The 142,609-nt window shown below is 39.1% G+C and overlaps 9 protein-coding genes and 2 long non-coding RNA genes across 23 annotated transcripts in view; 10 read left to right on the top strand and 1 right to left on the bottom strand.

The window, feature by feature from the left end:
• The first annotated feature begins 33,321 nt into the window (after positions 1–33,321).
• Positions 33,322–42,071, top strand: LOC104420854 (kelch domain-containing protein 3). Of its 3 annotated transcripts, none has more exons than XM_010032644.3 (11): positions 33,322–33,804; positions 34,509–34,658; positions 34,790–34,957; positions 35,232–35,384; positions 35,496–35,648; positions 36,151–36,315; positions 36,421–36,591; positions 39,529–39,685; positions 39,765–39,987; positions 40,709–40,850; positions 41,565–42,071. In XM_010032644.3, the coding sequence occupies exons 1-11, from the start codon at positions 33,615–33,617 to the stop codon at positions 41,615–41,617; spliced, it is 1,725 nt and encodes a 574-aa protein (XP_010030946.2). In that variant the 5' UTR covers positions 33,322–33,614; the 3' UTR covers positions 41,618–42,071. The 3 variants fall into 3 exon arrangements, with proteins under 3 accessions (XP_010030946.2, XP_010030933.2, XP_010030938.2); XM_010032631.3 differs by having other exon boundaries at positions 33,323–33,804; positions 39,499–39,685; XM_010032636.3 differs by having other exon boundaries at positions 33,324–33,804; positions 39,499–39,685; positions 39,768–39,987.
• Positions 42,072–42,473: 402 nt separating this feature from the next.
• On the bottom strand, positions 42,474–45,681 carry LOC104420843 (protein SPIRAL1-like 1). The gene is made up of 3 exons (XM_010032623.3): positions 45,386–45,681; positions 43,802–44,080; positions 42,474–42,887 (listed from the first exon to the last, which is right to left on the bottom strand). The coding sequence occupies exons 2-3, from the start codon at positions 44,057–44,059 to the stop codon at positions 42,801–42,803; spliced, it is 345 nt and encodes a 114-aa protein (XP_010030925.2). The 5' UTR covers positions 44,060–44,080; positions 45,386–45,681; the 3' UTR covers positions 42,474–42,800.
• A 4,352-nt stretch (positions 45,682–50,033) lies between these two features.
• On the top strand, positions 50,034–68,157 carry LOC104420821 (serine/arginine repetitive matrix protein 2). 6 transcript variants are annotated; one of them, XR_001983874.2, is made up of 7 exons: positions 50,034–51,990; positions 52,273–52,476; positions 53,413–54,250; positions 54,515–55,317; positions 55,439–56,979; positions 57,181–57,461; positions 57,714–58,017. XR_001983874.2 is itself a non-coding variant. In XM_039302205.1 (7 exons), the coding sequence occupies exons 2-7, from the start codon at positions 50,925–50,927 to the stop codon at positions 57,208–57,210; spliced, it is 4,482 nt and encodes a 1,493-aa protein (XP_039158139.1). In that variant the 5' UTR covers positions 50,034–50,290; positions 50,818–50,924; the 3' UTR covers positions 57,211–57,975. The 6 variants fall into 6 exon arrangements, 4 of the variants coding, with proteins under 4 accessions (XP_039158139.1, XP_039158140.1, XP_039158141.1 ...); XR_001983873.2 differs by having other exon boundaries at positions 57,181–57,595; positions 57,714–57,986; XM_039302205.1 differs by having other exon boundaries at positions 50,034–50,290; positions 50,818–51,990; positions 57,181–57,975.
• LOC104420717 lies at positions 59,068–74,349 on the top strand. Of its 6 annotated transcripts, none has more exons than XR_005546646.1 (10): positions 59,068–59,273; positions 60,863–62,366; positions 62,449–62,530; positions 64,044–64,125; positions 65,262–65,447; positions 65,548–65,608; positions 66,352–66,529; positions 72,671–73,355; positions 73,554–73,834; positions 74,086–74,349. XR_005546646.1 is itself a non-coding variant. In XM_039302208.1 (10 exons), exons 3-10 carry the CDS (start codon positions 61,079–61,081, stop codon positions 67,792–67,794), a joined length of 2,685 nt encoding a protein of 894 aa, XP_039158142.1. In that variant the 5' UTR covers positions 59,084–59,273; positions 60,272–60,401; positions 60,863–61,078; the 3' UTR covers positions 67,795–68,160. The 6 variants fall into 6 exon arrangements, 5 of the variants coding, with proteins under 5 accessions (XP_039158144.1, XP_018723247.2, XP_018723248.2 ...); XM_039302208.1 differs by lacking the exons at positions 72,671–73,355; positions 73,554–73,834; positions 74,086–74,349 and adding exons at positions 60,272–60,401; positions 66,829–67,513; positions 67,672–68,160 and having other exon boundaries at positions 59,084–59,273; XM_039302210.1 differs by lacking the exon at positions 74,086–74,349 and having other exon boundaries at positions 73,554–73,883.
• Positions 74,350–78,715: 4,366 nt separating this feature from the next.
• LOC120288312 lies at positions 78,716–80,500 on the top strand. Its single transcript, XR_005546648.1, has 3 exons — positions 78,716–78,803; positions 78,886–78,966; positions 80,467–80,500. It is a non-coding gene; the product is annotated as an uncharacterized LOC120288312 (long non-coding RNA).
• On the top strand, positions 80,497–83,394 carry LOC120288310. Its single transcript, XM_039302211.1, has 5 exons — positions 80,497–80,531; positions 81,662–81,847; positions 81,943–82,003; positions 82,774–82,951; positions 83,280–83,394. Exons 2-5 carry the CDS (start codon positions 81,680–81,682, stop codon positions 83,377–83,379), a joined length of 507 nt encoding a protein of 168 aa, XP_039158145.1. The 5' UTR covers positions 80,497–80,531; positions 81,662–81,679; the 3' UTR covers positions 83,380–83,394.
• A 69-nt stretch (positions 83,395–83,463) lies between these two features.
• Positions 83,464–84,710, top strand: LOC120288311. The gene is made up of 2 exons (XR_005546647.1): positions 83,464–83,927; positions 84,122–84,710. It is a non-coding gene; the product is annotated as an uncharacterized LOC120288311 (long non-coding RNA).
• Positions 84,711–103,249: 18,539 nt separating this feature from the next.
• On the top strand, positions 103,250–105,087 carry LOC120288535. The gene is made up of 5 exons (XM_039302593.1): positions 103,250–103,366; positions 103,529–103,601; positions 103,828–104,017; positions 104,691–104,757; positions 104,989–105,087. Exons 1-5 carry the CDS (start codon positions 103,250–103,252, stop codon positions 105,085–105,087), a joined length of 546 nt encoding a protein of 181 aa, XP_039158527.1.
• LOC120286045 (protein DA1-related 1-like) lies at positions 104,997–116,015 on the top strand. Its single transcript, XM_039302592.1, has 11 exons — positions 104,997–105,064; positions 105,237–105,463; positions 105,618–105,687; positions 105,756–105,830; positions 105,958–106,077; positions 111,233–111,454; positions 111,556–111,565; positions 111,694–111,755; positions 111,854–111,930; positions 112,069–112,133; positions 115,093–116,015. The coding sequence occupies exons 2-11, from the start codon at positions 105,264–105,266 to the stop codon at positions 115,371–115,373; spliced, it is 1,182 nt and encodes a 393-aa protein (XP_039158526.1). The 5' UTR covers positions 104,997–105,064; positions 105,237–105,263; the 3' UTR covers positions 115,374–116,015.
• Positions 116,016–137,216: 21,201 nt separating this feature from the next.
• Positions 137,217–140,024, top strand: LOC104419782 (pentatricopeptide repeat-containing protein At5g66631). The gene has a single exon (XM_010031546.3). It carries the CDS (start codon positions 137,749–137,751, stop codon positions 139,741–139,743), a length of 1,995 nt encoding a protein of 664 aa, XP_010029848.2. The 5' UTR covers positions 137,217–137,748; the 3' UTR covers positions 139,744–140,024.
• A 1,439-nt stretch (positions 140,025–141,463) lies between these two features.
• LOC104419781 (serine/threonine receptor-like kinase NFP) overlaps positions 141,464–142,609 on the top strand; it is a 1,782-nt gene continuing 636 nt past the window's right edge. The window contains exon 1 of the mRNA XM_010031545.3: positions 141,464–142,609. This exon is cut by the window's right edge and continues 636 nt beyond it. Coding sequence (XP_010029847.2) covers positions 141,464–142,609 — 1,146 coding nt within the window.

The raw sequence follows: 142,609 nt of genomic DNA, 5'->3' as shown, positions 1-142,609 counted from the left end.
TATTTTATGAACCTACAAAATCACCATATTCAATACCGAATCACCATATTCAGGAAATTTTCTTCAAAATTGTCTAAAGAGATTTCCCGTGGCCGTAGATTTTGTCAAGTAATTAAAATTCCATGAAGCATAAGCCAAGTGCCTGTTTTATATGTTTTCCATTGCTATGATATATAGGTATAGATCTCCCACTAGAGTTTTCACTATTCTAGAGATTGTGGGATTATGGTCGTGATACTGTTTTTGAATTGCTCGTGTGTGCCAAATCATAAGTAGCTATGGACAATAATGAAGGTTCTCATAGTCATCCGTTCAAACAATCAAAAGCCGTCCAAGGCAAACCATTTCAGGCTACGGTGACGGAATGTTTTGGAAATAGATACACCATTGAAACTGTCATAGACGGAAAACCTCTCCGTGGAATTCTATTTTCCAATGAGCCTAACCCTCTCCCTATGCCCTGTTTGAGCTCCAGCAGGTTGAGTCTTTTGATTTTACCATTTAGCTGATTGATTTTTACCTAACAAATGTTGGTTCAATTCCAATTCTCTATTATTTTAACAGGAAAAGAACACATGGGACTTCAAGTAGCGGTTCGCCACATGGTGATTATGATAGTGAGTCAAAGGTGCCTAGAGTTAATGATGGGCAAGCTAATGATGTGGACAGTAAAAAAGCCTCCTCCCAAGAGGCCCATGCAGAACCTACTCCAGTTCCTATTTCGAATGTAGCACAACCTTCCGACGGCTCTGGCCTCGACAAGGTTAACCAACCCTGCAATTCCAACGTTTGCTATAGTGTTTTAACTTGGCGGTAGCTAATTTACATATGTTGAATTTAGTATTGGAAGTTCTAACTTTATAGAAAATGAACATTTGAAAGTACCTTACAATTTCACGTTTGAAAGATGATGTTCACATTGTTACCGAAAAGGATATGTAATTGGGGAGACAAATAGGGACATTACAAAATTTGAATCTAGAAGTTCCAGCTCTAGTACCATGTGAATTTTGTAGAACCATTACTAACTATTCTAAAAACTTGAGTTTTTAGATGCGAGAGTAGTTTAATATTTAATTGCTCTAACAAGAAAGTTGGACCAAAATTCAAACGCAGCAGTAGGGGCCGGCCCCTAATTGAAACATTCTAGACCTCCGGTATGTGATACTATTGCTGGAAGAGACAGAAGGACAGCAACAGAACAAAAAATTGGCCTCCCAAACAGGATTTGGCTATTCTATGCAGAATGTATTTTTGTGTTTTGTGCTCTTTTTGGGTCTCCGTAGTCATTACAATGTGATATTGATCACGTGATCATTTTCTGTGGTTTGAATGCAAATATGTATCGTGTGCATTATGGGATTATCTGCCTGCAAATTTTGATATTTGTCATTCTCCTCAGGTTCTTGCAAGCCATAAATCATCACTGCCGGCTTCTATGAATACCAAAGATGATGATGCAGCCCATACTCAAAACCAACTCTATCAACCAAGAAGATCGGCGCGCATTCGAGATCGACAACACTCTCATCAAAAACTCCCTCATCAATAAAGCCTCATCTTTGACTTTATCATAAAGACTTGTCATTTCCCGTGCATCGAAACTGCATCAAGACTCTTTAGGAGAACCACAAGTTCTTCTAGTTTCTAATGTAATTTATAGTTTATAAGGTTGACTTTAATCTCTTGCTCTTCTCTTATAAAAGGTCGTCAAACCTTTGTAAATGGGAGACCCAATTTGATTAATGAAAACTTGCTTAATGCAATTATCTTGAACCTTGAGAGTTCAAACCCCTTGAAAACCCAGAAAAGTTTTCACTCCGTCCTTGAAGAATCGAGGCTTTTAAAGCCTGCATCCTTGAAGAGTTGCAACCATCAATCTGGATGAATTGATGTCATTTCAACTTCCTTGAGGCCTAGAAGAGCAACCATTGAAATTTCTATGCTTTTTCATTCTATCCATTCCCATTTCGCCCACTTCCATCAAAATTCAACAAGTCTATAATGCTTATATGATAAAACTTAAAACACCAAAATTGTAGATTTTAGATTCTCTGTTCGTTTGGTTTTGGAATCAAGTCAATCTGATCTGAATCGACAAAGTTATGCACATTTTCCTAAGCTTGAGCAGAACAAGAATTTCTATTCGATTTCGTGACTAAGTTCTCCCAATCCTATTGTTTGAGTAGTCGACCTTTTGGCTACATCAGATGATCAGATGGCTGAAGCTCCAAATCTGAATGTGCAAGTTCGAAAAGAGAGTGTATCCCCATCAACCAAGGACTCTGCCGTGACCTCACAAAGCTAGAATCATATGCGTTGCTGATTATAATATGTTGCTGTTATCCAGCCTCAAGTTTCTATGATCGATCAAATCATGTTCTGATCTCACATCTGTGCTTGTGAAACAATAATTTGTAGCAATAACTTAATCACAGTTCATAGAAATTTTGTTCAAGAAAAACGTCCATGTAAGAGTCCCCATAACTTAACGACGGCCGTGACATTGTGTGTAAAACATCTTATAATTATTGCATCGTTTACATCACTTACACAAATCATTCTGGTACAATATGTCCCACTTGTTAAAAATTACTTTTCCATTTGTCATGATCTCGTGGTGAGGAGTTTCTCTTGTTTTTTATAGGAAAAGTAGCAAAAAAAGTCTTAAACATATTATATTGATACCAATTCAATCATAAACTTTCAAATTTGACCAATTTAGTCCTCAATATTTTTCCATCGATATCAATTCAATCAATCCATTTAAATTAGATAAAAAATCACTAACGTGGATGCCAATCGTCCTACGTTACACGATCAGCATTGACATGGATATTTTTAAATAATTTTTTAATGTTTTTCCTTTTTTTTTTTTTTTTTCCTTCTTCTTTTTTTCCCTATTCTTTCTCCTTTGCACTGTGGCCAGTCCCAGCCATGGCTAGCGAGCGGCCACGGCCGAGGCCCATCACGAGGGTCAAGCCCTCGCTGAACACCATGGGGGCCGCCCTCACCTGGGCCACAAGGGTCGAGCCCTCACCAGACTCAATGAGGGCAACAGGGGTCGAGCCCTCGCTAGAGGCCATAAGGGCTACCATCACCCAAGCCGCGAGGGTCAAGCCCTCACCAAACTTAGCAAGCGTGCTCTCACCCAAGCTGTGAGGGTCGTGCCCTCGCCAGCCCTCAGCTGTGCCCGGTTGCTAGCCATGGCTAGTACTCACCACAAGGCAAAGGAAAAAGAACATAAAAAAGAAAAAAAAATCAAAAAATAATTCAAAAATCAAAAAATTTAAAAAATTATTTAAAAATGTCTATGTTAACGCTAGCCGTGCCACATAGAACAGGCGATATCCATGTCAGCATTTCCAATTAAAATTGGCTAGATAGACTGAATTGGCACTATTAAGAAAGTTTATGACTAAATTGGTGCAATTAAAAGGTTTATTACTGAATTAGTATCAATGTAATAGGTTTAGTACTTCTTGGTACTTTTCCCTATATTTGGTTAATAACTAAAATTTGTGAAAATTTTGGTAGACCAACTATGAACTACCTTCATGTCATCCTGATAATAGCAGCAGTCGCTTGATATCCTTTGTTGCATGGCTTGATCTATCTTTTCATCTATCATGGAGTGGGAGGACCAAAATCGTGTGTGTGTATACCCAGGAGTATTATGTTCGATGATGTACCCTTTGTAAATGCCTACGCTTACCTGGATACATATGCAAACAGTTTGACTGCGATTAAGATTAACTGGGAATCATGAAACTAAGAAAATAAAAGACCCCTCAATGGAAATAGCGATCTTGCTTCGGAGTTAAGCTCTATCTTCAGGTGGATGTGTCCCATTTGGGCATTTGTATATGATCTAATATATGCTTAGAAGCTAGTTGTTATATTTCTGATGACAGATGAGAGGATATCAGGCAAGATGAGAGAGTTGATTTGGCAAAATCAGTTTGAAACATGTTCTTGCCCAATTACTTTCGACTGAGTGAGAACGTCCAGACGTATCCCATGTAGAGGCCATTCCAACCATAAATTCATCAAGTTGTCCCATATGCATTTGCAGCTGACAAAGTCTTCAAGCTAACTAGGGAGATCGATATGCCTCCTGATCTTTGCTTGATTAAGATTGAAGTCTAATGTGCTATTTGTAAGTCTGGTTCATTGTGAAACTCGTGATGCAGCAACTTCCTGACTTCATGTACAATCCTTGTTATTTTGTCATAAGATGAGACATCAAAATGCTCCTCATCCATGAAAAAGTATTGTATATGTAACCGACCAATAATCATTGCCCATAGTCTATTAATCTCATTACTTGATGCTGCATGTATTTTGCTCACTTTTGATTGGCTTGCTACACCACATGTCACTGTCATGTTATGCATCTAACACACAAAATACCTTCTCGTTGTTTGTGGGTATGGCTGATCGAAGAATTGACCATTGTCTTGTTTATTTAGGTTGTTTGAGGTTGTTATAACAAGTTTCACACAGAATAAACTCCTTGGTAGTAATAAGTTTAATAAAGGATGATGTTTTGATGTTGGCATGGTAAAGGCAAGCGTACGCTCAGTTTTAGTACGGGAACAGAATAGTGTAAGCCTCTACTGGAATAAGATTATTAACAGCAGATAATATAAAAAAGAATGCTCTATCAGGAAATTTAGCAAACATAGGTCTGCTGGGACTAGAAGTTAATTTTTTCCATGTTAGCCTGCCAAGCCAAAGTCATTAAGGCCATGTCAGCGATCCACAAACTGAGAATTTAGTTGGTTTATTGGGCATGAGGCGGCAGCTCACGCTTTCAAGTTCTAGAAGTCACGGTTTGCTGGGTAAAGTCCAAGAAATGAATATTACTTCATGATACATGTTTGCATATAGAAGGCAGCATCTACTTGAAGGCTGGACACGATGACATTTAAAATTCATCCAACTCTAAGAGAAACTCCTGCTAAGTAATTGGCAAATCTTTTGCGATCAGGATCTCGTGCATCAGTTGTCATTGCCACCACTTGAAACAGGTAACCCAAGGACGATCCCCCACCAGGGGCTGCGTGGCCCTTGGTTGAAGGCCGGTCCAGTACAAGAAAGGTTTCTGGCTTCAGCAGTCATGTACAAGTAAGGAGACTGGAACAAGAATTTCGAAGCCGTGAAAAATATGCTAACATTGCACTGATAGAACATCAGATGGCATAAGGGCGAAGATAGCTTGCACCGCTGTTAGCGCTAATAAGGGCAGAGCACCACGGTAAACCTGGCTTAACATAACAAAAATAATTAGGACAACCAAGTAGACTAAATACTTCAGATGTAAGCAATCACCCTCTTGTCAAGGCATTTCAACGATTGAAATGCGTGGCTACTCGTGAATGAGTGCACAAAAAATTGGAGGATTTGGAGAACAATTCATCGATTAAGGTTGGCGCTGGTAGTTGTTCTGGGTTGTGATTCTGAAGTTTTGAGCAACGAATTTGAGAGTTTTTGTTGCCTGCACTTTTGGCTCTCTTTGAGGATTGCGTTTGAGACAGCGATCAGGATGGTTTCGTGACTTCGCCACAGAAGTCAGCCGCCGGTGTGGAACTTCGTGGAGTCCGCCCATGGGCTCTAATCCTTAGGGTTGTGGATCGAATTGTTAAAATATAAAATTGATTGTTGAAGATTTGAGCATGTTGGTTTCTGAACTCTAGATTTGGTTGGTAGTATTCTTTAAAATGCCTTTGATTTATGGTGACCATCAGAAAATTGAAAACAAAAGGAAATCAGCATCATTTATGGTGGGCTATAATTTAATATGGAAAAGGGAGGCCTCGTTTGTTTTTCGTAGTCAAGAACATGAGGTTTCCTCTTTGTCAGAAGGACCAGGGACTTTATGTCTCTGTCTCATTTATTGTTTGTGTGTTTTTTCTTCTGCTCTGTGGACTTTTGTTATTTCACTTAATGTTTGTCAAGCTATAAACATGTCCAACCACTTTAAAAGGTCGCGGACTTCAGATTTTTAGTTACATCAAAGCAAAAAAACATTTGCATTTTCAATTAGTTCTTCCTCTGGTCATCATTTGTGCCTTGTTCCAAATTTTCGAAGTCGCCATTAATTTTTTTGGATCCAACACAAATCCCTGCAAACTTCTTATTCTCTTCAAGGACTGTATCAGCAATGGTGATCATAACGGTTTCTTAACTTTGCCAAACAACTCCGCCACCTTTGGCGGAAGTTCAAATGAGGTGTTCACGACACTCCGATCTTGAAGGCTATGGACATAATCCCAACGACTTTCTTATACTTCAAGAGTTCGATGCACCTCAGTGATTTAAATATGAATAAATGTGTATTATGCTCGTTGAACTGCTTCGTACAGGAATCAATTTCTCGATTTTTGGTTCACTGGTTTAATTGCATGGACTTCTCCATTTTCTTTTTTCACTTTCTTGATCAATGGAATTCATCATGGTTCATTGCACAAACCTGGGTAAACAGGACAAACTGTGTTCTAGCCATTCCCAAAGTCTTGTTTTCTTAAGCAGCTGATTAGAAGCAATGGGTTAGTTGATCAACAATTTCGGTGATAGTACGTTTAAAGAAATAGTTGGGTGAAGGTAACGGTCTTCTGTAGTTGTATATGCTTTATATCTATGAGGTGCAACATTGTCCATAACTAATCAAAAAAATTAAACCTTTACTTGCCCTACTAGTCTCTATGAAACTGAATGCCTATATTAACTCAAAGAATATACGACATTATGTTCATGTAATATCTCTTAATTTAATGAGTATGAGGTGGGTTGATTGGACAGTCAATTCTAGCGACCTAGATCGTAAGAGTACTTGAATTAGAAAAATCATATCAATATCATAGTTCGGAAAGGGCATGGCCATCCCTGTAACAATATGAACCATGAATATATTTGATGTTCCAGTTCATGACCATAAAATCTCCCAGAAAGAAGACTTCACTTATGATATAATATGAAAAGTTTATCTATGTATTTCATTTTCATTGAGAAATAATGTTTTCTTGAAATTAAAGCTCATATTTTACAAGACAAAATGGCATCCTACCGCACAACACTCCTCCAAGGGAAGGGGTTCATGTATACAGTCATGCCCCTAGTTTCTAGAGAACTATTTTTGTGATTCAGACCCGTAACCTTAATCACAATAGAGTAACCTTTTACTATTGCACAAAGGCTCACCCTTAGGGTATCATAATCTAGGTGATGTCTACATATTTGCTAGTTAATTACTTTTCTTGTCGGATCTACTATTTATTCTGAGCAAATGGATTTGGTTTTAATTGAGGTTTTTTTCAATGTAAAGTTTTATATTGTAAATCGACAAAATCACCATATTCAATACCAAATCACCATATTCAATGCAAAATCATCAAATTTTCTTCAAAATCATCTAGAAAGATTTCCGTGCGGCCAAAGATTTTGTCGAGTAATTAAAGTTCAAAGCAGAAGCCAAGTGCATGTTTTACATGTTTTCCCTTGCTATTATACATAGCTATGGGTCTCCCCCATGGAGTTTTCACCTATCTAAAAGTCATGCTGTTATGGTCATGATACTGTTATTTGGAATCCTTGTATGATCACCAAAAATTCTCTGTCGCTCTTGCTTGAAATTTATGTCTATCTCGGAGAGCCTCTGATTGTGTGAATTGATAACTATAAGCACCTGCATCAAAGTCCACATATTATAAATTGCCCCAAACAACTTTTTCCAAATTATAGAATTATGGTCCTGATACTGTTTTTTTTTCAATTGCTTGTATGTGCCAAATCAAAAGTAGCTATCGAATCTAATGGTGGTTCTCATAGTTATCATTCGCCTTATTAGAAGCCATCCATTGCAAATCAATTTTTCAGGCGAGAGTGACGGACAATTTTGGGGATTAATACACTGTAGAAACTGTCCTAGCACTCAACCTATACCCTTTTCGAGCTCCAGGAGGTGAGTCTTCTGTTTTTCCCCATTTAGCCGATCGGTTTTACTTAACAGAGGTTACTCCAGTTCTGATTTTCTATTCTTGGAGGAGGAAAAGAACTCATGGAGATTTAAGTAGTGGTATGCCAAATGGTGATTATAGCAGTGAGTCTTCTAGAGTTATCTAGCTGGACTGAGTTGATGATGGAGAAGCTGATAATGTGCATGGAAAAGAAAAATGAACCCTTCTGGCCCCTTCTGTTGTTGAAAGGTGAGTCTTTTTTAAGAAAAATGGTGTCGAGAAGCAATAAGATAGGAAATTGTGAAAGTACGTTACAATCTCATATTTGAAGGATAATATTCACATTCTTACGGAAAAGGACAGGTCAGCTTCTTCTTTTTCCCTATTCTTCTCTACTCAAAGGCGATGAATTTCATTTTCTTTTTTTAAAGAAAAATGGTTTTGTTTAAGCAGCGTGGAGGTAAGGAATGTCGCTAACATATATGTTAAAAAACATTATTATGGGAGAGGACTAAATAGCACCAACACTAACACGCGATACGCAACACGACATGATACAACATACCGACACGTCATTTCTCAAAAAACAAAGAATTCCGACACATTGAGACACATTGTATATTAAATATATATTTTTATATACATAATAAAATTATCATTTTAAATTAATTTGAATTAAATTCATAAATAAATAATTAAAAAAGCCTAGAATAAATATATATTAAAAACACTAATCCGCCATTTATTAATAGCATTCATTGTTTCAATTTGAGAAATTCAACTCTATTTCAATAATTTATTAAAGTTGAAGAAAAAATAAGCAATCCATATTCTGGACTCGCGTGTTAGATATGTTGAAAGAGAAAAAAAAAAAACTTAAGAGGTGGATTGTATATCACGAGAAGTGGGAGTCAGAAAAAAGGAGAAAACTAGGTATTTCTTTTTTCTCCATTTATTTTTTTTTTTATTATTGTGTTTTATTCTTTCACATATATATATTTTGGCCTCTAATTTATTGAATTTTTAAAATTGACCTCGATATCAGAATCACGTATCGGAAACTCGTATGTCAGAATTCCGACTCGAATGTCGGAGAGTGTTAAGAAAATTGACCAAGTGTCGGATTTTCCGACACGTGTTGACTGAGTATCAGAAAGTGTTCGAGAGTGTCGGTGAGTGTCAGACACGTGCCAAAGTGTTCGACACGACACGAAGGCTCTTGAAAAGTTTCAATGCTTCATAGAGAGAAGGTATATGAAGGTAATATTTTGGGGATAAAAGAACAGCCCAAGTGCCAAAACTTGGCACGGAAAGACACTTAAGTGCCAAAATTTCGGAAATGTACACTTAAGTGCCAATTTCGAAGTAAAGTGAAACACAAGTGCCACTCCGACCAAATGGTTGACATGGTAAATTTTCGGCGAGTTGGAGATAAAACGACGCCATTTTGCACGCTAACGTGGCAACAAAATGCAAAAACGACATCTTTTTGTGTCGATGTGTAAATAATTAATATAAAAATTAATTAAATTAAATTAAAACTTAATTTTATTTAAAATAATCTAAATATATATATAATTAAAAAAACTTATAATTAAAAAAATTAAAACTTAAAAAAACTTAAAATTATAAAAACTTAAAATTAAAAAAAAAAAAAACTTAAAAAAAAACTTAAATTTAAAAAAAAAAAACTTAAAATTTAAAAACTTAAAATTTAAAAAAATAAATTAAAAAAGGGGGCGAAGGGGGCGGCTAAGGTGGCAATTTTAAGTTTTTAAATTTTAATTTTTTAAAATTTTAAGTTTTTAAAATTTTAAGTTTTTTAATTTTAATTTTTCAAAATTTTAAGTTTTTTAATTTTAATTTTTCAAAATTTTAATTTTTTAATTTTTAATTTTTCAAAATTTTAATTTTTTAAAATTTTAATTTTTCAAATTTTAATTTTTTAAAATTTTAATTTTTCCAAACTTTAATTTTTAAAAACTTTAATTTTTCAAAACTTTAATTTTTTTAAACTTTAATTTTTTAAAATTTTAATTTTTTAAAACTTTAATTTTTTAAAACTTTAATTTTTAAAATTTTAATTTTTTAAAACTTTAATTTTTTTAAATTTTAAATTTTTAAATTATATAAGTTTTTAAATTTTAAGTTTTTTTAATTGTAAGTTTTTTAAATTTTAAGTTTTTAAATTTTAAGTTTTTTAAATTTTAATTTTTTTAAATTTTAAGTTTTTTTAATTTTAAGTTTTTTTAATTTTAATTTTTTTTAATTTTAATTTTTTTTTTTTAATTTTAAGTTTTTAAAATTTTAAGTTTTTTAATTTTATTTTTTTTAATTTTAAGTTTTTAAATTTTTAAGTTTTTAAATTTTTAATTTTTTTAATTTTAAGTTTTTTATTTTTAGAATATTTAAATAAAATAAAGTTTTAATTTAATTTAATTAATTTTTATATTAATTATTTATACATCATACACAAAACGACGTCGTTTTTGCATTTTCTCGTCACGTCAGCATGCAAAATGACGTCATTTTGCACCCAATTCACCTGAAAATTGCAACGTCAGTCATTTGGCCGGATTTTGGTCAGAGTAGCACTTAAGTGTTCCACTTTACTCCGAAACTGGTACTTAAGTATACCTTTCCAAATTTTGGCACTTAAGTATCCCCGTGCCAAGTTTTGGCACTCTAGGTTTCCCAAACTCTATTTCAGGTATAGCTGAATAACAAAATCAGGACCTGCTAGCTTGGTACATGGAAAGTAACATGGAAAGATGCAGAAATGAAGTGGAGCTAGAAAAGAACGATGTAGACAAGAAGATCAATCTTTGTTTAAACAGTTAAGTGGATAAGAACCATATCTGCAAATCACTATTTTTCTTTCCACTGTCAATGTAGCAACGACAGTGGAAATGTCAGAAAAATGTGACATTCGACTTCTAATGTATTTGACTTGTGTGCCACATATGTCTTGCCATCAGCTTCTTTTGCACTTTATCCTGATGTTTCTGATTTTGACAATATGAACCGTGAATTTATTTGTTGTTCCAATTTTTTACCATAAAATCTCACCAAAAAAATGCCTTTGTTTATGATATAATATGAAAAAATTATGTCGTGTTTTGTTTTCATTGAGAAATAATGTTTTCTTGAAGTTAAAGCTCGGACCTTACGTGACAAAATGGCATCCTAGTGCACAATGCTCCTCTGTACTGTGTGGGCCTAGGAGGGGGTTCATGTATATAATCATGTCCCTAGTTTCTAGAGAGGCTATTTTAATGACTCGGACTCATGACCTTATCTCACAATAGAGTAACCTTTTACCATTACACTAAGGCTCAACCTTTAGATATCATTATGTCGGTGACGTCCTACTTTTGAGGTCAATCTATGTATTTACTCTAAGTAAATGGATTCGATCTTATTTTAGGTTTCTTTCCATGTGAATCTTTATTTTATAAACTGACAAAATCACCATATTCAATCCTGAATCGCCATAATCAATACAAAATCAGAAAATTTTCTTCAAAATCATCTAAAGAGATTTCCGGTGGTAGAAGATATTGTCAATTAATTAAGAAGTCAAGTACCTATTTTACATGTTTTCCCTTCATATTATATATAGCTATATGTCTCCCCAAAAAGTTTTCACTTATTTCAATTGCAGGGTTATTATTGTGATATGATTATTTTGAATAGCTTGTATGAATACCAAAAATTCTCTGTCACTCTTGCTTGAAATATTTGTCCATCTCGAAGTGCTTTTGATTGTGCGAATTTCCCCAGACTATTGATTTCCCCAAACTTCTTCCAAATCATATAATTATGGTCCTGATATTGTGTTTTTGAATTGCTTCTACGTGCCAAATCAAAAGTAGCTATGGAATCTAATGTTGCTTCTCATAGTTGTCATTCACACCATCAAAAGCCATCCGAGGTAAATCAATATTTCAGGCGAGAGTGATGGAGAATTTTGGTGATCTATACACCAATGAAACTGTCCTAGCACTCTCCAGACCTTTTTTGAGCTAAAGAGGTGAGTCTTCTTCTTTTTTTCCCCATTTACCTGATCGGTTTTACTTAACAAACGTTGATCTGATTCCATTCTCTATTCTTGTAGCAGAAAAAGAACTTACGGGGATGACGGTGATTATAACAGTGAGCCAAATGCTTTTAGAGTTATGCAGCCGGACTCAGTTGATGATGGACAAGCTGATGATGTGCATGGAAATGAAGCCTCTTCGCTGGAGCCCTATGCAGAACTTGCTGATCCAGTTCCTGTGTCGAATGTAAACCAACCTTCTGATGGCTCTGACCTGAACAAGGTCAGTCATCCTTGCAATAGGCTGGAAATCCGCACAAAATATAACTTTTATTCTTTGTTTTAGGAGCTTTTAAACGTTCATGCAGTGATTGCTCCAATCTTTCCAGTTTTTTGAGGAGTTCTTATTGTTCCCTTTTCAGTTTTGATATGTTCTTTTTACATTCCTGGTGTACCTGCGCAATCAACTTCTAGAAAAATTTCTTTATAATTTAAGGAAAAAGAAAAAGAAAGGAATAGAGGTGTCTAAGTTTAGGCTTCTTTTATTTCATGCAAAAGGAATGATTTGAAAAATACTTTTCTGAAAATAATTGTTTATATCATTTGTAAAAAATCAGTTAATAAAAATGTTTTTGTTATCTCCAACATTTTATATCAAAATATTTTTGTAAAGAACAGAGATATTTTTCATTCATTCATTTCTATAAACGATATAAATGATCATTTTTTTAGCAAATATTTCTTAAATTATTCGTTTTCCGAGAAACAAATGCAGCCTTATAAGAAAATTTTCATGTTTGGAATCAATTTATATCACTTCGCCATTTAATGAATGTTTGTATGATATATGCTTGTCAAATATTCATGTGGAGATCGACATGATTAGAGTTGTGCTCAAGGTTATACCAAATCATCTGATGGACCGCAACTTGCCTAGCTGAAGAAGCATGCTATCTGGCTGTGGTGTTCTAATTTTGAAAATTGTAGTTTGTGGCTTTCGCCATAAGAAAGGAAATTGTGAAAGTACGTTACATTTCTCACATTTGAAGGATAATATTCACATTCTTGCCGAGAAGGACAAGTCAGCTTCTTTTTTATCCCTACTCTTCTCTACTCAAAAGGCATTGAATTTCTCTTTTTTAGGAAAATGGTCTTGCCTGAGCATCATGGAGACAAAATACGTCGCTAACACGTGTTAAAAAACTTTGTCATGGGAGAGGGCATATGAAGGTAAAATGTCAGGTACAGTTGAAGTACGAAATCCGGACCTACCACCTTGGTACAGTAAATTGACTTGGGAAGATGCAGCTATGAAGTGGGGCTGGAGATAGAACCATATACACGAGAAGACCAATCTTTAATTGAACAGTAAGGTGATAAGAACCAGATCTGCAGATAACAATATTTCTATCTGCTGTCAACGTAGCAACTACTTGCGGAAATGTCAGAAAAATGTGACACATTACTTTCAATTTTTATTTTTTTTTACTTGTGTGCCATTTAAGTTTTTTTTTTTTTTTTTGACAAGTGTGCCATTTAAGTTTGGCCATCAGCTTCTTTTGCACTTTTTGGTTAGTGTCTCCTCCTCTCAGCATCAAAATTATAAAGATACTGTATATGTAAGGAAAAGAAGTAGTAATTCCTTTAACCAATAAAATACCTTTAAGAGCCAGCTTGCGCAAGTGCCGTTCCATGGGGCCTTACCTGACTCGGCCGAACCTGGCCCGAGCAGATCAGCTTGGTGAAGTATATTTTGTAGAATCAAGGTATGTCTGCTGCGGTGATCTCATGTGACTGAGGCCCTACTTTTTGAAGGGCAGTTCTAATTATCTTCCTACTTGTAGGAAATCATGGTTAAGAAGGCTACCTCTTGAAAATGTGGTTATGGGCCTCATCATTCTGAATTTCGCAGTCTTTATGCTGCAGCAATTCGCCAATTGCAATCTTATGATTAACAACTTTAATGTAAGATATCCTAGAAACCTATGTTGCCATCGAGGCCATCAATACCAATTCATTAATGTACTGAGGCCGAGTTGAAGGTGAAGGAATATAGGACCATATCCAAGCATGATAATTTAGATAATTCAGTTTTTCATCTTTCAATCCAGCAGCAATCAATCTTCAATCAAATCAAACTGCTGATTCTTTAGAGCAGATAGCACTGGACAACGTTAGGAGCTGGTGTCTACATGTGCTGATAACTTAGGGTGCGTTTGGTAATGTTTCTGTTTAAAAATTATTCTAGGAAATAAAAATAGAAAAAAGTGTTTCTGTTCCAGGAAACAATTTTTGAAAAACAAGATGCGTTTGGTAAATATGTTCCAGAAATATAAAAAGAATAGAAACACGTTTGGTAAATTTGTATAATTTTTTTCTTTTAATTTTTTGATATTTTTATTTTATTTTTTTCTATTTTCTTTCTTATTTTCTTATTTATTTTTCCATTTTTTCTTTTTTTCTTCTTTCTTTCTACTTTTTTTCTTTTGGCCGGTTGCCAACCTCGGCCATGGCCGACGACCGGCCGACGAGGCCGGCGGCCTCACCCGGCCACGGCGAGGCTCGCCGACCACCCGCCGAGGCCGAGCGTCACCGTAGCTAGGCGAGGCTTGGCCTCCCCTTGGCTGGGCGAGCTCAAGCTCGCCCAGATTTGGCAAGGCCGAGCTCGCCTAACGGCCGACAAGGCTCGGCGTCACCGAGCCACCGCCAAGCGACGCCGACTGGAGGTGGCCCGGCGAGGCTCGCCTCGCCGGCCGCTAGGCGAGCTCGGCCTCGCCGGATCCGGGCGAGATCGAGCTCGCCCAGCTCGACGCAAGGCCGAGCTTCGCCGGGGCCAACGACGCTCCGACGAGGTCGCCGGCCCTCGACGACCGGTCGCCGACCACAGGCCGAGGCCGACGACCGGCCAAAGAAAAAAGAAAGAAAAAAAGAAGAAGAAAAAGAATAAGAAAATAAAAGTGTTTCTAAATTTTGTTCCGAAACAAGAAACAACTTTTTTGGTTTCTTGTTTCTATTCCAGATGTGTTTCTAGGAACAAAAAAACAATTTTGGAACAAAAACGCACCCAAACGCGTTTCTGTTCCTTTTTTGTTCTCAGGAACAAAAAAACAAAAAAGTTGTTTAGAAACAGAAAAAAGAAATAATAACAAACGCGGCCTTATATGCTTGGTAGTATCACCTACTCCAAATGCTGTGCAACTTTTTCGTCTTGTGTATCAGTGTGTAGTGCACAAAATATGCTTACTGATGTTGCTTGATGTGCGTGGTTGATGAACTGATACCATCTTCCATATTTTTATTCCAATTAACCATGTGCTTTTTTGTTCCACTTATTGGTAGGTTGGGGCAGACTTTGGATTGGAATTCTTGCTGAAGCGATATCTAGTTGAGGAAGTTCTTGGTTCGGTTTTCCATATGGCATGCTAGCTTTCATGGATTCTCGATAAAAGGTAAACTGATTGCGCAAAAATAGTCTGAACACTTTACTATGACCAGCCATTTACGTGTCTTGATTACCACTTCAAAATATTCAGGCTTAGGGAATGTCTGGCAGGGAGCCTTCAATAAACCCAAAAGTGGTACATTAAATCTATGGATAAGGAAAAATTATTGATGATATGAATGATAATTCGTTGATATCCAACAACCAAGCTCAAGCTTAGGCTCAAGCTCAAGCTCAAGCTCATTCAACTTGATGTTTATCCCATTTCTTGCTTAATAATAATGATACTCGCTGAATCAAATTTCAATCGCTCTTGAGGAATTTTTCTGGTTGCAACAGATATGTGCATGATAATTCATGTGCTCTTCTACTCTATACATTTTTATATGATCAACTATATGTTTTTGCTGAAGTACATACTTCAGGCCTTCCATATGCTGCGGATAAAATCTTGGTCATGAGTTAACTCCTCGATCTGCAATGAATATGGATAAAATGCTCCGACAAGGGGCTTAACTCACTTTCCGTAGCGAAGACATTGGACAAGAGTCGTCTAGCATATGCATTATGCCGGAAATTGTGAACTGCATTGGTCTCTCACGGACTGATCATGGAGTGGACACACCTCGGTATTGAAAAATCAAGTAGTTATAAAGCTGAGGTCATTTCATGAAGATGACATACATGGTTCGGACGTCAACTTTCATGTCGCAGCATGCTTACTCTCTTCCGCAAAGACAACGTGAAAATGAGCGGCATCGCTTGTAAACCAGCACGACCATATCCTTAGTCTGTGGAAACTTGTGAATCTGTCTTTCGGGATCAATAGTCAAACATGGTTTTGTAACTTGTCAGTCAAGAGCTTCTCTCTTTGTTTGAAGGCAAAGAAGAAGAATAACCTTCCATGCCTCCATACAAAGGGTTAAAAGCTAAGTAGCACCAACACTAACATAACACGACACGACACGACATGCTGACACGTCATTTCTAAAATAAATAAAGAATTTCGACACGTTAGGACACGTTGTATATTAAAATTATATTTTTATATATGCATAATAAACTATCATTTGATTGAAATTAATTTGAATCAAATTCATAAATAATTAAATAATTAAAAAGCCTAGAATGAATATACACTAAAAACATTAATCCGTCATTTATTAATATCATTAATTGTTTCAATTTGACAAATTCAACTCTTTTTCAATAATTCATAAAACTTGGAGAAAAAGCAAACGGTCCATATTCTGGACTCGCATGTTAGATGTGTTGGAAGAGGAGAAAAAAACTTAATGGGTGAATTGAGTATCACAGGAAGTGGGAGTCAAAAGAGAAGAGAATACACCACCCACTGCGGTGGCGTAGTTGGCTTGAGCTTTGTGCCTCCCACGAAATGTGCCAAATTCGAATCCCAACGGCGTTACTTGGTAACTTAACCGCTAGTATGAGTGTGGTGGCTAACTTGCGTCAGCCCTAGGTTCTTCCCGCCGGCTATCGGCTTTCGGGGTTTCCTGGGTCATCAAATAAAACAAAAAAAAGAGAAGAGAATACTAAATTTTTCTTCTTTCTCCATTTATTATTATTATTATTATTGTGTTTTATTTTTTCACACACACACACACATATATATATGTTGACCTCTTATTTATTGAATTTTTAAATTGACATCAATATTGGAATCACGTGTCGGAAACTCATAAGTCAAAATTCCGAGAATGTCGATAAAGTTAACCAAGTATCGGATTTTTCGACACGTGTTGATCGAGTGTCGGAGAGTGTTTGAGAGTGTTAGACACGTGTTAAAGTGTCTGATGCAATATGAAGACTCTTGAAAAGTGTCGGTACTTCTTAAGTCAAAAGACCATGTACTTAATCTTGTATCTATTGCATCCAATGAACTCTTTTCTTTTCTTTTCTTTTTTAATTTTTTGCTTTACGCGATCGGACATCCTATGGTGGCACATGACCATTGAAACCTTCTCCACGGATTCCTATGACTGCTAGCGAGATGTGTGTTATATAGCGTTTAAGATATAACAGCTAACCACGATATTCTAGGAAAGTCAGTAAAGCAAACCCCCCCCCGGTCGGTGGGGGCACTCAGCATAAAAAAGAAAAAAATATGTTCTTGCCAGACTTTGATCTCCTTAATTTTACGTCTGTGAAAACCATTTCGAAATATGTCCAAAAATTCTTGCATCGATGGAACCAATCATATCTATACATGAGTTATGCATGAATCAAGACTCGAATACTCCCGTCATGATTAATAAAAAATTAAATAACGATTAATTACTCGCAAAATCCATTCAAAATTTTCAAGCTTCAAACATTAGCGTTGTTATCGTATTAGAAAAATATGATTGTTAAATTAAATGACATAGTTTTTTTGGTCAGATTTGGCTTGATAAGCCGAACCTAAAATGAGTTTATAATCCAGTTATCTTTCCTTGTATCATCCTTCTTGATCTTATTTGTATTATGAAAATTCTTCATAATATTGGGAAAATCCATAAATCTGATGGCGGATTAAAATAAGCTCCCATGAAAATTTAAAAATAATAATAATAATAAAAATGATCACATATCTTATCACTTCTACAGGACAACTTCTTGGCAGAGAAAAAAGGGAAAGAGAAAAGGGTATAAGCTCTTTGTATTCACTCGAAAAAATCTACCCTTTCCGCTCGGCTTCCCCCAGAAAGGACACAGCTTTTTGCTGCTTCCTCGACGTTCTTGTTCCGGTCTCGTTGCTCTCTCTCTCTCTCTCTCTCTCTCTGGATGCCTCCGTCTCTCCTCTTCTTCCACTTCTTCTCCCATCTTCGCATGACACCAAAGAGAAACCCCTTAGATCCTTTAAGCCCGTGTCCTCTTCTCAAAGTTTGAAATTTTGCTCTTTTCTTGAAGGGCTTTTGCCCTCTTGCGCTTTCTTGGCGCCTTGTGTTGTCGATTGGTTTCTTTTTTGTCCACGGGAAAAGAGAAGAATGAGGTGGGAGAGGGTCCTGTTGCCGCAAGCCCACCAGCAGCCGGAGCCGGGAAGGGAGGAGGCGGGTGGCCCCGGAAAGAGGTGGGGCCAATTGGTGTTACGTCAAGGACAACTGCCAGACTAACCAAGTTCGCGTCTTCGACACTGGTGGGTCGTCGAGTTTATGTAATGGGGCTTCTAGTTTTCCTTCAAAGTCGGCATTTTTCTCTGAGAATGTTTTCGATTCAGAGAAACAGTGAGATTGTTTGAGTAACTAGAGGCTGAGAAACGGTGAGATTGTTTGAGCACCTTGAGTTTGTTTGAGTAACTTGAATATGGATGAGGACGTAGGTCATATTGACCGAATTACATAAATCTAGTGTTCTACTTATTTTATTGTTCTGTTTATTTTATTATCATCGGATCATTTATTTCCACAACAGTTAATCTGCGATTTATAATACATTTCAAAGCAATAGCTGGGGTAACAATCTTTTGTAGTAAGATATGCTTAATATCTTGTTCATGTAATATCTCTTGATTGAATGACTATGAGGCACCGTTGATTGGATTGGCAATTCTAGGTTGCCAATTATGGGACCTGGATAGTAAGATTACCTCAATTAGAAAAATCATGCCACTATCGCAGTTCAGAAGGGGCGTGGTCTTCTAGTTATAATATGAACCATGAACTTATTTGCGGTTGATAAAAAAATCTTCCAAGACAAGGACTTCACTTATGATATAATATGAAAAATTTATCCCATATTTTGTTTTCATTGAAAAATAATATTATTTCCAAAAGTTAAAGGCAAGACTTACATATAAGTCGACATTCTAGTGCACAAGACTCGCTCGCAATGCGGGGGTCTAGGAAGGGGTTCATGTATGCAGCCATACCTCTAGTTTTTAGAGAGGCTATTTTCCTGACTCATCCCGTGATGTTGGGTCACAATGAAGTAACCTTTTTACTATCGCACTAAGGCTCAACATTAGGGTACCATGATTTAGTTGACATTTACGTATTTGCTACATATTTACTATTTTGGTCAAATTTATGCATTCTCTTTAAGTAAATGGATTCGATCTCATTGTAGGTTTCTTTCCATGTAAGTCTTTATTTTATGAACCTACAAAATCACCATATTCAATACCGAATCACCATATTCAGGAAATTTTCTTCAAAATTGTCTAAAGAGATTTCCCCGTGGCCGTAGATTTTGTCAAGTAATTAAAATTCCATGAAGCATAAGCCAAGTGCCTGTTTTATATGTTTTCCATTGCTATGATATATAGGTATAGATCTCCCACTAGAGTTTTCACTATTCTAGAGATTGTGGGATTATGGTCGTGATACTGTTTTTTTTAATTGCTCGTGTGTGCCAAATCATAAGTAGCTATGGACAATAATGAAGGTTCTCATAGTCATCCGTTCAAACAATCAAAAGCCGTCCAAGGCAAACCAACATTTCAGGCTACGGTGACGGAATGTTTTGGAAATAGATACACCATTGAAACTGTCATAGACGGAAAACCTCTCCGTGGAATTCTATTTTCCAATGAGCCTAACCCTCTCCCTATGCCCTGTTTGAGCTCCAGCAGGTTGAGTCTTTTGATTTTACCATTTAGCTAATTGATTTTTACCTAACAAATGTGGTTCAATTCCAATTCTCTATTATTTTAACAGGCAAAGAACACATGGGACTTCAAGTAGCGGTCCGCCACATGGTGATTATGATAGTGAGTCAAAGGTGCCTAGAGTTAATGATGGGCAAGCTAATGATGTGGCCGGTAAAAAAGCCTCCTCCCAAGAGGCCCATGTAGAACCTGCTCCAGTTCCTATTCCGAATGTAGCACAACCTTCCAACGGCTCTGGCCTCGACAAGGTCAACCAACCCTGCAGTTCCAACGTTTGCTATAGTGTTTTAACTTGGCGGTAGCTAATTTACATATGTTGAATTTAGTATTGGAAGTTCTAACTTTATAGAAAAGGAACATTTGAAAGTACCTTACAATTTCACGTTTGAAAGATGATGTTCACATTGTTACCGAAAAGGATATGTAATTGGGGAGACAAATAGGGACATTAAAAAATTTGAATCTAGAAGTTCCAGCTCTAGTACCATGTGAATTTTGTAGTACCATTACTAACTATTCTAAAAACTTGAGTTTTTAGATGCGAGAGTAGTTTAGTATTTAATTGCTCTAACAAGAAAGTTGGACCAAAATTCAGACACGGCAGTAGGGGGCCGACCCCTAATTGAAACATTATAGACCTCCGGTATGTGATATTGCTGCTGGAAGAGACAGGACAGCAACGGAACAAAAAATTGGCCTCCCAAACAGGATTTGGCTATTCTATGCGAAATGTATTTTTGTGTTTTGTGCTCTTTTTGGGTGTCCGTAGTCATTACAATGTGATATTGATCATGTGATCATTTTCTGTGGTTTGAATGCAAATATGTATCGTGTGCATTATGGGATTATCTGCCTGCAAATTTTGATATTTGTCATTCTCCTCAGGTTCTTGCAAGCGATAAATCACCACTGCCGGCTTCTATGAATACCAAAGATGATGATGCAGCCCATACTCAAAACCAACTCTATCAACCAAGAAGATCGGCGCGCATTCGAGATCGACAACACTCTCATCAAAAACTCCCTCATCAATAAAGCCTCATCTTTGAAAGCCTCATCTTTGACTTTATCATAAAGACTTGTCATTTCCCGTGCATCGAAACTGCATCAAGACTCTTTGGGATAACCACAAGTATTGGAAATATCATACATTTAATAACTTCTAGTTTCTAATGTAATTTATAGTTTCTAAGCTTGACTTTAATCTCTTGCTCTTCTTTTATAAAAGGTCGTCAAACCTTTGTAAATGGGAGACCCAATTTGATTAATGAAAACTTGCTTAATGCAATTATCTTGAACCTTGAGAGTTCAAACCCCCTTGAAAACTTAGAGAAGTTTTCACTCAATCCTTGAAGAGTAAGGGCTTTTAAAGCCTGCATCCTTGAAGAGTTGCAACCATCAATCTGGATGAATTGATGTCATTTCAACTTCCTTGGAGGCCTAGAAGAGCAACCATTGAAATTTCTATGCTTTTTTCATTCTATCCATTCCCATTTCGCCCACTTCCATCAAAATTCAACAAGTCTATAATGCTTATATGATAAAACTTAAAACACCAAAATTGTAGAAGGAAAAAGAACATAAAAAGAACATGGCTAGTACTCGCCACAAGGCAAAGGAAAAAGAACATAAAAAAAAAAAAAATCAAAATAAAAAATAAAATTTATTTAAAAATGTCTATGTTAACGCTGGACGTGTCACGTAGGACAGCCGATATCCATGTCAACGATTTCCAATCTAAATTGGTTAGATAGACTTCATTGGTACTAATAAGAAATGTTTATGACTAAATTGGTGCAATTAAAAGATTTATTACTGAATTGGTATCAATGTAATAGGTTTAAGACTTCTTGGTACTTTTCCCTATATTTGGCTAATAACTAAAATTTGTGAAAATTTTGGTAGACCAACTATGAACTACCTCCACTTAACCAAAAAAAAACTATGAACTACCTCCATGTCATCCTGATAATAGCAGCAGTCGCTTGATATCCTTTGTTGCATGGCTTGATCTATCTTTTCACGTATCATGGAGTGGGAGGACCAAAATCGTGTGTGTGTATACCTAGGGAGTATTATGTTCGATGATGTACCCTTTGTAAATGCCTACGCTTACCTGGATACATATGCAAACAGTTCGACTGCGATTAAGATTAACTGGCAATCATGAAACTAAGACAAGAAAGGACCCCTCAATGGAAAATGCGATCTTGCTTCGGAGTTAAGCTCTATCTTCAGGTGGATGTGTCCCATTTGGGCATCTGTATATGATCTAATATATGCTTACAAGCTAGTTGTTATATTTCTGATGGCAGATGAGAGGATATCCGGCAAGATGAGAGAGTTGATTTGGCAAAATCAGTTTGAAACATTTTCTTGCCCAGTTACATTTGATTGGGTGAGAATGTCCTGACGTATCCCATGTAGAGGCCATTCCAACCATAAATTCATCAAGTTGTCCCATTTGCATTTGACAGCTGACAAAGTCTTCAAGCTAACTAGGGAGATCGATATGCCTCCTGATCTTTGCTTGATTAAGATTGAAGTCTAATATGCTATTTGTAAGTCTGGTTCACTGTGAAACTCTTGATGCAGGAACTTCCTGACTTCATGTACGATCCTCGTTATTTTGTCATAAGATGAGACATCAAAATGTTCCTCGTCCATGAAAAAGTATTGTATATGTAACCGACCAATAATCATTGCCCGTAGTCTATTAATCTCATTACTTGATGCTGCATGTATTTTGCTCACTTTTGATTGGCTTGCTACACCACATGTCACTGCCATTTCTGCATCTAACACACAAAATGCCTTCTCGTTGTTTGTGGGTATGGCTGATTGAAGAATTGACCATTGTCTTGTTTATTTAGGTTGTTTGAGGTTGTTATAACAAGTTTCACGCAGAGAATAAACTCCTTGGCAGTAATGAGTTTAATAAAGGATGATATTTTGATGTTGGTATAGTAAAGGCAAGCGTATGCTCAGTTTTAGTACGGGAACAGAATAGTGTAAGCCTCAACTGGAATAAGATTATTAACAGCAGATAATATAAAAAAGAATGCTCTTTCAGGAGATTAAGCAAACATAGGTCTACTGGGACTAGAAGTTAATTTTTTCCATGTTAGCCTGCCAAGCCAAAGTCATTAAGGCCATGTCAGCGATCCACAAACCGAGAATTAAGTTGGTTTATTGGGCATGAGGCGGCTCACGCTTTCAAGTTCTAGAAGTCACGGTTTGCTGGGTAAAGTCCAAGAAATGACTCACTTTATGATACATGTTTGCATACAGAAGGCAGCATCTACTTGAAGGCTGGACATGATGACATTTAAAATTCATCCAACTCTAAGAGAAACTCCTGCTAAGTAATTGGCAAATCTTTCGCAATCAAGATCTCGTACACCACTTGAAACAGGTAACCCAAGGACTATCCCCCACCAGGGGCTGCGTGGCCCTTGGTTGAAGGCCGGTCCTCTACAAGAAAGGTTTCTGGTTTCAGCAGTCATGTACAAGTAAGGAAACTGGAACAAGAATTTCAAAGCCGTGAAAAATATGCTAACATTGCAATGATAGAACATCAGATGGCATAAGGGCGAGGATAGCTTTCACCGCTGTTAGCACTAATAAGGGCAGAGCACCAGGGTAAACCTGGCTTAACATAACAAAAATAATTAGGACAACCAAGTAGACTAAATACTTCAGATGTAAGCAATCACCCTCTAGTCAAGGCATTTCAACAATTAAAATGCGTGGCTACTCGTGATTGAGTGCACAAAAAATTGGAGGATTTGGAGAACAATTCATCGATTAAGGTTGGCGCTGGTAGTTGTTCTGGGTTGTGATTCTAAAGTTTTGAGCAACGAATTTGAGAGTTTCGAAGTTTGTTGCCCTGCACTTTTGGCTCTCTTTGAGGATTGCGTTTGAGACAGCGATCGGGATGGTTTCTTGACTTCGCCAGAGAAGTCAGCTGCCGGTGTGGAATTTCGTGGAGTCCACCCATGGGCTCCAATCCTTAGGGTTGTGGATCGAATTGTTAAAATAATATAAAATTAATTGTTGAAGATTTGAGCATGTTGATTTCTGAACTCCAGATTTGGTTGGTAGTATTCTTAAAATGCCTTGATTTATGGTGAGCGTCAGAAAATTGAAAACAAAAGGAAATCAGCATCATTTATGGTGGGCTATGATTTAACAATAAATAATTGCTTTCATATGGAAAAGGGAAGGCCTCGTTTGTTTTTCTTTGTCAAGGAACATGAGGTTTCCTCTTTGTCAGAAGGACCAGGTACTTTATGTCTTTGTCTCATTTATTGTTTGTGTGGTTTTTCTTCTGCTCTGTGGACTTCTGTTATTTCACTTAATGTTTGTCAAGCTATAAACATGTCCAACCAAATCCCAACGACTTTCTTATTCTTCAAGAGTTCAATACACCTCAGTGATTTAAATATGAATAAATGTGTATTCTGCTCGTTGAACTGCTTCGTACAGGAATCAATTTCTCGATTTTTGGTTCACTGGTTTAATTGCATGGACTTCTCCATTTTCTTTTTTCACTTTCTTGATCAATGGAATTCATCATGTTTCATTGCACAGACTTGGGTAAAAAGGACAAACTGTGTTCTAGTCATTCCCAAAGTCTTGTTTTCTTAAGCAGCTGATTAGAAGCAATGGGTTAGTTGATCAACAATTTCGGTGATAGTACATTCAAAGAAATAGTCGGGTGAAGGTAACGGTCTTCTGTAGTTATATATGCTTTATATCTATGAGGTGCAACATTGTCCATAACTAATCAAAAAAATTAAACCTTTACTTGCCCTACTAGTCTCTATGAACCTGAATGCCTATATTAACTCAAAGAATATACGACATTATGTTCATGTAATATCTCTTAATTTAATGAGTATGAGGTGGGTTGATTGGATAATCAATTCTAGCGACCTAGATCGTAAGAGTACCTGAATTAGAAAAATCATATCAATATCGCAATTCAGAAAGGGCATGGCCATCCCGGTAACAATATGAACCATGAATATATTTGATGTTCCAGTTCGTGACCATAAAATCTCCCAGAAAGAAGACTTCACTTATGATATAATATGAAAAGTTTATCTATGTGTTTCGTTTTCATTGAGAAATAATGTTTTCTTGGAATTAAAGCTCATATTTTGCAAGACAAAATGGCATCCTACCGCACAACACTCCTCCATGGGAAGGGGTTCATGTATACAGTCATGCCCCTAGTTTCTAGAGAGCTATTTTTGTGATTCAAACCCGTAACCTTAATCACAATAGAGTAATCTTTTACTGTTGCACAAAGGCTCACCCTTAGGGTATCATAGTCTAGGTGACATCTACATAGTTGCTAGTTATTTACTTTTCTTGTCGGATCTACTATTTACTCTAAGCAAATGGATTCGGTTTTATTTGAGATTTTTTTCAATGTAAAGTTTTATATTGTAAATCGACAAAATCACCATATTCAATACAAAATCAGAAAATTTTCTTCAAAATCATCTAGCGAGATTTCCATGCTGCCAAAGATTTTGTCGAGTAATTAAAATTCAAAGCAAAAGCCAAGTGCATGTTTTACATGTTTTCCCTTGCTATTATACATAGCTATAGGTCTCCCCATGGAGTTTTCACCTATCTAAAAGTCATGCTGTTATGGTCATGATACTGTTATTTTGAATCCTTGTATGATCACCAAAAATTCTCTATCACTCTTGCTTGAAATATATGTCTACCTCGAAGAGCTGCTGGTTGTGTGAATTAATAAATATAAGCATCTGCATCAAAGTCCACAGATTATAAATTGCCCCAAACAGCTTTTTCCAAATTATAGAATTATGGTCATGATACTGTTTTTTTTTCAATTGCTTGTATGAGCCAAATCAAAAGTAGCTATCGGGTCTAACGGCAGTTCTCATAGTTATCATTCGCCTTATTAGAAGCCATCCGTTGCAAATCAATTTTTCAGGCGAGAGTGACGGAGAATTTTGGTGATTAATACACTGTAGAAACTGTCCTAGCACCCAACCTATACCCTTTTCGAGCTCCAGGAGGTGAGTCTTCTGTTTTTCCCATTTAACTAATCGGTTTTACTTAACAGAGGTTACTCCAGTTCTGATTTTCTATTCTTGGAGGAGGAAAATAACTCATGGGGATTTAAGTAGTGGTATGCCAAATGGTGATTATAGCAGTGAGTCTTCTAGAGTTGTCCAGCTGGACTCAGTTGATGATGGAGAAGCTGATGATGTGCATGGAAAAGAAAAATGACCCCTTCTGGCCCCTTCTGTTGTTAAAACATGAGTCTCTCTTTCTTAAGAAATGGTGTCGAGAAGCGATAAGAAAGGAAATTGTGAAAGTACGTTACAATCTCAAAGGACAAGTCAGCTTCTTCTTTTTCCCTATTCTTCTCTACTCAAAGGCGATGAATTTCATTTTTTTTAAAAGAAAAATGGTTTTGTTTAAGCAGCGTGGAGGTAAGGAATGTCACTAACATATATGTTAAAAAACATTATCATGGGAGAGGACTAAATAGCACCAACACTAACACGCGATACGTGACACAACACGATACGACATGCCGACACGTCATTTTCTCAAAAAACAAAGAATTCCGACACATTGTATATTAAATATATAGTTTTATATACATAATAAAATGATCATTTTAAATTAATTTGAATTAAATTCATAAATAAATAATTAAAAAAAGCCTAGAGTAAATATATATTAAAACCTTAATCCGCCATTTATTAATATCATTCATTGTTTCAATTTGACAAATTCAACTCTATTTCAATAATTTATAAAAGTTGAAGAAAAAACAAGCGATCCATATTCTGGACTCGTGTGTTAGATATGTTGAAAGAGAAAAAAAAAATCTTAAGAGGTGGATTGTACATCATTGTACTCGCGTGTTAAAATTTAAAAAATTAAAATTAATAAACTTAAAATTTAAAAAACTTAAAATTTAAAAACTTAAAATTTAAAATAAATTAAAATTTAAAAAACTTAAAATTTAAAAAACTTAAAATTTAAAAAACTTAAAATTTAAAAAAACTTAAAATTTAAAAAAAATTTAAATTAAAAAAAAAGGGGGGCCAAGGGGGCGGCTAAGGTGGCAATTTTAAGTTTTTTAATTTTAAGTTTTTTAAATTTTAATTTTTTTAAATTTTAAGTTTTTTAAATTTTAAGTTTATTAATTTTAATTTTTTTAAATTTTAAATTTTTTTAATTTTAAGTTTTTTAAATTGTAAGTTTTTAAATTTTAATTTTTTCAATTTAAGTTTTTAAAATTTTAAGTTTTTTTAATTTTAAGTTTTTTAATTTTAAGTTTTTAAATTTTAAGTTTTTTTAATTTTAAGTTTTTTTAATTTTAAATTTTTTAATTTTAAGTTTTTTATTTTTAGAATATTTTAAATAAAATTAAGTTTTAATTTAATTTAATTATTTTTTATATTAATTATTTATACATCAGCCACAAAATGACGTCGTTTTTGCATTTTCTTACCATGTTAGCGTGCAAAATTACGCCATTTTGCACCTAACTTGCCCAAAAATTGCCACGTTAGCCATTTGATCGGATTTTGACCGGAGTGACACTTAAGTGTTCCACTTTACTCCGAAACTGACACATAAGTGTACATTTCCAAAGTTTTGGCACTTAAGTGTCATTTGTGCCAAGTTTTGGCACTCTAGGTGTCCCAAACTCTATTTCAGGTAGAGCTGAATAACAAAATCATGACCTACCAACTTGGTACATGGAAAGTGACTTGGGAAGATGCAGAAATGAAATGGAGCTGGAGAAAGAATGATGTAGACAAGAAGATCAATCTCTGTTTAAACAGTTAAGTGGATGAGAACCAGATCTGGAAATCACTATTTTTCTTTCCACTATCAATGTAGCAACGACGAGTGGAAATGTCAGAAAAATGTGACATCCGACTTCTAATGTATTTGACTTGTGTGCCACATATGTCTTGCCATCAGCTTCTTTTGCACTTTATCCTGATGTTTCCGATTTTGACAATATGAACCATGAATTTATTTGTTGTTCCAATTTTTTACCATAAAATCTCACCAAAAAAAGGCCTTTGTTTATGATATAATATGAAAAAATTATGTCGTGTTTTGTTTTCATTGAGAAATAATGTTTTCTTGAAGTTAAAGCTCGGACCTTACGTGACAAAATGGCATCCTAGTGCACAATACTCCTTTGTATTGTGTGGGCCTAGGAGGCAGTTCATGTATATAATCATGTCCCTAGTTTCTAGAGAGGCTATTTTCATGACTCGGACTCGTGACCTTATCTCACAATAGAGTAACCTTTTACCATTACACTAAGGCTCAACCTTTAGATATCATTATGTAGGTGACGTCCTACTTTTGAGGTCCGATCTGTGTATTAACTTTAAGTAAATGGATTCGATCTTATTTTAGGTTTCTTTCCATGTGAATCTTTATTTTATAAACTGACAAAATCACCATATTCAATCTTGAATCGCCATAATCAATACAAAATAAGAAAATTTTCTTCATGTTTTCCCTAAAGAGATTTCCAGTGGCGGAAGATATTGTCAATTAATTAAGAAGTCAAGTACCTATTTTACATGTTTTCCCTTCATATTATATATAGCTATAGGTCTCCCCAAAAAGTTTTCACTTATTTCAATTGCAGGGTTATTATTGTGATACGATTATTTTGAATAGCTTGTATGAATACCAAAAATTCTCTGTCACTCTTGCTTGAAATATTTGTCCATCTCGAAGTGCTTTTGATTGTGTGAATTTCCCCAAACTATTGATTTCCCCAAACAACTTCTTCCAAATCATAGAATTATGATCCTGATATTGTGTTTTTGAATTGCTTGTATAGGCCAAATCAAAAGTAGCTATGGAATCTAATGTTGCTTCTCATAGTTGTCATTCACACCATCAAAAGCCATCCGAGGTAAATCAATATTTCAGGCGAGAGTGATGGAGAATTTTGGTGATCTATACACCAGTGAAACTATCCTAGCGCTCTCCAGACCTTTTTTGAGCTAAAGAGGTGAGTCTTTTTTTTTCCCCCATTAACCTAATCGGTTTTACTTAACAAACGTTGATCTGATTCCAATTCTCTATTCCTGTAGCAGAAAAAGAACTCATGGGATTCAAGTACTAGTATGCCGACAGTGATTATAACAGTGAGCCAAATGCTTTTAGAGTTATGCAGCCGGACTCAGTTGATGATGGACAAGCTAATGATGTGCACAGAAAAGAAGCCTCTTCCCTGGAGCCCTATGCAAAACCTGCAGATCCGGTTCCTGTGTCGAATGTAAACCAACCTTCTGATGGCTCTGACCTAAACAAGGTCAGTCATCCTTGCAATTCCAATGCTATCTTGGACTACCATCACAATTCTAACTTTTAATAGGCTGGAAATCCGCACAAAATATAACTGTTATTCTTTGTTTTAGGAGCTTTTAAACGTTCATGCAGTGATTGCTCTAATCTTTCCAGTTTTTTGAAGAGTTTTTATTGTTCCCTTTTCAGTTTTGATCTGTTCTTTTTACATTCCTGATGTACTTGCGCAGTCAACTTCTAGAAAATTTTCTTTATAATTTAAGGAAAAAGAAAAATAAAGGAATAGAGGTATCTAAGTTTAGGTTCCTTTTATTTTACGCAAAATAAATGATTTGGAAAACACTTTTTTGAAAATAATTACTTATATCATTTGTAACAAAATCAGTTAATAAAAATGTTTTTGTTATCTCCAACATTTTATATCAAAACATTTCCGTAAAGGATAGAGATATTTTTCATTCATTTATTTCTATAAGCAATATAAATTATCATTTTTTAGCAAATATTTCTTAGATTATTCGTTTTCTAAGAAACTACAGCCTTATAAGAAAATTTTCATATTTGGAATCAATTTATATCACTTCGCCATTTAATGAATGTTTGTAAGATACATGCTTATCATGTATTCATGTGGAGATCGACGTGATTAGAGTTGTGCTCAAGGTTATACCAAATCGTTTGATGGACCGCAACTTGCCTAGTTGGAGAAGCATGCTATTTGGCTGTGGTGTTCTAATTTTGAAAATTGTAGTTTGTGGCTTTCGCCGTAAGACAGGAAACTGTGAAAGTACGTTACAATCTCACATTTGAAGGATAATATTCACATTCTTGCCGAGAAGGACAAGTCAGCTTCTTTTTATCCCTATTCTTCTCTACTCGAAGGCATTGAATTTCTCTTTTTTAGTAAAATGGTTTTGCCTGAGCATCATGGAGACAAAATACGTCGCTAACACGTGTTAAAAAACTTTGTCATGGGAGAGGGCATATGAAGGTAAAATGTCAGGTACAGTTGAAGAACGAAATCAGGACCTACCACCTTGGTACAGTAAATTGACTTGGGAAGATGCAACTATGAAGCGGGGCTGGAGATAGAACTATATACACGAGAAGACCAATCTTTAATTGAACAGTAAGGTCATAAGAACCAGATCTGCAGATAACAATATTTCTGTCTGCTGTCAACGTAGCAACTACTTGCGGAAATGTCAGAAAAATGTGACACTTTACTTTCAATTTTTTTATTTTTTTTACTTGTGTGCTATTTAAGTTTGGCCATCAGCTTCTTTTGCACTTTTGGGTTAGTGGCTCCTCCTCTCAGCATCGAAATTATAAAGATACCGTATATGTAAGGAAAAGGAGTAGTAATTCCTTTAACCAACAAAATACCTGAAGAACCAGCTTGCGCAAGTGCCGTTCCATGGGGGCCTTACGTGACTCGGCCGAACCTGGCCCGAGCAGATCAGCTTGGTGAAGTATATTTTGTAGAATCAAGGTATGTCTGCTGCGGTGATCTCATGTGACTGAGGCCCTACTTTTTGAAGGGCAGTTCTTATTGTCTTCCTACTTGTAGGAAATCATGGTTCAGAAGGCTTCCTCTTGAAAATGTGGTTATGGGCCTCATCATTCCGAATTTTGCAGTCTTTATGCTGCAGCAATTCGCCAATTGCAGTCTTATGATTAACCACTTCAATGTAAGATATCCTGCAAACCTTTGTTGCCAGCGAGGCCATCAATACCAATTCATTAATGTGCTGTGGTCGAGCCAAAGGTGAAGAAATATAGGACCATACCCGAGCATGATAATTTAGATAATTCAGTTTTTCATCTTTCAATCCAGCAGCAATCAATCTTCAATCAAATCGAATTGCTGATTCTTTGAAGCGGATAGCACTAGACAACATTAGGAGCTGGTGTCTACATGTGCTAATAACTTATATGGTTGGTAGTATCACCTACTCCAAATACTATGCAACTTTTTCTTCTTGTGTATAAGTGTGCGGTGCACAAAATATGCTTACTAATGTTGCTTGAAGTGTGTGGTTGATGAACCGATACCATCTTCCATATTTTTATTCTAGTTAACCATGTGCTTTTCTGTTCCACTTACAGGTAGATTGGGAGAGACTTTGGATTGGAATTCCTGCTGAAGCGATATCTAGTTGAGGAAGTTCATGGTTCGGTTTTCCATATGGCATGCTAGTTTTCATAGATTCTCAATAAAAAGGTAAACTGATTGCACAAAAATAGTCTGAACACTTTACTATGACCTGCCATTTACATGTCTGGATTACCATTTCAAAATATTCAGGCTCAAGGAATGTTTGGCATGGAGCCTTCAAGAAACCCAAGAGTGTTACATTAAATTCACGGATAAGGAAAAATTATTGACGATATGAATGTTAATTTGTTGATATCCAATAACCAAGCTCAAGCTCAGGCTCAAGCTCATTCAACTTGATGTTTATCCCATCTCTTGCTCAATAATAATGATACTCGCTGAATCAAATTTCAATTGCCCTTGAGGAATTTTTCTAGTTGCGACAGATATATGCATGATAATTCATGTGCTCTTCTACTTTATACATTTTTATATGATCAACCGTATGTTTTTTGACTGAAGTACATACTTCAAGCCTTCCATATGCTGAGGATAAAATCTTGGTCATGAGTTAACTCCTTGATCTGCAATGAATATGGATAAAATGCTTCGACATGGGGCTTAACTCACTTTCCGTAGCGAAGACATTGGACAAGAGTCGTCTAGCGTATGCATTATGCCGGAAATTGTGAACCGCATTGGTCTCTCACGGACTGATCATGGAGTGGACACACCTCGGTATTGAAAAATCAAGTAGTTATAAAGCTGAGGTCATTTCATGAAGATGACATACATGGTTCGGACGTCAACTTTCATGTCGCAGCATGCTTACTCTCTTCCGGAAAGACAACGTGAAAATGAGCGGCGTCGCTTGTAAACCAGCACGACCATATCCTTAGTCTGTGGAAACTTGTGAATCTGTCTTTCAGTATCAATAGTCAAACATGGTTTTGTAACTCGTCAGTCAAGAGCTTCTCTCTTTGTCTGAAGACAAAGAAGAAGAATGACCTTCTATGCCTCCATGGAAAGGGTCAAAAGACCATATACTGAATCTTGCATCTGCTGCATCCAATGAGCTCCTCTTTTCCTTGCTTTATTAACCTTTTGCTTTACGCGATCCGACATCCTATGGCACGTGACCATTGAAACCTTCTCCGCCGATCCCTATGACTTCTAGCGAGATGCGTGTTATATAGCTTTTAAGATACAACAACTAAACACTCGAGTTTAATATTATTTGAATTTTTATACCATGATATTCCAAAAAATGAGTAAAGCGCCCCCCCTCGGAGCACTCAGCATAAAAAAGAAAAAAATATATATTCTTGCCAGACTTTAATCTCCTTTATTTTACCAAACCATTTCGAAATATATCAAAATTCTAACGTCGATTAAACCAATTATATCTATACATGAGTTATGCGTGAATCAAGACTCGAATCCTCCCGTCACAATTCATAAAAAAATAAATAACAATTAATTACTCGCAAAATCCATTCAAAATTTTCAAGCTTCAAACATTAGTGCTTTTATCATATTAAAAAAATATGATTGTTAAATTAAATGAGTTAGTTTTTCTGGTCAGATTTGGCTTGACATGCCGAACCTGAAATGAGTTTATAATCCAGTTATCTTTCCTTGTATCATCCTTCTTGATCTTATTTGTATTATGAAAATTCTTCATAATATTGGGAAAATCCATAAATCTGATGGCGGATTAAAATAAGCTCCCATGAAAATTTAAAAATAATAATAATAATAATCATCATATCTTATCACTTCTACAGGACAACTTCTTGGCAGAGAAAAAAGGGAAAGAGAAAAGAGCAGAAGCTCTTTGCATTCACTCGCAAAAATCTACCCTTTCCGCTCGGCTTCCCCCAGAAAGGACACAGCTTTTTGCTGCTTCTTCGACGTTCTTGTTCCGCTCTCGTTGCTCTCTCTCTCTCTCTCTCCCTCTGCATGACACCAAAGAGAAACCCCTTCGATCCTTTGAGCCCGTGTCCTCCTCTCAAAGATTGAAATTCTGCTCTTTTCTTGAAGGGCGTTTGCCCTCTTGCGCTTTCTTGGCGCCTTGTGTTGTCGATTGGTTTCTTTTTTTTCCACCGGGAAAGAGAAGAATGAGGTGGGAGAGGGTCCCGTTGCCGCAAGCCTACCAGCAGCCGGAGCCGGGCAGGGAGGAGGCGGGTGGACCCGGGAAGAGGTGGGGCCACACTTGCAACGCCATCAAGGGCGGGAGGTTTCTGTACGTGTTCGGGGGCTACGGCAAGGACAACTGCCAGACCAACCAAGTTCACGTCTTCGACGCTGGTGGGTCGTCGAGTTTACGTAATGGGGGTTCTGGTTTTCGTTCAAAGTTTGCATTTTTCTCTGAGAATGTTGTCGATTCAGATTGGTGTGGTCTACTTGGTGCTGAGAGAAAGATTGGTTCTTTTCTTTTTATTTCTGATTTGGAGATTCTGGGGTTTTTGTTTGTGCAGCTCTGCTCGTTGGTTTTTCTTTTTTTTGGGTTATAACTCGCGGTTGCCTTTTGTTTGTTGTTGGTTTTTCCTTTAATCAGTGGCCGTTGTATATGGGTGAGATGAAAGAGAATTTTTCTTGAGGTTCTGCGTCCAGTAACCGTTGTATATGGCACATCTATGACCAATTTATTTTTTCCTGTACTTTTTTCATTGTGAACAATTACTGGAGCTGTTTTTGACTTCATCCTTGTTTGCATTTTGCTGAGGTTCATATTTACTGCTGGAATTTCATGAGGATGGCTCTTGGTGTACTTTTAATTTCTGTTGCCTTCTAGTGTTTGAGTCGTGATCTCGTGTTCCATTGGAGCTTAGTTAGTGTGGCATGAGGAAGTTGTTGAACTATGCAAGGCGATCTCTTTTACCATAGTCTTGATTAATGACCCTCAGGGGAGAAGCCGGGGGTGTGAGGGGGAGAGATGAATGTGCTCCTGCTTGTCCTTGTATGTTGTAATTTTCTTTTTCGGTTGATGATTAGTTTTATCTGACTCACAGTGAAGCAAACATGGAGCCAACCCACGATAAAAGGCACACCACCTGCTCCAAGGGACAGCCATAGCTGTACAAATGTTGGTGACAATTTGTTTGTGTTTGGTGGGACGGATGGGATGAACCCTCTCAGGGATTTGCATATACTAGACACTTGTAAGTTACATTTACCGCCTTGATTTCTTCCTGCTGTACCCATGCAGTCTTGTTGCCTAATAATGTGTGTATCTTTCCATTATACTTGGATTCAGGTTCTTTTTAGTGTAATTCGCAAATCTGTTTTGTAGCTTCTCATACTTGGATATCACCAAGTATAAGAGGGGAGGGACCGGAGGCAAGGGAGGGTCATAGTGCAGCACTTGTGGGTAAAAGGCTGTTTATATTTGGTGGGTGTGGAAAATCTCCTGATGATGATGAAGAAGTATATTATAATGATCTCTTCATATTGAACACAGGTACATCTTTTAAAAGTCAACATTTCTTCTTTGCCTGTAGTTCCCATTGACATCTATACATGAAATTTGCCTTTGTGTGCATATGAGAGGTGTTGAAGACCTGATTTTCCATCAATGTTGTATCCTCCAACTTCATAAAATACTTATCTGTAGCATGCGTTGTCAGTTACCACTGCTTGTTAAGTTTTTATTGTGTAGACTGCAGTGTTCAGTATTTTTTCTTCCTTGTATAGACAAATATGCTTGTTCATGCATTTCCTTCTCATGTCTGCAGAGACATTTGTATGGAAAAGGGCTATGACGACCGGTACCCCACCTTCAGCACGTGATAGCCATAGCTGCTCAACTTGGAAGAACAAAATGATCGTGATTGGTGGTGAAGATGGACGTGATTACTATTTGTCTGATGCCCATATTCTTGATGCAGGTTTAGTGTCTAATTTAGCCTTTATTAGTTCAAGTGGATAGCGTTTTCTTGTTTTTTTCTCTCCACAGGTAATTTCATTTTACTAATTTTTTTAGGCTTGCTGTTTGTTAGATACCCTGATGTGGAAGGAACTGAATACCACCGGCCACATGCTACCCCCCCGTGCTGGACATTCCACTGTTGCTTTTGGGAAGATTCTGTTTGTTTATGGGGGATTCACTGAGGCCCAAAAGCTATATGATGATTTGTATATGCTCGACATTGGTAATTACTTTTTGCTTTTTATATGCTTTCTGAATGTCTGCGACGGAGATCATGCAGGTATGTATATATTGGGTGAAATGTCCTCAGATTGCTAATTTTCACTTTCTTGCTGGCATGTTTTATATGAAGTCTGTGTTAGTTATTATATTTCTAGGCGATGCTTGGTTGTTGCAGTTATCAATCTAAAGTATAATTTCTTTTCTTTTGGGATGTGGGCGGTTCATTGGTGTGCTAGATGAACTACTGTTTCAAGAATAGTGCCTTTTTTTGTTGTCCAGGTCAATTTCTTATCTAATGATCAGTTAACTTCGCTTAATCATTTGTATTTGGAAACTAACGTTTGGGCTGATCATCTTATTTCTTCTTCTAATTTAGTCCTGTTCCTCTTTTGCCTTGGAAAAGCAAAGGAAAGTAACAGAAGCATGCTTTTCATTCCATCAACCAAAACGCTTGTCCTCATGTTGGCTAACTATTTTGCTTGACTGTTACCTTGATTTTGCAGAATCTGCGATATGGTCCAAGGTGACTACTGCTGGTGCTGGACCTTCTGCCAGATTTTCTATGGCTGGGGACTGTCTTGATCCAGTAAGGAGTGGCATTCTTGTCTTTGTGGGGGGTTGCAATAGAAGTCTTGAGGCTCTTGATGATATGTATTACTTGCATACAGGTTCAAATTATATTTTATGGATCTTCTTTTGGCAGTTTATGTTGGTTTGCAGATTTTCAGAAGCCAGAGATATGTATCTGAGTTGATTTCCTATTTCATTTCCAGGACTCACTAGGGAACAGGAGCCAAGGCCTGAGAAGCTATCCTTGAGAAAGAAATTGAAGCTGAAGTGCCAAGAACAAAATTTGTCTCTAGGAAATGATAAAGCTTTGGTGCAAGTTGGGGTGACCACAAGCGCATTTCAACCTGTGCCACTATCAGGCTATGGTCAGCCAGGTCAGGATCTGATATATGTTTGCTTCCATGTTCTTGAATGAGGGTTTGTTGGTGGGATAAAGAAATGTCTGTGGAGATACATTATTTATTTCAATTATATATTTGTTTGTGCTGACTTGAAACCATCTTTCATGATACCTGTTGTCTCTTATTCTGTAATCTTTTTCCTTATTACTCTTGGGTCTTCGATTTCTTATCCTCCCATAAATCATTCCTGTAGATGATTTATGAGATCATGTTAATGTTTTGGTTTGGGGGCAGGTGGTAGTAAATCTGTTGAACCTATGCATTTTACCCTGTGCTGTTGTTAAGGAGTAGCAACATGCATAATGATATAATCTCATATCTAGTGACAGTTAGATAACATACTCTCATATTGATCTGGTTGCTATTGTTTCATTCTTAGAAATATACAGTGAGTGAAGTGTAATCTCAAAAAGTACTACTATGTATCATGATTCAAGGATTGATATTTGAAGCTGTAGCTATAATAGGTGACAAGGAGATGGAGATGCTTATTTTGGAATAGCATTTATTCTTTTTCACCCCTTTTGTCTTATGCTTATTTCGGAATAGCATTTATATCAAGATTCAATCTCCATGGATAATAAAGTTTAAAAGTGTACGCAACTTCCTAATTTTCACAAAATGGCTCTCTTTTTTTTTTTTTTTTTTGGTTTTGTTTTGGGGGGGAGATTCTCGGTTTTTTCCCTCCTGATCAACCAAAATTTAGCCACAGGGATAAAGTGGATTCTTTCTTTCTTCCTCTTTGTTAATGCATATACCAAACCAAGCTCTTAGCTCTTCTTGCAGAGTCTCTGCACTTACTGAATGCCTCAACTGACCAAACCAAATTCCAAAGCATACTTTGACCAACCATAGTGTAACAATAGATGGCCGACAGATTTCAGTGCCTCTTTGCAGAGGGAACACCTATTTGCCAAGATCTGACCTCTTTTTTGCATGTTATTGGGAGTCATATTCTTCCTCAAACACTTCACGAGCCCAAAAAAAAAGAAAAAAAAAGCAGAAGTTGTAATTGGTCTTCTTGTTTTCCAAATTGATCCCCAAAAAAATCATCCTACCCTTTCTCCTCTATTTTCATTCAAAAATGTCAGTGATAAGATATATGGTAAATACCTCATATTTGGTCAATTGCCATTTTACAGAATCAATACCCTTAAGGTTCACCTTTGCATTCTCTACAATGGGGAAATATGTCAGACACTTCCTACGACTCCCTATTATTATTGTTTCTGATCAATGCAGCACCGCAAATGATCTTGCCATTCACACAGGTCATCCAAGATTAAGTAGTCACTTCTTTGTTGCTCGTAATTCTGAATAAGCTATGAAACTGAGTTTTCAAAGGGGTTGTGGAGCACCAATCATAATGGTGATATAGAATAGAACCCCACTAAGAGAGAAAAGAATACTTTTCATTGAAGAATCCTAGCATTGTTTATTCATTTCCAGACTCCCACCCCATGTCGATCCCTCCCTCACTTTGAGATCCATCTTTTTTCCTTTGTGTGTATGTTGCTATTATGACTTGTCTCCCAAAAGTGATTCTTGTAATTTAAAAGTCTCCAAAGCCATTTTGCAACTATGCTCTGCTTGCTAAGGATCTAATTGGTAACCTCTGTAACCTCTGATTCAAAATATGAGAGAGAGAGAGAGAGAGAGAGAGGGGGGGGGGTGGCGAGGGGCAGGGGGAGGGAGAGGGAAGAGAGTATGTGTGTTTGTGAGGGGATGAAAGAAAAATGCCTTCTCTTGTGCGCTAAGCACCTTTTCTTAAGGGATTTAGGGTTTCATGTGTTACATTAAACTAAAATTGGTCAAATTTAAGTGTTTTTAACCTTATTTACAGTTTTTTTTTTTTTTTTTTTTTTTTTGGTTAGTACCTTATTTACATATTTAAGCATGCTACTATTATTGAGATAATGTAGTAAGAACTTCTATTGTGGGAATCTCAATAGTTGGTTATTTTTTTAACTAAAGTACAGATTCATTGAGTACTCAGACTAGTTTGCTATCCTAGTTAAAAGCTTCAACATATATTGCTAAGGTGTGGGCATAAGTTTGTGGTTGTAAATATGAAATCCAAGGTTAAGAACATGGAAATTGAATAAGGATTTTTACAAGCTTAGTCACCAACTTACACAAATTATTCCACTGTGTATATAGATATTATGGATACATTAGGATTCTTTAGATATGAAGGTGTTACCTAGGGGTAGGATTAGTTGATTTGCGATTCAGTTTGTTGTACATTTTGAAGTAGTTGCAGAAAGTAACAATCTTCTTTAGTAACGTTTCGTTAAATTTATAAGATATTAAATTGTCTAAACTTATCATATAAAGTAAACTACTTCTGGCCCTACTAGTTTCTATGACCTAAAAGCCTGAATTAAATCAAAGAATATATACAAACATGTTCATGTAATGTCTTTTAATTGAATGAGTATGAAGTGGGGTCGATCAGATTGCCAATTCTGGCAACCTCGAATGTGAGAGTGCGTAAATGAGGAGGATCACACCAGTTTCATGGTTGAGAAGGGCCATGATCATCCTGGTGACAATATGAACGACAAACTTATATGTTCAAGTTTTTTTTAACCAAAAATTCTTTCAAAACAAGGATTTTACTTATGATATAATATTAAGATTTGTTCTGTGAATTTTTTTTCATTGTGAAATAATTTTTCTTGAAGCTCAAATATAACATAATGTAAGGGTGTCCCTGTGCACAAGACTCCTCCGCACTATATAGATAGAGATATAGACATCTCACTGGAGTTTTCGCTTATCTAGAAATCATACGAATATGGTTGCAATACCTTTTTCTTTTTTTTTTTTTTTTAATTGCTTGCATGTGCCAAATCATTAGTATGGCCTCTAATGCAGGTGCTCATAGTTATCACTCCTACCAATCAGGGAATGTCCAAGGTAAAAAAATATTTCAAGCAAGGGTGACCGAGAATTTGGGTGATCGATACACCATTGAAACTGTCATAGATGGAAAACCTCTGCGTGGAATTTTATTTTCCAATAAGCCTAGCACTCTCCCTACACCTTTTTCAAGCTCCAGCAAGTGAGTCTTTTGTTTTCCCATCTGTCTGATCGATTTAGTTAACGGATGTTGGTTTAGTTCTAATTTTCTATTCTTGTAGCAGGAAAAGAACTTATGGGGATTCAAGTATGGGTATGCCAAATGGTGATTATAATAGTGAGTCAAAGGCTTCTAAAAGTATCCAGCCGGAGAAAGTCGATGATGCGCAAGGTGATGATGTGCATGGAAAAGAAGCTTCTTCTCAGGAGCCTCATTCAGAACCTGCTGATCCAATTCCTGTTTCGAATGTAACACAGCCTTCCGATGGCTCTGACCTGGACAAGGTCAGTCTACTTTGCAGTTGAAACGTTCTCTGAACCTTTGTTACAAATTTGACTTATAATCGGCTGGAAATTCGCACAAAAGATTCTTGGAGTGTCTGATTGATTTTACTTTCTTTGTTTTAGGAGCTTTTAAATGTTTACACCACATTTGCTCTAATCTTTCTCAGTTTTTGAGGAGCTCTTATTGTTGTTTGTGGTTTTCATAATAAGAAAGGAACATGTGAAAATACTTATCTCACATTTGAAGGATGATGTTCACATTCTCGGAAAGGACAAGGAAAAAATCTTGCGGAAGCAGCTTGATTTTATCCTATTCTTCTCTACTTAAAGGTTGGTTATTGAGTAGATTTAGATGCTGGTAGCAAGTTTGACCAAATTTAGACAAATAGCACAGGGCTGACCTCCGAATTAAATATTGTAAACTTCCTGTATCTACAATCAAGTTGGCATGTTAGCAAATTACAATGCCTTGATGTGATTCTGTTGTTGGAAGAGATGAACTCAGAATAGATCCAAACAAAGAATTTGATCTACCGAACATGATCTTGATAATTTATGGAGAAAACATATACCTGGTTTTGAGCTCTTTTTGGGTGTTCACAATCATTCAATTAAATGGTGATATTGGACGTTGCATTATTTTCTGTGCTTTGAATCCAAATATGGGTTGTGTGCCTTATGGGATTATTGGCTTGTTTAAGTTGATTTTTGGCTTCCTCAGGTACCTGCAAACCAAGAATCATCACTGCAGGCTCCTATCAAAGACGATCAAAAGGATGAAACTCCAAATTTGAATGTGGAAGTTCCAAAAGAGAGTGCATCTCCATCAACCAAGGACTCTGGCATAATCTCACAAATTAAAGGTATGAACCTGAGGACAAGAATCATCTATGTTGCTGTTATCCAGCTTCAAGTTTCTACAGCTAATCAGAGCATGTTTTGATTGCACACCTATACTTGGGAAAAAATTGTTTCTTGCAGTGAATGACTCACAGATCATAGATATTTTATTCAGCAAAAACTTCTGTGTATTCATGTCTACATGATATATGAACGGTGGTTGTGTAATTGTGTATGAAAAATCATATCATATTCATGGATTGTCCATTTCACTTATGCATTATCATTCGGGCACACATGTATTCATTCACGAATATATCTCGATTGTTCCATTTTCCACGGTCTTGTGGTGAGGATTTCCTTGTCTTTGGCTAATCTTTGAATTTTGTGAAAATTTTGGGGTACAAACTATGGAGTACCTTCATTGTTATCCAGAGAGACAGCTAGTGTGTTTCAGTTGCCTAATATCCTGTCACTGCAGCATGGTTTCACATGTCTTTTGATTTATCATGGAGTCAAGAGGACCAAAATCATGCATACAAGGAGGCATATGCAAACACTTTTACCAATCAATATTAACTGGAACCCTGATGCTTTAAAAGAAAAAGAAAATGAGCCCTTGATGAAATAGTGGTTTTGCTTTGGCATTGAGCTCCATCTTTAGGTGGATTTGTTCGATTTGCACGTTTGGATATGATCTAATATATGCTGACAAGTTGTCATATTTCCAATGGCAGATGAGAGGACATCAAGCCAAGATGAAAAGGGTGATTTGGCAAAATCATTTTGAAAGAGCTTCTTGCATAATTCCTTTGGATCGGTTGGCCCGCTTCACATATCCCCCACGCAAGCCAATTGTGACTGTACATTCATCAAGTTGTCCCAGATGCATTTGACAGCTGACAGAGTCTTCAAGCTAACTGTAGAGATCTAATCTACCTCTTGATCCTCGCTCGATTAGTTGTTGTCAAATTTCTCTTCATTATTTTGTTCTTAGTCTTAGCAAGCATGTAGGGCTTTTTTTGTCGAAAGTGACAGTTCTGGGAAGAAACCGCACCATAGCTGAGGAATCAAAGCCTGCTGTGCTAGTCTAAGTGTGATTCATCCTGAATCTCGTTATGCAGCAACTTGAATTTGACATGTATGACCCATCCTGAGACGAGACATCAAAATACTTCTTGTTTATGAGAAAGCATTTCATCGGCCAGAGGGATCATGTGGTAGCAATGGCGTGGCATAACTAATTTTAATGACCATCCTCCGCTTGCTGTTAATCTTGTCATTCTTGACTCCACGTGTATGCTATTTACTTTTGATTGGCTTGCTACACAGCATGGCAATGCGTAAAATGCACAAAATACCTTCTCAATGGTTGTGGGTGTGACCAATTGAAGAATTGACGATTGTCTTGTTTATCAAAGTTGTTTAAGGTGGTCATAAGAAGCTTAATGGAGCATATAAAGTACTCAGCGTTAACAAGTATAACAAGGGATGATGTGTTGACGCGTGCTCAGAAGACATCGAAAAGAATGCTCTATTTAGCAATTCAGCAGACAAAAGTCTATAATGACTAGAACTTATATGTTCTCTGTATTAGCTTTGCCAAGCCGTAGTCAAAACATCGAAAAGAATGCTCTATTTAGCAATTCAGCAAACAAAGGTCTATAATGACTGGAAGTTATATATTCATTCTCTGTATTAGCTTTGCCAAGCCGAAGTCATTAAGGCCACGACCGCGACCAACAAACTGAGAATTTAGTTGGTTTGTTGGGCATGAGGCAGCTCATGCGATAGAGTTCTAGAAGTCATGATTAGCTGGGTAAAATCCAGAAAATGAGTATGACTATATAATACATGGTGGCATAACGAAGGCAGCATCTACTTGTAGGCTAGACATGATGATATTCAAAATTCATCCAACTTCAAGGGAAATTCCTGCTAAGAAATTTATAAATCGTTGGGGTCCTCGCACATCAATTGCCACTGCCACCACCTCCAAACAGGTAGCCTAAGGAAGATCCACCACCAGGGGCAGCATGGACCTTAGTAGAAGGCCGGTCCTGCACAAAGTTGTTCTACGGTTTCAGCAGTATTGTGCAAGTAAGAAAACTTGATAAAAGATTCAGAAGCTATGGAAGATATGCAAACAGTGCACTGAGAGAAGATTAGAAGCTGTAAACAATTGGGAAACAATGCCTTGAGGGTGAAGATAGCTTTCACTGCTATTTGTGCTAATGAGGGCAGAGCACCACGACAAACCAGGCTAAAATCACAAAGACAATCAGGACAACCAAAGTAGACTAAATACTCAAGTTACAAGCAATCACCCTCTAGTCAAGGCATTTCAACATATGAATTTTCTAGTTATTCATATACTGAAAAGTTGCCACCACTCTTGATTGACTGCTATTTCAATGAATGAAGCAATCACCTATATGCAGCACCTAGGCTCCAACAATTTGCAGCTATTGATGAGACCATCGATTTAAGCGTTAACGTTGCATCAATTCAAAAAAATTTCAACAAAGAAAAGTTCAGTTAGTTCTAAACATGGAAAAGGGGAAAATCCTTGGTGAGTTTCTAAGCAAAGCTCGCTAGGCATGCATTCTATAATCCACAACTTCTTCCAGGTACAAACCTGTAAAGACTTCATCCGGCCAAAATTGTAAAGTTGACCCATGAAGGTTGACACGCGATCTCCATATTTTCAGTTTTCACAAAAACATTCACAAAAAGTTCTGAGACATGCTCACAAGTCACGATTGCTCTCTGATCCTCTGAGATAGAACTGATCCAGCCTCAATTAAACTTTATGTAAATTTGCCGTGGTTTAAATCTTGAAGTGCAACTCACGCAAGATAGATGCTACTAAACACCCCCCCCCTTTTTAAATGATACTGGTATTTTCGACACTCGCATGGGGTAGAAATAGGTTGAGAAGAGATTAAAAAAACATTTTTCAACCACATCATACCGTGATGAAGTTGCCGCTGTTTTGACCATCAGCGCAGAAATAGTTGTTTGCCTGGCTCCCCTGAATGCCCGCAGGAATCTGCTTTGTGACATCTACTGGTGGCACAAAAGCAGTAGACTTGTGAGAAGTTCCATTACTAGTGTCAGGTACCTTCGTTGGAGCTCCTCCATTATGTTCAGTGGGTTTTGGAGCCTCTCCACTGCCAAAAAGGTAGCCCAGAGAACTTTGTCCCCCACCAGCACTAACTCCACGACCCATATTTTGTGACTTGAATTTTACCTACATGAAACCAATAGCCTGATTTAGCTATAACAAAAATTGTATAAGTTCCAGAGGATACATTGGCCAAGGATTATTCAGAATTAAAACAGCAGGAGATTCAGTCATAGGAACTGTGTCAGCTAAACTAGAGTAGCACTCGATGTATAAACTGGACTCACCTTTCATAGCCATTAGGTCTACAATACAAAACTCAAGTGGAAAAAGCATCACGGCTTATGCGTGTATATATGAAGCTGAAAAAACTAAGGAATGGCACATGATTGCTTAGTAGGTAAAATAGTTGCTAATAAAAGGTCTCCTCTACTTAATCTTGTTAAAGGGATTAAATATTGATCATGTATAATGACTCGGTGTCCTCATGACATTAGTCACAATTATCAGCTTAATACAGCGGGCTTGGGTTTACCAAGGAATAAGCTCCCACTAGTTGCACAAACACAGGCAACTGTGCTTGAGGCACAGGATAGATTGTAAATCATCATGTTCATCATGATGAACATGCCTTCATTCACCTACCGCAGGTTCATCTTGTGTCAAAACAATTTGTGATGAAATCTTGAACCTCAACTTCTGTAGAGAATAAAGAAGCAGAACAGGATTCCAGAGGAAAAATGAATGAGCAAGTTCAGAATAGACTGATCATCTGAAACATGTTATCGCAGCATTCACAAAAGAAGAAAAAGGAGCCATCACAAGCGACACCTTTGACAGTTGGCTGGTCATTAGCCTAAGGAGTTGGTCATTTCACTACTGTGACAGCCAATGCCTTTACTAACGAAGCACATTAGCTTCAGATGTTCCCCCCAAGCACAAAATCACCCCCTCCAAAGCATTTCATCTCCAAAAGCCCCGTCACATGCAAAAACATCAGGAGCAGGCGCTTCCCAGACCCAGAATGCAGCACATCATCACGAAAGACCAAGAACCCACTTCCCAAAACTGGACCTTGACGAGGAAAACCACCAATGTACGACCATCTCCAGCCACCCTTTTCCCTCCCACCAGCAAGACTCGAAAAGGGACGCTAGATTAGGGCGTTTTCCCCAAAGGGTCGCCCGGGCCGCAGATCCAAACGACCCACGTCGACTAAAACAAGAACCACGCAGAAACAACACCGACCCGGAACCCAAAAAACCCAGAAAACTCCAAAATCCCACAGACCCATCGGTCTCCAACAAAGACCAACCGCGAAACGCATGACACATTGACAAGAACGGTAGAAAAGAAGAAGAAGAAGAAGCACGCAGGGAGAGAGAGAGGGGGGGAAGAAACGGCAAGTGGGAAGAACAGCCCCGCCCTCACCTTCTTCTCCTCCTCCTCTTCCTCTTCCTCCTCGCGCCTGCCCTTCAGCTCGGATCTGAAGCGGAACGAGCCCCGAGAAACCGGGACAATGCGTCCCTCCTCCTCCTTTATTTTGAAAATCCGGTGCAGGTGCCGGTGCTGGTGCCGGTGCTGGTGCCGGTGCTGGAGCTGGAGGTGTCACATGCTTTGAATCGAGCGGCGACTCGGCGTGCGAGCGAGCGCGAGACGGAGCGGCACTCCCTCCACCATGGCGAGGAGATAACGAGCGGCTTTGCGAGTTTTCACGTCCCGGGGTGAAAAAGGAGGAGAAAACGCGAACGTTACTCCCCCCCCGCCCTGTCGTGGGGCCCAAGGTCCCTAGACAAAATTTCAAATGAGACTAACGTCGCATTTATAACGAATTTACCCTAAATTATAACTGATGCAACTTAGATAAATTTCGCTCAAATTAGTGCATTTATAACAAATTTATTTTACATTAATTTCTTTTAAATTTTACTGTCAATTACTGAGGTGGATAACACATACAAAAGTGAGCATGGTTTAAAAGATAAAACCTATAACCCAAGAATCGCACCAGTGAAAACGTGTAACTTCTAAATTCGAAATATATAAGGTAAATTTCAAATTCTAAAAAATAAGGAACCTATCTCAACGGATATGTTCTAGATAATTTAGAACTTAAATCTATAACCTAGAACTTATGATATAAGTTTTAATATTTTTCCCAGTCCATGTTTTCATATGATCCTCCTATATTCTATGTCATTTGATGATGACTATATAATTTCGAGTTTTCATTTTATGACTAAGAATTTTACTTTGGGAAAAGACTACCAAAAACTTTTTGTCCAAAGTGACAAATTGACTTCAAACTTTTTTTTTTAGGTGACATGAAAAATCCCAAAATTTACTAATTGTGACATATATATCTCATCAAAGGCATTTTCGTCTGGCAAAGAGAAGAGAGAAGAAGAAGAAGAAATGAAATAAATAAATTTATAAAAGTAAAAGTCGAAAATGTCTTATAATTTAGAATAAATGTGTTGCGGTTGGCAAAATTTGGGGTTTTCATATCATAAAAAAAAAATTTTTGGGTAAATTTGTCACTTTTGGCAAAATTTGGAGTTTTCGGTGGTATTTTCCCTTTTACTTTATTAATGTCTATATTTTTTGTTTGTCTAAATATGAGTTATAGTTAGTGAATTGTAATTTAAATGATAATATAGGTGGATCATGAATAGACCCTAAAACCAACCTTAAAACCTGTGACAAAATATGTTGCAAGTTCTAAGGAATGTAGGGTAGATTCCAAATTCCAAAAAATAATAAATCTGTTATAGTGAGTAAATTCCAAGTTCTAGTGAAACTTATATGGAACCTCAAACTACTCATGTTTTACTCTCTATTTGTCATAATTATACCATTTGGTTTTTTGTTATATTAGTTTAAGATTTTATGTATATATCAATTTTGGATTTTTTGTGGTCAAAAAATTAATTTTTGGTATTTTTATCACAAAGTATACCAATTTGGGATCTTTTATGGTCATTTGGTATAAATTTATCGCAGATGAATCTATTTGGATTTTTTGTGATTAAAAAAATTAGTTTTAGATAATATTTCCATGCATGTATTAGTTCGAAGTTTTTCATGGTATTAACCCATCTCAGTGTTTTTAACCTTGCTTGATTGTAGGGGAGAGCATGGTCCCAAGGTAAAACCTAGAACTTGAAAACTCGACGGATAGGAATCTATCCAATTTTAGGTTTCAAGATATGTAGAGTAGGTTTTATATTCTAAAAATTGGGTAACTTGTTTCATCGAGCACGTTCCAAATTTTGGAACCTATCATCTAGAATCTTGAATAAGTTTTTGTATTTTTCTTTGTTTATATCTTTGCGCGATCTTATGATATTTCATAACATTCGATATAAATGTATAATCTAAAACCACTAGTCTAAACTTTCATTTTATGATTAAGACTTTACTTTGTTAATGTTTCATTTTTTGTGTGTCTAAATATAGGTTATTGTCAGTAAATTATAGCAATAGGTGGTAATTATTAAATGTGATAATTTACTACAATCATTCAATTAATAATGAAGATGAAATCTATATATAAAACCTATAACCAACCTTGAAACTTATAATATGGTAGGTTCTAGATTCTAAGCTATGTAGAGTGTTTTTCAAGTTCTAGAAAAATGAGAAATTTGTTTTGATGGGTAGGTTCCATGTGAAACCCGTACGAATTCTGGAACAACTCATCCCTACTTGATTGTTCTTTTTCCCTTTTGTAACTCTTATTTAGTCTTCCAAGGACACTTTCCTTCTTGAACACATAAACCCACCATAGATCCTTCAAGATTCAAAAGATAAATAAATCTTATGTCACTATCCTCTTCAATTTTCACTCTCCAACCTGCCGAGTAAAAATGTGAAGGTCTTGCACTTGTGTTATCGAAACCTCTGACTTCATATTTCAAGGATTTATAAGGTGGATTTATGGATTTGCTCTTCTTTTTATCAAAACAGTTTTGTTATATGTAGAGATTGAGATATTGTCCATTTTTGCTCTTGTTCATCTTGCTTTGAAAGTGGTTAGGGTTTTGAGTTGTCGAAGTGTTTATTCAAGGCAAGTCAAAAATTTAGGGATCAAGAAAAATTTAGGGATTATCTACCCACTACTTTTGACTTTCTTGATTAATTTTTATTAGCTGGGATTGAATTTTGATGTTAAATGTGAGTAAGTTCTAATAATGGCTTGAGTTACTGTGATTATTCGACTTGTTTTGATGAGTTTTACATGTTTATGAAGTGCTCGATGGACTTCCATGAGGTTTGGTTGCATTTTGGATGGGAAAAATGTAAAAATGTAAAGGGTTGATATCGCGAAAAATTCAAAATTTGTATATATCTAACAAATTTATTTGTATAAATTTATTTTTGTCAAAAACCACAAATTAGTACATTTGTAATAAATTTATCTTAATCAAATCCATTCTAGCATTTAGCAAGTTTGATGAGATCCTATCCATGCATCGGCTAATTCATAGAGTATTTTATCATGTTCTCATGAGATAATTTGATTCAAATGATGAGGTACTTTCAAAAAGTGAAATGTAAGCACGTCCATAATATTACCTATGTCAAATAGAAAATCTTATGTTATTCTAAGAGTATAATGTAATTGTTTCTTCTTTTACTATCAATGAGGCAGTTGGATAAACCAAATATCCATTTCCAAGTAATATTGTGACCATACAAGGAAGGTAGTTATTTTAAAGAAATAAAAGGATATCAAAAAGTTCATTTAATATTACGATAATCTAAAAGATGCAAAACGGTCGAAGTTAGAAAATGTTACCTTGCTTGTAGAGGCGTGAAACTGCCATTGTTATGGTAAATTGTATGTTTAAACAGTTGAATTGCCAGTTTTGAATTGAATCTCGAATAAACTTTAGAGGTAATATTACTAAAAATTACAAATTAGTACATATGACACACTTATTCAAATTTTTTTCTCATGTCCCCTATCCAAAAAAATCAAAAACTGGTATACCTATATACCCTCCATTAACCGTCCAATCTCCTCGTTAACACATGGCAAATACATTTGTGCGACATGGAAGTTCAGCATAAATGGCTCTTAAAAATGTATGATATCTTCAAAATTCAAGCTCATTCAATAGATCAGTCTTGTGAGAAGGAAAACATCCTAGAAAGGGTTACGAAACTTTGGCTATCTCAAGGCGAGCGTTTATATTTATGGCAGCATAACTCTTTGCAAGCTCTACAAAAAAGAAAAGAAAAAAGAAGCCAATTTCATAAGATGGTCAATCTTGAGCGAAGAATCCGTGAAGCATCACAAACTCTTCCTCGCATTATCTCCATCGAGCACTTTCTTGATGGCCACAATTAGCAACCCCTCTCCATTCTTGTCATTTTCATAGCTTCAGAAATCTACTGAAATTGACTCGATTTTGCACTAATTCATAATCTTAGTCCATTTTGTTCAAACCAAGCTTCCCGTATAAACATCCCTTAAAGTGCCAAACATGCTGACGTTACATATTGGGTCTATATTAAACGAGATACTTGATGCAGATGTTTTCACATCAGCAATTTATGAAGGGTAATTGTCATGAACTTAAGAATTCACGATTTTTTGCGATAGCAGAATCAATCAATATTAAATGCTTCGTAACGATATACTAGTTTGTGATATGTGATAACAATTGGTTTGAGATTTGCAATGGTATTATCCCTGAGTTTTAATAGTAATATTTCTTAAAAATGCATTGTCCTCCTCAGAATTGGATTTTGACGTGTCTTACACAAATTAAAAATGGTCAGAATTTGCGATTAAAGCATTATTAGCTCAACATGGATTGGGAACCAAGCCACGAATTATTATTATTATTATTATTATTATTATTATTATAACTTCCCTTAATCCTCACGCAAAGAAATCCCTCCCCTTTTCCCATTTCCTTTTTTCCATTAACAGGTAGCAAAAAAGCAAGATAAGGCCTTATTTATCTATTCATTAAATATATATTTTTATTTGTTAAAAATATATATTTTATCAAAAAAAAAAAAAAAAAAAAAAAAAAAGAAAAGGGTAATTCCCAATTCCAGAGCGGAAACTCCTCACTTGAAGAACACCAGAAATTACAAGCTCGACAGAGATTTTTCCGATTCTCCGATTTCTAGGGCTCGATTCTCGTCGGAAATCGAGGTTCCTTCCTCGGCGTCGCCCCCAAATCCGAGATCATCTCTCCCTTTCTCTCTCTCGCTCTTCGCCGGCGACGGGCGGCGGCGGCGGCGGCGGCGGATTCGCGGCGGTTCCGGTCGATTCCGGAGGTGGTGGCGGGCGGCGGCGCCGGAGGGAAGCGAACGGCAAGTTGATGAATTTCGATGGAGCGTTCGGTTTCTTTGGTTCCTTTCGATTCCGTCCCCGAGTTCGATGAGCGCAGCGAGGAGCGAGGGGAGGGCTTGCTTCTTCTTCTTCTTCTTCCTTTTTTTTTCTTTTGGGAGTGATGCGGCGGAAGTGTTTGTTGGATGTGGAGTTAGATGATGCTGGCGACTGCGATGAGTTTCGAGTCGTTGCGAAATCTCGATGAGTTCGAGTGCGGATTGATGAGTTCGCGGTTGGTTCGCGTTCGCAGTTTAGGATGAGAAATGCATGTTTTCGCGAGTCGTTTGCGGATTGGAGTGGAGGAATGAAGCTGAGTTTGATTCGGGAGGTGGGATTAGATTTTGGGTGCCATTTCTTTGCTCTGGAATGCTGTGCGGGCGAAATGCGCGCGAGACTCGTGCTTCTTGCAGTGTTTTACGACGCGAGTTGGCCTTTTTCTTTCTAAAATTCGCGTCTTTCCTCTCGGCCCTTGATTTTAACTTGAGGGTTTGATCTTTCTACTTCGCAGGATGTTGCGGATTCTCTGGACATGAGATATCGGTGGTCGCGGCTTATGCTCTCGGCGAGAAAAGTCGGTAGCTGATTATACAAATTGGAAGCTCGAGTGTTGTCAGTATGTATGGTCAAGGTCCTAACGGGCAACAACATCATCCGCCAGCTGCCTTGCCTCCTTTTACTTCTTCCCAACCTCCGGCAGCTTCGAATTCTGCAATGCATCGGCCTCCTGCTGCTGTCCCGTCTCAGATCAATCAGCTTCATGTACCTCGAGGACCACCTTATAATCCACCTTTTCAGGGTCCTTCTAGTGGGATGACAAATGCTACGAACCCGTCTCACGCATCCCTTCCCCACCCTCCGCCAGTACCTGGAAGAATGCCGATAAGTGGCAACTATCTCAATTCTCAGCATAATCCACATCATCCTTTGAATGTAGGGACCCAGAATTCCCACCACTTTCCAAGTCCCTCACCTCATCATCCTCCTCCCCCTGCTGGTCCATCTAAGCAAGAATCGTTGCCTCCTCTTGTTCAAGGGCACAAAACATACTGGTACCCAGTCAATTCACAGCCTCGGCAGCCTGGTCCTCCAATCCCGAATCCAAATTCAGGCCTCGTTGCTTTGGCTCCTGCAGAAATTCACACACCACCATTGGCACCTCCACCCCCACCGCCTCCCCGTCCCCAACCTCAACCTCCACTTCCACCTGCTTCTTCATCACCTGTTCCGCCTTCTCCGCCACAGAGAAATGATAAAGTTGGAACCTCTGAAGTAAGGGCTGCGGAGTCATTAGGTAAAGGGTACGGCTTGGATAGAAGCACGGCTTTGGAGATAGACATCCGTCCAGCTCCACCTAAACCAGCTGATGAGAAAATTGTGAAAAGGATCGAAACTTTATGCCAATTTATCGCCAAGAATGGCTCTGGTTTTGAAGATATGGCTCGAACCAGGGAGTCTGCAAATCCTGAGTTCAAATTTCTTTTTGGTGGAGAGCCTGGAAGTGATGCTGCAGTTGCACATGAGTATTATCAATGGGCAAAGAAAAAATACACTTTTGGAGATAAGTTGCACGAAGGCTCCTTAAATGTAAGGCCTTCAGAGGCTGATAGTTCTGTGCAATCCAAACCATTCACTATGACTTCTGTAGCGCATCCAGATTCTGATTCTGACATGGAGATGGAAGGTTGGTGCAAGTTTCATAGTTACATTTCTTTTAAAATGACATCTTTTCTTGTGAGAGACTGCTTGAAATGTGTGGATATATTCTGTCGTTAGCCCATGCAATCTTTTCCTTTATGTGTTTGTCCAGTAGTTGTCAAGCCATTCATGTGATCTCGAATTTTCTCTACTAAATATTTATGTTTGCTGTTTTTGTGTTTCTCTTTTTCTTTTCCCTGCTTTGCAATATATTGGATTGCTAAGGTTGGTCAATGATGAAAGTAACCGGTTCTTTTCTTGTTTTAAGATGATATTACCCAGGTTGACATGGATCAGGAGATGAAAAGACCGGTTGAATATTATCGTCAGGACTCTGATTTGGTTCATGATGCTCATGATGGAAAAGAGCTGGCAATGCCACAAATTGTTCAGTGTGCATCAGCTCAGGATATTTCAAGCAATAAAGTTCCTTCTTGTGAGGCTTCAGGTCGGAGCGATTATGGACATCAAGGTAGCCTCGACTATTTGTTATTTTCTATCTGTATTAGCAGCATATTTTGGTCGTTGATGAATGACATTGCCTGAGCTAGAATTCATGCGGTGGTACTGGAAATTATACTATACCTGATTCATTGGTTAGAATATAGCATTTGATTATGTTCTCTGTTTATAGGTCCAAATGAAACCCAAAAAGTCCCATCTAAACCCTGGTATTCCCTAGTCAAATCTGATTATTTGCATAATGCTCTGGGGCTGTGTGATTGTAAGTTTTTTAGGTGATTTCAGTGTCCATTTTGGTTCTAAGTCGAGGCTTGGTGGATAGGGGATCCAACCCAATAGTTATTTTCATTCAGGGATTTTGGTATTCTTCTCTAATATGCCATGCTTCTTTCTTGGGTCACATTCCTAAAGAAGAATCCTTTTTGGCATGCAAGACAATGCAAGCAAAGTCCATGAGACTTGGTAATATGTGAAGCTTTCAGTTTTAAACTAAGTTTTCCTCAACAGTCTTGTTCACATGTGTTTGTGTATGTATTTACCTTTTTTCTTAGTTTTTTTTTAATTCAATTTGGGAGAATTTCAATAGTTTTGTGTTTGTTGGTGCCTCTCTTTTGTAACTGTACTGGTGACCAGCTTCTAGTATTCATGATAGTGATGTGGATCATAATTTAATGTCTCATTGGACTTGGTGTCAGCGAGTCTTGATTGCCATTTAAACTTTGGAAAACAAACTAAGCCGTAATATTGTGTAGCGGGGTTCGCTATATCAATCTCTTTGTGACGTGAAATTGGGTTTTTTATCAAGTCTTCTATAAGCTTTATATGCTCCTTATGGTCTATCATTCTGATGTGAGTGTCCTTCACTTGATCACATCTCACCATGTCGTGACTCGTTTTTCTTTTATAATTCTAAAGCAAACTGATGTTATTCATGCAATAAGTGCAGGATCTGGTATTCCTCCTAATCACGAGTGGTTGCTACCTGGCAGTCCATCAGATAGGATCTGCTCAGACTCTAATATGCCTCAACCTGCAGGAGATGGCATTGCCAAAAAATCAACCACTGTCCCAGCTGATGTTTCAAGCCCTCCAATTTCTTCACCAGCTGTCAAAAGTGGTAGGCCAAGATTAGTGCAAGACTATACTTCTGATGACAGTTCAGAGAACTCTGATGTGCCACATTCCAAAGAAGAGCATACAATGGTTAAACTGCCAGTTGCACCTGGTTATATGAATAAGTCTGATTATACTGAATGTAGATCTGAGTCGGATTTACGAGCTGCAAACACTGGCAAGATGGAACAGGTCGTTGGACCACTATCAGATGCTGGGAAATCATTTGTGGCTCCAACTCGTGCTTCCAATGAGGAAACTAGGATCATGGAAACTGTTGCAACCTCATCTGAAATTGGGCTGAGTGATAAACTTTCTGATACGAACTCTGATGACCTAGGAACAATTCACAATGCTGCATCTTCAGAAGCTTTCGCTAGAAATAACAACTTGAGAAGTCTAAGCACTGGGTCACATGAGAATGGTAAGTCTGAGAAGGAAACCGGAGGAGAGAAAGTAAGGTCCAATTCAACTGCAGTACAAGTGGATGAATTTGGGAGGCTGGTGAGAAAAGGAGCTAGTGACAGTGATTCCGATGATTCATCCTATGCCGGGAGGCGTCATAAGAAAAGAGAGAGAAGTCGGAGCAGGAGCCAGTCTCCTGTTGGTAGAAGGAGTAGAAGGAGGAGGAGTTTGCAGAGGACCAGAGACAGACGAAACCGTTCTCGCAGGTATCTGCCAATATTCATTTATATGTGCAGAGAATGTAGGAGTAGGAGTGTGCTATTATATACATGTGTTCATCTTTTTCCAGTTGCTTGGTATATCTGTTGCTTCAAACTGTTGGTTAGTATATTTCTATGTGGAGGCATCTCAATCTGAATGCTTTGGTCAACCTCTCTGAAGCTCTCTCAGTTTTAATAACACAAGATCAGCAAAATGTGAAAAAAAAAATGAAAAGGAGATTTCTAAGTGCCCCAATTTTTTTGTTCCAGCTGGTCTCCCAGGGGGCGAAGAAGCAGGAGCAGGTCTCCTGTTATGAGGCATGTGAAAGAATATGGGAATGATGTTATGAGACGGAATAAAAGTCGGATGCCTGAGTGTTTTGACTTCCTTCGAGGCAGGTGCTACCGTGGTGCTTCTTGCCGCTATTGGCACCAGGAAGCAGAGATGGATCGATCAAAACGCCAAAGGAGGAGAGGACAGACTCCTGAAATGCCTTTACGCTCATATAGAACTGATTCAGTTGAAGAAATGGAGAATCTGTCTGCCAAAGTTCCATATAGTGGGGATAGTGAAGTCAAGAACAAACCTTGGCGAATTCACAAGAATGTGCCTGATGGGATCTCTGATGCTGTTAAACATGAGAAAAGAGACGATTCTCTGGGACATGCCTCGCGAGCTTATGTTTTTGGTAGGGATGGTCTAGCTGGTGAAGATGAACCCAAGAACGAGAAGAAGGTTGACATGCACCTGCCATATAAACAATTAGTTTCTGAAGATGATACCTCCGCTAGAATTCCTTGTACTAAGGAATTTGAGGAAGGAGTTGGGACTCACCAGCCAGTCTCAGTTGATAGGTTTATAGAGCAACCATTGGGCGGTGTTGATTCGCTGAAGTCTTGCACAGATGATGCTTTCAAATCCGCTAGAAGGAATCTATCCGCAGTGTCTTCTCAGTCCAGCCCTTCCAGGGGCGGGCCTCAAAATGCTAATTACCTGCCTCAGCTCGATAATTCTTCTCAGTCATTGCCTGACAAAAAAACCATGATAATCTCTGCTAGCGAATCTCTTCCAGGTATAAGGATATAAATAATGTCCGGCAGATATGTGCATATTTTCAGTTGTCGCAGTGAGTGTTTTAGTTATTGCCTCTATATCTGGCTTTTAAGACATTCTTTTCTTGAACTCTATTGCAGATATTCCACACCATTCTCTTCAACTACCTCAACATATTTCCCCATTCATGCAAGGTGCAGTCACTGGAAATTTGCAGCAGATGTCTGGGGATCATGTATTGCGACAGTCTCCTTATGCATCTCAAGGTCTTCCTTCATCCATGTTGTCAGGCAATCAACAGAATCTCGTTTCTGCACCACAAAATTCCAACTGGAGCTCCATGCCGCCGTCTCAGCCATTTCCACATGTACAATATGATTCTGCAGTGAAGGGAGGAGCTGTCGCCCCTGCTCTCTATACAGAATTTCAGCAGAGTCACGTGTCACATACTAACTTCAGTTCTCAGATATTGAAACCTTACCCAACTGGAGTGCCTGCTCATTCACATGTGGGTGAGTTGCCACCTGGAGCCTACTCTACAGAGCCGGTTCCTGGTCAATCTCTTAAGCCAAGAGAAGATTACAGATCAAGTACCTACGCTGCTGGCAATATACCCAGTCCACAGGTTGCAGGTCTTGCTTCTGCAGGGCCAGCTCATCCTAATGAACCGCAATGTTATCCAAGTGGCAGTGTGCCGCCACCTGAAGTCCTGAAGTTCTCTTCGCAAGTTCATCCTTATATGCAGCAGCAAAACCCAACCCCTGCTTTGCAAGACAGCGGATCTGCCTTTGCATCTTCAGGAGGGCCAAGCTCATCTACATTTTTGCCTGATGGTTTGGGCGGGAAGCAGACTAATGTTATAGATTTTGCAGGACTGAGAAGTTCTTTTCACAACCCCTTTGCATCTACTTTTGAGCAGCCACTGATATCCAAATTTGGGTCTGGTGCTTTTGGGCAAGACTACCACAGTAGATATAACACAGCTTTCCCTTTCAGTCATGCATCAGTTGATGGAATCGGCATCGGCAGTGTTGGATCAAGACAAACAACTTCCTCACCAAAATCTGCCACATTGATGGACCGGGCTTTACCACGTGTCGGTGGTGATCAATATGATCCACTTTTCGACAGTATTGAACCCTCTTCAAGTTCAGTCAAGAAAGTTGATCGCGCACATAAGGGGGAATCAGTCGATGATAGCGATGTCATTTTGAGGACCAGTGATTCGAATACACCAGTAGATGTGGAAGAGAACAATAAAAGAAAAGAGATTGGAGCCTTTGCTCCATCCATGTCTGTAGATGATGATGGGTTTGGTGAGACTGCAGAAGTGGAAGTTGGTGCAGTTGAGAATGCAAGCGTCAGTAATGCTATTGATGCAGCAGATGCGACCGAGGTTGAGATGGAGATTGATCAGATTAAATCCCCTGGGAAGAGCAAGAAGCGCAAGGATTCTAGGTCGATGAAGCTTTTCAAAGTTGCCCTTGCGGATTTTGTGAAGGAAGTCCTACGGCCATCATGGCGGCAAGGGAATATGAGCAAAGAGGCATTTAAGACTATTGTGAAGAAAACTGTTGACAAAGTTACTGGAGCTATGAAGAGCCACCACATACCGAAATCTCAAGTAAAGATAAATCACTACATTGATTCTTCACAACGCAAGCTTACAAAACTTGTGATGGTAAGTCCCGGTACAATTACTCACACTTATAAGCAGATTTACCAAAATTCCAGTGAGGAGACGTTATATCCCTACATTGATTCTTTACCTTTCTGCACACTAAACAGCCTGATGGAAGCAATTTGCAGATATCCTGCAAATGCATTACATGATTATATTTTGGCATGGTTTCCTAATGCCACCTTGTTGGTGCTTTTGCAGGGATACGTTGATAAGTATGTCAATGCGTAGATATGAAACTGATGGATTTCAAGGCCATATGTATCTATCATACCAGAGGTTTGGCTGAGCTGTGGACAATTTGGATGTTGAAATGATATTGAACAGATATTTCAACCCACCAACCGTTTGCTCTAGTCTATGGATGGGAGTGAAAATTGATTTTGAAGTTAGGGAAAGAGAAAGCACCTAGTTACTGCAAGGACAGCATTGAAGTTAAATGTAGATCGAGGAAATGCAAATTAGTAGTGTCTTTGACATCAGTACGTTCTTCCGAGCTGCAAAATGCGCTTTCTAATGTGCATTTCAACACGAAATTTGCTTTACCATTTTTTCGCGTCGCGGTTCCAGCCTCGCTACTCACATGCTTTCGTTTTCCCTTTGTCCATATTAATTGGTATCTCATCTTCTGCCATTCTTGTATACATATGGATGGGACTTTTCTCTCATTTCGTAGATGCACGCATTATGGGTTATGACTTCGTCGACAAAACTGAACTCAATCCTTTTCTCAGCCTTTCAGGTATTTGACCGAGTAGCTACAGAGGACGAGGAAAGCTATGTGATTCACGTACTCTCGTCGTAGAAAAAAGTTCACTTACCGAACCGGGAAGAGGGTGTCTCGATTAGCAGTCTCGGAGAATTTTGTCCATAGAGGCTACAGAGCCCGTTTACATGTTGCCCGATTCGGGTCACGCTTTTTTTGTGGATTCATGTAAAAAGCTTCACTTGATCCTGAAAGTACTGCAACCTCCTCTGGAAGTTTTTGCTCCGAAAGTTGATTCGTCTTTGTGAAGGTGTGCTGCCAAGGTTCTGTGACGAGAGACTTGACGGTCTTATTCCTCGTTGTGAGCATGTATGTTATATAATATAACCCGATAATGCATGTTTCTTTTGTTAAGACGATGGATGGAAATCTTAATTTGAATAGTTAGTTAATATGATTGTCAAAGTTATCTTCCATGAACATCTTATTTTCGAAAACCGTATGCGGATCTTATTCATCTAAAAAATTCAAGACCCTTTTTACGCCAATTTGCATTGTACATGTACGTATGGAAGTAATATTTATGTGAGATTCAATTTAAAACTAGCTATTCCATTACGTACGATATTTTTTTTTTTTTTTGGTAAAGCCATTACGTACGATATTTGAACGTACAATTTACTACAATCTGGGAGGTTCACTCATTTTATAAGCAAAAAAAGGAATAACACCAGATTTTCTATTTGACATGGATAGATAGTTTTCTGGACACGCTTATTATGTTTCCAATTTTTGAAGTTCCTCATTGTTTGAATCAAATCATCTCCTGAGCATGTAATTTAGTACTCTGCATATAGAGAGGGGCCGTCGAACTCGCTAAATGTTAGAGGAGTACTTGAGAATGGAGCCGATGGTGGGCTTGGCGGCTCGCTAATTTTCCTAATCGAGCTCAAGTTAGAAACTACCGAAGGCAAAAATTTGGACCGGCTTGGATAACGGCATTTAGTGATATAGTTCGCGACCTGAATATTGAATGTTTGACCAACCAAGAGAGTTTAATTTTTTTTTTTGATCGGTCATACCCTATTCCTATTCTAACACTTATTTTCAGACTTTTGTCCTGCCTCTTTACAGGGTGTGGAAGTTGAAACCCACTCTTGAAACTACAGTATTCCCATCCAAATTCCTGAGAAGTTGGGGATTCGAACCCCACGAGCAAACCCAGTGATTAGAGAATTTAATTATTTCATTTAAAAATGGATAAATGAAATTAGGGAAAGCAATAATGTTTTTTTTTTTTTTTTTTTTGGGAAAAGAAAGCGATTGAGAATTTTCGAGTTGGGCCCCATGCCAGGTGGGGATCAGTGTCGTGTTCTTTTCTTGCCGGGTGAGAAACCGGCGAGTCGCCCGCGAGTCGGAGCGCCACTCAGTCTCGAACTCGCTCGCTCACTCACTGAGTCGCAGCTCCATTCGAAAGATGTGACCTCTGTACTAGCACGGATTTCAAGTAAAAGAGAAGGCATTCTCTCGTTTCCTGCCATGTTGGCTTCTGATCCGAGCTGAAGGACGCGAGGAAGAGGAGAAGAAGGTGAGGCCGGTGCTCTTCTTCCCACTCGCCGTTTCCCTCTCCCTGCGTGCTCTGCTCTACTATTTACGTCAATCTGTTACGTGTTTCGTGTCTTGGCGTGTTTCTGCGGTCTCGTTTGAGATCAAGGGAAGGGGAGCTGTGGGGTTTTGGAGCTTTTTGGGTTTTTGGGGTTCTGGGTCGTTGTTGTTTCTGCCTGTTTCTTGTTTTAGTCGACGTGGGTCCCTTTAGAGTCTTGCTTGGAGGGAAAGGGTGTCTGAAGATGCTCTTAGATTGGTGGTTTTCCTCGTCAAGGTTGAAATTTGCGAAGTGGGTTCTGGGTCTGACAAGCACCCGCTTCTGTTGTTCTGCACGTGACGATGCTTTTGGAGATACATGCTTTAGAGTGGGTTCATTTTATGTGTAGGGGGGAAGATGTGAAGCTAATTTGCTTCATTATTATTAAGGTCATTTTATCTGTAGGTGGGGGATGTGAAGTTAATGTGGTTCAGGCATTTGACGTCACAGTAGTGAAGTAATGAACTCCTTAGGCTAATAACCAGCCAACTGTTCCTCTGGTTAATCAGAGTAAGAGCGAACTCCTCGTGGCAGCGGTTGTTTCGTGTCTTCGATTTTTCTAGTTTTTTGTAGCTGTGAATGATTTCTTTCATCATGTGAGTCAACCAAATATCCAAGAAAGTGAAGAAACTGAGTATGTCTTGTTTGAATCCAAGTTCCTGTTGACTAAATATGTTGAGAACTTGTATGGAAGACTGGGAAAGTGGGAGATTCTCCATTTTTCCTTGGAGTAGTGTTGATTGCCTTAATCTTCATGATTGTAATCTCTCCATTTCTCAGCTGGGATTTACAATTCATGTGTGTACAAGACATGATACTAATTTGGCATGTGTGGTTGCCCCTTGAGGTAATCAAAAGGAAAAGCTGGGTGTTTTGCATGTTTCCCTCTTTGATTTTCACGAATGTTCCTCAAACTGATGTATTTATTGCTTGTGGCTTTGTAGATGGGTCATAGGTGGTTTTGGTACTTGTCTGCTGCTGAAGTAATATCTTGAATTGCTTGAGTAGGAAACAGAGCGGCATTCAAATATGAAAATATGTTGGGGCAGTAAATCAGATGAAGAATTGGTATTTGTAAGAGAACTTTCTTTTTTTAGAAATTGTCTGAGTAGGATCTGGTTATTTATTTTCAGTTACTAATGAGGATAATTTCTGTGCGTCAAAATGTTAATCGGCTTCAACATTATTGTTTTATGGTGATATGAGTTCTGAATTCCCATTTCATTATGTTAGGATAAGCAACATCTGATAGATTTAAGTCTCATGCATGTGAGAATGGACGCAAGAAGGGATAACGTGCATGCAGGAAATAGTTGCTTAATTGAAAAGAAATTTGAATGGCCTTGTTATAGATTTAGCATCGTTTCTTGGTCTAGTTTACTGCTTTAAGTCTTCTCCATTATTTTATTTTCTTTCCCCAATCAGAGAATTAGGTGTTTTAGTAGAACTGATTGATTGCATCTTACTGTGGGGAAGGTATTTGAAGGCATATATATCGAACTTATGTGCTGGTTTAATTCACATTCATGTTGCAGCTTGGGAACAGTCAAAGGGGCATTAAGGATTGAAATAATTTAAATATCCATCTCTGGGAAAATTTTCTTGCCCTGCTTTGAAAGAAGAGATCATTGCATGTGAATAAATCTCCAATAGAATGTGATGAGGGACCAGACTGCAAAGTTAGGACGCTGGGCTTTCAGGTTGGAGTAATAGTTCAGTGACTTGGATCAATTGTTATTCTTAAATAAGTTATGGAGGCAGGGCTGTGCAGTGGTAGTAGCTCAGTAGTGGACGAGAAGAGAAAAAGGAAGAGGGAGGAGAGTAATAGAAATGTTTCAAATTTTGGGATGGATAGACAGAATTATTTTCCAGAGAAAAATTCGTCGGTGAACGTGATTATTTCTTTACCTTCCCTAGCTGATTCAAGCTCAGCCCTGGTGAATGTGATTATTTCTTTGCCTTCCCCAGCTGATTCTAAGGCTCAGCCATGCAATGAATTAAATCCTTTACCTGCAAACAGAAAGAAGAAGAAAAAGAAGAAGAAAAGAAAGATACAGGAAGCAAGCACCACTCAAGGTGATACTGGTGCAGAAGTCCCATGTTCTGTACTGCAAGCTAATGAGCTGGACGTTAAATATAATATAACATGTTCCTCTGGCAATTCCCATCAAAGATTGGAACATGAGAAGATCCGACCAACTGGTGAAGCAAACTGCCTTACCAAAAGGCAAATGAAAAAGAAGGAGAAGAGAAAGTTGCAGAAGAGGAGGAAAAAAGAGGCAAAAGCCAAGGAGAAGGTCTCTGGGAAGAGCGATACGCTCACTAAAATCCCAAATGATGTTTCACAAATCGCTGAATTGGATGAAAATATTCTGAAGGAATTTTCCTCGACCTGTGTTAAGCAAAGCGACATTGAGAAGAATTTGTGCTCATTAGAAAAAAAAGATGTACATGGAGAAGCTCATACCCTTTTGAGTGATTTCAGCAGTATGAGTACCTCTTCAAAGAAGAAAAGTGTCAAAAAGCTCAAAACCGATCAGAGGAAAAAACCATCATCGAGGTTAACAACAGGAATTGTGGACATTTCTGAGGACCTTGTACATAAAGAGACTTCCTTTCATTCTGATGAAGCTCGCGTCTCTCGTCTTTTAGATAGTAAACCAGAACAAGTAGAAGAAAGGAAACAAGTTACGTTAGCACAGGCTTCCATAAAAACTTCGAAAGCAGAAGCTTCAGTTGATTCTGGGCGTGTTTCTTTGTGTGAGAACTCAAATGGGAATGGTGGCAAGGTAAATAGGCAGATCGATGAAGGAAATCCTTCGTCAGAATTGTTGGTATCCGAAGGTGATATTAAATCAGATATTAATATCAACAAAGGAAGCATGCCTTGGCAAATTCTGGATATATTGTCAGAGAGGACTAGCATTGGACCTTCTAGAAAAAAGCTTCTTATACTTGATCTGAATGGACTGTTGGCAGATATAATTCCATATGTTGGCTTGGGATGTAAACCAGACTTAATTGTGTCTAGAAAAGCAGGTAAAGCGTTGAGAATTCATGAAAGGTTGATTTTTTTATATAATCTAATATCATTGTTCTAACTCATTGTTCGCTCTTGCAGTATTCAAAAGGCCCTTTGTTGATGATTTTGTACAATTTTGCTTTGAGAAATTTGCTGTTGGGGTTTGGTCTTCAAGGACAAAGTATGTTGTTCAGTCTATGACCTGCAGTCTTCTCGTCCTTGTAATTCCTTTAGCATTATTACAAGACTCTTCTCTCTGCACACACATGTGGTGTTAGGATTACAATATAGATTGTAGGATCATGGTCATACAATCCTGGTACTCAAAAACCATTGAACAATCTGGATTGTAAGAAAAATTGTAGTCTGTTGGGATCGTGATCCAGATCATAGGATTGGGTGGGATTGCCATCCCAACTACGATTCCACTGATCCAGCTTTAGGAGGCAAGTCTGTTTTTTCAGGCAGAGCAAACATGAAATTAGACCTCCTTCCTTCTAGTCTGTGTGGGTCACTTTCTTCTTAAATAATGTTTTCAATCCGTATTTGGAAAATATACGGCTTGGAGAACTAAGAAAAAAGATGGGCATAAATGCACAGTAGAAAACAAAGCAGAGCAGTGTCACCCATCTCCTTCTACTTCTTCTTCAGTCTCGAGTCAATGATGAGATGGGTATCAACTACCTCTGGCTCTCTGAATTGTACTGTCCTTTGGAGACAAGAGAGGCAAAGCTTCCATCCTTATGCAACCAGAGGAGAGAGATTACCTCTGGAACATCCTTAAGAAATTGGCACCCGATTTTACTTGGCTCAGTAGCGTAATTTGTTTGGATTTGTACTGATTATACCTCTTAAGTTAAAGGCTAAAGAACTGAAAACCCACGAATAGCAAGTGAAAGTGAGGTACGTTACAGAGGATAAAAGAGAGGTAAATCAGAGAGTGTGGATCTGAGATTGGTTTTATCCTGTGAAATAAAGAAAGAGAAGGTATGTGTATGACCAGAGAGGAGGACAAAATGAAGGATTAGATATGAGGAAAAGGCAGGAAAGGGATTTTTATGCAGCCTTTTTGTTGATTGCCATGGAGATTGTTGTGATCCTATTGAATCCACCTCAAGTGAAGCTGATAGACAAATGGCAAGTGGGGAAAACATAAAAGAAAATTAGGGGAAGGAGATTTCATTCTTTTACATTTTCGTAATTTTCTTGACACAGTGCTTCAACTGTTAGTTGAAAAACTGGCAATGGAGAATTTATACCCAAGTGTTCTCTCACAAGGGAACCATACCTTGGAGCTTCAATACCTCCTTTTAAGGTTAATATGCATCTAATTACAGTGAGTTAACTAAGCATTGGGTCACTTCAATAAAGTTGTAGGATCTTACAATTTTTTATCTGACCGTTGAAGATCGCGAAGCGATCCTACTTGAGATCCTGATCCTGACGACCTAGTGTTCTGTGGGTGGGTGTGTGTCGCTTCACAATACTGTGAGTTAAGTAAGCATTTCATATTTTAGGGGTCATTTCAATGAAGTTGTAGGATCTTATGATTTTTTATCTGCCCGTTGAAGATCGCGAAGGGATCCTACTTGGGATCCTGATCCTGACAACCTAGTGTTCTGTGGGTGGGTGTGTGTCAATTCACAATAAAGTTCGCCCAGCTTTAATATTCACTGTGCATTATATGGTCTTAGTTATTCATTTTACAGGAGAAATGTGGATCCAGTTGTAGACTTTCTTATGGGCGACTCCAAAGGAAAATTGCTTTTCTGTTGGGTAAGCAGCTCTCGCATGGAGATTTTCTTTTCTATGTCGGTGTCCATTTTGTCCCATTGTTCATCTTGCATGGATGGAGACTGACTGCAGACCATTAAGAAAGAGCAAGGGCTACTTTTCAGTTCCTCATCAGTTTGGTGTAAGATTGATCTCTATAGCTTAATGGGACTAAGAGCCTGAGTGTAGGATCTGCCTCTTTAATTTCAGCTGAAGAGTGGGAAAGTTTTTCTATATTTGCTTCTATTATCTTGTGGCCTCCTGTTTTCCAGATGGAATGAATACCTAGTATTTATTTTCCAACTGATTATATTCTCTTGATGTTTCAAGTTGTCCATTTTATTTCGTGATTATATACTTTGTCAGGTAGTAGATTAGATGAATAAGTTCTCTTTCAAGATTGTGATTGCATCGCTCCTTCATGTGAATATATAGGTATATCCTTGGAAGCGAGCCACATTTCACCCTTTTTATATGAACTTTATGATATTTTAGTCTTTCACATTAAAAAAAATCCTTAACATCCCTGGTTAAGTTGGAAATTGACTTTGTACACATGATATGTCCCCTTTCCCTTATTGTAGTTTTCCTTAGATCCTTGGTTTAAGTTGCGTAAGTACATTAAAGTTTTGCTTACAATGCGTAATTAGTAATGTTGGAATATTTAAATATTAAACCGCACCTTCATCTAACAGTTTAAGCTTTTAGAATAGATGGCAGTGGTTCTACAAAATCAACATGGTATTGGAGCTGGAGGTCTTGAGTTCAAATCTTTCTAGACCACATTTGCCTCCCCAATACTAGGCCAAAAAAAAAAAAAAAAAAATACCAGACTTAGCGTGAGGGGGAGTGTTGGAATATTTAAATATTAAACCACACCCTCATCTAATAATTTAAGCTTTTAGAACAGTTGATAGTGATCCGTAAAATCTCACAAGTAAAAGCATATACTTAAACTACTGCAAGTAACCATTCCTGTAGAAGCTAATGGTTTCTTGTTAAAAAGTAAATGTCTCAACCTTTATGCATCTCAATGATAATAACATCATATCAGTTATATTTTTAATTTATTGCAGTCTTTCTTTTATTAGATTCTATTTCATTGCAGTCATGTCTTAATGGAAATTGATTTAGTACAGGATCAGTCTCACTGTACTATAACAAAGTTCTCTACCGTCGAGAAGAGGGATAAGCCCCTGGTTTTGAAGGAACTTAGGAAATTGTGGGATAAGCTCGAGCCTAATCTTCCATGGGAGAAAGGAGCGTATGATGAGTCAAACACTTTGTTGTTGGATGATTCTCCATACAAAGCCCTTCGCAATCCGGTTAGTAAGATAAGCATTCTCGTCTTGACAGCTGATTTCATTCATAATTGAACAGTATGACTAACGTTGCTTTATCCCTGTTGGACCTCTCCTCATCCAGGCAAACACTGGAATATTTCCCTACTCATACCACCATAGAGAAGCCAAAGACAATTCTTTAGGTGAGAGACATTAAAATATGCATGTATTTTCTCTGTTTTAGAAATTAAAAACATCGACAACATTATTTCTTAAGGCACCTTCGTGTAGATCTCTTTTTTTATGTTTTATTTAGGATGCATGGAATGATCTAATGAAGAAGCCATAGCAGGTAGCTGAATAAATGATAGTTCTTTTGAAAATGCTCTAATTACCATTCTGTTGTGCATTCTAACTGGGTGCAATAGATAGCTGAATCGATAGCGGGTGCTTTCTTTTAGTTTTTTCATGTATAATTTAACCGGGGAGAGCATAGTGACATAAACTTGGTCGATTATTTGCTCTGTTGAGTTCCTCATCCTGGACATTCATATAGTTGGCACTTTGTTTATTTTACTGTGCCAGAAGTATTAGATATCGCCTTTTAATCTGTTGAAAGTGTTATTTGTCAGCAGACACCCATAATTTTGTTATTACAGTTGTCCCTAAGTCTCCAGATTTCCCCAAGGTCATGGAATCTTATGATCATGGCTGAATAAGATATAGATCAAACTTTTTCTGCCTATCATAATACTCGCAAATTTTTGTGGGTCAGCAGGTCACCTTGTGCATTATTTTGCTACCTCTTATCTGCTACTCTATGGTTAGGCTTATTATATCTTTCTCAGAAAAAGATCATCCGGTAGTTGATGATGCTCTCATTCTCTCAGTTGCAGTTTTTCATTGGTGCCCTAATATTTTGTTCACAAATTAATCCTTTATGCAGGACCTGGAGGTGACCTGCGGGTCTACCTAGAAAGCTTAGCTTTGGCTGACAATGTTAGGAAATATGTGGAGCAGAATCCATTTGGTCAAAGAGCAGTTACAAATTCAAATCCATCCTGGAAATATTATAAGAGGGTGTTGGCTTCAGACCCACCTGAAGATGCTACTTCTATATCGAAGTGAGCACATTTCTTGTCCTTCACTTGGATGACAGCTTATTTTGACAACTTGAACATCTTTTTTGTTCAAGCTCGTTTAATTAAGAATTAAACAAGCATGTACATGTTGCGTGGCAGCCCCTAGGAATGTTAAGTTCATCTAGAATAGTTGTAACTGTTATCATAGCAGATGATGTTTTGTTTTTTGGGGTGAGAAAAACTCTCTGTTTTGACAGTCAAGTTATAGATGGTGTCTATCTTTATACACGATGAAAATTTTTTGAATACCACAGTAGATATAACACAGCTTTCCCTTTCAGTCATGCATCGGTTGATGGAATCGGCGTCGGCAGTGTTGGATCAAGACAAACAACTTCCTCACCAAAATCTGCCACGTGGATGGACTGGGCTTTACCACATATTGGTGGTGATCGATATGATCCACTTTTTGACAGTATTGAACCCTTTTCAAGTTCAGTCAAGAAAGTTGATTGCGCACATAAGGGGGAATCAGTTGATGATAGCGATGTCATTTTGAGGAACAATGATTCAAATACGCCAGTAGATGTGGAAGAGAACAATAAAAGGAAAGAGATTAGAGCCTTCGCTTCATCCATATCTGTAGATGATGATGGGTTTGGTGAGACTGCAGGAGTGGAAGTTGGTGCAGTTGAGTATTGGAGCATCAGTAATTTTATTGATGCAGCAGATGCGACCGAGGTTGAGATGGAGATTGATCAGATTAAATCCATTGGAAAGAGCAAGAAGCACAAGGATTATAGGTCAATGAAGCTTTTCAAAATTGCCCTTGCCAATTTTGTGAAGGAAGTCCTACGGCCATCATGGCGGCGAGGGAATATGAGCAAAGAGGCATATAAGACAATCTTGAAGAAAACTGTTGACAAGGTAACTGGAGCTATGAAGAGCCACCACATGCCGAAATCTCAAGCAGAGATAAATCACTACATTGATTCTTCACAACGCAAGCTGACAAAACTTGTGATGGTAAGTCCTGGTACAATCATTCACTTCTAACTAGATTTACTGAAATTCCAGTGAGGAGAAGTTACATTAAGCATGTTTTACCTTTCCGCACACTAACAGCCTGATGGAAGCAATTTGCAGATATCATGCGAATTCACCCCATGTTTATGTTTTGGCAGGGTTACTTAATGCCACCTTGTTGGTGCTTTTGCAGGGATATGTTGATAAGTATGTCAACGTGTAGATATGAAACTGATGGATTTCAAGGCCTTATATATCTATCATACCAGAGGTTTGGCTGAGCTGTGGACAATTTGGATGTTGAAATGATATTGAGCAGATATTTCAACCCACCAACCGTTTGCTCTAGTCTATGGATGGGAGTGAAAATTGATTTTGAGGTTAGGGAAAGAAAGCACCCCGTTACTGCAGAGCCCGTGTACATATTACCCGGCTCGGGTCAGACTTTTTTGTGTATTCATGTAAAAAGCTTCACTTGATCCCGAAAGTAGTACAACCTCCTCTGGAAGTTTTAGCTTCCAAAGTCGGATTCGTCTTTGTGAAGGTGTGTTATCAAGGTTATGTGATGAGAGACTGACGGTCTTGTTCCTTGTTGTGAGCATATGTTTCATATAATATCACCAGATAATGCATGTTTCTTTTGTTAAGATGTGTTCTATGAGTACCATATGGAAAGATGGACAAAAAATTAATTTGAATAGCTGATGTAATTGTCAATGTATCTCCCATAAACATCTTATTTTCCAAAGCTGTATGTGGATCTTATTCATCTCAAACTAAAAATACTTTTTTCACGTCAATTTGCATTTAAACATTTGCTTATGGAAATAGTATTCACGTGAGATTGAATTTTGAACTAGCTGTACGATTACATACGATATTTGAACGTATAATATACTACAACATGGCAATTTCGCACATCTATAAGCCCAAGAGGAAAACATTATGTAGTTTTCTTAGAATGACGCAAGATTTTCTATTTGACATCAGTAATTTTCTGGACATGCTTGTGTTTCCAGCATTTGAACGACCTCACCGAATTAAATCATCTCATGAGGATGTAATCATGTACTCTACTAAAGAGACGATGCATATGATGGGTACTCGAGAACAGACGTGATGGTGGGTTTGGAGACTCACAAGCTCGCCTAGGTTGAACTCAAGTTATGAAGTCCTAAAGGCATATTTGGACAGGTTTGGATAAGGGCATTTAGTGATATAGTTTGTGACCCGAATATTGAATGATAAACGAGTCGATAGAGTTAATTATTTCATTTAAATATACATAGATGAAACTAAAGAAAGCAATAATATTTTTTTTACACCAAAAAAAAAAAAAGTGATCGAGAATTTTCAAGTCAGAAAAAAGAAAAACCTCAAACCTTGGGGCCTTGGGCCTCACGCTAGGCAGGGAGCAATGTCGTGTTTTTTTTTTTTTTCCAGAGATGAGTATGGTTCCAACGATACTTACAATGGGTGCTAACTTTTGTCTCTATTTTTTTTTTTTTTTAATTACATAGACATGCACATGGGATGTGATTTGATTTCTACTCTATCCGGCTCAAAATGGAGCCATAGGATCACTGGACCGAACCAGCAAGATCGTGGCTAGGTCGTGTTACCCATGACTCCGGTTTCGTTAAAGAACCGACCCGTGTCGCGTGGTTGCAGACCGGGGTGGGTACCTTCGACATGAAGAAAAAATTTCGGGGTAGAGATGGGCGACTCGTACTACATGGTTGTAGTCGAAGTGGTATCCACCTATATCTTAAGTGATCCTATGCGGCCTAGGTCCGGTGATAGGTAGTGTGTAGTATGGTGTAATGCAATGCAAGGTACGCAGGCATGACAATTTATAAGCAATCAACACTTAATACATAAAAAGTAAGCCATATATTCTTACATCTCCTTACAAGACAAAAGTGAGCAAACGCTTCCCCTTATACCTCCCATTCTGTAAAAACATTTAATACCTTTAATGTTAAGATGTACTTGGAATCCTCGCTGTCAAACAAAAATATTTTTGAACAAAGATTAATTTTGACCTAAGTTCTCTAAGGTATAAAACCAAGTCTCCAGCGGAGTCGCCAAGCTGTTGCGACCTACCCTCGAGGGAGGGAATAAGTTTAGAATATTGCCTAAAGGACAAATCCTAAGGCCCATGATTAAGCTCGGGCTCTCCTAAGCCCATACCCCGCGTGACGTCGGGATATATTTTAGGAATTTTGCACAAAAGGAGTCGCCACTAGCCTATTAGGGTCGGTTATAAACCAAGTGAGGCATGGGAGTATGCCACACTTTCTACGCAATCAAAGAATCTAGGGTCGGGGACTTGATTACACTAATTGACCAATTAGTGCCATTTCGGTGCCTAATCTTGTTCATTTTAAAATAAAGGATTTTTGTTAAACAGTTTGGATTGATTTTATACCTATTCGCTAACATGTGAAATGATCATACATGTGCGCAATCATTATAATAACAATCATAGCTACCAAGATCTTAATTGCAGTAAAATTAAATACGTATAATCAAATATAATTAGATATGCAAATTAAACATACGATATAATCAAAATACGAGCAAATAAAGATTTAATTACACTAAGAATGCAAAACATAACAACTCCTAACCAAACCCTACATTTTTTGGATTTTCGAAATTAAAAAAAAATTAATTTTTAACTTTTTTTTTTTTTTTTTTTTTTTTTTCGGCCGGATCGGGTTGAGTCCCGTCGGAGACCGGACCCGAGCTCAGTCCGGCCAGGGAGGGTAGGGCCTAGCCTACCCCGGTCCGGCCCAGTTGGGCTAGGCCCGACCAGCCCTGGTAGGGCCTTCGCCCAGCCCGACCTGGGCCCAAGAGCCAAGCCCAAGCTCGGAAACAGGAGCTGAATGGGCCAGATCACAGATCTGGCCCACTCGACCTGCTTCCCTTGGTCGCAATTGAGCAGTTGTGACCAGGGGCGCTAGGACGGCGCATGCCGGCAACGGTGCCGCCATGGCCAGACGGGTGGAACAGCCTGGCTCCCCTGGCTGCGGCAGCGTCCCTCCAGCAACCCAGAGTCCTAGGGCTATACGCGGAGGAGCTTTGGGGAGGGAGAGCTTGCTCGGGCATTTTGGCAAATAGGTGGTGGGCACGAGTGGATCGGGTGGCTTCCGACCTAAACGGGACTTTGGGTGGCAACGACGGTGACCAGCAAGTGACTAATAATAAACGGGGACCTAAGGGGAACCTACGGAGACCGGAGCTTGCCCGAAATGGATGGAACGAGCTCCGGCCAGCTCGACTTCAAAAACTGCACACTAGGTGTTCGACGAAATACCGACCTGAGTTCCGGCAGGATGGCGGCTCAGAGACTCGTCGGCAATGGCGGCGGTGGCCCGGAGTCGCGTCAGCGGCGGTAGCAGCGATCGGTACTCGTCTCTCCTCCCTGTTTCTAGGTTCCCCCCTCCTCTTTTTTTTTTTTTTCCTGTTCGCCCTTTTCTTTTGCTCGGCTTGCACTCGAGGCTTCGCGCGCGTGGCGTCAGCTGACCAACCAGCGGCCTCTGCCAGTCGGTTCTGACCTCAGGATTGCCACGCTCGCTTGCACCCGCGAGATGATGCTGTCCCCTGCTACCCTGGCGGTCCTGCTTTCGACTTCGCCAGTTCTCCATGCAGACAACGGCTGAGGGAGAAGACAGAAGCGCAAGGCGGGCTGAAAGGAAGAAGGGGCTGGGCTGCGCAAGGGGAAGAAAGAAAAAGGAAAAGAAAGGGGGCCGGGCCAAGGCAGGATCCGGCCCGACCCGACCCCGCAGCCTCTTTTTTTTTTTAAATATTTTTTTTCAATCAATTTTTTCAATTCATTTTTTTTTATGTGCTTGAAAATATAAATTAGGTGTCAATAGATGCCCCTCTTTAAATGTAGGCTCGAAAAGGTTGCAATTAAAGACAAAAGACATCTAAATTATCCCAACGGTAAAGAAATCTTGATTGCATAAGCATACATTAGGTCGACAGAGAAAACTTAAAGCTATGGAAGCACGTCTTGTCAATAAGAGAAAGAAAGACCCGGTTTACAGAAGTACGTCGTGTCATAAGGTCGTGTCATAAGGAGAAAGAGACTCACTAGCCAGTCTCAGTTGATAGGTTTATAGAGCAACCATTGGGTGGTGCTGATTCGCTGAAGTCTTGCACGGATGATGCTTTCAAATCTGCTAGAAGGAATCTATCAGCAGTGTCTTCTCAGTCCAGGCCTTCCAGGGGCGGGCCTCAAAATGCTAATTACCTGCCTCAGCTTGATAATTCTTCTCAGCCATTGCCTGACAAAAAACCATGATAATCTCTGCTAGCGAATCTCTTCCAGCTATAAGGATATAATTAATGTCCGGCAGATATGTGCATATTATCAGTTGTTGCAGTAAGTGTTTTAGTTATTGCCTCTATATCTGGCTTTTAAGACATTCTTTTCTTGAACTCTATTGCAGATATTCCACACCATGCTCTTCAACTACCTCAACATCTTTCCCCATTCATGCAAGGTGCAGTCACTGGAAATTTGCAGCAGGTGTCTGGGGATCATGTATTGCAACAGTCTCCTTATGCATCTCAAGGTCTTCCTTCGTCCATGTCGTCAGGCAATCAACAGAATCTTGTTTCTGCACCACAAACTGGAGTGCCTGCTCATTCACATGTGGGTGAGTTGCCACCTGGAGCCTACTCTACAGAGCCGGTTCCTGGTCAATCTCTTAAGCCAAGAGAAGATTACAGATCAAGTACCTACGCTGCTGGCAATATACCCAGTCCACAGGTTGCAGGTCTTGCTTCTGCAGGACCAGCTCATCCTAATGAACTGCAATGTTATTAAAGTGGCAGTGTGCCACCACCTGAAGTCCTGAAGTTCTCTTCGCAAGTTCATCCTTATATGCAGCAGCAAAACCCATCCCCTGCTTTGCAAGACAGCGGATCTGCCTTTGCACCTTCAGGAGGGCCAAGCTCATCTACATTTTTGCCTGATGGTTTGGGCGGGAAGCAGACTTCTGTTATAGATTTTGGAGGACTGAGAAGTTCTCGTCACAACCCCTATGCATCTACTTTTGAGCAGCCACTGATATCCAAATTTGGGTCTGGTGCTTTTGGGCAAGACTACCACAGTAGATATAACACAGCTTTCCCTTTCAGTCATGCATCGGTTGATGGAATCGGCATCGGCAGTGTTGGATCAAGACAAACAACTTCCTCACCAAAATCTGCCACATTGATGGACCAGGCTTTACCACGTGTCGGTGGTGATCAATATGATCCACTTTTTGACAGTATTGAACCCTCTTCAAGTTCAGTCAAGAAAGTTGATCGAGCACATAAGGGGGAATCAGTCGATGATGGCGATGTCATTTTGAGGACCAGTGATTCGAATACGCCAGTAGATGTGGAAGAGAACAATAAAAGGAAAGAGATTGGAGCCTTTGCTCCATCCATGTCTGTAGATGATGATGGGTTTGGTGAGACTGCGGAAGTGGAAGTTGGTGCAGTTGAGAATGCAAGCGTCAGCAATGCTATTGATGCAGCAGATGCGACCGAGGTTGAGATGGAGATTGATCAGATTAAATTCCCTGGGAAGAGCAAGAAGCGCAAGGATTCTAGGTCAATGAAGCTTTTCAAAATTGCCCTTGCAGATTTTGTGAGGGAAGTCCTACGGCCATCATGGCGGCAAGGGAATATGAGCAAAGAGGCATTTAAGACTATTGTGAAGAAAACTGTCAATAAAGTTACTGGAGCTATGAAGAGCCACCACATACCGAAATCTCAAGTAAAGATAAATCACTACATTGATTCTTCACAACGCAAGCTTACAAAACTTGTGATGGTAAGTCCTGGTACAATTACTCAATTCTAACCAGATTTACCAAAATTCCAGTGAGGAGACGTTATATCCCTACATTAATTCTTTACCTTTCTGCACACTAACAGCCTGATGGAAGCAATTTGCAGATATCCTGCAAATGCATTACATGATTATATTTTGGCATGGTTACCTAATGCCACCTTGTTGGTGCTTTTGCAGGGATACGTTGATAAGTATGTCAACGCGTAGATATGAAACTGATGGATTTCAAGGCCATATGTATCTATCATACCAGAGGTTTGGCTGAGCTGTGGACAATTTGGATGTTGAAATGATATTGAACAGATATTTCAACCCACCAACCGTTTGCTCTAGTCTATGGATGGGAGTGAAAATTGATTTTGAAGTTAGGGAAAGAGAAAGCACCTAGTTACTGCAAGGACAGCATTGAAGTTAAATGTAGATCGAGGAAATGCAAATTAGTAGTGTCTTTGACATCAGTACGTTCTTCCGAGCTGCAAAATGCGCTTTCTAATGTGCATTTTGACACGAAATTTCCTTTACCATTTTGCGTCGCGGTTCCAGCCTCACTACTCACATGCTTTCGTTTTCCCTTTGTTCATATTAATTGGTATCTCATCTTCTGCCATTCTTGTATACACATATGGATGGGACTTTTCTCTCATTTCGTAAATGCACGCATTATGGGTTATGACTTCATCGACAAAACTGAACTCAATACTTTTCTCAGCCTTTCAGGTATTTCACCGAGTAACTACAGAGGACGAGGAAAGCTGTGTGATTCACGTACTCTCGCCGTAGAAAAAAGTTCTCACTTACCGAACCGAGAAGAGGGTGTCTCGATTAGCAGTCTCGGGAGAATTTTGTCCATAGAGGCTACAGAGCCCGTTTACATATTGCTCGATTCGGGTCACGCTTTTTTGTGGATTCATGTAAAAAGCTTCACTTGATCCTGAAAGTAGTACATCCTCCTCTGGAAGTTTTTGCTCCGAAAGTTGATTCGTCTTTGTGAAGGTGTTGCCAAGGTTCCGTGACGAGAGACTTGACGGTCTTATTCCTCGTTGTGAGCATGTATGTTCAGATAATATCACCCGATAATGCATGTTTCTTTTGTTAAGACGTGTTTTATTAGTATCGATATGGCAAGATGGGTGGAAATCTTAATTTGAATAGTTAGTTAATATGATTGCAAAGTATCTTCCATGAACATCTTATTTTCAAAACCGTATGCGGATCTTATTCATCTAAAAAATTCAAGACCCTTTTTTTGACGCCAATTTGCATTGTACATGTACATATGGAAGTAATATTTATGTGAGATTCAATTTAAAACTAGCTATTCCATTACGTACGATATTTGAACGTACAATTTACTACAATCTGGGAGGTTCACTCATTTTATAAGCCAAAAAAGGAATAACACCAGATTTTCTATTTGACATGGATAGATAGTTTTCTGGACACGCTTATTATGTTTCCAATTTTTGAAGTTCCTCATTGTTTGAATCAAATCATCTCCTGAGCATGTAATTTAGTACTCTGCATATAGAGAGGGGCCGTCGAACTCGCTAAATGTTAGACGAGTACTTGAGAATGGAGCCGATGGTGGGCTTGGCGGCTCGCTAATTTTCCTAATCGAGCTCGAGTTAGAAAGTACCGAAGGCAAATTTGGACCGGCTTGGATAAGGGCATTTAGTGATACAGTTCGCGACCCGAATATTGAATGTTTGACCAACCAAGAGAGTTTAATTATTTCATTTAAAAATGGATAGATGAAATTAGCAAAAAACGAACCTGAGCAAATTCCTAAAAAAACTTATGGATAAAACAGGTGGGAGAACCGTCATGGGGTGAGAAACCCTGCGCTCTCTTCCTATTCTTTCTTTGTCGGAAAAATAAAGATAGACGGGGAATTAGGGGGTTTTACGGTAATGAAGATAGACGCGCTGAAGTGAGTAAATGTGGGTTAAATGCCCACAGCTGGGTTGACATGACACTGTTCATGAACACAGGTTGACCCAATTCCTCGGTTGTGGACACTGGACAGTGCTGGCAATAATTTTTTTTTTTTTATTTGGAAAAAGAAAGCGATAGAGAATTTTCGAGTTGGGCCCCACGCCAGGCGGGGACCGATGTCGTGTTCTTTTCTTTGCCGGGCGAGAAACCGGCGAGTCGCCCGCGAGTCGGAGCGCCACTCAGTCTCGAACTCGCTCGCTCACTCACCGAGTCGCAGCTCCATTCGAAAGATGTGACCTCTGCACTAGCACGGATTTGAAGTAAAAAGAGAAGGCATTCTCTCGCTTCCTGCCATGTTGGCTTCTGATCCGAGCTGAAGGACGCGAGGAAGAGGAGAAGAAGGTGAGGGCGGGGCTCTTCTTCCCACTTGCCGTTTCCCTCTCCCTGCGTGCTCTTCTCGACTATTTACGCCAATCTGTTATGTGTTTCGTGTCTTGGCGTGTTTCTGCGGTCTCGTTTGAGACCAAGGGAAGGGGGGCTGTGGGGTTTTGGAGCTTTTTTGGGTTTTTGGGGTTCTGGGTCGGTGTTGTTTCTGCCTGTTTCTTGTTTTAGTCGACGTGGGTCCCTTTAGAGTCTTGCTCGGAAGGAAAGGGTGTCTGAAGATACTCTTAGATTGGTGGTTTTCCTTGTCAAGGTTGAAATTTGCGAAGTGGGTTCTGGGTCTGACGAGCACCCGCTTCTGTTGTTCTGCACGTGACGATGCTTTTGGAGATACATGCTTTGGAGTGGGCTCATTTTATGTGTAGGGGGGAAGATGTGAAGCTGATTTGCTTCATTATTATTAAGGTCATTTTATCTGTAGGGTGGGGGATGTGAAGCTAATGTGCTTCGGGCATTTGACGTCACAGTAGTGAAGTAATGAACTCCTTAGGCTAATAACCAGCCAACTGTTCCTCTGGTTAATCAGAGTAAGAGTGAACTCCTCGTGGCAGCGGTTGTTTTGCATCTTAGATTTTACTAGTTTTTTGTAGCTGTGAATGATTTATTTCATCATGTGAGTTAACCAAATATCCGAGAAAGTGAAGAAACTGAGTATGTCTTATTCGAATCCGAGTTCCTGTTGTCTAAATATGTTGAGAACTTGTATGGAAGACTGGGAAAGTGGGAGATTCTCCATTTTTCCTTGGAGTATTGTTGATTGCCATAATCTTCATGATTGTAATCTCTCCATTTCTCAGCTGGGATTTACAATTCATGTGTGTAGAAGACATGATTACTAATTTGGCATGTGTGGCTGCCCCTTGAGGTAGTCAAAAGGAAAAGCTGGGTGGTTTGCGTGTTTCTCTCTTTGATTTTCATGTGAGTGTACCTCAAACTGATGTATTAATGCTTGTGGCTTTGTAGATGGGTCATAGGTGGTTTTGGTACTTGTCTGCTGCTGAAGCAATATCTTGAATTGCTTGAGTAGGAAACAGAGCGGCATTCAAATATGAAAATATATTGGGGCAGTAAACCAGATGAAGAATTGGTATTTGTAAGAGAACTTTCTTTTTTTGGAAATTGTCTGAGTAGGATCTGGTTACTTAGTTTCAGTTACTATTGAGGATAATTTCTATGAGTCAAAATGTCAATTAGCTTCAACATTATTGTTTTATGGTGATATGAGTTCTGAATTCCCATTTCATTATGTTAGGATAAGCAACATCTGACAGATTTAAGTCTCATGCACATGAGAATTGACGCAAGAAGGGATAACGTGCATGCAGGAAATAGTTGCTTAATTGAAAAGAATTTTGAATGGCGTTGTTATAGATTTAGCATCGTTTCTTGGTCTAGTTTACTGCTTTAAGTCTTCTCCATTGTTTTACTTTTCTCCCCAATCAGAGAATTAGGTGTTTTAGTAGAAATGACTGATTGCATCTTACTGTGGGGAAGGTATTTGAAGGCATATATATCGAACTTATGTGCTGGTTTCATTCACATTCATGTTGCAGCTTGGGAACGGTCAAAGGGGCATTAAGGATTGAAATAACTTAAATATCCATCTCTGGGAAAATTTTCTTGCCCTGCTTTGAAAGAAGAGATCATTGTCCATGAATAAATCTCCAATAGAATGTGATGAGGGACCAGACTGCAAAGTTAGGACACTGGGCTTTCGGGTTGGAGTAATAGTTCAGTGACTTGGGTCAATTATTATTCTTAAATAAGTTATGGAGGCAGAGCCGTGCAGTGGTAGTAGCTCAGTAGTGGACAAGAAGAGAAAAAGGAAGAGGGAGGAGAGTAATAGAAATGTTTCAAATCTTGGGATGGATAAAGAGAATTATTTTCCAGAGAAAATTCATCGTGAATGTGATTATTTCTTTACCTTCCCCAGCTGATTCAAGCTCAGCCCTGGTGAATGTGATTATTTCTTTACCTTCCCAGCTGATTCTAAGGCTCAGCCATGCAATGAATTAAATCCTTTACCTGCAAACAGAAAGAAGAAGAAAAAGAAGAAGAGAAGAAAAGATCCAGAAACAAGCACTACTCAAGGTGATACTGGTGCAGAAGTCCCATGTTCTGTACGGCAAGCTAATGAGCTGGACGTTAAATATAATATAAAATGTTCCTCTGGCGATTCCCATCAAAGATTGGAACATGAGAAGATCCGACCAACTGGTGACGCAAACTGCCTTACCAAAAGGCAAATGAAAAGGAAGGAGAAGAGAAAGTTGTGGAAGAGGAGGAAAAAAGAGGCAAAAGCCAAGGAGAAGGTCTCTGGGAAGAGTGATATGCTCACTAAAATCCCAAATGATGTTTCACAAATCGCTGAATTGGATGAAAATATTCTGAAGGAATTTTCGTTGACCTGTGTTAAGCAAAGCGACATTGAGAAGAATTTGTGTTCATTAGAAAAAGAAGATGTACATGGAGAAGCCCATACCTTATTGAGTGATTTCAGCAGTATGAGTACCTCTTCAAAGAAGAAAAGTGTCAAAAAGCTCAAAACCGATCAGAGGAAAAAACCATCATCAAGGTTAACAACAGGAATTGTGGACATTTCTGAGGACCTTGTACATAAAGAGACTTCCTTTCATTTTGATGAAGCTCGCATCTCTCGTCTTTCGGATAGTAAACCAGAGCAAGTAGAAGAAAGGATACAAGTTACATTAGCGCAGGCTTCCATAAAAACTTCGAAAGCAGGGGCTTCAGTTGATTCTGGGCGTGTTTCTTTACGTGAGAACTCAAATGGAAATGGTGGCAAGGTAAATAGGCAGATCAATGAAGGAAATCCTTCGTCAGAATTGTTGGTATCTGAAGGTGATATTAAATCAGATATTAATATCAACAAAGGAAGCATGCCTTGGCAAATTCCGGATATATCGTTAGAGAGGACTAGCATTGGACCTTCTAGAAAAAGCTTCATACTTGATCTGAATGGACTGTTGGCAGATATAATTCCATATGTTGGCTTGGGATGTAAACCAGACTTAATTGTGTCAAGAAAAGCAGGTAAAGAGTTGAGAATTCGTGAAAGGTTGATTTTTTTATATAATCTAATATCATTGTTCTAACTCATTGTTCGCTCTTGCAGTATTCAAAGGCCCTTTGTTGATGATTTTGTACAATTTTGCTTTGAGAAATTTGCTGTTGGGGTTTGGTCTTCAAGGACAAAGTATGTTGTTCAGTCTATGACCTGCAGTCTTCTCATCCTTGTAATTCCTTTAGCATTATTACAAGACTCTTCTCTCTGCACACGCACGTGGTTGTTAGGATCACAATATAGAGTGTAGGATCATGGTTGTACAATCCTGGTACACAAAAACCTTTGAACAATCTGGATTGTAAGAAAAATTGTAGTCTGTTGGGATCGTGATCCAGATCATAGGATTAGGTGGGATTACCATCCCAACTACGATTCCACTGATCCAGCTTTAGGAGGCAAGTCTGTCTTTTCAGGCAGAGCAAACATGAAATTAGACCTCCTTCCTTCTAGCCCGTGTGGGCCACTTTCTTCTTAAATAATGTTTTCAATCCGTATTTGGAAAATATACGGCATAAATGCACAGTAGAAAACAAAGCAGAGCAGTGACACTCTTCTCCTTCTACTTCTTCTTCAGTCTCGAGTCAATGATGAGACGGGTATCAACTACCTCTGGCTCTCTGAATTGTACCGTCCTTTGGAGACAAGAGAGGCAAAGCTTCCATTCTTATGCAACCAGAGGAGAGAGATTGCCTCTGGAACATCCTTAAGAAATTGGCACCCCATTTTACTTGGCCCAGTAGTGTAATTTGTTTGGATTTGTACTGATTAGACCTCTTAAGCTAAAGGCTAAATAACTGAAAACCCTCGAATAGCAAGTGAAAGTGAGGTATATTACAGAGGATAAAAGAGAGTTAAATCAGAGAGTGTGGATCTGAGATTGGTTTTATCCTGTGAAATAAAGAAAGAGAAGGTATGTGTATGACCAGAGAGGAGGACAGAATGAAGGATTAGATATGAGGAAAAGGCAGGAAAGGGATTTTTATGCAGCCTTTTCGTTGATTGTCATGGAGATTTTTGTGATCCTATTGAATCCACCTCAAGTGAAGCTGATAGACAAATGGCAAGTGGGGAAAACATAAAAGAAAAATAGGGGAAGGAGATTTCATTCTTTTACATTTTCTTAATTTTCTTGACACGGTGCTTCAACTGTTAGTTTCAAAACTGGCAACGGAGAATTTATACCCAAGTGTTCTCTCACAAGGGAACCATACCTTGGAGCTTCAATACCTCCTTTTAAGGTTAATATGCATCTAATTACAGTTAGTTAACTAAGCATTGGGTTACTTCAATAAAGTTGTAAGATCTTACGATTTTTTATCTGACCGTTGAGGATCGCGAAGGGGTCCAACTTGGGATCCCGATCCTGACGACCTAGTGTTCTGTGGGTGGGTGTGTCACTTCACAATACTGTGAGTTAACTAAGGATTTCATATTTTAGGGTCATTTCAATGAAGTTGTAGGATCTTATGATTTTTTATCTGACCGTTGAAGATTGCGAAGGGATCCTACTTGGGATCCCGATCCTGACAACCTAGTGTTCTGTGGGTGGGTGTGTGTCACTTCACCATAAAGTTTGCCCAGCTTTAATATTCACTGTGCATTAAATGGTCTTAGTTATTCATTTTACAGGAGAAATATGGATCCAGTTGTAGACTTTATTATATGACTCCAAAAGAAAATTGCTTTTCTGTTGGGTAAGCAGCTCTCACATGGAGATTTTCTTTTCTATGTCGGTGTCTATTTTGTCCCATTGCTCATCTTGCATGGATGGAGACTGACTGCAGACCATTAAGAAAGAGCAAGGGCTACTTTTCAGTTCCTCATCAGTTTGGTGTAAGATTGATCTCTACAGCTTAATGGAACTAAGAGCCTGAGTGTAGGATCTGCCTCTTTAATTTCAGCTGAAGAGTGGAAAGTTTTCTATATTTGTTTCTATTAACTTGTGGCCTCCTGTTTTTCAGATGGAATGAATACCTAGTATTTATTTTCCAACTGATTATATTCTCTTGACGTTTCAAGTTGTTCATTTTATCCCTTGATTATATACTTTGTTAGGTAGTTGATTAGATGAATAAGTTCTCTTTCAACTTTGTGATTGCATCGCTCCTTCTTGTGAATATATAGGTATATCCTTGGAAGTGAGCCACATTTCACCTTATTTGTATGAACTTTATGATATTTTAGTCTTTCACATTAATAAAAATCCTTAACATCCCCTGTTAAGTTGGAAATTGACTTTGTACCCCATGATATGTCCCCTTTTCCTTATTGTAGTTTTCCTTAGATCCTTGGTTTAAGTTGCGTAAGTACATTAAAGTTTTGCTTACAATGCATAATTAGTAATGTTGGAATATTTAAATATTAAACCACACTTTCATCTAACAGCTTAAGCCTTTAGAATAGTTGACGGTGGTTCTACAAAATCTTACATGATATCAGAACTGGAGGTCCTAAGTTCAAATCTTTCTAGACCATATTTGCCTCCCAATACTAGGCCAAAAAAAAAAAATACCAGACTTAGTGTGAGGGGGAGTGTTAGAACATTTAAATATTAAACCACACCCTTATCTAACAACTTAAGCTTTTAGAACAGTTGACAGTGGTTCGCAAAATCTCACAAGTAAAAGCATATACTTAAACTACTGCAAGTAACCGTTCCTGTAGTAGCTATTGGTTTCCTGTTAAAAAGTAAATGTCTCAACCTTTATGCATCTCAATGATAATAACATCATATCAGTTATATTTTTAGTTTATTGCAGTCTTTTCTTTTTATTAGATTCTATTTCATTGTAGTCATATCTTAATGGAAATTGATTTAGTACAGGATCAGTCTCACTGTACTATGACAAAGTTCTCTACCCTCGAGAAGAGGGATAAGCCCCTGGTTTTGAAGGAACTTAGGAAATTGTGGGATAAGCTCGAGCCTAATCTTCCATGGGAGAAAGGAGCGTATAATGAGTCAAACACTTTGTTGTTGGATGATTCTCCATACAAAGCCCTTCGCAATCCGTTAGTCAGATAAGCGTTCTCGTCTTGACAGCTGATTTCATTCATAAACAGTATGACTAACGTCACTTTATCCCTGTTGGACCTATCCTCATCCAGGCAAACACTGGAATATTTCCCTATTCATACCACTATAGAGATGCCAAAGACAATTCTATAGGTAAGAGACATTAAAATATGCATGTATTTTCTGTGTTTTAGAAATTTAAAATATCAACAACATTATTTCTTCAGGCACCTTCGCATAGATCTCTTTTTTTTATGTTCTATTTAGGATGCATGGAATGATCTCACGAAGAAGCCATAGCAGGTAGCTGAATAAATGATAGTTCTTTTGAAAATGCTCTAATTACCATTCTGTTGTGCATGCTAAAAGGGTGCAATAGATAGCTGAATCGATAGCGAGTGCTTTCTTTTAGTCTTTTCATGTATAAATTGACCGGGGACAGCATAGTGACATAAACTTGGTCAATTATTTGCTCTGTTGAGTTCATCATCCTGGACATTCATATAGTTGGCACTTTGTTTATTTTACTGTGCCAGAGGTATGAGATATCGCCTTTTGATCTGTTGAAAGTTTTGTTTGTCAGCAGACGTGCAAATCTACTTGGTTGTCTGCCCATAAATTTGTTATTACTGTTGTCCCTAAAATTTCCAGATTTCCCCAAGCTCATGGAATCTTATGATCCCGGCTGAGTAAGCTATAGATCAAACTTTTTCTGGCCTATCGTAATACTTGCAAATTTGGCAAGTCAACAGGTCACCTTGTGCATTATTTTGCTACCTCTTATCTGTTACTGTATCGTTAGGGCTTTTTATATCTTTCTGGAAAAGATCATCCAGTAGCTGATAATGCTCTCATTCTCTCAGTTGTTGCAGTTTTTCATCAGTGCTCTAACTATTTTGTTTGCAAATTAATCCTTTATGCAGGACCTGGAGGTGACCTGCGGGTCTACCTAGAAAGCTTAGCTTTGGCCGACGATGTTAGGAAGTATGTGGAGCAGAATCCATTTGGTCAAAGAGCAATCACAAATTCAAATCCATCCTGGAACTATTATAAGAGGGTGTTAGCTTCGCACCCACCTGAAGATGCTACTTCTATATCGAAGTGAGCACATTTCTTATCCTTCACTTGGATGACAGCTTATTTTGTGACAACTTGAACATCTTTTTTGTTCAAGCTTGTTTAAGAATTAAACAATCGTGTGCATGTTGCATGGCAGCCCCTAGGAATGTTGAGTTCATCTAGAATAGTTGTTACTGTTGTCATATCAGACAATGTTTTGTTTTTTGGGGTGAGAAAAACTTCTTGTTCTGACAGTCAAGTTATAGATGGTGTCTATCTTTACACACGATGAAATTTTTTGAATACCACAGTAGATAAAACACAGCTTTCCCTTTCAGTCATGCATTGGTTGATGGAATCGCATCGGCAGTGTTGGATCAAGACAAACAACTTCCTCACCAAAATCTGCCACGTGGATGGACCGGGCTTTACCACATATTGGTGGTGATCGATATGATCCACTTTTTTGACAGGATTGAACCCTCTTTCAAGTTCAGTCAAGAAAGTTGAATGTGCACATAAGGGGAATCAGTTTACGATAGCGATGTCATTTTGAGGACCAGTGATTCAAAACGCCAGTAGATGTGGAAGAGAACAATAAAAGGAAAGAGATTGGAGTCTTTGCTCCACCCATATCCGTAGATGATGATGGGTTTGGTGATACTGCAGGCGTGGAAGTTGGTGCAGTTGAGTATGTGAGCGCCAGTAATTTTATTGATGCAGCAGATGCGACTGAGGTTGAGATGGAGATTGATCAGATTAAATCCACTGGGAAGAGCAAGAAGCACAAGGATTCTAGGTCAATGAAGCCTTTCAAAATTGCCCTTGTGGATTTTGTGAAGGAAGTCCTACGGCCATCATGGCGAGGAATATGAGCAAAGAGGCATATAAGACCATCTTGAAGAAAACTGTTGACAAAGTAACTGGAACTATGAAGAGCCACCACATTCCGAAATCTCGAGCAGAGATAAATCACTACATTGATTCTTCACAACGCAAGCTGACAAAACTTGTGATGGTAAGTCCTGGTACAATTATTCACTTCTAACCAGATTTACCAAAATTCCAGTGAGGAGAAGTTACATTAAGCATTTTTTTACCTTTCCGCACACTAACAGCCTGATGGAAGCAATTTGCAGATATCGTGTGAATTCACCCCATGATTATGTTTTAGCAGGGTTACCTAATGCCACCTTGTTGGTGCTTTTGCAGCGATATGTTGATAAGTATGTCGACGTGTAGATATGAAACCGATGGATTTCAAGGCCATATGTATCTATCATACCAGAGGTTTGGCTGAGCTGTGGACAATTTGGATGTTGAAGTGATATTGAGCAGATATTTCAACCCACCAACCGTTTGCTCTAGTCTATGGATGGGAGTAAAAATTGATTTTGAGGTTAGGGAAAGAAAGCACCCCATTACTGCAGAGCCCGCTTACATATTACCCGATTCGGCTCAGACTTTTTTGGTGGATTCATGTAAAAAAGATTCACTTGATCCTGAAAGTAGCACAACCTCCTCTGGAAGTTTTAGCTCCCAAAGTCGGATTCATCTTTGTGAAGGTGTGTTATCAAGGTTATGTGATGAGAGACTGACGGTCTTGTTCCTTGTTGTGAGCATATGTTTCATATAATGTCACCCGACAATGCATGTTTCTTTGGTCAAGATGTGCTCCATTAGTACCATATAGCAAGATGGACAGAAAATTTAATTTGAATAGCTAATGTAATCGTCATAGTATCTCCCATAAACATCTTGTTTTCCAAAGCCGTATGTAGATCTTATTCATCTGAGAGACTTTTTGACGTGAATTTGCATTTAAACATTTACTTATGGAAATAGTATTCATGTGAGATTCAATTTTAAACCAGCTGTGCGATTACATACGATATTTGGACGTAAAAAATACTACGACATGGCAGTTTCGCACATCTATAAGCTAAAGAGGAAAACATTACATAGTTTTCTTAGAATGACACGAGATTTCTATTTGACATCAGTAATTTTCTGGACATGCTTGTGTTTCCAATATTTGAAAGACCTCACCATTCGAATTAAATCATCTCATGAGCATGTAATAATGTACTCTACTATTGAGACGATGCATATAATGGATACTCGAGAACAGACTCGCCTAGGTTGAACTCGAGTTGTAAAGTCCCAGAGGCATATTTGGACGGGCTTGGATAAGGGCATTAAGTGATGCAGTTTGTGACCCGAATATTGTATGTTAAACCAACTGAGAGTTAATTATTTCATTTAAATATACATAGATGAAACTAAAGAAAACAATGATAATCTTTTTACACCAAAAAAAAAAAAAAAGTGATCGAAAATTTTCAAGTCAGAAAAAAGAAAAACCTCAAACCTTGGGGGCCTTGGGCCTCACGCTAGGTGGGGAGCAATGTCGTTTTTTCTTTCTTTCTAGAGATGAGCATGGTTTCAAAGTAAAACTTAAAACTTGAGAACCGGACTATGAGAATCTATAGGTTCCGGGTTCTAAGGTATGAAAGTAGATTTCAGATTCTAAAAAATGTGGAACCTATTTAGATGAGTAGTTAGTTAGAGGAATGTGGAACTTATAATACATTTTAATGTTTTTCTTAGTCCATGTCTTCGTCAATTCTTCATATTCTAAGTCATTCAATGATGAGAGTATAATTTGTAAGTACTGGTCTGAATTTTCATTTTATGACTAAAATTTTTTTCGTGTTTGTAAATGTAAATTATGATTAGTGAATTATAATCGTTCAAATAATAACATAAGTGAAATCTAATTAGACCCTTGAACTGACTCCGAAACTTATGAAATGTTTTAGATCCTAGGTTCTATGGTATGCAAAATAGATTCTAAATTTCAAAAAAATGAGGAATTATTCCAATGGGTAGGTTCTAAAAAATAAGAAATTGTTCAAACGATAGATTTCAAATTTTTTAAATGAAATTTGTATGAAATTTGGAATTTTTCACTGCTTGCCGAACGCGAAATTGGCTAGTGGCCCGCGATTCGGAGTGCAACTCAGTCTCGAACTCACTCACTGAGTCGCAGCTCGATTCGAAAGACGTGACCTCTGCACTTGCCGGAGTCGTTTCTTGGTTTGTTCGCTTCAGTTGTTGGAGGGCGCGAAGAAGGTGAGGCGGGGCTCTTCTTCCCTCGCCATTTCCCTCCCCTGCGTGCTCTTCTCCCATTTTCGCCAACGTGTCATGCGTTTCGTGTCTCGGCATGTCCTTGCGTCTTGTTTGTTTGAGCCAGCAGGGGCCGTGGGATTTGGAGTTCTTTCGGTTTCTTGGGTTCCGGGTCGTTGTTTTTCTGCCTGTTTCTTGTTTTGGTCGACATGGGTCCCTTTAGATGCTCGTACTTTGGTGGTTTCCTCGTCAAGGTTGAGATTTGCGAGGTGGGTTCTTGGTCTTTCGTGGCGATGCTGCATCCTGGGTCTGACAAGCACCTGCTTCCGTTGTTCTGCATGTAACGATGCTTTCGGAGATGAATGCTTTGGAATGGGTCATTTTATGTGTAGGGGGAAGATGTGAAGCTAATTTGCTTCATTTTTTAAGGGCATTTGCTGTCACAGTAGTGAAATAACCGGCTCCCTGGGCTAATAACTGGCCAACTGTTCCTCTGATAAATCAGGATCGAGTGAATTCTTCTTCGCACCTTGGATTTGACTCGTTTTTGTTTGCTGTGATATTGTTGATTAGACCTGGTAGTTTCATAATGGGAATGATTCTTTCATCATGTGAATTAATTAAATCTACGAGAAAGTGAAGAAATTGAGTATGTAGTGTTTGGATCAACAGCTCGGATGACCCTTCAGAGAAAATTGCCTTAATCTAGCATATCCCATTTCGAGTCTTGCTGGTCTGAAGGAAGGGTGTGGCTGAAGATGGTCGTACGTTGGTGGTTTCCTTGTCAAGGTTGAGAGTTGCGAAGTGGGTTCTTGGTCTTTCGTAATGATGCTGCATTATGGGTCTGACAAGCACCTGCCTCTGATGTTCTGCACGTAATGATGCTTTTGGAGATAAATGCTCTGGAGTGGGCTCATTTTATGTTTAGGGAAGCTGTGAAGCTAATTTGCTTCATTATTAAGGGCATTTGCTGTCGTAGTAGTGAAGTAACCGGCACTTAGGTTAATAACCAGCTAACTGTTCCTCTGATTAATCAGAATTGAGCACATTCTTCGCAGTGATTGTTGTTTCGTGCCTTGGATTTGACTAGTTTTGGTGGCTGTGATATTGTTGAGTAGATTCAGTAGTTTCATAATGTGAATGATTTCTTTCATCATGTGAGTTAACCAAATCTCCGAGAAAGTGAAGAAATTATGTCCTGTGCAATTCCGAGTTCCTGTTGACTAAATATGTTGAGAACTTGTACGAAAGACTGGGAAAAGTGGGAGATTCTCCATTTTTCCTCATAATTGTGTTGATTGCTGTAATCTTCATGATTGTGATCTCTCCATTTCTCAGCTGGGATTTACAATTCACGAGTGTAGGAGACATGGTTGCTAATTTGGCATGTGTTGTTGCCCCTTGAGATAATTAAAAGGAAAAGCTGGTTGTTTTGCGTGCTTCTCTCTTTGATTTTCATGTGAAGGTTCCTCAAACTGATGTATTAGTGCTTGTGGCTTTGTATATGGGTCATAGGTGGCTTTTGGTACTTGTTTGCTGCTGAAGAAATATCTTCAATTGTTTATTAAGTAGGAAACAGAGCGGCATTTAAATATGAAAATATATTGGGGCAATAAACCAGATGAAGAATTGGTATTTGTAAGAGCACTTTCTTTTTTTTTTTAGAAATTGTCTGAATAGGATCTGGTTACTCCTTTTCAGTTACTAATGAGGATAACTTTTGTGCGTCAAAATGTCAATCAGCTTCAACGTTAGCGTTTTATGGTGATATGAGTTCTGAATGCCCATTTCATTATGTTAATGTAAGCAACATCTGATAGATTAAGTCTCATGCACATGAGAATGGACACAAGAAGGGATAGCGTGCACGCAGGAAATAGTTGCTTAATTGAATAGATATTTGAATGGCCTTGTTATAGATTTAACATCTTTACTTGGTTTAGTTTCCTGCTTTGAGTCTTATTTATTGTTGTATTTTTCCCCCAACCAGAGAATTAGGCGTTTTAGTAGAACTGAATGATTGCATCTTACTGCAGGGAACATATTTAAGGGCATATATATCAAGCTTATCCGCTGGTTTCATTCACATTCATGATGCATGCAGATTGGGAACGGTCAAAGGGGCTTTAAGTATTGAAATAATTTAAATATCCATCTCTGGGAAGATTTTCTTGCCCTGCTTTGAAAGAAGAGATCATTGCATGTGGATAAATCTCCGCTAGAATATCATGAGGGACCAGACTGCAAGTTAGGATGCTGGGCTTTCCGGTTGGAGTAATAGTTCAGTGATTTGGATCAATTGTTATTCTTAAATAAGTTGTGGAGGCAGAGCCATGCGGCGGTAGTAGCTCAGTAGTGGACAAGAAGAGAAAAAGGAAGAGGGAGAAGAGTAATAGAAATGTTTCGAATCTTGGGATGGATAAAGAGAAAGAGAATTACCTTCCAGAAAAAAATTCGTCGGTGAACATGGTTATTTCTTTACCTTCCCCAGCTGATTTGAGCTCAGCTCTGGAGAATTCTAAGGCTCAGCCATGCAATGAATTAAATCCTTTACCTGCAAACAGAAAGAAGAAGAAAAAGAAGAAGAAAAGAAAGATCCAGGTAACAAGCACTGCTGAAGGTGATACTGGTGCAGAAGTCCCATGTTCTGTACTGCAAGCTAATGAGCTGGACGTTAATATAACATGTCCCTCTGGCAACTCCCGTCAAAGTCTGGAACATGAGAAGATCCGACCAATTGTTGAAACGGACTGCCTTACCAAGAGGCAAAAAGAGAAATAAGGAGAGGAAAAAGTTGCGGTGGATGAAGAAGAAAAAAAGGCAAAGCCAAGGAGAATGTCTCTGGGAGGAGCGATACGCTCGCTGAAATCCCTAATAATATTTCACAAGTCACTGAATCGGATGAAAACATTCGGAAGGGATTTGCCTCAACCTGTGGTAAGCAAAGTGACATGGAGAAGAATATGTGCTTATTAGAAAAAGATGTACATGGAAAAGCTCATACTGAAGAGACTTCCTTTCGTTCTGAAGAAGCTCATATGTCTCATCTTTCAGACAGCAAAACAGAACAAGTAGAAGAAAGAATACAAGCTACATCAGCCCAGGCTTCCATGGGAATCTTCGATTTTTTTCTCAGCCTTTCAAGAATTTGACCGAGAGTACTATGGACATGGAGGACGAGAAAGCCAGGAGTTGTCGAAAACTTCCATTTCTTGCACTTACCGAACCAGGAAGGGAGGGATGCCTCAGTTAGAAGTCTTGGAGATGTTGTCCAAGGGGACTTACAGAGCCTATGCTCGCTTCATCCAATTTGGCTTTATGTTTTTTGTGGATTCACTTAAAGATGAGAGACTGACGGTCTTATTCCTGATTTTGAGCATATATGTTCATATAATATCACCTGATAATGCATGTTTCTTTGTCAACATGTGTTCTATCAGTATCATATGGCAAGATGGACAGAATCTTGATTTGAATAGATAGAGGCTTGGTTGATTTCGCATAAAACCTTTTTAAACCTTTTTCAGATAAACGTTTTTCAGATTTTTTGGCTTTTTGGCATTTGTTTCATGGAAAATGAATTGATTAGAGAAATATTTTCATGAAAAAAAAAAAAAAAAAAAGTCTTTTAAAAAAAGGAAAAAATATTTTCACTTTTCAAATAGGAGAAACATTTTCCGCCTCACTCTCTCTTTATATTTTTAAAAGTCGAATTTGTTATTTTTTATTATTTTTATTTCTTTCTTTTTGCTTTTCTTCATTCTCGACTGACCGCCAGCCACAGCAACGGCCGACGACCTTCCGTAGCCGCAAGCGTCGCCTTGGTTCACCCAATCGATGAGCATCGGCGCTCTGGTTCACCCAATCGATGAGCATCGGCGCTCGCATTGGCCTACTTCCAGAACATGACCGACGATGAAGAAAAAGGAGGGGGAAGAGAAAAAAATAGAAGGAAAAAAAAAAAAATAAAAATAAAAAATTAACTTTTAGAAATAATAAAAATTATTAAAATGAGTGCAGGGAAAATCGAATCGAATTTTCCACACCAAATGATGACAAAATTTTTTAGTTCATTTTCAAGTTTCGCCAAACATCGAAAATATCATATATTTTAAAATATTGTTATATTTCTGAAAAATGTTTTTCAAAAATACCACATTTTTTAAATGAATAAAGCCTTAGTGTGATTGCCAAAGTATCCCCATGAACACCACAATTGATATGTTCGTGAAATTCACATATTTATCATGAATGTACCCAGGTTTGGGGTTTTATGTTATCAATACAAAAAAAAAAAAAAAAGAGTTCTTTTTAAATTAGTCTTTCAACAAAATTTTTAAATCTTTTAATTTGGCCCAATTCTTTTAAATTGCTCCCTTAAAAAAAAAAAAAAAAAAAAAAAATTAATATGGCCCCCAAAAAGAAATCCAAATGAGAATGAAAAAGAAGATCTCATAAAAAAGTTGGGGATAAGACATTAATGGTGCTACATAGTTGTGTCCAAGGCCACTTTGGTCAAAATACAAAAGCTCGGATTCTGACGCTTAAGTGCCAAAATTTGAAAAACGCTCACTTTGGTGCCAACTCCGACGAAATTGGCCGGAAATCCGACGGGCCTTTTTATTAATTTTACGCCGACGTGGCTCGTCGGAGAGGGCGAGTCAAGATCCAAACACCAAAACGACGCCGTTTGGCATCTTCCCCCAACTTTGAAACCCTAATCCCCAAATTGAGAGGGAAGCTCGTCTTCGTGTCTTCTTCTTCCTCGAAGACCCACACCAGCAACGGCAGACTTTGCACGGCACCAGCATAAAGATCGGCAGCACACCCAAAGAACGACACCGGCAACGCACCAACAAAGAAGAAATAAGCACTCAAGAACCCCTTCGACCCATCTTCTTCCTCCCTCCGCCCCTCACCTTCGATTTTTCCCGCAACAATTTTGATCTCTCCTCCGCTCACCTGGTCGAGAGCAACTACAATGGTGGCTAAGTGACGGTGGCCCAGCAACAGGCCGGTGGTCGAGCGACGGCGGGCGAACGACGGTGGCCGAGCGGCGAAAACCTAATTTTCCCCATGTGAGCTAAACGGCTGTCGTTTCCATGAAGCCATCCATGTAGGATGGCAAAACGACGTCGTTTTCTTAAGGAGGACCGAAAATGACGTCATTTAAAGGCTATCGATTTTTTTTAAAAAAAAATTTATTTTGGCCTAATCTTTCTGGGCGAATCTTTCGCCGGTGGCACCAAAAGTGAGCGTTTTTCCGATTTGGCACTTAAGTGATCCGAGGCAAACTTTTACACTGTAAAAAGAGCATACACAATTTACGCACCACACGTATCTTATCCCTAAAGCTGTGGTGGGCCTGAAGGAAGTTAAAGAGCACAAGAATTTTCAACGGACAAAACCCTACTCCACACGCATTCTCAAAAGGCAAGACGAAAGTCCCGTTTTCTACCCCCGAAGCCCGTCCGAAATTTCTCTCTCCTGCTCTTCTTCTTCATCCTCTTCGGCTACGGTCGGCGCGCTTACTTCCTTTTCGAGGCAAGCAAGATCCTTCACGTCCACGCGGTTCCTCTCTCTCTACCTCTGCTGCTGTGCGAAGAATGGTGGGTTCTGCTCGGCTTCTCTTCTGCGTTTTGTTTTTTCCGGTTTTGGTGGCTGTGCGTCTTCTGGGTGTTGCGTCTCGAGCGTTCTTTCGTGATGGCATTGCCCCTCTCAATTGGGTTTGCTTCGCTTCTTGGATTTGAATTTCTTTTTCTGGGTAGCTGGTATTGTTGAGTAGATTCGGTCGCTTCATAAATGTGAATGATTCTCTCAATTGGGTTTGTTTCGCTTCTTGAATTTGACTTCTTCTTCTTTTTTGGGGGGGAGCTGGTATTGTTGAGTAGATTCAGTCGCTTCATAAATATGAATGATTCTCTGAATTGGGTTTGCTTCACATATTGGATTTGACTTCTTTTTTTTTTTTTTTTTGTTGGGTAGCTGATATTGTTGAGTAGATTCGGTCGCTTCATAAATGCGAATGATTCTCAGTTGGGTTTGCTTTGCATCTTGGATTTGACTGGTTTTTTGTTTTGGGGTAGCTGATATTGTCGAGTAGATTCAGTCGCTTCGTAGTGTGAATGATTCTTTCATCATGTGAGTAAACCAAATCTTGGGAAGTGAAGAAATCGACTACTTCCTGTTCAATTCCGAGTCTGTCTTGATTTTTGTGTTTGAGAACTTGAATGGCGGGCCTGAGGAGCTGGGGGAAGTAGGAGATTGCAATAATCTTCGATTGTAATCCGGCGTTTTGCTGCTAGAATTTGCAATTTACGTGTGTGGGATATGCGGTTGCTAGTTTAGCGCTTTGTTGCCACTTGAGGTAATTGAAAAGAAGTTTTAGTTTAGCTACAGGTGGGTGTTTTGCATGCTTCTTTCTTTGATCTTCATGAAGGTTCCTCAGACTGATGTGTGAGTGCTTGTGGCTTCACATATGGGTCATGGGTGGCTTTTTTGTACTTGTCCATTGCTGAAGCAATATCTTCAATTGTTTGAGTAGGTGACAGAATGTCAATCAAATATGAAAATACTTTGAGGCAGTAAAGACGACAAAGAACCGCTATTAGTATTGGTATGATAATTTTATTTTTATAAATTATCTGAGTAGGATTCAGTTAATCATTTTCAGTTACTAATGAGAATATTTTCAGTGCATCAAAATGTCAATCAGATTCAAGTTATCGTTATAGGGTGACCTGAGTTCTGAATTCCCAGTTCGTCATGTTAGGATAAGCTACATTTGATAGATTAAGTCTCATGCGTATGGGTATGGATGCAAGAAGGATAATGTGCATGCGGGAAATAGTTGCTTAATTGAAAAGATATTTGAATGGCCTTGTTATAGATTTAACATCATTTCTTGGTCTAGTTTACTGCTTTAAGTCTTCTCCATTGTTGTATTTTTCCCAATCAGAGAATTGGGTGTTTTAGTAGAACTGACTGATTGCGTCTCACCATGGGGAACGTATTTAAAGGCATATATATATCAAACTTATGTGTTGGTTTCGTTCCACGTTCATGTTGCAGCTTGGGAACAGCCAAAGGGGCATTAAGGATTGAAATAATTTAAATATCCATCTCTGGGAAAATTTTCTTTCTGCTTTGAAAGAAGAGATCATTGCATGTGGACAAATCTCCGTTATCATGTCATGAGGGACCAGACTGCAAAGTTAGGGATGCTGGGCTTTTTGGGTTGGAGTAATAGTTCAGTGATTTGGATCAATTGTTTTTCTTAAATAAGTTATGGAGGCAGAGCCGTGCAGCGGTAGTGTAGCTCAGTTGTGGACAAGAAGAGAAAAAAAGAAGAGGGAGAAGAGTAATAAAATGTTTGAATCTTGGGATGGATAAAGAGAATTATCTTCCAGAGAAAAATTCGCTGGTGAATGTGATTATTTCTTTACCTTCCCCAGCTGCTTCGAGCTCAGCCCCGGATAATTCTAAGGCTCAGCCATGCAATGAATTAAATCCTTTACCTGCAAAACAGAAAGAAGAAGAAAAAAGAAGAAAAGAAAGATCCAAACAAGCACTGCTGAAGGTGATACTGTTGCAGAAGTCTCATGTTCTGTACTACAAGCTAATGAGCCGGACGTTAATATAACATGTTCCTCTGGCAACTCCGTCAAAGTGTGGAGCATGAGAAGATCCGACAAACTGTTGAAACAAACTGCCTTACCAAGAAGCAAAAGAGAAATCAGGAGAGGCTAAAGTTGAGGTTGAGGAAGAAGAATAAGGCAATAGCTGAGGAGAACGTCTCTGGAAAGAGTGATACACTGGCTGAAATCCCAAATAATGTTTCACAAGTTGCTGAATTGGATGAAAGTTCTCTGAAGGAATTTTCTCAACCTGCGGTGAGCAAAGTGAGCTTGAGAAGAATTTGTGTTCACTACAAATAGAAGATGTACATGGAAAAGCTCATAACCTTTTGAGTGATTTCAGCACCTCTTCAAAGAAGAAAAGTGTCAAAAAACTCAAAACTGATAGGAGGAAAAAGCCATCATCAAGGTTAACAACAGGAACTGTGGATTTTTCTGAGGACCTCGTTCCTTAGAGAGGCTTCCTTTCATTCTGATGAAGCTCATATTTCTCATCTTTCAGATAGTAAACCAGAACAAGTGGAAGAAAGGATACAGGATGGGTCATACTTAGCACAGGTTTCCATTGGAACTTCTAAAGCAGAAGCCTCTGTTCATGATCCAGAGCAGAGGCTTCTGATCTTCTGGAGAAACCTGAGACTATCAAGCTGCATAATGCAGAACATGGTTTTGCTAGTCGTTCTGGTTGAAAGTATGGCTGTGACCAATGCTACAGAAACAAGAATGTTGAAAGCTTTTCCAGGTTCAAACGGCAGAAAAGCATGTCTCATGTTGATAAAGAAATTGAAGCTGCATCCAATTGCAATGGAGAAGCTTCCAGTTAATTCTGGCTTGTTTTTGTGTGAGCACTCAAATGGAATGGTGCCAAGGTAAACAGGGCAGATCGATGAAGGAAATCCTTTGTCAGAATTGTTGGTGTCTGAAGATCCTACAAGTTTGCACACTAAGGTTTGCCCTAAAAGAACTACCAAATAACCTCTACTCTGGATCCCTTCAACTCAGGCTCGAGATCCTCCATGACACCCTCCGGTATCTCCAAACTAAAAACTTGAAAAATTGTAAACCACGACGGGGTAAGAATAAATCTCAGTGAGTCAACACTCTAAACCCCAATTAGGACGAAAATTCACTCAAGGGCATCCTAAACATACACCACTCATAACTTACCTTACCACAACACCTACCTGCATATTAGTGCACCTCATAAAACACATGCATACAATAATTGCATTCAATAATTTGAACGCATTATGTCACTCATCAAACAATTCACAAAGGTCCTAATTATAGGATCGACTCGTTATGACACATCACATTTCATGCCACACAACTTCATCTCATAATCAGGTGCCGGTAACTCATGTTGGTGGTTTAATCCACACTCGATATTCACTCTCAATATTCAAACTCCAAATTCAAACTAGAAATCAAACTCAAGCTCAATATCGTACTCAAGGTTCTAGAGATGTCCCCTCCCACGAAGCAGCCACATCCCCAAATAGGCATGGTTCAGCAAACATAGTATCAAGAACAATCACCAAAACTATTACCAATCCTAACCGGCAAAAATGGTCCACTCGCGTGTCTCCGAGTTTAAATCCAAAATCTAATCAAACGAGTTCGGAAAACTCCTAAATTTGAATATGTTGTAAAGGACACATAAAAAAAACATTTTCATGGAGACACCTTAATCCATATTCTTCTAAATTAAGCCCAATAAATCACTAAATTCAGTACAAAAAACTGTGTTCATTTCCAAAAAGTCTATTTTCCAAAATCAATTTGGTTCGAGATCCAAAACTTATCCATTTGATTTGAAATTTGACTATATTAAATTAAAATATGTGATAAACAACCTTCGTGAAGAAATCATTTTGAAATTCGAATCCTAAGAGTTGATAAAAATCTTTTGAATCCCAAAAGATCACCAGTTTAGCGAAAACAAATGTTTTGTTTTGAAATGATAAAACCGATATCTCATTCGTTTAAATCCTTAAAATTTTGAGTAAAATATATGTTATAGTTGAGAATGTCTAAAGTATTTTTTTAAGAAGAAATTAACCTCAAAATCTCAGCACATTTCAATCCACAAAAATGGCAAACAATGAGGGTCTAGAAATCATATCTGAGAAAAATCCACAGAATTGGATTAATCCCTCCTCATTAATGCTAATCTCACCAATTAGATTAACACTAATCCATATTAAGGCTAATCTAACCATTATATATTAGCACTAATCCATCTTAATACAAATCTCACTTAGTACTAATCTGTTAGGGAGTTAACTCACCGGATTAATGAGCAATTAATAACCTAATCAAGGATTGGGAGTTAACTCACCGTTAATGAGTCAACGAGTTCACGGCAATGGAAACGAGAAGGCGGTTAAGACTTGTGTCTACGACGGTGCCAAGGGAGGTTCGAAAGAGGTTGAAAACGGCCTCGCGAGTTTCTACCCTTAAACTGAAACTTGGTTCTGCTTCTGGCATGGATTGAGCTGGTCTCGATAGCTGTTGGTGCAACTTGGCTAGAACGGGCCAAGTGGGTGGCGAACAGCAACAGCGGAGTTGCAATGGTCGAGCGGCGTGAACAGGCATGGAATAGGAGTCGTGGATGGGAACGGTGGCTATTGCGGTTGGTTCAAGCAAGCTAACCCCGGCGGGGACTTCTTTGTTTCGGGTCCAAGGCTAGTGCTGGTACTTTGGTCTTGCTTCAACAATGGAGGAGGTGAAAGGATGAAGAAGAATGAAGAGAAGGTGGCACAAGGCTTCTCTTTGGTTCTCTCACGGTTTTCTAGCCCCAAAACAGCAACAATGGAGGAAACAAAGGTAAGGAAGAAAAGAAAGAGGGGTCAGAGCTAAAAGGGACTACCAAGCTCCAAATTCTTCAACAAATATCCCAATTTACTCAAGTTCAAGGCCCTGCTTTAGCCCTATCCTCTGCCCATTTTCCTTCACCAATCTTCCTCCACAAGTCACTCTAGGTGGTCCAAAATGTTGCCCCCTAATGGCTACGAATTTTGAGTATTCCTCCTCAATTTCCATTCAATTTCATTCCAAATGGCCAACTTGCCAAGGTAGATGCCCACTTCAAATTGTACCATTTTCCTAAACAAATAATCCAACTTGGATGCCAAAAGTGTACTAAAAAATGGGCCTCTAAATTTACTGGTTAAATTTTGCCAAATTTTGATTTTTCGCCGAAAATTTGAACTCACCGAAAGTTTTTCGAAGGATAAGTCAACGTTCCTAAAATAAATTGTGATATGACAGAACTTTTAATTTCTGAAATCGGGTTCAATTTCGCAATTAATTTCAGCCGGACGCAATTTTAGCACGATCTAACCTACCGGGTAACTTTTAGAATTTTTAGTGCATTTGACCCATAGTCGATTATTTTCGATCTACATTGTTCATCTTCAATCTATTGGCGACTCTCAATTATTGTGAAAATCGTAAGGTTTTAAATATTGGCACTAGGTACCAAATTGATAGAAAATTGGGTTAGTGTCATTCGACGCAAATTTTGCAATCAGGTGGAATTATCCATACTTCAATTGCGTTCTTCCGTCAAATCAACCTATATTCAATCACTAATGCTTATAACGATGCCGTATTGACCCTTGTCGATTATCATAGTCGAGCAGCCGATTTCTAATTGAATTCTTAAGTCTATCGCGTTTAGATTCCTTAACAACTTCACCTGATGGACAAGTTATCTTGTGAGTGGCTGACTCAGAGAAAAAGACTATAGGTGCGTCGATAAAAAGCTCATTTCATTTCATCAAAAATAGGATTGAAAATCAAGATGTCACATATGTATGACAAGAAGCTAACCTTGATGATCTGCATATTCTTATTAAGAAAATTTTCTTGTTTTTACATGATCTATATAATTATTGATTATGAGTTTAGCTTAGTAATAGGATGCCAAAACATTAGCCAGCTTTATTGTGCTTCAATTTTCTTTTGTATTGTCTTGAGTTGTATTTGGTTTTGTTGGAAACAGATTCTTGAAAAACGAACCGATACTCAAATGATCGAATATCGAAAAACAATATGAAAACGGCTTAGGAAACGTAACACCAATCGAAAGACATATTACGAAAATGGATATATCTTGTTTGCCATAGATTAAGTACTTGTTGCGGTCTCAAAGGAATTAATTGAAGTATTGTCTAACATACACAACCAAAATTTATCCTTTTTTTCACTTATATATTGTAGTTATATTCATTTAAAACTAACTGTTATCTTCCTCTCATGGGCCATTTTCTTATGAGCTGGGTTTGGTTAAACAAATAAAAACTCAACATCTCTCACTCGCACATGGTGGGTCGAACAAAATCAAGGATAGCCAAACGTCCCAAAAGTAAGGGCAACAAATTTCAAGCACTAGGCAAGAGCAGAGGGCTTACCGATGGGTGATGCTCAAACTGATCATCTCCATGGACGGAGGTAGCGTCTGCATAGGAGGAGGAGGAATAGGAGAGACGGAAGCAAGGCGAGTGGGCAACAAAAAAGACGATAGTGCCAATATGGAGGACAGCGACGACATTGACAGGGAGTTTTGCTTTGTCCTCTTTTCTGGGTCGTCTGACTACTACCACGACTACATGGACGCCAACATTTCGCGTCTATTTCTCTCCGATGACCCCTTCTTCAGAGGGAAGCGTGTGCCATAGAGCCCTCCGACCCCAATGCCACCAAGCCTCCATCGTTTCCCAACAGCTGAAAGAGAGTGTTGACACCTAAAATTTTGATTAGGTTTAATTAGGTCTTAATTTATTTTATTTTTTAGATAATAAATAACCAATAACAAAAACAACAAAAAAACAGTAAAAACAAAAGAAAAGAAAAACAAAAGCAACACCCCCTTTTTTTCACGTGCGCTTGTGCGGCTTGGCCCCACCCCCCTTCCTTCTTCTTCTTCCTCCTGTCTTCTTCTTCCTTAGTCGCTTGCATCTCACGCGCGGTGGCCGGTGACGCGCAGAAAGGACGGCCTACGGCCGAGGAGTGTAGGGCGGCGTCGGCCGGAGGGGATAAGATCGCAGGTGCCATTAATGCTGAGCGAAGCTTTGAAAGCTCGATGGGACACCGGTTCAGCCGAGCGGAACCGGTGGGCAAGCCGGAGGCCGGCGACCAACCCCTCCGTCGACCGGAGTTCCTTCGCCTATAAATAGGTGGCCGCAAGCATCGTCGGAGGGCGTGGCGAGCTCGGAGATCCTTCACCGAGAGACATCGGGAAGGGTTGAAGGGCGAGCGCAGGAGAGAGCTCAAGTCGCGAGCTCGGCCCACCTTCCACCGAGACTTCGGGAAGGCCGGCGGCGAGTGACTTCGAGAGGACAGATCCGGCCGGTGGAGGCTCGGATCTGGCCTGAGTGAGGAGGAATCGAGGCCGAGGAGGGTCCGGCCGAGTAGATCTGGTTTTTTGCTGCTGTTGTTACCGCCGGACGCCGTGCCGCAACCGTTCGCCTCAGTCCCGACGCCGTTGCTTCGACGGCTTGTTGCCATGCCCCACCTGCGAAGCCGTTGCCGTGATCGGTCCGCCGATGCCGCGTCAGATCGAGAAACCGAGTTGCCCAGCCACCACCATCTGGACGCCATCGCCACGAGCAGGTAGTGTTACCGCCACCGCCGCCGTTGCCGTCGCCATAGTTTCCCCCCTCCGAAGTCCAACCCTCGTCGCTACCGTCGCTGTCGCCGCCGTCGCTGTTGCCGCCGCCGTCGCCGTCGCTGTTGCCGTTGCCGTCGCCGTCGCCGTCGTCCCCGCTGTTGTGCCTCGGCGCCGCGATTCAGGAACCCTAGGGTTTCCGATTTTCCGGGTCGCGACCTCGGGTTGTCGGGTCGGACCTGGATCGGGAACCGGGTAGGGATTCCGCAAATTGCGGGCGCGGCGAAAGACCGGGTCGCGATTCGGGTCAGATCAGGGTAGGGTTCGTAAGGAGCCGGGTCGCGGAGCGGGTCGTGGACCCGGCCGTCGGGCCGGGCCGGCGTCCCCAAACGCTCGGCCACGGCGTTTTTAGTAAGTAAAAAATAATAAATAAAAAGAGATGAAAAATCCGAGTCGGGCCCGCAACGCGGGCCCGTCCCGCGTTGGGTCGCGGCCCTCGGACCCAACTGCGATCCGACCAGTCGGTTTTATTTTTTTTATTTTAATATAAAAATAATATTTTAATAAATAAAAATTAAAAAAATGTTTTAATTTCCAAAAAATCGAAAAATATTTAAGAATGTCGAAAAATGTTTTATTTTCTAAAAAATCGAGAAAAATCAAAAAATAATTTATTTTCCAAAAATATTTTGAAAAATATTAAAAAACATTTTATTTTCCGAAAAAAAAAATAAAAAATATTCCATATTTTCCAAAAATGCCAAAAATCCAAAAAAAAAATCCAAAATTTCATGAAAAAGCCAAAAAATTCAGAAAAAGCCAAAAGACTTGTATTTTTCCAAAAAAAAAAAAAACCAAAAATACCAAAAAATCCCTTTTATGTCCAAAAATGAGAAAATACTCAAAAAAATGTTTTTCCTCCAAAATGCATGGAAAATCTCTCAAAATCCAAAAGCCTTAGGGTTTAAACAAGATTAGGTACCGAAAGGGCATTAGTGATTAACTAGTGTAATCAAGTCCCCGATCCTAATTTCTCCTGTTGCGCAGAGTGAGTATTTCTCCCGATACTTCACTTGGGTTTCTAATCAACCCACCCCAAATCGATTAGTGGCGACTCCAATTTAAAAATTGATTTACAGGTTAAAAACTCAAACTATTAAAGTCGTGAATTGGTGGACTTGGGAGAGTCCCGACTTAACTAATTTCAGCCGAGCCATTAGCCTCCTTAGACGCTAGTACCCGATTGCGGGCGCCGAGAAAAAAGAGGTCGCGACAGAGCATTCCGATGGTCGTCGGATTTTGCGAGACGAGAGGAGAAGAGAGAATGAGGAGGAGGGATCTAGAGTGAAATTTGAAATAAAGGAGAGAGAGAGAGAGAGAGAGGGGGGGGGGAAGAAAGACAAAGGAAAAGAGCATCGTGTAATTAATGAGGAGGGAGCATCGTTTGACTGCAAAGTTCTTATTTTCCCTTCTTCTAATTTCCACATCACTCGACACATGTCACAATTTTAATGGATCACGCGTGCCACGCGTGCAGATGACGCGGTGATTAGCAACCGCTGAATATTTTCTCATTCGCTAGAGAGGAAAGAGGCTTGCTCTTCTTTCTTCTTCTTCAGACAAGGAAAGCACGAAGAGGAAAGAAATATGAGACAAGGAAATAGATGTGTGCAGAGCAAGAGAGAGAGAGAGAGAGCGTAGGGGGCTAGTGTGTGCATACTAGTGAGAGAGAAATGAAATTAATTTTGTGCGCAAATTCGTTTGCTGGTGAGCGGCCCCCACACCTCCATGTGTCCCTTCCTGAGTGGTCCGAGACCTCTTGGCGGTCTGGGACTACCCAATATTTTTTCCTGCATGTTGATGTCTTTGCCTAGTTAATAATGGTCGCCACAGTTTTCAAGTAAGCGCAGCTGCACGACCATGCCTTTTTCTTCGTCCCACCGGACCTGTCGTTTGTCCTCTTGCCTTTCGAAATTAGTAATGATACAGATCATTTCGTCTTTGCTGGCATACATTTGTGTTTTGGTGGCGTATTGTCTGTTCGTGTCAATGTTAGGGGTTGTCTTTGCATCCTTATGTTCGAGATAGTCTCAGGAATTGCCACCCTCCACACTTTCCTCTTGGCTAGAGGTGGTTTTTTCTTTGTAACTTACTAACAGGTTATGGACTAAATAATGGTTATTACTTCCATTAAATTATTTGTAACTTAGTCACATGTAAAATCTTAATAAGTTATCAGTCATGGTTTAGCCGCCAAGGGGTTTAGAAGTTTGCCAACGCTTTTAAAGAATTGCCATTAAAGAATAGTATTTTGTATTTTCATGCATGAAACCCTAAAAATCTACCATCAGTAAAGCATGTTCAAGTGTAGAATAACCCAATGAATTGAGGGTTTTTAAATCTATTGGTGCTTTCCCTTGATCACCATCCCTATAGAGATGGTTTACAGAGTTGATAATCACTCCGTTTACTATAAGACTCTTACTTAGTCAACATTTAAATCCTACTGTACCCAACTTTTTCTGGTTCACCTCAACATCCCCGAGTTCAATTGCAATTAGAAGTGAGTGTCATCCTATCAAGCATTACATGGAATCAATACAACAAAGGGCAGGGTCACTCCGATTTTCAAAATTTACACACTTTCCCAAGTTTAATTGCCTTGTCATGATGTCCAAAAAAAATAAAAATAAACTGCCTTGTCATAATGGAACCCTAGATAGTGTTCAGCAAAGTGTCATTGAATAGTTTTCCAGTATAAATATGGTGGTTGATGCATAGCTAATGATCTGTAAAAGAATCTTTCTGGAAGAGTTGAATTATTGATGGAAGTTTCGGAGTTAAGTAAAGTTACACGACCAACCAATGAACTTAATAATCATCTAACAAGAGATGAGAAGCAATTTATTCGTTTAACCACCACATTGTGGTCATGTTATTGGTGCTTCCACTGACAGTTCGCTCGTGAAGGATCGACAGTTGGTGACTGAAGAGTATTATGTCCCCTGCTAAATCTAGACAGAAACCTTAAGGGCTTTTATGGAGATAAATACGTTAGGGAAATGCATTTCCTAAGGATTATTTTCCTTCAAAAGTTTCAAAGTTGTTAAGGAGCATATACAATTCTATTTCCATAACACCCCTTGGCAAAATGCAATCGTCAACCTTGTTGGATTGGACAAAAGGCTCATTGTAATTTCCTTATCCAATACATGATTAATGGAGGGCAGGGTCACTTTGGTTTTTGATGTTTACATCCATATTCAAGTTTTGTGGCCTTATTACAATCTTACCTTGAATAGTTTCTAGCAAAAGAATCTGTCATTGAATAGTTTTTAACAGAAACATGCATGATCTGGGGACGGCTGATACATAGCCATTTTGCAGAGTTGACCTGATGGAAGTTTCGAAGTCAAAATCGACCAACCCATCGACTTAGTCATCTATTGTAATATAAGCTGCATCAGTATGGTTAACCACCGCATTAGGGTGAAGGCCTTGCCAAGTCAGCGCTTGCAATCGCCTGTGAGTTGCTGTCCGAAGCAGTCTTCCTTTTGTTTCTAAGTTTTTCTAATAAAATCATTTACTTATCGTGAGGAAAAAACAAACAGGAAACAGGAGCATAATATCGGTGATCAATAGTACAAATTGAATTACAAAGACAGGTTAGATATATAACTAAAGATTATTAGAAAATGATGAAGAACTCTAAAGCAGAATACAATAGTACAAATTGTTTATTGTTCCAGTTCATTGCAGAGTTGACTTGATGGAGTTAGACAAATGACCAGCACACCAACAAATATAATAATCTTGAGAAAAGGATTCTTGTTACCACATTAAACCTATTATATATGGTGGTACAGCTCTATTAATCTGGGTTAGAGTGCGCTCTTTCTGGTGATAGCGTTACTTGAAAGTTGATTTATTACTACAACAGTGGTATACCTTTTTCTCCTTATGGGTTGGCTGAAAAGAATACTCCAGGGTTCTACTTCTAACTCCAGACAGAGATCTAATGGAAGTGGTGAGGTTGATGATGGTCGTTCTTGTTCTGATAAGCCCAGCGACACAGAGGTAATACAAGAAGTATAAGATGGGGTTTATTTGTTATTCTTGTATTCTTTTGCGGTTAATTCATCAGTGATTATAATGCACGAGAAATATAACTCGTCAGGCATTGGCAATTGATAGCTGCAATAGAACCGTGTTAAATAGTTGTAGAACATCAATGTGCAGGAAGAATCATCAGAGGGTGAGGAAACGGACTATCAAATCACCCACATTCGTTCCTTCTCAGAAAATGGTCAAGGTAAATTGGACCGTGGTTCATGAAACTTCTCTCCGACATCAACTTAAGGACAAATTAGACCACACTTGATATATTCCTAAATGCATATTTCTTCTTATTGTCTGACCAAAAATAGAACCCAGAAGTTGTTGCAGTCACATCATCGGAAACCTTTCTACTCAGACAATGTATCTTTACCATGTATTTCTAGTGATGCTGATTCAGATGAATGATCAATGTCATTCAGGTGACGATCTCTATGGAGCAGCAATGACCAAGGACTGGCCCGACTGGGTACAATATGAAGAACTGAAATTGGTGGATGTAGATGAACCACCGACCCAGTCTTTCCAACGAAGTTGGGCTTTAGAATCCTCCCTATGTGACCCTGCAAACATATTCCAACCTTTCCCGTTCTCATTTTATCCCAATAACCGGTACTTCTATAGTCACTTTTATTTTTTCGCTACTCCTTACCCAATTTGTTGGTGTTTCCACTGATAGTTCTTACATGAAGGGTCAACAGTTAAGTTGGAAACTCCAGAGTATTTTGTCTACTGCTAAATCTAAGAAAAAAATCTTATGGGCGTTTATGGAGATAGATACGTTAGGAAAATGTTTTTTAGAAGTTTCATTTTTTTCTTCAAAAGTTTCAAAGTTGTTAAGGAGCAAGTACAATTCTGATTCAGAAAACACTCCCCCGGCATGTATACAAACTGAAACACAAGCAGTAAATAGGAGCATACACTGATAGAACAATTTGAATAGAAAATCGGAGGTTAGATACAACTAATGACTATCAGAAGATGCTGAAGATCCTTCATTGCAGCAGCTTTTTCTTGTTTTTATTCTTGCCAAGTTCATTATACAGATGACATTGTGGAGTTAGATAAATGACCAGCAAATCAGCAAAAATAATAATCATGAGAAAAATTAAAGGACCCTTGTAACCATCAAACTTTTTATGGAGGTACTGCTCTGTAGATTTGGATCAGAGAAGTGCTGTTTTTGGTGATAGTGATACTTGAAAGTGATTTACTACAACACCAGAACACTCTCTCCTATGAGTCGGCTAAAAAGAGTGCTCAATCTTTCTTCCTCTAAATCCAGAGAGCAGTACCATGGAAGCTACGAAGATGATGATCGCCGTTATTCTGATGAAGTAAATGACTCCACGGTATATGTATCTTCTGACTGGGAGTGCTATTGTCATTCTTGAGTTCTATCTTTTCTTGCCAATTTGTGGGCTGTATTTGCACACAACAATCGTAAGTGGGTGTTTAAAAAGATAGCTGCTATGGAATTAAGTCTCTCAAATATGAAATATATCCTACTCCTATCCTGACATTTGTTTTCTTGAAAATATCCTTGCATAGTACTTAAGTTGTTGGAAAATATCTATGTGCAGGATGAATTGACAGACCGTGGTGAAGAAACATACCACAGAGTTCCCCATTCCTCCTTAATCTCAGAAGAAGGTCAAGGTGAGTTCCACGGCAGTTCATAGCAATTCTTTCCAACATTATATTTCGGATATGCATTTAATGTCCGATCTAGTAGTACAGAACCCAAGACTTTGCGGTTGCATAAATGTTTTACTGAGGAAAAGCCATTGTTCATCCCGAGACAATAGCTTTTTTTACCTTGTAATTACAGTGGACCCGATTCAGAAGAGTTGAATAAATGCTCGATTTAGGAGAGTATCTCTATGGAGCAGGATGGGCAAACTACGGCCCTGTGCAATATGAAGGATCATCAGTGCAGCACGGAGATGAACAACTTTCTGAGGCTTTCGACCAAAGTTTAGTCATCGGCTCATCCTCTCTGTTTGACATTGCGAGCATCTTCCAACCTTCGCCATTCTCATTTTATCCAGACAACAGGTACTAAAAACACATGGTCACTTTTGTCTTCCTGAAATTCTCAAGATTTCTGCTTGTCTGTATATAACTCGATGAAAAACATCGGATGTGGGGTAAAATGAAAAGCACATCCTTTTCACGAGTATGGTTCGTTAGCTTATAATTTTATATACAGGCACGCCTCTCAGCATCCAGAAGGCATTCAACCTCATGCTTTCGACGATCTGTTTATTGCTAATCACGAGGTTTGGCCATACACCATTTCTATTTGATTATCGCGTTAAATTGTAGTCACCGCCTTTCCTTGTATCAGAGCAAGTATCATCCCAATCAGAATACCCACCACCAGGAGCATCATCATCCTACATGCTACGTTTGTGGGGAACCTGTGAGTGGGCTTTATTCCTTCATTTACATTATTTTCACAACTTTTCCTTAAGCACAATCATTGATTATAGTCATATACACACAAGCAAAATCTTCTTTTTTTCGCTTTTTCTTATCCTTGGTTACAGATTCAAGTAGATGCATCTGGTCATTTTCAATATGAGGAACATCCTTTCTGGCAAGAAAAGTATTGTCGACGGCATGACACGGATGGAACTCCTTGGTGCTTTTGCTGTGAAAGATTAAAGGTTGGTTTTCCCTCAAACCCATACCTTATCTAACGGTTGAGATCATTTGGCCTTGCGTACATGAGAAGCATTCAGTCGGAAAGATGTTTTGATAGATACCAAGCAAACAATTAACAAATACTAGACATATCACACGCACGCCTCTATCTTGCTCATATTACAGGTAATCCCCCCTTGCTCTCTGTTTTTTTCTTTTCTTTTCTTTTTTTCCTTTCCCCCGATATTTTTGGAGTATTTAGCACTAATGGATTACCATCTAATCTATATTGGGTGTGGCAGTCCCCTTATCTCAACCACGCTAACTAATTACAGAGTCACACATATTCGTAAATCTTGGGGGTGGCCCCAAGGTATATCTTAAAGGCCTAACAACTCAACCAAATCATGAGGGCTGTTGTTGACTTTAGAGTACATAAAATATATGTAGTGATATAATGCGGAAGCTAACAAATTGTGCAACTTTAAAATCAAATTCGAGAGGACCAAATTACCAAAGAAAGTTAGCAAAAAACAATAAGAACACAAAATACTTGCATGGTTCAATTTGAAGAATTTCCTACATCCACGAGAAGAGGCAACAACGGAAAATCCACGAAAAATTACAAAACTAAAATTGTGCAATTCCCTAAATATTTCCTAATCCTAAATAAAACCCGAGTAAACCAAACAACTCACAAATTCTCACAAATAACTAACTCAAAAAACACACTAAAAGAGAACCCTAACCCTTATTTTGGAAAATTATCAAAAAAAGTCAAATCTATTGTAATTGTGTCAATTTAGTCCATTTGGCTAATTTTGGCCAGCTATCGCTAATGTGAACAATTTTTAATAATTTTTATTTTTAATAATTTTTTATTCTTTTTCTTTTTCTTTTTCCTTTTCTTTTTTTTCTTTTCTTTTTTTCTCTCTTCCTTCTTTGGTTGTTTTCCCCATAATGACCAATGAGGCTTGCCGGACACTAGGTGAGGCCGGGGGGCCACGGGCGAGGCCATGGCTGCCTCCGCCCTAAGCATTGAGGCAAATGATCACCATGGGATAGTCGCCTAACATCGACAAGGCTCACAAGGTCGAGGCTTGCCGTGGTTGAAGGTGTTCTAGTCAAGGCTCACTAAGATCGATGCTCACCTCCCATCTCCATATCAAGGTCATTGAGGGTCGATGCTCGCACAAGGTTGAAGCCGACCATGACCTCGCCAGCCACGAGCGAGGCCACCTTCACCCGTGGTGGGCCTATGGCAAGGGTGGCCTCGCCCAAATCTCAATGAATTTGCCTCGCTCATGAGGCCTCACCCAAATCTAGGTGAGGTTGGGCAAGGGCCATGACCCTGGCTAGCAACCAACGAGGGCTTCATGGTCCTCACCTAGAGGATGGCAAAAACAACCAAAGAAGGAAGAGAGGAAAAAGAAAAGAAAAAAAAAAAGTTAATAAAAAATTCAAAAATATAAAATATTATTCAAAAGTGCCCATATCAGTGTTAGCCGAACGGCCGGTGTCGGTTGGCGTCCACATCAGTATCAACTAGCTAAAATTGATTAGATTAACTGAATTGATACAATAACAAAAGGCTTATGACTGAAATGGCAAAAAGAAGTCCGGGAGTGAATTTTCCCTCTTGTTTTGATTGCTCTAAATTGTAACCTTTGAAAATATGTCAAAATTGAATCTTTAAACACGAGTTTACGAGGGCCTATGCAGTAGCCAGGCTCCTACCGAATGGCCAATGCAAAAGGCACTTGCAACTTCCCGAGCTTCGGTTCAGACTTGGTCGGTCTGCAAGCCCTTGCCCAATAGGTACGTGCTACTAGGCACAGCTAGCTGAGCGCCTTGGCCTTTGGCCAAGTCATACAGTCCCTGTTCACTCGTACCAAACACTTTGAACTCGTCTCGGACCTATTTTGTTCTTTGTGCTTTGTTCCAAACTCCAATTTGTCAAGAAATTAAATCAAAAATTTAATAACTCTTCACCTTAGTTCAATTTTTATGGTCAAGTCATATTGCTCGTCATCTATGTTGTCTCTCTCAACATCCCCATGGGCACTCAACCACTACAAATATCCTTTCAGTCCCAATTGAGCTCGGTCTTCTCTAAAGGAATGAAGTTGGTCAACATGTCCTGAGGATTTTCTACTGCAAAAAACTTCTTCATAGTGACCCCATCTCCTAACATTCTTGTCTCTGTTACGGAAACATTAGTGCCAATGATCTTGATTCTCTCGTGATATCTCTGGCTTCCACTCAAGACAACAATCAATCCAATGACCCACACCAACATCACCAATCAAGTTAGGAGACCACACCACCATTTCAATTTCTTCCATTGTCACCATGTTTGCAGCCTCAATCTTCAACAGTACCATTGTGTCTAGCAATGCCTTCCAACTTATAACACAGCTCGAGAAGTAAAGGCATAATTTTTTAGAAATTGACCATTCTTCAGATTTTTCATGACAGGTCTACAAACCTAGTTGTTGCTATACTATCTAAATTACATCCTCTGAAACACTACTTAATATTTGTCTTCCCAAACAAGTCCAAGAGGATCCATCTCACAATGCCACAATGTATACTAGATTAGCCTCGCACATTCTTCCAACAGTACATGAAGCATTGAGCCTAGTACTCTTACATGGTGTTACTTAGATAACCAACAATACTAGAATTTGGAGCATATGACTAATGCTTTGCTTGTGCCCAAGTGCACCATGACAATGTAAATGATTCATAATATGCAATAAGTAGGGTACTTATTGATTTCACCAACAACGTGTTTAACTATTTAGAGAATTTCCCAATGTGACTCCTTTGAGCCACTTGTAACATCTCAACAGTCTTCTCTATCTACAACTCAAAAGCCATCTTCACTAATCCCCAATTATAAATCTCAACATTTGTATACCATTGTTGCTCCAGCTCATCCAACTTTGTTGATCACCTCAAAGCTTCACACTTAGTTCTTACCTTGAAACATCTGTCAACTACTATAGATTCAAGTGATACCATAGAAATTATCACATCCCTATATTGTAATCATCTTGCTCTCCTTGGTAATCCACGTGTTTCTTAACACTATCTAGATCTTTCTCTTTTAAATTGATGCCTCATTCCTAGAGGTGATCAGTTTTAGAATTGGTAGGTTCTAGAGCTAAAACTTGGAACCTGCCTTATTATAACTATTCTCAGTTTTTGGACCCTAAAACCTACTATGTTTTTTCAATCTAATCCCAGGGTCTACCTAAGAACTTTTTAAAAAATAAATTTGGTTCATTTTTTACTGCAAAATCATAGGAAGTTATGAGTAATAAAATAGTTCAAAGTAAAAGATGAACTGCATAAATCCCTATTCACCAAAAACAACAATCCATAAGATAAAAATGTAATCGTGAACATAAATAATAAAAAATTCAAACACACAACATAAAACATAAATTATAAAACCCCGTTCCCAATTCATCCATAAAAATTTAGGGGAATGAAGACTGCGATGAGTTCCAAGAAATGACAAAGGACGAAAGACTGTTGAAATTAGAATTTAGGGAAAAAGAAATTAGGATTTTAGCCTTTTAGCTTATAAAATCGGTTCCAAAATAGGGTAGTCTAATCCAGTTCCTAAGTGAGTATTCACTTGGAACATGTTCCCCACTAGTTTCAACCAGTTCCAAGAATTTGGAACCTATTCGCAGACAGGTTTTTTTGGTGGTCTAGTGCAGTTCCCGGGTAGACCAATCTGGTTACACACCCTCTACTCACTCCTCTTTTGAAACATAGCAGATTCTTCGAAGGTATTATCTCTCTGATTATAAATCATGGTAAATCCTTTCCATGCACGACATCTTTTATCCCTTGAACCCATATGCCTAGCCTCGGAATAAGCAGCTCTTTGCCTTGGCTCTAGCTTGCCACACATGAGCACGAGAGGGGAAATTGAATACTCTAGTCCGAGCTTACCCAACCGCGTTTTCTCAGGTGTTTTCTCTTAATTGTAAGCAATGGCTATTTGTTTACTAACCAATAGCCAATTTTCATTACTTTCGCCCAGATTATTGACCTAAGCTAGAATTGGAAAGAAACAAGTGAGCCATCTTCTATATAATTTTGTTCATCAGTTTTCCGACTTCGTTCTATTGTAGTATGTCAACAAAAGCCATTAACTATCTCATCACATCACTAATTCTTGACTTTTTTAGTAACATCAGCATATTAAATTTCTTTCTAACGTTTCAATAGATAGTTAATGAGTCCACAATAGAAACAGACCTAATAGTCAACTCTTCTTCTCTCTTTTTTTCCAATTCTATTCTACTCATATTTTAATACTTACTCTCAGATTTTTGCCTTGCCTTTTTTGCGGGACATAGTAGTCAACATAAACAAAAAAAAATCTAGATAATTATTGTAAGCAATTCAAATGAGAATTGGTAATCTAGAAATAATTAGTAACTTAACCAAAGAAAAATTGGCTAGTGACACCAAAAAGTCTGGTAATTTGACATAGTAGTTGGTAAGTTTAAGGCGTTGTTAAAAAAGTAAACAAAAATTGGTGAAACAATAGAATAATTGGTCATAGATAAGAGAAAATACTCTCTCTCTCTCTCTCTCTCTCTCTCTCTCTCTCTCTCTCTCTCTCTAAAAGCTGATAGATGCAAAAACTTTTGTTTATTTCGTACAAAACTCCCAATTCATTGTTTGCCTAATTAAAATTAGAATTTCCTTTATAAATATATATTACTGGTGCATCCATTCTTTTTATATTCTCATAATTCATAATAAGTTTTTTTTTTTTCACATAATGACATAAATTCCCATAAGTTTATAGAAATGGGCATGAGGCGGTGGTGGGGCAACTTTCAAGCCCATGGAACGAGGACAGGGCCGCCCATGCCCATCCTCTAACATTGTTCCAAAGCGACTATTTTATAAAGTTTCACAAAACCAACCCATGAATTCATTTTTTTAATTCCATCGATGCTGCAGTTTCTTATTATAGACTGGCTGTACATCATTGTAAATTATTTGAGATCAAAAGGTCCTCACATCTGTAGCATATTAAGGATCAGGTTAAATGCGTTCATGTTTACCGACAATCTGTTTTAGCTTTGCACAAACTCCCCGACAATTGAGAGAGGTCGCTGATGCTTAAGAAACATTGTGCAGCCTACTAGAGGATCAACATATTTAACCCTCAGCGACGGTCGGCGATTATGCCCAGATTGTCATGACTCTGCAGTACTGGATGATGGGGCACTTAAAGCTCTTGAACGCGAAATACGAGAATTTTATGAATGCTTAGGCATGAAAGTTCACCAGCCAACAATTCCACTATACTTGGTGAACCAGCAAGAGATGAACGAATACATAGCACGAGATGAAAAAATTGTAAGATGAAAATTCGGTTTGTGACTATCGTCATACTTCTTAGTCTGGCTTGCTGTTTTATATGATTCGCTTGATTAAATACCCATTTACCCGGTCGCTAGACAAATCAATGTAATTGTCCGCTGTCTAGTATTGATTTTGTAGCATCATCAATGATATTACACATAATTCTAGGCTAAGGAGTTGCAAAAAATTTCATCCCACGCTCCTAATTTAAGTGTCTGCTCTGCATTGGATAGGGCATCATCGACAGGGCGTGACATTAGGACTGACAACGCGGGACTACGATCCTATTTTTACCGTATGTGCATCTTTCACTTTGAGATTTTCTCATTTTTCACGTCAATCTAGCAACAGAGTGGTAACCTTTTCTTTCTGTTGGCTCTCTTTGAATCGTAGACCGTGGAAGGTAGACGACATCCGCTAGTCGCCTACACAGAAGTTGTTTCCATAAGAATTTTGTGTGGTCTTCCGAGGTACTTTTCTCTCCTCCCCTTTCCCATCATTACAATTTCAAAGTAAGGTCTCATTCAAAAAATAAAAAATAAAAAATCAGATTAAGACTAGTTATCTTTGATTGGAGACTTCACCAGAAAATTTGATATTTTCTACAGGTTAAAAACAGGGGAAACCCTCACTCATGAGATGATGCACGCGTGGCACATACTTGAACTTGACGGTTTGTCTCTTGATTATCATGCAGTTTCTAACTCTAATTGAAACGTGATACGTTCAAACAGTCGACTGCCTCTTTCGAAGTTAGCTTGCTAGCCTAGTGTGATCTATTTCACTGTCTAGACCACACATTTTTAAAAGCTTTAACTCCTAAGATCATTGATCGAGTAGTTAAACGTTTTATTTCTATCCGACAACAAGGCTAAATTTTCATAACAAAAGGAATATAAAAAGAACAAAATCTTATAAGTAGAGATTAGTCAATTGCCACTTCTGGGATAGCATCTGACAAAAAAGTGTACTACTGCAATTGGCTCCGTAATGAGATATTTGTTGTTACTGATCAAAACAATAAACTAGAAACAGAAAAACTAGAAGCTATAGTTTTTGAATGAGGAAGAGAAGCACAGAGAAAACAGAGCACAAACTTACATACATCAGTTTTCTTAAAGAAACTGTCAAGTACAGCCACTAAACACAAAACAAAAAACTGTTCACGTAGGTGCAACGCATAACTGCACACAAACGTGCTATTAATTTCCTAGAAAATAGCAAAAACACTAAATACGTAACTAAATGAACTTGGCTGTTTTTTTTTAATAAAAAAACAGAGTAAAACAGAGTAAAAGAAAACTGAAAACAGCAGAAAACAGAGACATTATAATCCAACAAACTCCTCATTGGATCAGATTGCTGCTGCATACCCAATTTTCTTTCTTAATACTTCAAATCTTTCAGCTTGAAGTGGTTTTGTGAACATATCTGCAAGCTGATCTTCAGATTTGCAATAGACCAACTTAACTTCGCCACTTTGTTGCATCTCACGCAAAAGAAAATTTTGACTTTGAAATGCTTGGTTTTGCCATGGAAAACTGGATTCTGAGATATTGCTAATGCCGCCTGATTATCCACATTAACTTCAATGCAATCACTATAATTCAACCACAGATCATTCATTATCTTTTTCAGCCACAAAGCTTGATTTGCAGCTGCAGTAGCTGCTATAAACTCAGCCTCTGCAGTAGACTGAGCTACAATCTCTTGCTTTTTAGAACACCAGGAGAAACAAGCAGAACCAAAACTGAAACAATATCCAGACGTACTCTTCATGTCATCTACCAACCAGCCCAAATCACTATCAGAAAATCCTTGCAAATTAAACTTCTGACCTTTCTTAAACTTCACACCAAAGAACAATGTTCCTTTGAGATACCTCAAGACCCTTTTTGCTGCAATCAAATGTAACTGACTAGGACTACTCATAAACCTGGATAAAACACTTACAGCAAATAAAATATCTAGTCTGGTTGCTATAAGATACATGAGACACCCAATCAGACTTCTATACATAGAAGCATCTACTGCATCTGTTCCATCATTCTTCTGCAGCTTCTCTTTAGCAGCCATAAGAGTGCTTACACTTCGACAATTTTCCATCTGAAACTTCTTTAGAATTTCCTTCATGTATTTTTTCTGACAGATGAAGATCTCATATGAAGCCTGTTTGACTTCCAGACCCAAAAAATAAGACATCTTTTCCAAGTCTGACATCTCAAAAACTGCAAATAGATCTTGCTTCACCTTCTTTATCAATTCCATATCATTCCCCGTCACTAATAGATCATCTACATAAAGTGACAGAATTACAACACTATGATTCACCTTCTTGACATAAAGAGTGAACTCACTTAAGCTTTTTACGAAGCCAAAATCCTGCAAATATCGATCTATCTTCCCATACCAAGTTCTTGGAGCCTACTTCAATCCATATAGAGCTTTCTTCAACCTGTATACACTCTCTTCTTGCCCTTTGATGCTGAAGCCTTCAGGTTGTTCAACAAAAATCTCCTCCTCAAGCTCTCCATTCAGAAATGCAGACTTGACATCTAACCGAAATATAGGCCATCCCTTCTCTGCTGCAATAGCTAACAGTAACCTTATTGTATCAAGTCGTGCAACATGAGCAAATGTTTCAGAATAGTCTACTCTCCATATTTGTGCATAGCCTTTCACCACCAGTCTAGCTTTGTATTTATTAACAGAACCATCAGGATTAAGTTTTGTTCTAAACACCCACTTAACCCCAATCACATTCTTATCAGATGTCTGTCAACAAGCTCCCATGTGTGGTTTTTCTGGATCATTGAAATCTCCTCCTGCATTGCTGCAATCCACCTCTGATCCTCCTTAGCTTCCACAAAGTTAGATGGTTCGAGCATTGCCACATTGCTTCTTTCATAGATTTCAGCAAGTGACCTTGTGCCCCTCACTGGTAAATCATCCACACTATCTTCCAATCCATCTATAACTTCATCAACCTCTACATATGTTGCAGGTTGTTTTTTGAACTGCTACTTTTCTGCACTCTTTCCTTCCATCCAATTCCACTCATCTTCCTCTAGAAAAACAACATCTCTGCTTATAGTCACATTCCCTGTCATAGGGTGAAAAATTCTGTAAGCCTTTGATTGGAGACTGTACCCAATGAAGATTCCAAGCTCTGCTTTCTTATCCAGCTTCACTTCACAGTCCCTCAAGATCATACACGCTCTAATACCACTATTGTTACTGATCAAAACAGTAAACTAGAAACAGAAAAACCAGAAGCTATAGTTTTTGAATGAGGAAGAGAAGCACAGAGAAAACAGAGCACAAACTTACATACGTCAGTTTTCTTAAAGAAACTGTCAAGTACAGCCACTAAACACAAAACAAAAAACTGTTCACGTACGTGCAACACATAACTACACACAAACGTGCTATTAACTTCCTAGAAAATAGCAAAAACACTAAATACGTAACTAAATGAACTTGGCTGTTTTTTTAATAAAAAAACAGAGTAAAACAGAGTAAAAAGAAAACTGAAAACAGCAGAAAACAGAGACATTATAATCCAACAATATTCTGATCTTTCCGTTGGGACATTTGGGTTTTGAACTAGAAAACTGTCATATGCTTGACAGGTTATCACCGTTTGACCGATGAGGTCAGAGAAGGCCTCTGTGAAGTTTTGGGGTACATGTGGTTGGATTCTCAAATTTTTTCCATGTCTAAGAGCAAAGCTGCACCATCACCCCAGTTTGACTTCCAGAAAAGGCTTGCGAAGTTTCTTCAGCATTCAATGGAAACGAGAACTGGCGATGTTTATGGCACTGGATTTCGAAGAGTGAAGAGGGCAACGGACATGTACGGCCTTAAAGGAACGCTCGATTACATACGTATGATGGGAAGCTTTCCTGGATGATCTACACATATTTTCAAGAAATTTTTCTTGTTTATGTATGACCTGTCTAAGGATTAATTATGTACTCTCGATCTCTTCCTCCACTTATAAACCAAAAGCTTGCTTTGAGTTTGGCCCAGTAATAAGATGAATGAGTGTGTATAAGATGCTAAAAAGATTGGCCGGCTTCCTGGCGATTCCATTTTCTTTGGTATGATCATGAAATTTATTCGGTTCATCTAAGAGTTGGTTGAGCCATCTTCTCTGCATGCAATCCTAAGAAAGGGAGATGCGCATGTGTGGGTTAAGAGCAGAGAAGAGATTCGGTTCCCCCACCACTAGATGCAGACATATCATATTTAGGTCACCCGGTCAAGTTTTCACCTCACTTATTATCTAACTCATGAGATCAGCAGAAGTTTCCATCAGTTCTGGGTTTCCCTGCTTAGTTGAACTTCCTGGTTACGAAATATTGTCCTTGGCAAGTAGGGAAATTTATCGATTGATCAAGCGGATGAGCAATAAATATCCAAAGGCATTGTTTTGTGACGTGGACGTAATTACTAATGACTTTTTGGAGTGTTCAGATAGGCAAATGGTCATTTAGGCCGGCTCGGACCATCGGTATACACAGTGTTCGGTAAATAAGCCATAATTTTTTATCCAGGAAGAGTTACCGGGGCCATGATTCCAATTTGGAAAGCTCAATTTGAGAGAAATGCTTTGGCGAAAAGGAGTTCTGTTGGCGAGATTTTTCTCCTATTCTTGTAAAGGAGATATTATTGCTATTGTATTATTCTTGTTTCCTATTTCTGGTGTTTCCTTCCTTATGTAAATGGTTGCCTATTGCCTTGATGTAAGCAACTGTATGCTATATATTTGATGAATAATGGCAGATCTACTCCCTAAGACAAAAAAGAAGAGGGGGAGTTTTCTGTCTTTTTGTTCAAAGACAGGTTGTGTTTTGATTCCATTTTCGATTCCTTCTTTGTGTTCCAGCAATCAGGTCCTTGTCCCAATCGATTATAGCTTATTCTTCTTTTTTGTGTTAGCATGGCTGCTTGTTTTGAGGCATGGATGTGAAACAAGATGAAGCTTCTAGATTTGATCCTTCAAAGGTTGTTGTTCATGAATCACACAGCCAATGTCCGACTTCCTTGTTGCTGAATGGAAACAACTTCCTTCTTGGTCCCATGCTGTGACTATTGCCCTTAGAGGAAGGTCTAATCTCACACGTATCAATGGATAGACTCCTACTCCGTCGGTGGGTAGCCCAAAATTTGAAGAGTGGAAAGCTAATGCGTAATGACCACAATGTTATGACATGGATATTCAATTCCATAGAAACCCACATCTATGAGATATTCACATATTTGGATTCCACTCAGACTTTATGGGAGTCACTGTGCGAAGTGTATGGACAAGCAAATAATGCATCTCAGATCTTCAAGTTGCAGCAAGGGATTGCTAACTCCAAGCAAGGTTCAAATCAGTCCTTTACCGAGCATATGAGAAATCTGAAGAGACAACGAGATGAGCTCCGCCAATATGGCCCCCCTACTAAGATTGTTGCTAACTACATCAAATGAGAAGAGCAAGATTGCATCTTTAAGCTTTTGGCTAGCTTTAAGCTTGAGTTTGAAGAGACTAGGAGACAAATTCTAACTGGTCCACAAATGCTATTTTTTAATGCTGTGTGTTCCATTATTCAGAATGAGGAAACAAGATCAAAGGTGATGCAATCAGATTGTGTGTTGATAACTGAAGGCTTTATTAGTATTGGGCTTAAGGCCCGTCCGCCCAAGTTGGGCCGAGAAAGCCCGGCCCACGGGAATAGGGCCCGTGGAAGGAGAGAGGTATAAAAGGGAGGAGAGAGAGAAAAACACACCGTTTTGTTCAAAAGGAAAATACGTACGTTTTTCTCAACGCTCTTTCTCTCTCTGTCGTTTTCTCCAAAAGCAAAATAGTGAAGCACGAAGGCCAATTTGCTTCATCGGATTGTCACGCCCCGAACCCCGAGCGCGCCAACATCCCACCATGGTCGATCAAATGCGACATTCCCAGGTAGTGTCGCCGACCCCATTCATTTATTATAGCGCAAGCGAACGTATTATAAAACCCCGACAATAAAATACGGGATAGAAAAGCGAAAGCAAAATCACAACATAACACTTAAACATAATTCAACGGAATTACAAACAGGGATTTACGGCTAACAGTCTACAAAAGACTGGCCCTTAAAAAGAGGTTATCCTACGACCTACAAGTCGTACACGATCTCCAATCCTTATGACTTCACCCCTCCAACTCCTCAAGGCCAACCAAAGCTATCTGGCCGCTCCATCCACCAGGGACCTGAAATGGTTATTCAATAACCACTGAGACAACGTCTCAGCAAGTTCAACCCCCTAAACCCCTATTAGAAAGAAAATACGCCCAAGGGTGGCCTAGCCACATCACACAGAAGACTTACCTCGCCTCAGTTCCTTCCTGCAGGTTAGCGCAATTCAAATCACTCAATCACAGATAGTAAGAAGAACTTAAACAACCAGAATGTATTCCCTTTCATATATCCAACAATCGCGGGGGTCCTGATTATAAGACTAAATCGTTATGACACGTCCCATTCCATGCCACACAATTCCGTCCCATAATCCGACACATCAACAATACTCAACATGCATTCCAATTGTTATTCACTGCCACACAAGGGCATAGCCTACTCGCAGTTCGGCTATCTACTGGCATATAGCCAGGCATCGCCTCCCCCCCATGGAGCGCGGCTTCGTCAGTACGTCGACGGCATTCCCGAAGGAGCATCGTCTCCCCCCTTGGAGCACGGCTTCGTCACTACGTCGACGGCATTCCCGAAGGAGCATCGATCCAGTCGGCCCAGCCTCTACTGCGATCGGCATCCACCGCGTGGGCAACCCATATAGGGGCAAGTCCGGCTCAACAGCCCAGGACGATTCCTCTTAGTTATCACACAGTCAAAGCATACTTGGCCCCAGGACACTTTATTTTTCACTCAATGCCTCCGCTTAAAAATAGTGATCCCGGCCATTTTTCTTCATATTAAAAACATTCCAGAAATTGCTCACGTGTGTGGGGACACGCTAATTTCGAATCAAAAAGCCAATATCTCATTTTTTTTTTTAAACCCCACTATTTAATATAATCATTAAAATCCAATTTTTGCATCAAAGCCCCACATTTGGGTTTTTTATGAATAAAATCCATATTTATCACAATCAACACTCAATTTGCCACATCCATTCACCAAATTCAAATTCTAAATCCACGCTAGATCCGATCAAAGACGAAATTCTAAGGAAATAAGGTTCCCAAGTAATTTTCAGAATTTATTAAATAATTAAATTTATTCCGAAAATTAATTAAATAATAATATCCATATATTTCACGATCCACGCTCAATTTATAATAACCAATCATCAATTTCAAAAACTGACTACACGACAGCGAGGGTACGAAATTCTGAGAATTTAGGGTCCCGACAAAATTTTCGGAATTTAATAAATAATTAAATTTATTCCGAAAATAATTAAATAATAATATTTTATTAATTTCGAATAAAATATATTATTAATTCATATAATAATTTCGAAACATTTAAATAAATCAAAAGTAAATTCATTTAAGTCAAATCAAGGCTTATTTTAAATAAACCTACTTACCCTTAATTAAGCACACCTTAAATTAAAACAACACCATAATCTAATCCACTCTTAAATAACATAAACTAACAACCTAATAATACTTAACATAAACTAAACCTCCCTAAGCATAATTAACCCTCTAAGCGAGGTTTAGTGAGTTAAACTCACCGGATTAGCGAGCCGAGCGGACCAAAACGACGAGGACGCCGAGGAGAACAACTTTCCTCAAAGCGGGCCGAGCATCCGAGCTCGGGAAGACGGCCAAAACGGGCCACGAAGGGCTGCCATACCCATTTCCTGCAACTTCCGGTGGCTGCTGGTTGGGGGCGGATCTGGCGGCGATTCGGCGGAGGAACGACGGAGGAAGCGGCGGCTGCAGCTCGGCGGGCGAGGCGGCGGCTCCGGCGAGACCTCACGGTGGCGGGACGAGCTCCTGTAGCTCTTAGAACTCGCGGACAGAGGCAGGCGGAGGCGGCTGGGCGGAGCGGCGAGCGGGTCGACCGCGCGGGCGAGCGGCGACGGCAAGGACGGCGTGCGGCGGCGTGAGGCGGTGACGGGTGGCTCCGGGCGGGCTGCTCGACGATCTCCCTTGCTGCTGGCGTCCGAAGAAGAAGATGGAGAAAACGCCCATGGAGGAATCGCACGGGAGGAGGAAGAAGAGAGGGAGGAGAGAGAAGGTGGGGGCCCTTTTTCTTTTTCTTTTTCTTTTCCTTTAATCCACAAAAAGGCCCACCATGACCTCATGCATGATGTCATACTCCACTCACTCCCACAACCTCTTCCAATGGGTTCACTTCCATTTTCCGCCGGGGTCCAATTTTTGTATATCAAATTTCTTCAATTCTCATCAATTCTCTTTCAATTGAATCAAATTGAGGTCCGTAAAATTAATCCAATGTCACCACACTTCAATTCACATCTTCACTTGTCTGTAGAACCAACTTAAGTCCCAAAAGTACGACCAAAAGCGGCCTACTAATTTCTCGAGCTAAAATAGTCATTCTCGGATTATTTTGTTGAAAAACTCGGCTTGCATGAAAAATCTTCCAAAAAATGATTCAATGATCTTAAAATGATTTGTGACACCCCCGGACTCCCAATTTCTAAATTCGATCTCAATTCCACGGTTAATTTCACTTTGGCACGACATTAGCGCGGCCCAGCCTACCGGGTAGCCTTTTAGAAATTTTCATGCATTTGACCTGTGGTTGATCATCTCAAGCCACAATGTACATCTTTGAAACATTGGCAACTTTCGGTTGTCGGGGAAATCTCAAGGTTTCAAATACGAACACAAGGCACCCAATCAATAGAAAAGTCGGTCCAGTGCCGATCGACAAGAATTATGCAATCTGGTGGAATCACCCACGCCTGATCACATGCCTCTATCGAATCGACCTATCTCCAGTCTCTAATCGATTTTTATTTGTGCCGTAATGACCCTTGCAGATTAGCTCGGTCGAAAAGTCGCTTCCTGGTCAAATTCTCGAGTCTAATGCATTAGAAACTCTTAGCGGCTTCACCCGACAGACTAGTTTTCACATGAGTGGCCGACTCAAGGAAAGGAACTATATGCGTGCCAACGAAATGCCCGTCTCAATTTATTGAAAATAGAATTGGAAAATCGGGATGTCACAGGATCGAACAGGACCAAGTTTCTCTTCCTCTAACGGCGTCGGTGTTTAATCTGTGGCAAAAAGGTACGCTCGAATCCGTGGTGTGCTTTACGATCGATGATACGTGTTTTCCCGAGCTTCGTCTTCCGCATTGATTTAGGGGTTCGATTTAGTGTCGAATCCGGTTTTCGGGGATCCGTTATTCCCAACATTGGTATCAGAGCTTTAGTTCACGTTTTACCGACTTGTTTGACGATTTTTGATTGATTTTTCGCAAAAGCAATTCGGCCGTACGGATCGGGGCGAGAAATCCCGACACCCGAGCGTTCTTTGGCCATTTTTTTGGTTTTTCGTAAGTCGAAATTGTTTTCTGAACACATGGGGAGAAAGGCGACGTCGAGACGAGTCTGGAGACACGTTGTGCGCCGCCGGGAGATGCCGCACGCCCCCACACGTGTGGCCAGAAGACGCTGCGCCTGGGCGCGACACGTTGTGCGCCGCCGGAGACGCCGCACGCCCCCACACGTGTGGCCAGAAGCCGTTGCTCCTGGGCGCGACACGCCCGGAAGCGCTGGCTCACCCAGCGCGTGCGGCACACGCGCCGGTCGGCGAATCGGCGCGTGCGCACCACCGGTCGGCGAACCGGCGCGTGCGCACCGCCGATCGGCAAACCGGCACGCGCCAGTCCGCGGACCAACACGTGCTGACGTCATCGATGACGTCAGCACGACGACGTTTCGCCGGACGGTCACCGGCCGGCGACCCAACCCGACCCGAGGATGTCGGCATGCGCGCCGCACGTGCCGGATGACGCCTGCGTGACATCATCCGGCGCACGCATGTGGCACGTGCCGTCAGTTTGCCCGAACCGGTCCGACCGGTCCTACGACCGTTGACCGTTGACTTTGACCAAAAAAAAAAAAAAAAAGAAGAAGAAGAAGAGAAAGAGGAAAAGAATGTGTTTCTTTTTCAATTAAGTCTATGTGGATTATAATGTGATCCCTTATTTGTTCTGCATTTGTTGCGAACAATGCCTCCCCCGAGGTTGCGCACACCTATTCGCGCGCTTCCGATGAACAAAAGGATAGGCTGTCTAAGTTGATAGCTGAGCTAACTGATCATCGATAGGAGAGAGGTGACTTAATTGATCATGTCCTTGAAGTCAACGGGAAAATTCAACAGGTCATATGGAATGGTCGTCCTATGTCACAGTCAGAGATGGTGCGATTTTTCATAAACACTCTTCCACCTGAATGGCAAGATGTGTTGAATCGCATATGGGATGTCAACGGAGCTGCTTTCTATAAGAAAATTGTGATGGATTTTGTAAATGAATATTATTGTATTGTTTCAAGGGAAAAGATCAAGAAATTGAACAAAAGAGGATCTTTCCCAGTTCGTGTGTTGACTTGGTGTTAGTTATATTGGCTGATATATGTTAAGTGTGATTTGTTGGACATATTATGTAATGATTACTACCTAATTGTGTTAATTGAAAGCATTATTGTTTTATTGGATGTCTATTATATATTGCTTTATGTTATTGCTGGTTGCTGTGGGTAATTAGTCAGGTAGTTTTAGAAGTTTTTGTAGCTTCATAGAATTGATTTTGCATAAGATAATTATATTGATGATAGTTTTAAGTTAGGATTTTGAAGAATGATTGGAAACATAGTGACATTTTGATTCTGAAGCCTTACTTAAAATTATTCATTAATATGATGGGTCTATGTAAATAGGGATGCATAAATGATAGGCATTAATAATTCGTGCATATTTTTCTGATTTGTTCAGATCAATGGCTTTAGCCACAAAGAGCATAGTTGCCGAGCTGAACAAAGGTGAAAAGCTCAATGGTGACAACTATGAAATTTAGCAAATGAAAATCCAGTATGTCTTTGGAAGAGCAAGAAGCACTTGAGGCTCTTAACCCGACCATGGTAGAACCCGAAGAGGGAACCACCGCACAAACACAAAAGAGACAAAGAAGTTTTTTCTGCGTGGAAAAGAAAGAACTCTCTAGCTCGCATCACGTTATTGAGCAGCATGGAAAATGACGTCATGCGAGAGTTTCGGCATTTTGACAATGCCAAAGAAATGTGGGAGGCATTGGCAGCTAGATTTGGTCATACTTCGGTGACTAGACTGAGGCAGCTCACTATCAGGCTTGACTCTTATAAGAAGCCTCATGGTCAGATCATGTTTGACATCTTAGAAAGATGTCAAACATGATAACTGAGCTGAAAGATGCTGGCCATGTCCTCACAGATGAGCAGCAAGTGCAAGCAGTGATTCGTTCCTTACCTCAGAGTTGGGAGCATATGAAGGTGCACCTGACTCATAATGAAAATATCAAAACCTTTGAGGATGCAATGCGTCATCTTGAGCTGGAAGAGGACCGCATGTTGGCGGCTAAGCCGGATGCTGAACTCTATCATGCAAGTTCTAGCTCAAATGGAGCTTCGAGCTCCAAGCGCAAGCGCCCTAACTGGTTTGATAAGGGGAAAGGCAAGGAAGAAGCAGTCCTTCAGGGAAGAAACCCAAGTTTAACCAACATGAAAGAGGGAAGCGTCCTCGCATGAAAAAGCTTGCAAGGGTGAAATGCTACAACTGTGACAAGAAGGGTCACTATGCTCGCGACTGTCGTGAGCCAAATAAGGTATGCACCCCTTGTACTTTTCATAACTTTGCTTTTGTGTCGAGTTTTGTGTTCTTAAATGAGTCTAATCCTTTGTGGACTGTGGATTCAGGAGCGACGGACCATGTAGCGAAAGATAGAGGATCCTTCGTGGAATTCCGACAAGTACCAACTAGAACTAAGTGGATCTATGTGGGAAACAACTCCAGAGCTGAAGTGAAAGGAATTGGCACATGCTAACTGAATATGCATGGTGGACGCACTTTGTTCCTTCATGATGTGCTGTATGCTCCGGAGATTCGTCGGAATTTAGTGTCTGTTTTAGTGTTGGTTAGATTAGGTTTTAATATGAACTTCTGTAATAGAGGTGTGGATTTGTTTTTAGATACAAATTACTATGGTCGTGGTTATTTTCTGGATGGTTTTATTGTATTAGATATTGATTATGTTAATGTTAATGTTTGTTATTCCCTTCTCACGTCTCCTAATAAATATGATAATGATGTGAATGTGTGGCATGCTAGACTTGGTCACATTGGCCAACAAAGCGTATGAATAGACTAGCCAAAGAGGGCTTGTTGGGCAATATTGAAAAAGTCGATTTGTCCATATGTAAGCATTGCCTAGAAGGGAAAACAAGAAGGAAACCATTTGGAAAAGGAAAAATAGCTGAATTTCCTCTGCATTTAATCCATTCTGATGTCTGTGGTCCAATGATTGTGAAATGAAGGCATGGGGCTGTTTATTTCATCACTTTTATTGATGATTATACTCGATTCGGATATGTCTATTTGATTTCTCATAAATCTGAAGCAATAAGTTGTTTTAAAAGGTTTATGAACCTGGTATAGAATCAATTAGACAAGAAAATAAAAGCATTGAGATCCGATCGAGGTCGAGAATATTTATCTGATTAGTTCAGAAAATTATGTGATAAAAAAGGAATAGAAAGACAGTTGTCTATTCCATATACTCCTCAACAAAATGGTGTTGCGGAGAGAAGAAACAGAACCCTACTGGAAATGGTTAGGTCCATGATGGCGCATGCTAACTTACCTATTACCTTTTGGAGTGATGCGTTGTTAACTGCTGCCTACATACTTAACCGTGTGCCTTCCAAATCAGTTACTTCCACTCCATATGAGTTATGGACAGGTAGAAAACCGGACTTAAGTTTTCTTAAGCCATGGAGTTGTGCCGCCTATACACACGAGTCCTCTCACAAATTTAGGAAATTGGGTCCCAGAGGAAAGAAGAGTATTTTCATAAGGTGCTCTAAACACTCGAAAGGATATATGTTCATAGGTGAGCAAGAAAGTGGAAGTATAACTGAGTTTGAATCACGAGATGTCACATTCTTAGAGGATGAATTTCCTAAGAAGGGCGAAATAGGGGAAGATTGTTCCTTATTTGAGACCTTGGATCAGGATAATGATGTTAGTGGAGTTCGTCCAAGTGGGAGTAATATGAGAAGTGATGAATTAAATTCAACTCATTCTCAATTGCAACCACATGATGAGACGATATCATCATTACATAATCCAAGTGGGAGCATGATGGGGAATGATGTGCAAAGTGTACAATCTCCCATACGGCGAACAAGTCGCCAAAGTATTTCCCGTCGACGTTTTGACATAGAAGGGGAAACTTTTATGGTTGCTCCACAAGATGAGGATGAGCCAAGAAATATAAATGAGGCTCTGAATTGCCCTAATAAGGAAAAATGGATTAATGCAATGGAAAAGGAAATGGAGTCGATGAAATCAAATCAAGTCTGGGAACTAGTTGATCTGCCAAAAGGACGCAGAGCTATTGGGAACAAATGGGTTCTCAAAATAAAGCGAAAGGCCGATGGCTCGATAGAAAGGCATAAGGCTCACCTTGTGGCGAAGGGGTATAATCAACAGGAAGGAATTGATTATGAATATACGTTTTCTCCTGTAGTGAGATTTACCTCGATTTGCATTATTCTGGCAATAGTGGCTAGTCTGGATCTTGAGTTACATCAAATGGATGTAAAGACTGCTTTCCTCAATGAAGAATTAGAGAAAGAAATATATATGGAACAACCTGCTGGTTTCATAGTGAAAGACCAAGAAGAAAAAGTATGTCGACTTTTGAGGTCGATATATGGTCTTAAGCAGTCATCAAGACAATGGTATATACGTTTTCATAATGCCATAATGGCATATGATTTTACCATGATTGATGAGGATCATTGTGTATATATCAAAAGATCCAAGGATCAATTTGTGATCATATCATTATATGTTGATGATATACTAATTGCTGGAAGCAATATGGAGTTTGTTAAGACTGTCAAGAGTTGGTTGTCTTCCAACTTTGAGATGAAGGACATGGGTGAGGCTGCATACATTCTTGGAGTTAAGATTTCAAGAGATCGTTCGAAGAGATCGTTGTCTCTTTTGCAAGAAACCTATATAAATAAGGTTCTTGAACGATTTCGTATGCAAGATTATAAACCCATAGACACTCCTATTGCAAAAGGTGAAGGATTGAGCCATAGACTGTGTCCAAGGACTCCACAAGAGAAGGAACAAATGAAACATGTTCCTTATGCAAGTGCTGTTGGGAGCTTGATGTACGCTATGATGTGTACAAGACCCGACAAATGATTTGCAGTTGGAATGGTGAGTGGATACCAATCCAATCCAGGTCCAGCACATTGGAAGGCCGTTAAGAGAATACTGAGGTATCTAAAGGGAACTGCTGATTACAAGTTGAATTACCAAGGAAAGGATCTGCGACTTGAAGGCTATTCAGATGCTGATTGGGGAGGAGATTTAGATGAAAGAAAATATACCTCAGGATTTGCTTTCTTACTGAGCAATGGCGCCATATCATGGAGTAGTAAGAAGCAAACGTGCATAGCCTTATCCACGATAAAAGCTGAGTTCGTGGCATTATCAGCAGCAATACAAGAAGGAGTTTGGCTTAAGAGATTCTTGGATCGTTTAGGTGTTATTGAGAAAGCTGCAAATCCATTATTGGTTAACTGTGATAGCCAAGCAGCTATAGCGTACACCAAAGATCCAAAATATCATGGCAAGACCAAACATATATATACCAAGTATAACTTTGTCAATGATATGGTTGCACAAAAGGATGTGAACTTACAGTACATATCTACACATAGAATGGTAGCAGATCCTATGACAAAGCCAATACCTAGAGATGTGTTTTGTGGTCATATAAAATCTCTAGGATTGCGTATAGTCTGATGTATTAGATTGTAATTTCCCTGAGTTGTTCACATTTATGAACTAGTGTTGTTTCATTATTAATGCCTATGAATCTTTGTATGATCTTTATGCATCTTAATACTCAGTGTATTATTATAAGTTGAGGAAGTATGTCGGACAGATAAAAGATTAGCCCACTCACACGGGTAATCGCCTCTATTTACTGTGTGATAAATAGAGATGAGACTGTTTTTAAGCTTATTATCTAGGTAATAATCGAGAGCTCAAGCTTAAAATACGCATGTCGCCTTAACTAAGTGTTAAGATGAGGACATAATACTCATGATGTCCGAAAGTAAAATACCCCACATATTTTACTTTATCTGTCTAAGATGCCAGATGTGAGTTCTGATGAATTTTGTAAATGAGTAGATACGTGTACTCAAGTTAGACATTGGGTATGTCTGAACTATCATCTGTACGGTATTGAAAGGTATAGACATACGCTCTATGGGAAAGGAGTTAATACCGTAATACGTATTTCATACTATGTATGCATGAGCCGACCAATAAGAGTGGCAAAAAGTTTGATCTCAACTTTTATGACGTGTGAGACTCTTGAGGAAAAGAGTTCCTCAATTTTAGTGCCCTCATGACTTTTACTTATTCTCAAGGTTTCTATTTAGTGTTTGCTATCTTAGGATGTTGCCAATGGTCATGAGTTGATTCGATCTAATGGGACATTTCTAGAAAAGCAAGCTGAACTGAAATTGAGAGTTTGAAGGAAAGAGGAAGATCGATTTTGGAGAATCACATTGTAGTTTTTATATTCACTAGTCGACCAATTATGATTGTCTTTGTGATAACTGTAATTGTGAATATAATATATATATATATATATATATATATATATATATATATCATGTTTGAAAGAGATCAAGAGAGATATAAAATGTGATCGATCGATCTAGGTACTGCATACTAAATCTACTCGAGTGTGACGCCCATTATGAGCTGCTATATATTACTAACAGATGTATAGCAACGAGCTCTCAAAGTATGCTGGTCGCACGGATTATTCACCGGTATGAATGTTGAAAAGAGGTAAAGAGAATTATGTTCGGCCCACCATGTGCGAGTGGGAGATGAAGGCTTTATTAGTATTGGGCTTAAGGCCCGTCCGCCCAAGTTGGGCAGAGAAAGCCCGGCCCACGAGAATAGGGCCCGTGGAAGGAGAGAGGTATAAAAAGGAGGAGAGAGAGAAAAACACACCGTTTTGTTCAAAAGGAAAATACGTACGTTTTTCTCAACGCTCTCTCTCTCTCTCTCTCTGTCGTTTTCTCCAAAAGCAAAACAGTGAAGCACGAAGGCCAATTTGCTTCACCGGATCGAACAGGTCCAAGTTTCTCTTCCTCTAACGGCGTCGGTGTTTAATCTGTGGCAAAAAGGTACGCTCGAATCCGTGGTGTGCTTTACGATCGATGATACGTGTTTTCCCGGGCTTCGTCTTCCGCATTGATTTAGGGGTTCAATTTAGTGTCGAATCCGGTTTTCGGGGATCCGTTATTCCCAACAATAACAAATCTTGTGAAGCATTCGGCCCACGACATGGCTAGCAAGCCTAGCCAAGATGATTTGGTCACACGATTTGTCAAAGGCAAAAACAAGAAACCCGTTCGTTTTATTGTGATCACTGTGATCGTGATGGTCACTCTAAGAGAGAGGCTGGCTTCTTCACCCTCATCTTCACCAAAACAAGGAGAAGGGCCCAAATGCCAATGCAGTTATTCAAGGAAATTCGGTAGATATTCAGACAAAGCTTAATTCTTTAACTCAACAAGTGTAGCAACTGATTCAAATGCATCGGCTTAGGACGAATATTGCTAACAAGAAGTCCGGAAATCTTGCCACAACATCTAGTAATGAGTATGCTTTTTCTGTTTTTCCTAAAACATGATTTATTATGGATTTTGGAGCCACAGATCACATGTGCAACTCCTCATATATATTGTCTCATACTGCCTGTAGCACTTTACATCCTCCTATTATGGTTGCTAATGGGGTGCAAGTTCCTACACAAGTAGTGGGACAAATTAAATTCTTTTCAAAGGAATTAGAAACTTTGTTGGTTCTTGAACTATTGTCAAATTTGATGTTTGTAAGCAATTGTACTAACCAATGGAATTGTAATGCTATCTTTACCTCTCAAAAGGTGCTATTTCAAGATCGCACCACAAGGAGGACGATTGGTGAGGGGCAGCTGCAAGACGGGGTATACGCCTTAGAGCTTCCTAATGCAACCTTGACAACAATAAAAAGAGGAGGTGACAATTTGCGAGTGTGGCATTGACATATGGGTTATCCATTCGACCAAGTATTACACGCTCTTGACGTGTCATTTCATCATGATTCAAGCAGTTATGATCCTTGTCACTTTGCCAAACAACATAGGTTACCGTTTCTATATGGTAATGATAGATTTACTAAATTGTTTTTTGTTGTTTATTCGGATGTTTAAGGTAATTCACCTATTGATTCTAAGGAGGGTTTCAGATATTTTATTGCATTCATTGATGATAAGTCTTGTCCTACGTGGATTCGCCTTTTAAAATCCAAGACTGAAGTTCTTATTGTCTTTCAAGAATTTTGCAACATAATGAAAAATCAATTTAATACCTTGAATGTACTACACACCGACAATGGTATTGAATACACGAATCAAAGTTTTCAAGCAGTCTTGAGTAGTTTGGGTATCATTCATCAAACATCCTATGTTAGGACCCTACAATGGAATAGTGTAGCCAGAATGGAAAAATCGACACCTCCTTGAAATTATGAGGGGCCCCTTATTTTCAGGAAACGTACTTAAATCTTATTGGGTAGATGCTGTTCTAACTAGTTGCTATTTTATCAACAAGTTGCCTAGCTGTTTTTCGGATTTTGTGATCCCTATGGAGATCTTGTATGGATAGAAGTTTGATATTTCCCATTTACGAATCTTTGGCTGTGTTTACTACGTCCACTCTTAAAATGGTGGAAAACTAGATTCATGAGCCTAGAAGTGTGTATTTATCAACTATTCTTCCACCAAAAAGACGTACAAATGTTATGATCCCAGTACTAAGTGAGTTTATTTTTCTCATGATGTGTTTTTGACGAGGCCCAATTTTTTTTTCCCAACGAGTCTCAAATTTAGGGGAAGGACAACTATCAAGACTTTTATACTGAATTTGAGCCCATTCCTTTCCTTATAGTGGTTGGCAGCACTGAAAATAACTCTAAAAATCAAGAGGTTGAAACTGGGGCTGTTATGGAAAATCACCAATGTGACAACCTGAATTTTCAGATTTTGCTTTCGATTAAATTAATCGAGTCTTTCGTCAACGTACCGATGGTGCTATTCTCTAAACTAATCACTTATGGGATAACTGGATTATCTGGGGAAGTAATTAAGGAACCTAAATGCAATTGGACTTGAGAATTCAACCAAGAATCGACTTCTCGACTGTGTTGATCTGCAACGGTCATTACAGCACTATCGAAATCAATCAGAGACCAGAAATAGGTCGATTTGACTGAGATATGTGATCAAAATGTGGGTGATTCCACCTGATTGCAAAATTCTCATCAATCAACATTAAATTGATTTTCTATCATTTTGATACCTAGTGTCCATAATTAAAATCTTGAGATTTTCACGACAATTGAGAGTCGCCAATGAGTCGAAGATGTACATTGTGACTCAAGATAAATTGATCACGAGTCAATTGCACTAAAAATTCCTAAAAGTTATCGGATAGACTTGGTCACGCTAAAAGAGCGCCGGATTGAAATTAACTGCGAATTTGAACTTGATTTCAGAAATTGAAAATTCTGTGGTGTCACGATCTATTTTAGGAACGTCGACTCATCCTTCGAAGAATTTTCAAAGATTCCGGGATTTTTACGAAAAACCGTTTCGGACATTGCGGAAATTTGGACATACCAAATTAAAGGAAATTTGGACTTCCAAGCTGATCCTTTGAGTGTTAGGCACTTATAGAAAATTGTTCGGGATTTTTCTTTAACAAAATTGGACCTCGATTTGGAGAAATCGGAGAAGAAAATTGAAGCCCCAAAGTGTGAAATTCGGATTTAGGCTTGGACAGCAAATGTTGGCTTCAAAAATTGATTTATTGTGGATTATGCTACAAGAAAGTATTATAGGGGAACATTGTGATATTGATGCAAGTCTAGAGGGGGATCAAACATTTAATAGCTTGGATATTTGTGGACTTTTGCCCCTCCTTTGCTGTCCCTCTCCCTTATCCGATCCTCCTCTGCTTCTGCTTTCCTTTAATTTTCTTCAACCAAAGCCACCGAAGCTCTTCAATTTTTCTACTCCATCAAAACCCCTTCGCTCATGAGTTTCAAGTCACCGCGAAGACCACCCATCTTCGGTCTTCTTCATGTCTTCTTTTCCCTGCTCCAGAACGTCGACCGAACAGCCTAGCGAATCCAGCTTCCCCTCACCGTTGCCGCTCCAACTTCCCTGCCCACGCGTCTCCAACGAAGCCACTTCCACCATTTCGGTCTTGGTTTTGCTTGGTCAAACCCAGCAAATTCTTCAGCCAAGTCTCCCATCTTCGACTGACCGAGCTGCCACATCCAGCATCTCCGGCCCACAACACGAGCCCACGATCACACCTCCACCATCTCATATTTTGCTCGGTCAAATCTTTCTCCAGCAAGCCTGGTTTGTTGACCCAGCTTTCACCACCCACGACTCCACCGAAGCCACTTCAATCAAGCTGCCAGCGATCGTGCCCCATCTCCGCTCCGTTTCCTTGCTGCATCGACGTCCCCTGCAAGAGCAGCGTCAAGCCCAGCGAAGCCCGCAGTAAAGCCCACGCAAGTTCAGTTTCAGCCCAGCTTTGGCTGTGGAATTGTTAAGCTCCTCGGCCCAGCCCATCCAAAGACAAGTCCACGTGAAGTTCAGCCCAACTTTGGCCTAAGAATTCAGCAGCCCAAACCTGTGAATTTCAACAATCCAGTCTGCAATTTCAGCCTTGGGTCCAGCCCATTAGAAGCCCAAGCCCGCGAAGCCAAGTCCAACCACAAGTTCAACCCAAGCTCAGCAATTTGCTGTGGGCTTGTAAGGCCTTTTGGCCTGGTCCGAGTGTCCGTTGACACTGCCGAAAATTCGGATTTCGGCTGCCGTCGCATCGTCATCGCAGTGAACTAGTTTCCGCAATAAACCGGTGAGTTTATGCACTAAACTCTTCTTAGTAGGCTAATGACATTTAAGGGGTGTTTAGTTTAATTTAATTAGTAATTATGTGGTTATTTAGATTAATTTAGTGATTTAATTATGCAATTATGCGTGTTAGGTGGTTAAATTAGATTAAGTGAGGCCTAGAAGGGTTCGGGAATTTCTGGGTCTGTATCAGTATTTAATTCAGTGATTTTAGCCTAAGTTAATATTTTCTAGATATTAAATTGAATTATTTAATTAAGTTTATAAATTAATTAATTAATTATTAATTATTTTTCCAGAAATTAGGCCGGGATAGCCGGTGACTGGAATTTCGTGCTGATTGCAATGGTATGGTTAATTTTTGCAATTGAGTGTTAATCTATGCAAATTGAGTGCTGATTGGACTTTTGGTATTTAATTCCAAAAATTGTGAATTTCCAATATTTATTCAGAAAATCCTGAGTGTCGGATTTTGACACCGAAAATAGTTCTAAGTACTATATAAAACTGTGGGATGTTAAAAATGAATGGTATCACATTTTCTGGGTTGAGTTAACCGTGTACCCACACACGCCTATTTCACCATTTATTTCTAATAAAAGGAAAAATGCCAGGTTCACCATTTTAATTAAGGCATTTGAGTACAATGCATGGTGTCATGGGCCAAGATTGAGAGATCGTGTGTTGGTTAAGAGAACTCATCCTAGGCTGTTGAGCTGGACGCTACCCCTATATGGGATGCCTGGACAACGGGAAGCCAATCGTAATAAATTATGGACCCTATGCTCCTTCAAGAAAGCCGTTGAAAGAGACGTGACATGCTCAAGGTGAGATGAAGCCTAGCAATGCCAGAAGACCGCCAGACAGAGAGTAGGCCATGCTATATGTCGAGATCAAAACTAGGAACGCATGATAAATTGAGTTGAGACAAAATTGTGTGGCACGGTATGAGACGTGTTATAACAATTTAGCCTTATAATCATGACCCCTGTACTCATTTGAGAATTGAGTATTGCGTTCCAATTAATTGAACTTGAGTGCTGCTTGTACTGACCTGTAGGGAGGATCTGAGACAGGGTAAGTCTCCATGGTTGCATGATTGTGTGATTAGGATGCTTCTAGGCATATTTCCCTCCTAATCGTGGTTTAGAGCATGAACTCACTGAGATTTATATCTCACCCTGTTATGAGCTCAATTTTCAAGATCGTCGAGTGGAGGACCTAGAGCCAAGAGAAGGTGATTTGAAGTGTAGGTCAGTTAGGACCACTTCTTTTTGGAGAGTTGATCTTTTGTAGTCTTTTGGCCATAGACTTTTGTACTTGACTCAGTGTATATATAAATGTGTGTTTTATTGATGAAATTGTTGTCCTGTTTTTCTATCCCAAGATAGTTATTGTCAGGGGATTTATTTTTGTTTCCGCATGTGCAATAAAAAGAAATGATCGGTGACTCATCTTGAGAAGTCGCAAATTTTATGAACTAGAAAGGGATGGCCACGTGCTCGAGAATTGGGGCGTGACAACCAAGGGGATGGGACTGTTACCAAAAGTCAAGAGGCTAAGGTTATTGGGCACTCGTTATCAGAATCAAGTGTGTGAGCGCCTAGTGAAAATTCTAAAACTGCAGGTGAAGAGTTGATAAATGAGACTTCGATAGCAGAGATTCCCACAACTATTCTTGTTCGCAAGTCAGCTCGTATCCCTAGACCTTCAACTCGTCTTCGGGATTTTTCTACCTTTCATACAATTCAGCACCTCATTCAGGATTTTGTTGGATATGACAAAGCATCTTACAATATTTTTAGTTTTCTGTCTGCCATTGAAGAACACTAGGAGCCCAAGAGTTTTGAGGAAACAAATAAGAAAAATGTGTGGATTAAAGCCATGAAATATGAAATTGAGGCACCAAAAGAAAAAAAGAACATGGGATGTAGATAGACCTATAAGATCAAATAAGAGTGATGGCACGTGATGGCACGATCGAGAGGTACAAAGCTAGGCTTGTCACTAAAGGGTACACCCAAACCTACAGCATATACTATAATGAAACATTTGCTCTGGTGGTTAAGATGAATAGAGTGTGAGTACTTATGTCCTTAGTAGTAAATCATGGGTGGCCTTTGTTCCAAATGGATGTGAAGAATGCCTTTCTACATGGGGATTTAGAAGAAGAAGTTAACATAAACTCACCACTTGGGCATTCCTTTCAGGGTAAGTATGGAACTGTTTGTAAACTAAAGAAAGCTCTCTACGGCCTTGAATAGTCACCTAAAGCTTAGTATGGCAAGCTTAGTGTAGCACTTATCAGATTCGGCTTAAAGAGAGATCCTTCAGATTCCTCTATGTTCACTAAGTCAAATGACCAAGGTATTGTTATTATTCATGTGTATGTTGATGATTTGGTCATAATAAGTGGTAACCAACCTGGGATTGAAGCACTCAAGCGTCATTTGAGCAAAGAATTTGATATCAAAAACCCCGGCAGTTTACATTTTGGGGGGCATTGAAATGGCACACTCTCGCAAATGACCGTTTTTATCCCAAAGAAAGTATGTTTTTGATTTATTAAAAGAGACTAGTAAGTGGAGTTAAACCCGCAAATGTCCCTATGGTGTATAACATCAAGTTTGTTTCTAACAGTGTACCATTGCAAGATGTTGGTCAATTTCAGTGGTTAGTAGGACACTTGATTTACTAAACTATCACTAGAACCAATATTGCAGATGTTGCTAGCTATGTGAGCCAATTTATGCATAATCCCACTTAAGGTCACGTGGGATTGGTGGATCATCTCCTTCGGTATTTGAAAGCTTCACTAGGAAGGAGAATCTTGATGAAGAACAATATTCACATAGATATAGTAGGTTACAATGATGCAGATTGGGCTAGAAGTCTAGTGGGTAAAAAATCCACAACTGGTTTCTATATGTTTGTTGGCAGTAATATTGTTACTTGGAAGAGCAAAATACAAACAGTTGTTGCATGTTCAAGCGCAGAAGCCGAGTATTACGCCATAGCCACCACTACTAGTGAAATTTCATGGTTGCGTCTTTTACTTTAGGAATTGGGATGTAAGCCTACAGCTACACCTGCAAAGGTATTTTGTGATAATCAAGTTGCAATTCGCATTGCTTCGAATCTAGTCTTCCATGAGAGAACCAAACACATAGAAGTAGATTTTTACTTTGTGAGAGAGAAGGTTCAAGATAAAACAATTGAGACTCTATATATTTGAAGTGAGGATTAGCTTACAGATGTCTTCACCAAAGCGTTGTCAAAAGGGATTAAATTGACTTCCGACAAAGTCTTCGCCCCAACTTGAGGGAGAGTGTTGGCGAGATTTTTCTCTCCTATTCTTGGAAAGGAGATATTATTGCTATTATATTATTCTTGCTTCCTATTTATGGTGTTTCCTTCCTTATGTAAATGGTTGCCCGTTGCCTTACTGTAAGCAACCGTATGCTGTGTATATGATGAATAATGGCAGACCTACTCCCTAAGGCAAAAAAACAAGAGAGGATGAGTTTTTTGTCCATGGATGTAGGCATATTGCAGAACCACATTATTTCCTTATGTAATTATTTGTGTATTTGATCCTGCTAAACTTCAATAGGTTCTCCGTATGTGGTCATTTTGAGCCTCAAATCCATCAATGGTAGAGCAGTATTTCTAGCCTCAACGGAAGTTTGATGTCAGAAAAATAGTGTAGTTTGATTTTGTCAAACGATGAAAGAATAGATGCATATTACGGGTTTGTTTACTACCGTGTAGTGTGGTTATGCTTTTGGAGAAGTTTGTGGTATTTGTTTGGTTTATCTATTAATTAGAGTAGCACATTTCACCCTCAAACAAATGGCCAAAAGATTGTGGTATTTGTTTGGTCTTCTACGTTCGATTTAGGCCTTAAAATCCATCATTTATGTTAGAAAATTCAACTCAAAATGCTAAGTTGATAGATGAATACATAATTTAAAAATTCAATATTCAAACACTTATCCTCACACTTAGACAATATATAATGTGGAGGCTCCTAATTTGACTTACTATTCTGATATAATATAAGAAAGTTCAATCCAAAAGTTAAACTTATGGATTGAGGGAGACAGCATAAATACAAAAAACATATAAGACTTGTTATCAAGTAATGTGAAATAATATTTCAATAATTTGTGCATGTTTTAAGACGCTTTTTTTTTCCTATTTTAGGTCTATTTTCTACATTATTTTAGCCCTTTGTTCATTGTTATGAACTTCCAGACTGCTTAAAGTTATTTTGAGTTTTCCATATCGCCTAGAGTTCCCAAGTATTATTTTGTTCTTTTTGAAATATCAAACAGCTTGTGGTGTAATTTTAGAGAATACAGATTGGGAGATTTTTTTCTCTAGGGGTATGCAAAATTGACCACTCAAATTAGGAACTATCTGGATTGGACCAAACCGGTCGATTGGGTTCAGTTCTTGGAAGTGTTGGTCCAATTTTCAATTCCTAAAAATGAAATCATTGTCAAGATGGCCTGGTTCCCGATTCCAATGGGAACTAGACCACCGATTGCCTAAAATTTTCATTATTTTTATTTTTTCAAAATAATTAGTGGGTTTAATTTATAGTTACTGAGGAAATAAAGGCATGTAATTGGACAATAAGATATCCAAATGAAAACATAAGATTTGTCTCAAACTTTGAATTTGTTTCTAGTCATGCTTTGGACAATAAAATATCCAATAGTAATAGGTTCCATTGGACTGAACCAGACCGGTTGGTCCTAGGTCCAGTCCCCAGTTCCAAATCTTCAAAATTGGTCCTCCAATACGGTACCAATTCCACCTTGGAATCGAATCGAACCAAGAACAACACCCCTAATTTTTCTCTCAATTTTCACCTCCGAGTGTGTTGCGCCTTCACACACAAGTGCGTTGCAGATTGATTTATTTGTGGCCTATCAATTGTTTCAGCCACGTCATTTTACCCAAAAAAACATTACTCTCATTTGATATGAAGATGCTTTATCAATGAGGGTTTGATCAGATTAAAATTACGAAAAACTTCAAAATGGTACATATATAACAAATTTATCCCGAACTAATTTTTTTACCACAAAAAACTCTAAATTGGTACATATATGACAAATTTACATTGAATCAATTTTTTAACAATCAAAAACTCCAAATTGATATATTTGTGATAATTTTACTCTACACTAGTTCAATTATATTTGATTAATATCATAAAATACCACAAACTAACAGAAGATAAAACGTCAAATTGATACATTCATCAACTGCCGTCATATGTTATCCAACTCAGCAATTTGATAGTAAAATTTAATAAAAACTAATAGAAAGCAAATTTGTTACGAATATATTAATTTGAGACTTGATAGTAAATTTATTACAAACATACAAGTTGAAGATTTTTCATAATATTAACCATTTTATAAATATCACAGCAGATATCTGGGCAAGTCCACCGGATAAACTGCCGTGATGGATCCGATTCACTAGACTCGGGGGGAGGGACCAGGGTCCGTAATTTCAGTGCGAACCTTCAAGGTCCACCTCCTTTTACTTCTCCTGGTCTCGGCTTGTACGCCCTTTCGTGTTTCGGCCTTCGGATGCTCCGAACCGTTCTCTCGTTGTTTCCTCCTGAAGAGAAAAATCACTGCGGAATCCTTTCTCGTCACATTCTCTGGTAGCCGCGTCGTGGGTGGTCTCATCTCTTGCCTTTCGGGTTGCCTGCACCGAAAGGTGTTTGATGTTTTGCCTGACACCCGAGTCCTTTCGTTTTCGCTAGTAGTCTTCGTGATGTTTGATGGCAGATAGGTGCCCGGTTTGTACTTTCTCCCTCTTGTTGTGGGTTTGGTGTTGCTGAGTGCGTCCTGGTCGAAACGGTTATCGGCACAGCAGGTGTTTGATTCATCCAATCAATTCATCCTTCACTCGTGGTGTGGTTTTAGCTGAACCCATCATGACATTCAGGGGCCAGTTTGATCCGTTCTGTGTTTGACATTGGAATTTGTCGAAAGCCCATGTTTCGCAAGCATTTCTTTTGTGCTGGAACTGGGATCCTGTTCAAGACCTTAAACCAGCAGAGTCGCTTATTTTCTCGGGACCCTTTCCCTAGCAAGGTCTCGCACTACCTCTATAGAGCCAGAATTATAGATTCCATAAGGCTTGCGCTTCGATCGGATTCCCAGAGTTTGCTTACCACTCTCTTGAATGACCGCCTTTTGGACTCTTTTGTAGTCACTCACACTCTCCGTTCTGCTCCTTCTGCCGATTCAGCACTCTCTGTTATTGACATTCTCAAATCAAATTCGAATTTTAATCATACACAAAGTACCATTTATGCCCTGGCCAACATTTTGGCCAGATCCGGTCGAAGGGAGGAACTTGACGATTTGGTTGATGCCATTAATGCCAGGAGCTTTAAAAATGTTCGAGTTAGCCATATGAACCTTATGCAGTGGTACGCAGCAACTGGAGATGTTAACTCAGTTCTTGATATATGGGATAAGTATAGAGAGTTGGACAGACATGTGTGCACAGAATCATATAACATTGTCATGCGCCTATATGCAGAAAAGGGTGAAGATTCCAGGGCTGTGGAGATATTCCATAGGATGATCGTGGAAGGAGCAAACCCTAATTCTAGAACATATACAAATATTATTGAGCACCTTGTGAATTCTGGGAAGCTGGATTCAGCACTCGAGGTTTTCAATGTTTTACCATTAATGAGAATCAAGCGCACATCAAAACAGTTCTCAATTTTGGTGGAGGGTCTTGTAAGTGTTCGAAGGTTTGATGAGGTGAAAATTTTACTCAGCAATATGCATGCTGAAGGTATGCTGCCTGTTAGAGCTCTGCTTTGCTCGTTGCAACATATGAAAGAGGCAGGATGTATTCATGAGAATGATGAAATTCTTTCTGAAATGTTGCCAAATGAGAGGATAAAAAGTATCGAGTATTTTGTGGATGATACTGGAGATGACAATGATCATGAGGCTGAGGATGAGGTGGAGGATGATGTTGCTTGTGATGTCAATGAGGTTAATGGGGTCAAATTGAAACCATGGCTAGATCCTAGAGCTTTGGCAAATGCCTTGCAAAGTTGGAGCCCCAGTGAGGTTTCAGAATTGGAGAAAGCAAAGTTTGTGTGGACAACTCGCTTGGTTTGCAGAGTCCTTAGAAATTTCAAATCTCCGCTGCCAGCTTGGAACTTTTTCTGCTGGGTTGCTTGCCAACCGGGGTTTACTCATGATGTTTACACAGTGCAGAGAATGATGACCCTTTTAGCACGACATGGGCATGTCCAATTGGTTAATCAGCTCCTGGATAAAATTAGACAGGAGGGACTAAAGCTTCCATTCAGTACTATTAAATTGATTATTGACTTTTGTGGCATTTCGAAAGATCCTGATGCTGCTTTGAAGATTTTTCGTCATGATAGAACTCTCTGCGGTTCTATTTCAAAGTTTAAGCTGATGGTTCTGTATTCATCATTGTTATGGACATTGACCAAGTGCAGTAGGAGCTCTGATGCTCTTGAGGTGCTTGATGAAATGATTTTAAATGGCATTTGCCCAGATATTCAAACTTTTTCTGGTTTGATGGATCATTTTGCAAAGCACGGAGACATCAAAAATGTGCAGAAGATCTTTGGAATGGTTAGGCAGAGCGGCATCGAGCCAGACGCTTACATGTTTAAGGTTTTGATTCTTGGTTATTGCAAGTGTGACCGAGCTGCTCTTGCATGGAGGGTTTTTGAGGACATGAGAAACTCAAATCTACTTCCTGATTATGCCACGAAGGAGTTGCTAGTGAAAAGTCTTTGGAAGGAAGGCAGGAGAAGGGAGGCTGCAATTGTAGAAGAAAGTTGTGAGGAGACAAATGATTCTCTTCCTCTTGCTTTACGTGGTCACGTATGGACTGTGAGCTCAGCCAACCTCACTCAAGTTTACAACATATATGCAAGTAGTTTTACATCAAGCTGTGGTCCAACATCAAATGGGGAGGGTTAGTAGGCAAGTGTATTTCTAGGTTGCATTCTTTACAACTATCTGAACTGTTGATGTTACTTTTGTTTGCCCCTGGAACAAGTTTAGTTTTGTTTAGTCCAAGCTGACAAACTTGAGTTTGTCACATAATGGGGCTGTAGATGCAAGCATTATGTATTCTAATTCCTTTTCTATTCATTTTTTTGGGAATGCAAGCATAATGTTATTTAATCTTGTTTTCTTTTGTATTTAGCTTGAGGGAAACACTGATTTCTATCATCCTGCTTAGTTGCAGTTTGTATCTAGTGCGAAAATCTACATTTACTATTACTTGCTGCATTTCTCTAATAGGCTCACATTATCTACGGAGACCAAGTCTGTATTCGTTTGTGCCTTTCAGGAAATCAGATAACACTCAACTTTCTGGATATCATCTTCCCCTTGCATGCTTCATATGTTTATGGGGATCTGTTCTTAGGATTTGTTTGTGTGTCTGGGAGAGCTGTTTTCTGCTTGGCCCCTTCACTATGGCTCTTTCTGCTCCATCCTATACGCTTGATTTGATAGTAGATAAAACGATAATGAGACAGCTGTTCTGCTGTTCTGTCAGGCTATCATACACAATCAATTTTTAGACAGGAGCTTTCGGCCGGGAGCTTGCTTACTCATTCCAAGTCTATTTTTTCATTTTATTTTTAATTATTATTTGTGTTGGACCGTATGAATACAGTTTTCTGTTTTGCCAGATAAGATAATTCAGATGGATTGCGAGTAAGCTCAGTCAAGGGACCCTTTTGTTCGGCTGTGAGGTTGGTCCATCTACGAAAACCATGCCCCCAAATCAAGTTGATTTTTTTTCTAACAAGAGGTGAATCTATGGCATCGTATGATAAGACCAAGTGCAGAATTTATATCGAGCCCTTTTACGGTCCACAGTGCGGAACCTCACATTGAATTGCCAGCTTTATCTGTTAGCCCAGGTGAAAAGGCAACTAATACTTTTGTCTCTCAGGAATATTTAATTGACTCGAGTTCAATTTCAAGATGACAAAATTGAGCAAAGTGTAAATCTTCGCGAGTCTTGTAGCTAAAAGTCGAAATGGAAGTCTAGGGAACCGCGTTCTTTTATTCCGTGCAGTCATTTCGTCAATCCTTATGCACATGGTAATACATCCAACTTCACCAGCGATCCTCCTGTGCATGATATCCATCTTAGCTATCGATCGAACATCATATTCTGTTGGTTTCTTTGTGGTTTTCGAATTTTTTAAGCAAGAGTTGTGGCTTCAAGAGTTTTATTCTATTGTTTGACTAAATTTCTGTGTGATAAATATGCAGGATGATCTCCTTCGCCGGCCGAAATGGGCTTTCGTCACCTTATATTAATCTGATGCTCATCACATGCTCTTTCAAAAGCATCTACCAGCCAAAACAAATACAAATTCCATTGCCGCCTATTATTTTCTATTATAGACATACATTGGATGTCAAATTGCTAGTCACTCCAATCTATGCAAAAGAATCTTTTCACAAAAGCTTATTTTATCATCGGATCCAAATGAGAATTGTTCAATTCAAAGCCAAAACAAAAACCTACTTCCATGTTTTATTAGGACCAGAGTTCCCTAGTTCCAAGCGAAAGATTTAAACTAGAAAGGGTTCTGGGCTTTTTCCAACCTCAGAGCTTCACTCTTATAAAACCTTTTGAGTTTGAGAGGCTCATTCCATCCAATCTGATATCCAAATGGCCATCTTTCGTTCCTCCTCAAAATTTCTACTTCTGCTGCATTTCTCCGTCTTTATCATCTCTATCACAACTCAACCACTTCCTAGCCCAAGTGCCAACTTCTCATGCTCTGCCAACTCACGGACATCATGCCCAGCATACGTCGCCTACATCGCGCAAGAACCCGAATTCACTGATCTCGGAAGCATCTCCAACCTGTTTGGTGTCAGCCGTTCATCCATCTTGCAGGCGAGCAACCTGGCTTCTGAAGATGACCCTTTGTACCCCAGCCAGCTTTTGCTCATACCGATCACATGCGGCTGCAGTGGTGACAGTTTCTTCGCCAACATAACGTATCAGATCAAGAAAAATGACAATTACTTCCTGGTCTCAATGAAAGTGTTTGAGAACCTCACGAACTGGCAAGTCCACAAGGACATGAACCCAGGGATCAATCCAAATATCCTGCAGATTGGAACCAAAGTCACTATTCCTCTCTACTGTAAGTGCCCCGAAAAAGCAGATTCCGAGGCAGGCTTCAACTTTATTGTTACTTATGTATGGCAACCTGGAGATGCCCTCTTATCAGTGGCCAAAAAGTTCGGCGCGATGCCTAGCAATATAGTTAAGGAAAACAACGGAATGAATCTTACCGCACCTGTTGGTCTTCATGTCCTCATACCACTATCACAATTGCCAGCTCTTTCTCAACCACTGAATCCTCCTCTGAAGAGAAAAGAATCCAATCATGAGTGGATTAAAGTTTTAAGCAGTGTAGCAGCTGCTATATTGGTCATCGGGGTAGCATTTTCACTAGTCTATGTTTGCCATTTACGTGGGAAAGCGAACCCAAAGATCCTGAATCAGAATGCTTCCTGTTGGGGTGACAGAAATCTCATCAAAACTAGGGAGTTATCAAAAGAAGGGAAATCGGAGTCATCCAAGACAAAGGTCGTTCAAGATAAGTTACTTTTCAGCGTTTCGGACTACTTGAGCAAGCCAATCGTGTATGGGGCTGGAGAGATCATGGAGGCAACAATGAATCTTGATGAGAATTCTAGGATCGGGGGCTCAGTGTTCCATGGCACAATCGACGGGAAAGTTTTCGCTGTGAAAACAGAAACTAAGGGCAAAAACTTGGAGGAGTTAAAGATTCTACAGAGA

This window comes from Eucalyptus grandis, chromosome 9 (assembly GCF_016545825.1).
Source record: "Eucalyptus grandis isolate ANBG69807.140 chromosome 9, ASM1654582v1, whole genome shotgun sequence".
NCBI classification, from domain to species: Eukaryota; Viridiplantae; Streptophyta; class Magnoliopsida; order Myrtales; family Myrtaceae; genus Eucalyptus; species Eucalyptus grandis.
This window is presented reverse-complemented; position numbering and strand designations above follow the sequence as displayed.

Coding starts and splice junctions, on each gene's coding strand:
- LOC104420854 (XM_010032631.3), top strand. CDS start 33,615: ATGAGGTGGGAGAGGGTCCCGTTGCCGCAAGCCTACCAGCAGCCGGAG. Junction 33,805..34,508: donor AGTTCACGTCTTCGACGCTG/GTGGGTCGTCGA, acceptor TCTGACTCACAG/TGAAGCAAACATGGAGCCAA. Junction 36,316..36,420: donor TATGTATTACTTGCATACAG/GTTCAAATTATA, acceptor TTTCATTTCCAG/GACTCACTAGGGAACAGGAG.
- LOC104420843 (XM_010032623.3), bottom strand. CDS start 44,059: ATGGGTCGTGGAGTTAGTGCTGGTGGGGGACAAAGTTCTCTGGGCTAC. Junction 42,888..43,801: donor ACAGCGGCAACTTCATCACG/GTATGATGTGGT, acceptor AACTTTGTGCAG/GACCGGCCTTCTACTAAGGT.
- LOC104420821 (XM_039302207.1), top strand. CDS start 50,925: ATGTATGGTCAAGGTCCTAACGGGCAACAACATCATCCGCCAGCTGCC. Junction 54,251..54,514: donor AGACGAAACCGTTCTCGCAG/GTATCTGCCAAT, acceptor TTTTTGTTCCAG/CTGGTCTCCCAGGGGGCGAA. Junction 56,980..67,706: donor AGCTTACAAAACTTGTGATG/GTAAGTCCCGGT, acceptor GTGCTTTTGCAG/GGATATGTTGATAAGTATGT.
- LOC104420717 (XM_018867702.2), top strand. CDS start 61,079: ATGGAGGCAGGGCTGTGCAGTGGTAGTAGCTCAGTAGTGGACGAGAAG. Junction 62,367..62,448: donor AATTGTGTCTAGAAAAGCAG/GTAAAGCGTTGA, acceptor TCGCTCTTGCAG/TATTCAAAAGGCCCTTTGTT. Junction 65,448..65,547: donor ACAAAGCCCTTCGCAATCCG/GTTAGTAAGATA, acceptor CTCCTCATCCAG/GCAAACACTGGAATATTTCC.
- LOC120288310 (XM_039302211.1), top strand. CDS start 81,680: ATGACAAAGTTCTCTACCCTCGAGAAGAGGGATAAGCCCCTGGTTTTG. Junction 81,848..81,942: donor ACAAAGCCCTTCGCAATCCG/TTAGTCAGATAA, acceptor ATCCTCATCCAG/GCAAACACTGGAATATTTCC. Junction 82,004..82,773: donor TGCCAAAGACAATTCTATAG/GTAAGAGACATT, acceptor TCCTTTATGCAG/GACCTGGAGGTGACCTGCGG.
- LOC120288535 (XM_039302593.1), top strand. CDS start 103,250: ATGGGTTGGCTGAAAAGAATACTCCAGGGTTCTACTTCTAACTCCAGA. Junction 104,018..104,690: donor TCATTTTATCCCAATAACCG/GTACTTCTATAG, acceptor CTCTAAATCCAG/AGAGCAGTACCATGGAAGCT. Junction 104,758..104,988: donor ATGAAGTAAATGACTCCACG/GTATATGTATCT, acceptor ATCTATGTGCAG/GATGAATTGACAGACCGTGG.
- LOC120286045 (XM_039302592.1), top strand. CDS start 105,264: ATGCTCGATTTAGGAGAGTATCTCTATGGAGCAGGATGGGCAAACTAC. Junction 111,931..112,068: donor ATTTTGTGTGGTCTTCCGAG/GTACTTTTCTCT, acceptor TATTTTCTACAG/GTTAAAAACAGGGGAAACCC. Junction 112,134..115,092: donor GCACATACTTGAACTTGACG/GTTTGTCTCTTG, acceptor TATGCTTGACAG/GTTATCACCGTTTGACCGAT.
- LOC104419782 (XM_010031546.3), top strand. CDS start 137,749: ATGTTTCGCAAGCATTTCTTTTGTGCTGGAACTGGGATCCTGTTCAAG.